Source organism: Rhododendron vialii, chromosome 5a, assembly GCF_030253575.1.
Source record: "Rhododendron vialii isolate Sample 1 chromosome 5a, ASM3025357v1".
NCBI lineage: Eukaryota > Viridiplantae > Streptophyta > Magnoliopsida > Ericales > Ericaceae > Rhododendron > Rhododendron vialii.
In genome coordinates, this window is record NC_080561.1 from 10,945,524 (window position 1) to 11,089,702 (window position 144,179).

Below are 144,179 nucleotides of genomic sequence, written 5' to 3' on the forward strand. Positions count from 1 at the left end.
TATTGTCTACAGTCAAAAACTAAAAATAAAAACAAAATAGAACAATAAATGTGAACCAAAAGTGAGTACTGGAGTTTGTAGTTTGAACTTCATCAAGTTGTTAGCTTTAGTGAAAAAAATGACCAACTCTATACCTAGATGAGCATGTATATAATCTGAAGAGAGTTGGTGTAACGATCTGAATTTCAGGTCGTTTTTTTTTTAAAATAAAAATATAGACTTTCGTACCAAATTTTATTAATTTTTTTATCGGCGTTTAATACGTCGTAACGAGAATAAAATTTTGATAATTTTGAAACGTTTAAAATATTAATAAATAAAATTATTATTTGAAGATATTATATATATATACACACCTCTCACTCTCACACCCATCCCCATCACCAATCCCACCACCTCATCTCTCTCTCTCTCTCTCTCTCTCTCTCTCTCTCTCTCTCTCTCTCTCTCTCTCTCCCGATTCTCTCTCTTTCCCCCATCCTTGGCCACCAAGCAACCACCACCACCTCACACCACTTGTCCCCTACCTCCTGCCACCCACTGCAACCACCACCACCTCACACCACTTGTCCCCCTCCAATATCACACCACTTCACCACCACCTCTGGGATTCAAAAAAGAAGGAAGAAGGAGAGAGAAAGCTTGGTTTTCGGCCATGGAGGTCTAGAGAGAGAAAGGAAGTGGGTTTCGATCATAACGACGTGCTACGGCTCAGTTCGACGTTCCAAAGTTAAATACCATCCTCAAGGGTCCTAAACCCAGCAACAAGTCATAAGGAGGCAGCCCCAACGGTCCCCGTTCCAGTCGTCTTCTCCAAAGTTTCGAAAACGCTCAGTTTGCATTTCGAGCTCGTACAACCAAAACTAAGGCAGTAAAACCCTTAAACTACGTTGTCCTATGTATATTTAAGTGTTTTGGACCTTACCCATGGTCCCTAGAAGGCCCCATGCATCAACTCGAAGACGCGAAAAATTCTGCAGAAAAATCGAACGCAGGTTGCGGCCGGACCCCTAACATTGCGGCCGCTAACTATGACCCAGTTGACCTTGCGGCTGGACCAGTCAAACATTGCGGCCACAAACTTTAACCTTGCGTCCAGAACTCAACCTTGCGGCCAGATCAGTACACTTGGTATTTTCTGTTTTCGAACCTCTGAACGGGTTTCGGAGGGCCCTGGGCATAGTTTTATGAACCGTTTTGACCCCCGAACATTAATTTATTGATATTTAACTAGTGACCATGCAACCCTATCATAGTACGAATGATTTAATTGCATGAACATGTATTATTCACACGGTACGTGTTACTTTAAATGTCAGAATAGGCTTTCCTACTACGTTATTAATTGAATTGATGCATGAACACCATTGTATGATTGAGTTACTGTTTTTACATGCATTGTACCAACTTTGAAATGTTAGAATATGATTTATGTTCATGTTTTTCCTACCGTGTATTAACTTTAAAGTTTCGACCATGCTATATATGTTTGATTGATTGGACTTAAGAGCACTAGGTTGGTGAACGTTAGTATTCATTTAGCTGATGTTAGATAATGGATGAATTGAAAAGTTATAGTCTTGTAGTAAGATGGGTGCAAACAGAGGCCCAGTCTTGTTGGAGGATGGGTGCGAACAGGGGCCCAGTCTTGTAGGAGGATGGATGCGAACAGGGGTCCAATCCTGTGTTAAATAATGGTTACAGGGACCAAATTATTTCAATAATTTCGGCAATCTTAACTGATGGTATGCCATGGGCAGTTCCAAAAGAGGGTATCGTGCCCTTGTTATGGCTATAAATGAAATATATCCTTTTAGAGCCCTGCATGCAGGGCAGGCAAGGGGGGATTGGCTCATGACACGGTCATAGTTAGTGATTGGAGAGGATCGATCTTGAGGAGAAGATCGTAGAGTTCACATAAGGTAATGGATATTAAGAAAAAGGATTATGTGGTATATTCTTCGATTCTTGTATTGCAACTATTGAATTATCTGCTAGCTGTAAAGTAAGGGATTAGTAGGTAAGGGTTTTATCTTCTGAGTTTCGACTCACGGCGTTTATAAACACTAGGTTCCAAGAAGGAGCAGTGCAACCAATTGGAGGAGCCGTACGTCACCGAAGACCTCCCGGACCAGGAAGGGGAGTTTGTCAAACCATGGAGAAACCATTAGAAGTCATTCTAATCTACTTTTAATACCGTACTTTCAATTCCAAGAGATGTAATCATTAACTCCATACCTTTGTAAAACTCATATTATGTTATCCTTATAATTCAAATCTTTAGACTTCCGCTGCTAAACTCTATTTTCGAGATTTAAGATCTTCAAAATATTTTTGGAAATATTAAATCAAGTGAAAATGATTTAATTAACGTGTCCGAAAATCGGGACGTTACAGTTGGGGAGGGGGACTATGCCAAAATTGCCCTTCCACATCTAATAAGATTTTCAGGAATTGGAACTTCATCTATTGGAGATATGCTTATTTTGGCCGACACCCTTAACTCTAATGTAGAGCTCTTGTCCAAGATATTTACTCTCTGTATTCTGTGATCTCTAATTCCACATTCCTTTATTGTCCAACTTTATTAGTAACGCGGTCCATGACAATGGATATACCTGATCAATGAACCACAACCCAAATATGTGAATATTAGTCTATCATTTGTTATGCAACAGCTTTTTCTATTGAAACTTGAGAAAGTCTAAAAGTTATGCAAAAATGAATGCATAATAAAGTGACAATGATATTTTTAAACGTGGTGTTACCATAAATATGGCTTGTAACAGGTATGTGGTGATCAAAGTTCGAACCGATAACAACATTCACAATCTAAACCTAAAATCTAAGTGTAACTCTAATCTAAATCTAATTTAGATGGATGTTCGATCCTTTCACCTTTCTATTTCTCAAGAATGCGCCACTGGCATATGAGAGGTAACAATACGAAGAAGTGGGCCGGGTGTATGTATGGAGTGCATCGGACACATCCAAAACCGACTCTTCAATAACCAGACCATATATGTTTGGATTTTTTCAATCAGACTTATGTAAGCAAAGTAGGATTCACCTAATGGGATTAGATTAAATCAATTTATGACGGGCCTACGCACAAGTCATCACATCATTCTGTACAAAAACGTGCAATAACATTTGATTTGCATAAAATAATCGTGCTCACCTGGACCGTGGAGCGAGAAATGGCATCGACCATGTTATACGTTATCGTCTTGCTCTTATCCGACATCCCAAGTCCCATTCTGAAATTTGGATTGAGCCATTTTCCATTAGAAGTCGTAATCAAAAAAAGTGGGGGTCAAAATACACTCAAGAGCGAAATACAAAGAACAGAAAACTTACCCACAACAAAGAAATTGTACCCATCAGCATGCCATGTTTGGATAAACCGCATATTGTTCTGAAAAATCACTTGAACATACTCACTGTATATCGCATCAATTACCGAAATGTCCCGTTCAAGGCAGCAATAATACGGTGTGCTTGGAAAGAATTTGTAGAAGGCCGAACATAAGAGTTCGCTATAGAACGAGCCAAATAAAATCTGTGGCAAGCCCGGTCTTTGAGCTCGGCTGCCGTCCCTGCTGTTAATCGCCGTTCCACACCGGACCAGGCTCGGCGAAAGACTGATCCGTGTTCGGCCACAGCTGTCGTCGGATCCTTGTGCAACAATTATTCTCCTGACGGTTGTAAGTCAGGATCGGCAAGAATCGTGTTCGGCCACCTTCCACGACGGGTCACTTGTGACTGTCCTCCCCTGTCAATCATGTGCCCGATCGGCAAAGGCGTGTTCGGCCACCCGCAGAGCAAGGCCACTGCCGACCACGGCTAGCCGTTGATGTGCATGTCTTTCCACGTGTAAAAGCGGTTATAACAGAAGATGATTATGAGCGCACATGGGTGTGCCAGCTCAGCCCTAAAAACGGTTACAGATCTATTTGGTGACGTCATGATGACACTGCCTAACCCGCGCAAGGCACGTGCTGGTGCTTGGAGAGCAAGTGAAGGAGCTCTATAAATACCTAGCAGTGGAAACCCTAGAGAGGTACACACGCTACTACATACTCATTCTAGTAATCTTTGGCCTACTCTCTTTGCACTTTACTCATCCTCACGCCGGAGGGCCTTGCCGGGACAACCCCTGGCCTGGTCTTTAGTCGTGCGCTCACTGTGCAGGCTAGAAGAAGACTCAATCACCAAGCCACCAGCGGAGGAAGAGATCGAGGATCACGGGCCACACAATTGGTGAACCCGACGTGAAACCTTCTCAGCCTCTGATCCAAACGGCTCAAACTCTTTTCCAAACCACCTTCCTCTTAAAAAGACGATCAAAAACTCAAACAGCGATGGGCGGAGATCCACAAACGTTTCCGTTTCAGGGGCCAAAGACACCAGTGGAAATGCAATCCTCCCACTGTTTTCAGAAAGGCACATGTCCATCTCACTCCCCCCAGATTTTGGGCTTTCTCCGGCCGCAGACGACATAACAACGGCCTACATCCACCTTCTGCAACGACGAGACGACGAAAGGGACAACGAACCTGCAGCGCTAAGAGCAGAAGTGGCCCAGATGAAGCAACATATGCAGGACGCAACCCCAGCCGCCTCCAGATCTACCGGAGGCGGACGACGGAAGCAAAGAAATTCTCCTCCTCCTCCTCCTCCTCCGCCGCCCCGAGACCACCCCAACGAGGCGGGCCACCGCGTCTCCGTCAAAGACCGCCTTGGGTTTACGCCAAAAAAAGGGGACGCCAGAGAAATCATCCTCTACAAACGACCTACAACATCTGGTACACACCACTCGAGATCCCACCACGAGCGAACCCGCACAAGGGACACCGAATCATTCACGAGCACGTACTCGACTGGTCGCGCGGAGTTCTCTCGCACAATGGCCTCACGCCGAAGCCGAGACTCCGTCGAAACCAGGCGCCACGTCTCTGAACGCCTCGGGGGGATACCACCAGAAAACTTGGATAATGAGAACGATGTTCGGCGGAATGGCAAAGGCTTACGGATCGAAGGGGCGGAGAATGGGAACAGAACCTATTGCAACAAAGAGAAGTCCGTCGACCACCCCCGTAGGGAAACAACGGACCTGCGGGACAAGCTTCGCAGCCGAGTACGCGAGAAAACATCAGAAAGAGAGAAGCACCCAAAGAGGCCACGCACGGACGAGCTAGGCAAACCACCACGTCCTGGATTTGAACGGCAACTAAAGGACCTTGGTATCTCACCCTTCACCTCCCACATCATCCACACCATCGCCGAACCAAATTTCCACCTACCAAAATTCACAAAGTTTGACCCAAGCAGCTGCGAAGCTTACACTCACCTCATTCACTTTCGCCAAACCATCGAGCTGTGCACTACGAAGGATGAAATCAAATGCAAAGCATTCCCATCCAGCCTTGGCTCTCTTGGACTCCAGTGGTTCAACAAATTGCCAGCTGGATCCATACGGAACCTGGCTGACCTCGAACGCGCCTTCAACACCCGCTTTATCACAAGTAACAGAACAGCGAAGGAGCCTGAGTCCTTGACCCAGATGAGGAAGCTCCCAAATGAAACGCTCAGGCACTACGCAGAGCGTTACTGGCAACTTTTCAATGAAATTCCCGGAATCGATGAGTACTGGGCCGCCCGTACCTTCAAAAATGGGTTGGAATCTGGGAGTAAAATACTCGACGAACTAGCTATTCGACCTCCGCACGACATGGGAGAATTGATGCGTGTCGTAGAACGATTTTGTGCCCTTGAAGAGTTCTACGCAGACCGAGCCGCTCAAGGGATCCCCAATTCAACAGCCTGCCAACCGACGACAGCCCCTCAGCTGCAGACACCAATCGCAACTCAACAATCCCAGCCAAAGAAACACGTCAACAACATCAAGGAAGTGAAAAAGCGCCAGCCAAAGGAGCACGACTACGTGGCCGAAACCACCCACTTCAAGGAACCAATTTGGTCTTTTCTGAAAGAGATAATGAGGCAACCATGGTTCGAGTGGCCGACAGGCAAGCTCGGCACAGACAACGGCCAAGCTGATCAGAATTCGAGGAAGAAGTGCTCGTATCACAATGAGCTTAGCCACTACACAACGGCATGTGCTCCGTACAAGACGCTGTTGGAACGTTTGGTAGCCCAAGGTCATCTTGATCAATACATTGACCGATCAAAAACTCCCGACCGGCAGACAAATCCCAACCCCAATGAACAGCGCCCACTGATACACGTTATCCACGGCCCAGTATCAAAGGAATTCGAATCAACTCTTCAGGCCGACCTCAGTCGCGCATCAACTTCCAGGCAGGTACTCGCAGTAGGACCTGGATCCAAACGTCCACGAACAGAAGAGTTGCCCAAATGGACGATTACTTTTACCGAGCGCGATCTTGAACTTGTGCAAACACCACACTCCGACGCTCTCGTCGTAACTGTCCAAATTGGAGTACATGACGTCAAACGCATTCTCGTCGATCAAGGAAGTTTAGCAGAGGTCATGTATTACGACCTTTTCAAAAAATTGGATCTACCTGAGTTAGCCCTACAAACCTACCGACGTACCCCTCATCGGCTTCAACGGTGCACCCGTCTGGCCGCTTGGCCGAATCTTCCTCCCAGTCGTCGTTGGCTCAAAAACTCTGACCGTCGAATTCATCGTCGTCAACGCACCAAGCCCATACAACGCCATCCTTGGCCGAACCTGGCTCCATGGAATGCAAGCCATTGCTTCTACCTACCACCAGGTCGTCCGCTTCATCGGCTCCACAGGAAGACAGGAAGATTTGCGGGGCGACCAAGTGGCCTCCAAAAAGTGCTATGTCTCTGCCGTCCACAACTCTGCCAAAGCAAAACAAGTACAATGGGTTGAAGTCCCCGACATGGCAGTGACCGACGACGTCGGCCAAAAAGCAGAAGACAAAGTAGAGGAAGACCTCGTCCAGATGCCGATCAACGAGGATGGCTCCCGATTCTTCCTCATCAGCTCTTCCATCAGCGAGGCTGACCGCGAAGAAATGTTTCAATACCTTAAGAAAAATATCGAAGTCTTTGCTTGGACTCCCAACGAAATGCCGGGGGTCGACCCGAAATTCATCAGTCACTCCCTCAACATCAAAAGGGACGCTAAACCTGTCATCCAGAAGGCACGGCGATCTGCAGCCGAACACGCCGACGCCGTCGTTGAAGAAGTCAAGCGTCTACTGGAGGCCAACGCCATCCAAGAAGTACAATACCCAACATGGCTGTCCAACACTGTGGTCGTTAAAAAGAAAAACGGCAAATGGCGAGTTTGCGTGGATTATACCAATCTCAATGACGCTTGTCCAAAGGATTGGTTCCCACTGCCGAAGATCGATCAACTTGTGGACGCAATGGCAGGCCATGCTCGGCTCAGCTTTCTGGACGCCTACCGTGGCTACCACCAAATTGCCATGGACCCTGACGACATGGAGAAAACTGCTTTCATCACGCCATATGGAATCTTTTGCTACCGCGTCATGCCCTTTGGACTCAAGAATTCCGGGGCAACATTCAACAGAGCAATATTCAAGATGTTGGAAGAACAAATCGGCCACACTATGGAGGCTTACATTGACGACCTAGTCATCAAAAGCAAGAAGGAATCCAACCACCTGCGAGACTTGGCCGAAGTTTTTGACATCCTCAAGCTACACAAGCTACTGCTAAATCCTGAGAAGTGTGCGTTCGGGGTAAGCGCTGGGAAATTTCTCGGACACCTGGTCACTCGAAGAGGTATCGAGGCCGATCCCAACCAAATCAAAGCTGTTCAAAATTTGTGCCCACCCAGAACGATCAAGGAAGTTCAAAGGCTCACTGGGATGGCAGCGGCTCTCAACCGATTCATCAGCAAATCCTCAGACAAATGCCACGCATTCTTCCACGCCCTAAAGGGCAAAAGCCGACGCAGCTTTGAATGGACCCCGGACTGTGACTCAGCCTTTGCCGAACTAAAAGACTACTTGAAATCGGCCCCGCTGTTGGTAAAACCTAAAGAGTTCGAAACTCTTTATCTCTATCTCGCCGTGTCCGCCCACGCAACCAGTTCTGCACTTGTACGGCGGGAAGGCGCCGATGACAAACCCATCTATTTCACAAGCAAGACACTTCTTCCAGCTCAAACTCGTTACCTACCGCTTGAAAAGTTAGCCCTTGCTCTCGTCTCAGCGGCGAGGAAGCTCCTGCCCTACTTCCAATCACACTCAATCGTCGTCCTAACAGAACACCCCCTCAAAGCTCTCTTTCGAAAGGCGGATCTGTCTAACAGGGTTTCCAAGTGGGCAGTTGAGCTAGCAAACTTTGATATCCGTTTCGAACCACGAACGGCAATCAAAGGACAGGTTCTTGCAGATTTCATTGCTGAGCTTACACCAGCAGACACTGAACTCCTCAACACACCCATACCAACACAAACCGTCGCCGAGCATCAATTATCACCAGCACCTTGGCACCTTTTCCAAGGCGACATTTGGCGTCTGCATGTCGACGGAGCAGTAAACAGCAACGGAGCAGGGGCTGGGGTCGTCCTAGTCTCCCCCTGTGGCACAATAAACGAAAGTGCTATCAGCATCGACTTCCCCGCCACAAACAACGAAGCTGAATATGAAGCCCTCCTTGCCGGCATACGCTCAGCCATCGCAATGGAAGTCACCAACCTTGTTGTCTACTGCGACTCCCAACTCATCGTCAATCAAGTACTCGGTGACTATGAAGCTCGGGACCCTCGAATGTCGAAATACCAAGCCACGACAACTGAGCTCATCTCTAAGTTTCACAATTTCAGCATCGAACAGATCAACCGAGAGCACAACGCACACGCGGATGCACTTGCTGGCCTCGCATCGGCATCCACAGCCTCAGAATTCAGAACCATCAACTTCGGCAGCATTGGCCGTCCGTCCTTTGAACCCACTCCAGAGGTACTCAACATTGAACTCGGTCCAAGCTGGATGGATGAAATCGTTGCGTTTCTAAAGCACGACACCCTGCCCACAGACAAGAAGGAGGCTTACCGTGTGAGGAACAAGGCCGCTTACTACTGGCTTTCTGAAAGCGGCCACTTATACAGGAAATCCATCTCCGGACCGTATCTCTTCGTTGTCCACCCCACCCAAGTGCCCGAAATCCTGACAGAACTTCATTCAGGCAGCTGCGGCTGCCATTCTGGCGGCCGCTCCCTTTGTCAATGTGCCATGAGCCAAGGCTACTTTTGGAAGAACATGAAGAAAGACTGCGAAGAAGTTGTCCGCAAATGCCGACCGTGCCAGCTTTTTTCCCCCATACCAAAGCAACCCGCCCAGAATCTCTCTCCTATTACCAGCCCTTGGCCCTTTGCACAATGGGGGCTCGACATTGTTGGAAAACTACCAACAGCTCTAGGAGGATTAAAGTTCTTGATCATAGCAACAGACTACTTCTCCAAATGGGTAGAGGCCGAACCCTTTGTGACAATCACAGAAGCTGACGTTCGCAGATTTGTCTAGCGAAACATTGTTACAAGATTCGGAGTTCCATACGCCATCGTATCAGACAATGGAAGCCAATTTGTTGGTAAAGACTTGACCAGCCTCTGTGAAGAATTTGGGCTACGCTTTTTCAACTCCACACCAGCATACCCCCAAGGGAACGGACAAGCCGAGGCTACAAACAAGACCGTCTGCGCTGGGATCAAGCGACGACTGAACTCCAAGAGAGGAAAATGGGCTGAAGAATTACCACGTGTCCTCTGGGCTTACCGTTCTACACCCCGGTGCTCAACCGGCCAAACCCCCTTTTCAATGGCATTCGGCATGGAGGCAGTAATCCCACTGGAGTCCAAGTTCCCCACTCTGAGGACTGAGAATTTTGATCCAAAGACTAATGAAGAGGCAGTGGAACAAGAATTGATTTTGGCAGAAGAAAAACGCGACGACGCTCAGCTAAAGCTCGCCAAATACCAACAAGAAGTTGCAAGAGGCTACAACAGAAGTGTTCGAACCAAGACCTTCAAGCCAGACGACTTGGTTTGGCGAAAGGTGGTGCAAGCTAGCAAGAAGCAGAAGTTCAAACCCAACTGGGAGGGTCCCTTTCGCATTGTCAAGATCGCTAGTGAAGGTGCCTATGTACTGGAGGACATGAATGGGAAAGTTCTCAGTAACCCATGGAATGCACAGAACCTCAAGAAGGCATACATGTAGCCAGAATTCCAACAGTGTGCCTCATGTTCGGCCACTGTTTATCCATTTATTCTTTGTTGGCTTCGGCCCATGTTTTACATTTTCTCCTGTACTTCAAAATTTGAGGAATCAAAAGAAATTTTATCTGGCAGTCATTTACAGTTCAAAATAATTTACATTGAATTTATATTCTACCTCGGCTACTTGGCCAAACACAAACGATGACCTCGGTCACACCCACAAACGGCTCTAATGCCTCCGCTTCGGCCACTATTGCTGCCCAAAAGAAGCAAAAACGGACATCAGGTCCACCGAGCCCAGAAACACACAATATGGCTGGAATTTGGGCTCGGGTTTGGCTTAGCAAGACGCTATGGTTGGCTACAGCCCGGTTACACTCACGTTTTCGTGAGCAAACCACCCACAAACATTAAATACTTTACTTACAGACTAAGACCAGACAAATTTACCGAGCAAGCCTCAAACTACGGTTTTGTGCCCTCCACAACTTTGGCGAACAATCTCAGTATCAACTATACTAGCAAACTAGCCGAAACCAACACACGCTCGGCAAGTTCTCTTTATTCTATTTTATCCTATTTTTCTCAACTTTGGTTCAAGCTCGGCAATACCTACAGCTATCAACTTCAACAATTGGACAAACGTTCTTACCACTAGGCCGAACCCAAACCAAAGTGGGGCCTACAGGACAATTACTACTACATTAAACAAGGCTCAGCAAAATTTCACATCAACACATCTAATACTGACCAGGCTCGGCTCTGTTGTCAATGCATCGTTCAAAGCTCGGCAAACACCAAAATGATGCAGTCTCTACTTAGCTACATGTCAACTTAACTCAGCCGACCCAAAACCATAGAAGGAGCTACGAATAACCATGATCTCAAACAAATCTCAAAAACAAGCAAGTATGACAAATTCAAGGAGGCATTGCAAAAAGACATCACATTCAAGCTCGGCGAAACGTTCAAAGACAATATTCATTACATCTGGAACGGCAAAATCCAAACTAGGATCCGTCCAGTCCAAAAGTTTTGAAAGATAAAAACGAAAAGTCAAGCTTGAGAAACGTCCTCAGTCATTGCAGCATCAGCCTCGGCAGTAGTCTCTGCAGCCTTTTCCATTTCCTTAGGCCGCTCCTGGGTGTCCTCAGCCACCTTCTCCCCACCAGAGCCATCTAGACCTTCAGCATTGGCCTTTGTAAAGTCTTCAACTTCGTCGTCACTATCTGGGAACTCCTCAGGAGAAAGAGGCTCACACTCCTCGGCAGTATAAGGAAGTTCGAGCTTGGGAACCACTGCCGCTGGAATAATGGACAAATCAGGCTCGATCTTCATTGCTTCGCCGACAGCCTTCACACCAGCCTTATACCCCGCTCGATACGCGATCGGGACTCTCGCCTTGACTTCGTCATTTACCATCGACCTAGCCTCCCTCACGTACTCGAGACCAGCCCGGTCATACCCAGCTTGATACGCCTTCTCATCGACCTCCTTCATCTTTCTCTTTTCCCGCCTAGAGACTTGACCAAGCTCACGCTCGGCCTTCTTAAGTTTGTCAGCCATCTCCTCCTTCTCCTTCTCCAGCTCGGCAATTTGAGCCTTCGTCATTTTTAGGCTCCCTTTATAACTTCGGGACTTCTCACGCTCGACCTTCAGATCGTCATAAAAACGACCCCGCTCAGCCGTCAAGAGCTCGGCTTTCTGAGAAGCACGAAGAATAGCTTGACCGGCCTGCATAACACCAGGAACACAAAACTCACAAAATATCCTCAAAAATGGGAGAAACAAGGAAAGAAGATGGGCTCGGTTATTTACCTGAACAACATAGGCACTGGCATGGACCAGACTCGGCAAGAGCTCATCTGGAACCTTTGCCATATCGCTCGGCAAAGCAAGACCTTGGAGCATGGTAGGGGCTAAACCGGGCTCCAGCTTAACACTATCATTCACAGAAATAACCCGCCCCTTGGACGTAGCATACGAGGGCGCGAACTCCTGCACTATTGCTCGGCCACCCGAGCCCCCAGATCTGTCGTCTGCCTTCGACCCTCCTGCGGTAGAAGACTCAGTCTGATCCTTCTCTCTTAGAGTCGGCATCGGCGGCCTATTCGAGACTGTTTGAACAGTTTTTTGCTTCTTTGAAGCGGGCTCGGCAGCAGCAGCATCCTTTTGCCGAGCCAAGACCCCGTCTCTCAGGTTCATTCGTATGACGTTTCTCTTGCCCATATCTTCGGCGAATGCAGGAATAAGAGTTTGCAGGGGAGGAATATTCAGACCTGGAAGATAAGACGGTTGGCTTTCCTGAAACCAGAACTCCGCCAACTTCTTCAAAGTTGGAAATTTAACCCTTGGAGCTTTGGCCTTCGCGCTCGGTTTATCAAACTTCTTCTTTCCTCCAACCTCCTTGCTCGGCCCTGCTCCTTTCTCCCTTCTCTTCAACTTCCCCCTATATGAAGGGCCGTAACCTAATAACGTTGGCGTGTCACGGCAAATCTGGGCCTTCAACGTCTCTACATTCCTTTCGTCGGCCAAATCCTGTTGTCGCTTTGTGATCGACCGGTGATCTGTGAAAAGTTAATAGGTAGATAATTGTCAGGGGCTGTTTCCAAAGAAAATATGTGACTGGCGAGATGAAGAAAAGTAAATAACCTCGAAAATCTTTTATCTTCGGCACCGAGAATAGCCGTGCCACTTGATCGCCAAACTCATAATTACCACTAACTTCAACATAGAAATTAGCCCATTTATCGCTGTCGGGAAGCCCGTCTATCAGTGGCTCCTTGCCACCACGCGTCGATAAGTACCTACGGTCGGTCTTGCCGTGCCTGGACATGATGTACGTGTGAAAGACGTCGGCTACGTTGAACTCAAGGTTGTGGAGTTCTTTCAATTTGATTACAGCCATCACTATCCTAAAGCTGTTGATGGCGAAATAGTGGGGTACAAGCCCGAACTTAGCAAGCAACTCCCTCAAAAACGGGTGAAGAGGGAACCTGAGGCCAGCTTCACATATAGCCATAAGGGGAACCGTTATGTGCTCGGGACGATGTTCCACCTTATCTCTAATACGGTTACTAGCTACCTGACTGATAACAACATCATCGGCGATGTTATACGTTCAGCAGAAATCTGCGTATTCGTGGGGTTGTCCGCTAAAGTAGTGAGCGTAAGGACAGACTTGACCTCTTTCATAAAGATCAGCAATCTCCCTATCCTCGGACACGGTATCACTCTGTTTAGGATATGACGACGTAGTGGCCTCGGCCGGGGGATTGAACCTAGACTCGGCCTCAGGCCCTAGCTCGTGTTCGGCGTCAGAATTAGTAGAAGATGAAAAGGTGATCTCTGGTTCGGTGTTAAATCCGCCGTACTCGAAATCACGCTCGGCGTTGGAATCATCAGTATCCGACATGTTTGAAGCAATTGAAGAAGACTGACGTCGGCGTCTGTGCCTGGCCAAGTACTCTCGGATAATCGAGTTCCCAGAGTCGTCCCCCGAGCTTTCAGAGTCGGAAGAGAAAACGATGATTGGGTGAGCCAGACTTAACAAAAACGAGAAGAAAACAATGAGAAACCTCGTCGTCGGCCAGAAGGCAAGGATCTCTATGCTCGGCAAACTTAATGGCCCACCCTATTTTCGCTCTCAAGGTTCAAGCTCGGGAGATACTAAGACTCATAGTGGGGCTCGGCCTTCAAGTGGGGCTCGGCCTATCAGTGTCTTGGTTAGGCTCGGCAAATTCCAATGTCGGCTAAACACAAACATCGTAGTGATCTGTGCTTGGAAGAACAGGTTGAAGATGAAGATGAACAGTTTGTTCATCTCCAAGTCTTGCACTGTTCGCTAAAAACGAAAAAACCCCAGAAAGCCCAGAAAGGAGGACAAAAGATTCGAGAAACTGCAAGAAAATGGAAGAGAAGCAGAAAGCGAGTTCATACCTGGGATTCGTGGTGAGATCTGGTGATGAAATCGTTGAAAATCAAGGATGGAAGATGAACAGTCGATGGAAAGAGTTTTGACAATGGAGGTCTAGAGAGAGAAAAGACGAGACCCTTCTTTCTCCTCGCTTCATCGTTTATATAGAGCTAGGGTTTGACGTTTGAAACTCCCGCCCATCATTACATCACCGAACCTCTAGCCATGCAACACGTGACACGTGGCGAAGAAAGGACAGCCTGCAGAGCTTGCCAGCCGTCCCCCCATCAGCCGTACTCAGTCATTAAGCGACATCTGGCATCCTTCTACTTGTGTTCTCCTCCAACGGCCGAGATCATTTCAAAAAGAAAAATGGGTCATGCTCGGCAAAATCCCTCTTTTGACATTAATGACATGACAAGGCATTCGGTAGGTTCGGCCAGGACTCGATTCCAATCTCTACCTTGCGTTCGGCGTCGGCAGAGATTGAGGGGCTATTGTAGAAGGCCGAACATAAGAGTTCGCTATAGAACGAGCCAAATAAAATCTGTGGCAAGCCCGGTCTTTAAGCTCGGCTGCCGTCCCTGCTGTTAATCGCCGTTCCACACCGGACCAGGCTCGGCGGAAGACTGATCCGTGTTCGGCCACATCTGTCGTCGGATCCTTGTGCAACAATTATTCTCCTGACGGTTGTAAGTCAGGATCGGCAAGAATCGTGTTCGGCCACCTTCCACGACGGGTCACTTGTGACTGTCCTCCCCTGTCAATCATGTGCCCGATCGGCAAAGGCGTGTTCGGCCACCCGCAGAGCAAGGCCACTGCCGACCATGGCTAGCCGTTGATGTGCATGTCTTTCCACGTGTAAAAGCGGTTATAACAGAAGATGATTATGAGCGCACATGGGTGTGCCAGCTCAGCCCTAAAAACGGTTACCAGATCTATTTGGTGACGTCATGATGACACTGTCTAACCCGCGCAAGGCACGTGCTGGTGCTTGGAGAGCAAGTGAAGGAGCTCTATAAATACCTAGCAGTGGAAACCCTAGAGAGGTACACACGCTACTACATACTCATTCTAGTAATCTTCTGCCTACTCTCTTTGCACTTTACTCATCCTCACGCCGGAGGGCCTTGCCGGGACAACCCCCGGCCTGGTCTTTAGTCGTGCGCTCACTGTGCAGGCTAGAAGAAGACTCGATCACCAAGCCACCAGCGGAGGAAGAGATCGAGGATCACGGGCCACACAGAATTCAAGCTTAAATACATTACTAAGTTGGAAATAATCTGATAACTTCAAGGGTGTATCAGGGTATGAAAATGAGACTTGGTTGACTGTAAACTGAATTGTGTTGTTAAATAACCCCACGCTGTTGCTAAGAACCAGTGTACGGTTGATGGGGATACTGCCGTAACGGAAGGAGCCCTGTGAATTTGGCCTAGCTGCTCCAACTTCTAAATCCCGCCTAGAAAAACATAGATTATAAGATTCTAGAAAAGAAATACACACAAGAAAACAATGTAAATCTCATATCATGTACTTCAAATGTTGCCCGTCTTTTTTTCTTTTCTTTTTTATACTCGTAGCATGGCCCGTCGATTTCATCACATAAAAAAAAATGAACCAAAACTATCAATCATCTAGATTCGAGTACGTGCACATTACAAGCTCAAATAACACATACTACACAAAAACAAGTTCAAATATAGGAGCTGTAACGACCCGAATCCTCAAGCGCCATGACCAAAACATAACAAAATAGGGTGTTTTACCTCACCAACTCAATAAACAACAAACGATTAATGAAACTGTTGGGTTCCCTTCTTAGTGGAAGCCCAATATTTTGTTAGCCCAATAATAATTTGTTTGGCCCAAAAGAGTATTAATTTGTGTGGGCTAATTTTTTGGTGGAACATTCTACACATTTGTGGCACATGACTTGCACATGGCTTTATGCTTCTCCTGGAAGCTAAATTGTTCTTTTGTCTCTTTGGGAAATCAGAAAAAGTGAGTAGCCTTTTGGAGAAAAAGAAAACGAGAGAGTGCACTGTGCACATGTGTGGGTTTTGTGTTCTGGTGGTCAAAGTAAATTGGGGCAGCCAATTTACTCTCTGTTTCAAAGCAATCAACAGCAGCAGGTTCTTGTGCTCATTGGTTGCTGATTTGTTCTCAGTCCGTGGCTCTCCATTTCCAGCAATCATTGGAGGGTTTTTGTTCATCTATTTGGTGAGGTCTTTCCTCTTTGTATTTGGAGTTTGTTGGATACACCTTAGAGTGTTCGTGAGATCTTGTATCTCTTGTAAACCTATTTGTAAGAACCTTTGGTGATAGTGGAATCGGACTCCGGTCCCGTGGACGTACCTCACACTTTGGGGGGACCACGTAAAAATTCCTTGTGTTCGTTTGGTTTGTGGTTTGCGCATTTCAGATTTACGTTCACTGCATTTATTCTATTTCCTTCGTGATTTACTTGTGGGAAATTCCACATATTTTTCCCAACAACTGGTATCAGAGCCGACGGTTGGCTAGGGTTTATTATTTTGGTGTAAATCATGGAAGGAAATGTGAGTAGAATGATTAGTTTCAATGGAACTAATTGGGTGACTTGGAAAATTAAAATGGAAGACCTCTTGTATTGTAGAGACTTACATGGGCCTATAGAGGGTGATACGGCTAAACCCATCGATATGAAACGTGAGGATTGGACCATTCTGAATCGAAAAGCTGTTGGGCTTATTCGTCAATGGATTGACGATAGTGTTTTTCATCATGTCTCCACCGAAACTTCGGCTTATGATTTGTGGAAGAAATTGGAAAGTCTCTATGATAGAAAATCGGCCACTAACAAAGCATTCTTGTTCAAAAATTTGGTGAATTTGAAATATAAAGAGGGCAAGGCTATTGCGGAACATTTGAATGAAATGAATAGCATTGTTAATCAACTTGCTTCTATGAAGATTGTGTTTGATGATGAGTTGCAGGCTTTGATGCTTCTTAGTTCTCTACCCGAGACTTGGAAAACTTTGGTCGTGACGGTTAGTAACTCGGCGCCGGATGGAGTTGTTTCCATGAGCTAAGTTACTAGTAGTTTGTTGAATGAAGAGACGAGAAGGAAATCCACCGGTTCTTCTCATTCGGAGGCACTTGTTGTTAACCCAAGAGGGAGATCTCGAGGTAGAAGCAACACTCCCCACAATCGTGATCAAAGCCGTGGGAGTTCGAGGGGGAGTTCGAGGGGGAGATCACCGTCAAAGCAAGATAAAGAGTGCCATTATTGTAAAAAGAAAGGCCACATGAAGCGGGAATGTCTAAAGCTCAAATTCAAGGAGGAAAATCGTGCGAAGCATGGTGATAAGAAGCAAGAAAACACAACGGCGGTCTCTTCCGATGGTGAACTTGTGGTTGTATGTGATGAGAGTTGTGTCAATTTGGTTAGCCAAGATACTAGTTGGGTGATTGATTCCGGTGCTTCATTCCATGTCACTTCAAGAGCCGATTTCTTCACTTCCTACAATGAAGGAGATTTTGGGTGTGTTCGTATGGGAAATGAAGGTTTGTCAAAAATTGTTGGCATGGGTAATATTTGCTTGGAAACAAGTATTGGATGCAAGTTGGTGCTTAAAGATGTGAGGCATGTACCGGATATTCGTCTCAATTTGATCTCCACCGGAAAGCTAGACGATGAAGGCTACAACAACCATTTTGGTAATGGAAAATGGAAGCTCACAAAGGGTTCTCTTGTGGTGGCTAAAGGGAACAAGACTTGCTCACTTTACATGATGAAAGGAAAAATTAGCAAGGGGTTTGTAAATTCACTTGACGATGGCTCTTCTACCGAATTGTGGCACAAGAGGCTTGGGCATATGAGTGAAAAGGGGATGCACGTTCTTGCCAAGAAGGAGCTCTTACCCGGTATGAAAGGTACCCCTCTTAAAACTTGTGTTCATTGCTTGGCCGGTAAACAAAATAGAGTTGCATTTCGTTTCAAGTCTTTTACTAGAAAACCTAATGTATTGGACTTGATTCATTCGGATATTTGTGGTCCTTTGAAAGTTAGATCTCATAGTAGTGCACTTTATTTTGTTACCTTTATTGATGATAATTCGAGAAAATTATGGGCTTATCCGTTAAAAACTAAAGATCAAGTTTTAGATGTGTTTAAAGATTTTCAGGCTAAGGTTGAAAGAGAGACCGGGAAGAAGTTGAAATGTGTTCGTTCCGACAACGGTGGTGAATATCTTGGGCCGTTTGATGAATATTGTCGTAGCCAAGGCATTAAACACCAAAAGACCGTCAAGAAAACTCCTCAACAAAATGGAGTCGCCGAGAGGATGAACCGCACTATGGTGGAAAGGATGCGATGCATGCTTTCACATGCAAAATTGCCAAGGTCTTTTTGGGCGGAGGCAATGAGGACGGCAGTTGATTTGATTAATTTGTCTCCTTCAGTTCCTTTGAATGGCGATGTTCCGAAAAAATTTTGGTCGGGCAAGGATGTCACTTATGATCACTTGAGGGTCTTTGGTTGTCGGGCATTTGTTCACATTCCGAAAAATGAAAGGTCCAAGCTTGATGACAAGGCAAGACAATGCATTTTTCTTGGCTATGGGCATGAAGAATTTGGTTATAGATTGTGGGATCCGGTTGACAAGAAAATCGTTCGGAGTAAAGATATTGTCTTTCTTGAAGATCAAACAATTAAAGACTTTGACAAGGATGATCAACCGGAGGAAATTGCTAGTGATCTCGTTGACTTGGAGCCAATTCCTTCACCTTCGGTACATGACGAAAATGAGGGGGATGTGCAGCCACCTCTTGAAGTTGGTGAAAATGTTGATGTTCCGAATGAAGTTGAGTTGGAAAATGAGGGGAAGCAATCAATTCAAGAGCCACCACCGCAACCTGAGTTGAGGAGATCCGTTAGAGACAAGCAACCATCAAGAAAGTACTCTCCTGATGAATTTATGACGGTAACGGAACAGGGGGAGCCCGAGAGCTACCAAGAAGCCGTGGAGCATGACAAGAAAGATGAGTGGGCTAAGGCTATGCAAGAGGAAATGAAGTCTTTGCTTGACAACCGCACTTACGATTTGGTGAAATTACCTAAGGGTAAGAAAGCTTTGAAAAACAAATGGGTTTACCGATTGAAGCATGATGGGAAAAATTTGAGGTACAAGGCATGCCTCGTGGTAAAAGGGTTTGGGCAAAAAAAGGGTATTGATTTTGATGAAATTTTTTCTCCCGTTGTGAAAATGTCATCCATTCGTGTTGTTCTTGGTATGGCCGCAAGCTTGAATCTTGAGGTCGAACAACTTGATGTGAAAACCGCATTCCTTCTCGGTGATTTAGAGGAGGAGATTTATATGGAGCAACCCGAAGGCTTCAAAGAAAAAGGGAAGGAAAATTTTATTTGTAAGTTGAAGAAAAGCTTGTATGGCTTGAAACAAGCACCGAGGCAATGGTACAAGAAATTTGATTCCTTTATGATGGAGCATGGGTATTCAAGAACCACTTCGGATCATTGCGTGTTTGTGAAAAAGTTTCCGGATGGGAACTTTATTATTCTCTTGCTCTATGTCGATGATATGTTAATTGTGGGACAAGATTCTACGAAGATCAACGAGTTGAAGTTGGAATTGAGTAAATCCTTCACTATGAAAAATTTGGGACTGGCAAAGCAAATTTTGGGCATGAAAATTACTCGTGATCGAAAGAAGGGGCTGATTTGGTTGTCTCAAGAAAGCTACATTGAAAAGATTCTTGAGAGGTTCAACATGAGTAACGCAAAGCCCGTTAGTTGTCCACTTGCGAATCATTTCAAGCTTAGTTCAAAACAATGTCCTACAAGTGAAAAAGACAAGGCGGAGATGGAAAAATTTCCTTATGCTTCGGCGGTTGGTTCTTTGATGTATGCTATGGTTTGTACTAGGCCGGATTTAGCTCATGCGGTTGGAGTTGTTAGTCGGTTTCTTTCAAATCCGGGCAAAGAACATTGGGCAGCTGTGAAATAGATTCTCAGGTATCTCCGGGGTATTTCTAGAGTTTGTTTGTGTTTTGGAAATGGTAAAGCTGTGTTGGATGGATTCACGGATGCCGACATGGCGGGTGACGTTGATTCTCGGAAGTCCACTTCGGAGTACTTGATGACCTTTGCAGGGGGAGCTGTCAATTGGCAATCAAGATTGCAAAAATGTGTCGCTCTATCGACTACAGAAGCGGAGTTCATTACAATTACCGAAGCTTGCAAAGAGTTGTTGTGGTTGAAGAAGTTCTTGCAAGAGTTGGGTTTGAATCAAGAGAGGTATGTTCTCTTTGTGATAGTCAAAGTGCAATGCATTTGAGCAAGAATTCCACTTTCCATTCTCGATCAAAGCACATTGATGTTAGATATCATTGGATACGGGACACGCTTGACATGAAGTTGTTGCAACTTGAGAAAATTCACACGGATGATAATCCTTCGGATATGATGACTAAATCTTTGTCCAAGGACAAACATGAAAAATTTCGAGCTTTGTCGGGTTTGGTCGATCCTTCCACATAAGTCGGGAAGGGGGAGAATGTTGGGTTCCCTTCTTAGTGGAAGCCCAATATTTTGTTAGCCTAATAATAATTTGTTTGGCCCAAAAGAGTATTAATTTGTGTGGGCTAATTTTTGGGTGGAACATTCTACACATTTGTGGCACATGACTTGCACATGGCTTTATGCTTCTCCTGGAAGCTAAATTGTTCTTTTGTCTCTTTGGGAAATCAGAAAAAGTGAGTAGCCTTTTGGAGAAAAAGAAAACGAGAGAGTGCACTGTGTGTGGGTTTTGTGTTCTGGCGGTCAAAGTAAATTGGGGCAGCCAATTTACTCTCTGTTTCAAAGCAATCAACAGCAGCAGCTTCTTGTGCTCATTGGGGGCTGATTTGCTCTCAGTCCGTGGCTCTCCATTTCCAGCAATCATCGGAGGGTTTTTGTTCATCTATTTGGTGAGGTCTTTCCTCTTTGTATTTGGAGTTTGTTGGATATACCTTAGGGTGTTCGTGAGATCTTGTATTTCTTGTAAACCTATTTGTAAGAACCTTTGGTGATAGTGGAATCGGACTCCGGTCCCGTGGACGTACCTCACACTTTGGGGGAACCACGTAAAAATTTCTTGTGTTTGTTTGGTTTGTGGTTTGCGCATTTCAGATTTACGTTCACTGCATTTATCTATTTCCTTCGTGATTTACTTGTGGGAAATTCCGCATATTTTCCCCTAACAGAAACGCTATCACCCTCTTCCTTAATATTTACAAAATTTCCGTATCTGAACCTTATACTAGTTCCTCCCCTCCACATACCGCTGTTACTCTCCTTCCAAACAAAATTAAAAATTTCACCCAATCACACAAGCACCTAATATCAAAATACACGACTTTTACACATCCTCTCCGAAGATCTCCATCATTCCAACCAGTCACGGCCCTTCCTGGTCATTCCTTTGGTTTTTTTCACCATATTTGTTGCTCTTGTTATATAATCATTCTCCCGCCTCTTCCCCCCTTTTAAACTTTTTATGCTATTTGCCTTTTTATAAAAGTGATCACTAGTATTCATACTTGACACATGTCCTCAAGTGTTATTTTGTTTTTGACTTCCCTTTTTTTTTTAAAATACGATAGAAATACATTGATAAAAGGATAATAGTTTACAGATTTACATGGAAATAAAACGGGAAAACAACAACAGATATATATACATTGATAAAAGGATAATAGTCAACTTCCTTGGGAAACATATCACTAAAATCCCCTTAAATGTGGTAAGCCCAGATGAAATTGACTACGAACCAACAAAAGGGTGGGAAGAAAGTTTCACTTTCACCAAGGGAAAAGAAAAACTCCACTGTAGGAGAAAAAGGAAGGATGAAGTAGAGAGAAATGAGAAAAGAAAAAAAAAAGAAAACTCAAGTCATCGTCTATGTACAATTGCTGTGTATGATGTCAAAGTTTCTACTCCCAAATTCTACTTGAAGTATTTCGGTACAGATCATCTGGTGCCTACTAATTTATAGTATTTACTGTGCATCTAACATCTTTTTATTTTCACAGGAGATATATACCATGTGATTAGAAATGGTTCGGTCATATTGTTGCGAACATTAATATTCACAGCGGCCCAGGGAACTGATCATTAATTACATTCACCTGACGTCATAACACCACCTAGAATGAGCATAATCACACAAAACATATCACACTACAACGAATACGAAATCGAATTTTCTATTTTCAAAAGAGAATTAATAAGGACCTGTTTGGGAATCCCAAGAGGAGCGCGTGGTGAAAACGAAATAGTCCAGTCTAAAAGTTGAGATGGGGACTCAGCATTAACCTAAACTGTTGATAGAATAATTGAGATCAAACGAAATATTTTCGATCCTCGGCTTCATTGCTAGTACTTTTTGGTCTGCGAATAAAACAGAGACTCTAACTTGGACTAGTCAAATCGAGAGAGAGAGAGAGAGAGAGAGAGAGAGAAGGTGTCTTCATGAGTTGAAGTTATAGTAATTCTTTTGGAATAGGGTAAAACAAAAAAACAAACAACTTAGTTTACATTACCCTTGCTTCACAGTAGATAAGTTTTGCCCACTCTTAACTTAGCGCAGCATCAAATGACTCTGTTTTTTTATAGGATAAGCATATGGTACAACACCAAAAAAAAAATTGTTGATAACAAGAATTTTGTTTACCAAAAAAAAAAGTGTAACTAGCATAATAAAAATCATGATTAGAGCCAAAAAAAAATGTGTAACTCTTTTTAAGTTTACTGCATACAATAATGCGTAAAATAACATTCACAAAGCATATGCTTCAAAATTATACGTACCATACACTTTTAAAGTACACTGTTACAATGGAACATATACCAAAAATTCGTAATGTACGCCAAAAAATGCATGATATTTCTTTTTTGGGGGGCAAAAATGCATGAAATTTCCATTGTACGTACACTACCATAGCATTCTCATTTTTTATACTATAAAATAACGTATACACCAATTGAACCAAACTCTAATTACACTTTAAACATTATCTTCACATAATCCAATAAATTTACTTTGACGGCAAAGATGAAATTACCCCAAAAAAAATCTTGATTGCTTGAAAAACCTTATAAACTGAACAGCGCCTTTCAAGAAAGGAAATAAAAGAGAGAATTTAGCACGGAGTTCCCGAGTTGGGTTTTGTAGAGAAGTGGCGTTGGATGTTCTACTGCTTAATAATCAATAAAGCTCTTTACCCAAAAAAAGTATAATGGACCGGGTCCCAAGCAAATATTTGTACATTTACATACCAACATCTGAATGGAGATACCAACATCTGAATGGAGAAGTGTTGAAGGGATCCTTTCAGTCAAGGGCTCGTTAACGCCTAGGGTTGGCAACGGGTAAAGTATGGATCGGAAGACCCTATTTCATACCCGATTGTTAATTGGAGGGTCCTTCACTATTTCTGTCCCGATTCCCATTAGGGATATTATATAAAGAACCAAACCTGTCTCTTGACGGGGCGGGTACGGGTTTTCAACAATGGAGATCGATTACAAAATCATACCCGCTCCATACCCAAGCGGATTTTCTTTAAATTCTACAATACCTGCAACTATTGGAAAAAAATTTGGATAAACCCCGCCTCCATATGGGCGAGGCAGGTGGATATCCATTGGATATGAGAAAATTATCATCCCTACATAGCCTATCGTATCCAGAACCTTTCTCCAGTTTTGTCCCCTCCGCAACTGTCACACTGAAACTAGCACACTTCTTTTACTGCAGTCCCGTTATTCGCAAAGTCTGGACTGATAGTGAATTCCATTTACGTAACTATTTCCAACTCTAAATTTAAAGATTGGTTCATGGAATGAATCGTTGATTTGAAGCACAATCATGTTTGGGAGGTCCAAGGTTCTGAATATCGTATCAGGTAGAGGACCGGTTTTGCCTATTGGTACAATACGTACCGGTACTAGTGAGATACCAAGTATCATTTCTGATTTATCGCTATAAGTATTATTTTCCTATATAAAAGAATTTACTAGTATAATATACACATTTATTAAAAAAAAAATAGTCAGGTATTTGTCCGAGACCGTCTGGTATTAGGTCTGTATCGTCCGATGTTTACCAGTACCAACCAGCAACGGAAGCAGAAAATAAATATAAAGGTAATCTAATATTTGTTGGTATCGACCGGTATGTGAGGCAAAATAAAATTAGAGGTATAGCATACCGAATTTGAACAATACCTGTATGTATGAGCTAGTACGGTACGGGATTCAAAACCCAAATTCTTACATATTCTTTCCCACAGTGAGCCATACGGAAAACCATAATAATAATGTAACGACCCGGATTTTTGACCCAATTTTTTTTAATACAAATTTATATTTTTAAATTCCTAATTCAATAATTAATTAGATTGAATAATTAAAATATATTATTATGTGTGCAATTGATATTATTTGCATTATTGTATAAGATATGTATTTAAACTTTAGATATACAAGAAATCAGTGATTCATATTCATCTCTTATCTTTCCTATCTAAACCCTAAGTAGAACTCTTTTCAAACTAACTCTCCACTTCTCTATCTCTCATCCTATACATAAAAACGTCAAGATACATTCTCACCCTGTACATACATGCGTCCACATACATTAGAATTGAAACCCCCCCCCCCCCCCCCCCAAATGTGGCACTTGTCCCTTATCTTTTTATCGTTATCAGTATCACTCTCCTTCCTCATTCCACCACTTTTACACTTATCCTCTCACCTTCTTACTATCTTATTCTCTCTCATTATACATACCCACATAATCCGAAAATTGAACACCAGTAGATTATTTCACTCCCAATTCTATTGTTGAGTCTAGAACAGAGAGAGAGAGAGAGAGAGTTGTGACCGTAGGTGTGTGCATGCCGTGAGTTTCGTGGGCATACCGCTGCTGCGGGCCCTATCAGAGTGCCGCCGGACGCTGCCTCGAGATTTCAAAACCACCACAGCGATCTACGGACACCGTATAACACTTATCCGAACTTAGAATCGCGTTTGAGGTAGTTTTCTGGAAACCCAAAACCTTTATCTGCATTTTAATGGAGTTACTTAGATTTAAAGTTTATTGAAGATGATGATCTGCTGTTAAATTGTTAATTTATTTTTAGTCCTGTTTATATTAAAATTTAATCTGGTTGTGCTAGAATGATTAGTGTTATACCCTGTGAAAATTTATGATCGTTTAACAAATGTTTGATTGTGAAATTATTATTGATGTTGCATTGTTAATTTGTATTTGAGTGGACGTTTACGTGTTTAATAAATTATTGGGGTAGATAAATGTTTATGAAATATAAACAAGAATATTTTACTAATAAAAATTTATTTAGATTGTAAACAAGAAATATTTTAGATTATATATTAGTTAATCTTTAACTTTAATAAATATTAACTAGAATAGCCTCGCATAATTTTATTGTTATAAAAATTTCATATTAATATTTAATATAGTTAGTAAATACTAAATTTAGCAATAAGTATTTTCCAATAAAAATTTGTTTGTAAAATCTATGAATAATACGATAGTTAAAGAAAAATGTATAAATAGTAGAAATGTTTTATAAAATTTCTAAATGAGAGAAACAGACTTAATTTTAAGTGTAGTAATTAATTGTTTGACTGAATATTATTTTGTTACTCGCATGATTAATTCTATGACAGGATTAATTTTATCGCATGGTTATGTGTTGTTAGTACTTTTAGTTGAAATATTGAACCGTGCGATATTTTGTTGTGGCTGTAGATTGGACAAATAGGTTCCCTGGGTGGTTACGAGTAGTGACTCATGTAGACGATGTTAAGTAAATGGAAATTGATAAAGTGTTGGAAGTGTGATTGTGTGGATTGTGATTTGAGCCATGGTGATGGCAAGGGTAACCTATGGGGCCCTGTGTTGAAATGGGTTACCTGAGGGGCCCGGTGTTGTGACGCTAACGTATGATACGTCATGGGAAGTTTCTCTTCGAGGAAGAGAATGGGTCCCATGAGACGGTTATAGTTAGTGAGACGTTAATGTATGATACGTCATGGGAAGTTTCTCTTGGAGAAAGAGAATGGGTCCCATGAGACGGTTATAGTTAGCGTGGGGTAGTGGATGTCCGACCCTAATGTACGATACGTCATGGGATGACTCAATCCTCCTGTTATGGTCTTAAGTGAGAACATACTCGGTACATAACTTAGATGCGCTCACCTAGGACCCTGGTGCAGGACAAGCAAGAGGAAGGGTGGACCCATGAGACGATTGTAGTTAGTGGATGTGGGAGGAAAGGATCTCGCGGAGAGAATCCTTAGATTACATGTAAGATGATGGATAGTAAAGAAAAAGACGATGTGTTATTATTTTGTACCTTCGGTGTATTATGAATTATTATATTGTTGATCTGCATATTGTGGTATTGGGTTTTAGGATTTCTACTTAGTGAATTATCACTCAGGATACGTTTGTATCCTGGCAAATCGTTTGCTTCGGCGTTCAATTTGCCAGAGTGTGCAGGATTCCACAGTGGAGCAGTTGATACAGGTGGGACCCCTGAAACGGAGTCTGGGCCAACATTGCTTGGAATTTCGTGTCAAAACTAGAGTCGCTCTGGAGTTACTTTTGTTAAATAAATATACATAGATTTTTGTATTATTTTGAAATTGTAATTTTTGTATAAGGATAAACAGGGGCCTAATAGTTTGTAAAATTTAGTGTATTTTTGGGTTAATACGTCCAAAATTCCTTGAAAAATCGGGGCGTTACAAATAATGCTACAATCAGACACAAACAATTACACACACTCATAAAGGAGGTGGACCCCACACATTGGATGTGTGCAATGTGTGTGGGGCCCACTTCTTTTGTGAATTTGTATTTTGTGAGTGTGTGTAGTTGTAAAATTATTGAAACCCATAAACCAAAATGTCTTCTCTGATAGAAACTTTCATGTGGCACATCGTCCCGTCCACCCTCGGAATAATACATGGCTTTAAGATGATCATTCTATGCCAACATTGCCAAGTACTTGATTAATTAAAATTTAAAAGACATATTTCTATTTATAATCAACGGGAAGGAGAAGTCTACAATACACACCCCTTAAAAGGATGTATTATATGCATCTCTTTTAAGGTTTATTCATAATATTTGAGCGTGTTTCGTAACTTTTATCCTAGAATTCATTACTTTTCGGCAGTACGATTCGTAACATTTTCATTATGATGTATAACATTTTGGTGTATCTCGTAACCTTTATACAATTTGTAACTTTTTAGCAATACGATTCCTAACATTTTCTCTATAATTCATAACATTTTGAAGGGTGCATATGATACATATCTAAATAAATAGAGTGTATTGTAGTATTTCCCTTATATCAAACATCATCTCATCTTTATGCTACTTCGCAAAGACTTACAACGAGTGACACATTGTCTAACATTTTAGATTTGCTAGTATGAATTTTCTCATTTCCAAAGAGAAAATTTTCTTTACGGAGGTATTTACAACAGTCAATTATGACCGTCCAAAAGTGTTTTGGACGGTCAAAATGTTAATGAAAATTTTCCACGAAAGAGTTAATTGTGACCGATCATAATTGAAAATAAATCTCAACTATTAATTGCGCGAATAAACGAGCTAAGATTGCGTCACTCCATGCATGAAAAAGACTATATCTCATTTCCAAATCATTTGAATGTTTAATGGCAGAGAGTGAGAGACAGAAATCATATACTCTGTCTTGTTCTTCGTTTTTAGGGTGTGCGTGTGCCGTTCCAGTTTTCCAAAAAATGAACTTTTAGAAAATGAATGTAATTTCAAGCTCAAAAATCATGTGTTTATGTAAATAATTTTCCTATCAATATGTGTCTTATTTGATAAATCTCATTGAAATCTTTTAAACTGTGCAAAAAAAATTAAAAATTTATTTTTTATTTTTATATTTAAGCTTGAAATTACTTTCTTTTAAAAAAAAAAGATTTAAAAAAAAAAGGCGGAACGGAGATCTTCCGAAAGATTTGCCCATACCCGTACTGTGTGAGTTATGTGTCCTTTCAATAGATAGTTCATTTTGAACTATGGACGCGTAAATCTCAAAATTGAGAGACACGACACTCTGGGACACCATTAGAAAAATATGTGTGTGTACTTCATCGTATAAATATACATAACAAAAGAACTATACAATACTAAAACCAAAAAGACTACAATTCTCTTTAGGTTTGGACAAACTCCCTCCGTCTCCATTCTTTAGTCTCTTTTGGAAGTGCATGTCATTTTTCAATTAATTATATCTTACAAACTATAATTTTTTAGGTGATTTTAAAAATATCGTTTAAAAGAGCTCATTGAAATCTATCAAATAAGATTCATATTACATAATTACCAATTAAAAATTATAATTAGTTTTTTATCCGGTTAGGATAAAACGAGGGATAGAAGAATGGAGACGGAGGGAGTATTTACCGTAGACCTAAAGACGCAGTAGTCAAGAAGAAGAGTGATATGATAGTGATGGATAATAAAGCTAGGGAAAGGAGAAGACCTAAACTTACTTTGGATGCCATGATATATAAGGATTAAAGCCAAGGGCGGAAGTACGCGATTGGGCACTTGAGCTATAGCCTAGGTGAGGTTATAAAAATAAAAATTATATGTAAAATTTCAGCCAAATAAATTTTACTCCACCTCATTTTCTTTTGTAGTCCAACCCATCATATCTGATTATCTTAATTGAAAGAGCACGTGTTGAAAATATCAACTCAAATTCAATAGAAATGATTTCTACTCTCCAAAACAACATAAGGTGCAATTTCAATAGGGTACAACTTCAATAATGTACTTTTTTTGTTTATTTTTAACATTTACGTACTCTTGTACAAATCTGCTTGCCGTTAGTTATACAACTCTTTTTAGCTTATATATGTAATATATATTAATTTATTAAATTTTGGATTAGCCCAGGACAAATTAGATTCCTGGTTCTACCCTTGATTAAAACTTATTAAATTTAAGTAAATAGGTAGCCCAAATGAAAAAATAAGACCAACCCTAATTGATTGGAGCAAAAGTCACAGTTTGGTTAAAGAAGACCCCAATTGAGTCCATAGAGTGTCCTAGCGTGTTCAATAATGTTTTCGAAGTGTCCAAATGAGGATTTTTTTATTTTTTTTAAATAAGACACATAGGAGTACTTCATTGGATAGAATAATATAAAGACAGTTTACAGGAATCAACAATACAATCAAAATAAAAAAAAGTATAAATCCTAATACTACTACGCAAGTGCAAGAAAAAGAAAAAATAAGATGTCAGGTATAAATGTCATTATTGTATATGTTTTCCATAAAATAACAAATGGAATATAAGTTCATTACTGGGCCTTTATATAAGTGAAGTTGAAATAAAGAGCTCAAGTCAAATTTAGGGATTCCATATGCAAAGATATATTTTTTAAATTAAAGGTGATATTTCGTAAGAGCATTAAAATTTGTCTCGTAAAGCGTGAAATAAAAATCTTAAAAAATAAAAAACTTAACGGAATTTAAACAGTCCTAAAAAATAAAATATTTTTTTTTTGAATAATATAATGCCAAACATCTAAAGATGAGAACAAACAATACTTTTTTTTTTTTTTTGGTATATCCGAAAACAAACTAATTACTGATAAATAGGAGTACTTAAACATCCATAGGATCATTGCCTTATCTTTTCTTCTTCTTTTTATTATTATCTCCATAGCCATATCTCGCGCAGTCAAAAAGAAAAAAAGAAAAGGCTTCCCCTTCAAAAGTGCAGAGGTCAAAGGATAATTTCATTTAAAAATTAATGGAGTCTGGCTCAATATTACATCATAATTCTTCACAAAAGTACATTTATTCAAATAAGGGTGGGAACTAGGATTCCTATCTACTGCTCCGCCTCTTCTTCCATTCTGGCCAGCTCCTCGGTTCCAAAAGCTTTCAAGGTGTAGAGTTCACCTTGTTCGTCTATAAGATCTGACACATTATACCAGTGTCACCACCAATATAATATGTCAGGGTCACCAAAAGGTAACACCGTGAACTACAAAAGCTCAATAGAGTAACTTATACCCACTAACCCTCAACTTACGAATAAATGATCACAAATTCAATGATTTCCACATAGTTCATACATATTCGACAAAACAGTTAACAATGACACATCCGCATTCACTATTCAACTAACGTTGGTGTCCATGATTTTCTGAGTTTCTCCTACGCGACTCCTCGTAGACCGTGTTACCAATTTCCACATCAATAAGTCTACAGCTCACGAAACCAACCCACGAAACAGATCACGACGCTGACGTAAGCTGACGTGGCCTGGCCCCACGTCAGCTGTTAGAAAAAAAAAACTCGCAAATGCTGAAATTTTTGAATCATTCGCGCGAAACTGGGACACTCCAAAACAGAGAGAGACAGAGAAGAGGAGGAGGAGGTCCACGAACTCACCGCACAACCACCGACGACCACCAGTCTAACCTCCACCTCCGGCGACCATCACCACCACCCGGTCCACCTCCGGCGACCAACCCGTCGCGAAAATCCACCGATGACCGTCGACAAATCCACCGTCCAACGTCTCTCTCTCTCTCTCTCTCTCTCTCTCTCTCTCTCTCCCCGTCTGTATATCTAGTTCAAATAGTGTTGAAATGATGAAAGAAATTTGTGCGTATGAGATTAGCAGTTAATGTGATACTCGGCAATTTGTACTCGGGAAACATAGATGAAGCTGAAAGAGAAGCAATTTTAGTTAGGGCTAGCTCTAATACTCGGCATTTTTCAATTCTACATGACCAATGTAGACATCAGTTGGTTTGTAGATAATACCCAAAAAAAATTAGGGCATAGACAGTTGCAAATAACTCAAAATAGAACAAAGCATGAAATTGATTATAGGTAATAGCTATTAATTTGTAATGATTGGAGTAAGATGAGGTATGGATTCTGGGATTGGCTTTTATAGATTCTTGCATGGTTGATCTTGTTAATATAGTCATATTATTTCAGTAGTGCCGTTACGTACAACTTGTCTGGTTTTGCTCATCCCTCACTCTTTGTGCTTTTTAGAAGCGGTTAATTTTATATTTGAAGAGCAATTTGGTTAATGAGTCATGAACAAAATGTTATTCTCGAAAAATAATGCAAATATCCATACATAAGGATTATTAGACTACATGGTGGACTGGAAAAATAATGCTCATGTTATACTTAAATTATTTCCAATCAAATATTAACTTATTTCTTTTGACCTTATGTGGATGTATGGTTTGTTTACATGTAGGTGATGTTTCCGTTGCCATCATCATTGTCTTTGATGTCGCCAGAGTCAGTTCCGTCAACAATGTTACCTCGATTGCCGCATGAAGATGATATAGATACTAACGAGGTGGAGGAGGAGGTATGGAGTGGACATAATGAAGATGAAGAAGACGTACCGAGTGGTTCTTCAAACAAAGAGTGTGATGAGATAGCTACTAATGAGAATGGAAAGGAGGCAACACAAAATTTTGAAGTTACAGTTGAGCAACCGAAGGTGAGAATGATATTCGACACACCAAATGAAGCTTATCTATATTACTCAAGATATGCTAAAGAAAATGGGTTTGGTGTGTCAAAAAAAACTAACAAAAAGGGAAGAGATGGAACCTTGAGGAATGTAACTTTTCAATGTAGTCGTGGTGGAAAGGCAAGGGTGAGAACAACCAATCCGGTCAAACCACGGCCACAAACAAAAATTGAGTGTCCAGCTCGCCTTAATTTTTCTCTATACCCGGATGGAAAGTGGAGGTTAAGTCGAGTTGCCTTAGAGCACAATCATGCTTGTAGCTCAGGAAAGTCCAAGTTTTACAAGAGCAATAGGGTTCTTGATGAACATGTGAAAAGAAAGCTCATATTGAATGATAAGGCCGGGATTTCGTTGTACAAGACTTATGACTCACTTCAGATTCAAGCGGGGGGACATGATAACCTTCCATATTATCAGAAGGATTGCCGAAACTTCTTGGATCATCGGCGACGTTCACTACTTAAGGAAGGAGATGCTGAGGCGATGCATAGTTATTTCATGAAGATGAAAGCCAATAATTCTGACTTCTTTTTTGCCATGGATTTGGATGATGAGGGTCGACTAAGGAATGTATTCTGGGCTGATGCAAGGAGTAGGGCAGCTTGTAAGGAGTTTGGTGATGTTGTGACATTTGACACAACATACTTGCTAAACAAGTATGACATGCCTTTTGCTCCATTTGTAGGCGTTAATCATCATGGTCAATCGATATTATTGGGATGTAGACTCGTCTCTCATGAAGACACCAAGTCATTCTCGTGGTTATTTAAGACTTGGATGACATGCATGTGGGGTTGTGCTCCCAAAGTGATTATTACCGATCAATGTATGGCCATGAAGAATGTTATAGAAGACGTATTCCCTAACACCCGACACCGGTGGTGCATATGGCACATCTTGAAAAATGTGCCAGAAAAGTTGGGAACGTACGATGCGTATAAATCAATTTCACCTTCTTTGCATAATATAGTTTATGATTCACTTACAAAAGAAGAATTTGAGGAAGCTTGGGAGGCGTTCATCAAAAAGTACGAACTTCAAGATAATGAATGGTTACATGGGTTGTACTTAGAGAGGAATCGATGGGTGCCGGCTTTTGTCAAAGATGTATTTTGGGCGGAAATGTCATCCACACAAAGAAATGAGAGTATGAATTCTTATTTTGATGATTATATCAATTCGAAGACGACCTTGAAACAATTTGTAGAGCAATATGAGAATGCATTAGCAAAAAAGGTAGACAATGAAAAAAATAAAGATACAAAAAGTTCGCAATCTTACATCCCATGCATAACTGAAGATGGGTTGGAGAATCAATTTCAAAGTGCTTACACAAATGCAAAGGTGAAAGAGTTTCAAGATCAATTTGTTGGCAAACTTAATTGTTCTTTGCATGAAAGAAAAATAGGTGATGTTTGGTCAGAGTATGAGGTAAAAGAGTGGATTACATTTGGAGAAGAAAAAAGGAGAAAACGTGTGTCATTTACTGTCGATTTTAATGGTGAGACCAATGAAGCCAATTGTAATTGTCAATTGTTTGAGTTTAGAGGAATGGTATGTAGACATCAACTAATGGTGTTCCATGATAGGGGAATTCAAAGAGTACCCGACAAGTATGTTTTCAAAAGATGGAGAAAAGATGTGAAAAAGGTGCACACTAAAATTCGAATCAACTACGATAACTCGTTGAGGACAATTGAAGCACATCGGCATGACAACATGTGCAATCTCTTTAATGAGGTTGCCGATTTGGCAAAAGATTGTCAAGACAAGTATGCTAAGGTGATGGAACGGCTATGGGAGCTAAAAGAAGAGTTGATTGAATCTTCGGTTGTTTGTGGAAGTAATATGATTTTCGGTACTCTTAATGAGTCCTTTTCACTTGGAGATGAAGTTCTACCTTCCAAAGAGAGCATGAAAATCCTTGACCCAATACCTGTTCGTCGAAAAGGGAGACCACCGTCTAAAAGAATGCAAGGTGTTGTTGAAAAGATTTGTAAGAAGAAAAGAGAACCAAAAAAGAAGACATTGCCTAACAAAAATGCCAAGGTATAATTTTTTATTTATTTGTTTACTTGTTGATATGGACATATACATATTAGGATGAATGCTTACTAGTTATATTCTTTTGTAGGGGGATGAAAACAATTGATGCTTCGGATCAGCTGGATTGCAACGGCTTATTCGTGCCTCTTCACCGGAACCCTAGCTCGACGTCTGAACCCTAATCTGCAAAATAGATAGGGGGTGAGTGCACCTTTGCCTCTCGTGGCAAAGGCCCTCCGATGCCTTTGTTAGTATCACGTACTAGAAAACTCAACCCTAATTATCAGTAGGAAAGCAATAATAATGCAACATATTGCGTACCTTTTGCCTCTAGGTTTACCTCATATTTATAGATTTGCGTATGCTTGCTGGCCAAGCATCCGTGTTGCCATAGGGTTCCTAACTCATATAGGAAACCCAGGATATCAAGGAGTCTCGTTTCCTTTATCAGTTTATGGAAAAGAGTCTTTTTGGGATTCTTTTCCATTATGAGCCGATCATCCCATACTTGTTGGGTATCTTTCTCAGATCCTATATTCTTGGGATCTTATTCCTTTACGGAACATGAATATTCTGGAATCTTCCAGAGCATTCCCTCTGCTCCTACTCTCGATTGGAGCTCCATCTTTGTTCGGCCGTCTCATGGCCGAACAGACGGCTTGGACCAGTTACTTCACATGTAACTGGTCCTTGAGCCCGTACAACCTTCCTGGACCATTGACTTCTCATGTCACTGGTCCATATTGCCGAACACTTGTTTAGCATGATGACTGTCCTGTCTATATTCAAACTATGGTCCTACGTACCATTTATTCGGATATCGATTGCATTGCTTTCAACCCGTGATCACTCGTATCATGTGCTAGGTTCTTTACAACATCCGTTCGGCTGTATCATAACCGAACAGTCTGCTTGGACCAACTACTTCACATGTAACGTGGTCCAATGTAATCAGAATGTCTCTAACTGCCGAACAGTCTATTTATAGCCATGACTTCTCATATCACTGTTCACCGAACTGCCCGGCGGTAAGTCTAGTCGTATTTACCACGTGTTCCTAAACATCACGTGTTCGGTAACTAAATGTACCTGCTCGGGAATACCTCCCTACATCTTTTACTAATTTCAGGAGGTTGAGGATATTGCGGATGGCCATGTGTTTGGGACACAAGAGAGTGTCGTAAATGTAAATGTAAGAATTTTTTTTTTATTTCTAAGTTCCTCTTATAATTCCTTTATTAAGTTTCATGTTAAACCCTTCTTTTTTTTGTTGGCCAGAGTTGCCCAAGCTACATGGGGCAATTAATGTGGCCAAACATGATGCCTCATAATATGCAACCAAATATGGCACAAGGTAGAACCATCCTCCCATTTTCTCCGACTTTATGCCCAACCGGAACAAATTTTAACCAATTTGTTAACAACGTCCCGGCTTCACAAAGCAACATACCAAGTTTACTCAATACTCAAGTTTGGAGAGGACAATCAAATATCACGGGTAGTCAACTTTGGGAAGGAGGAGTATCGAGTGATTTTTTGGAAAGTCAAGGACAGGGTTGGGGAGGAGGATAACAAAGTTGTACAAAAATGATGAATGCAAGAGATAACAGTCAACAATAGAAAACTTATTTATGTAACTTGGGTGTGTGTCTGTATTTTGATGAGTATCCTTGGTGTCTCTTTTTGGGGGGTTATGGCTTAGGGTTGGGAGGTTTGTTATTGATCTTGATGTATCTGTATTTTTTTTTTTTTTGGTAAAAGATGTATCTGTAATTTTTTTTTTTGGTAAAAGATGTATCTGTAGTTTGATGAGTATCCTGGTAGCATTTGTGCAGTGTGTCTCTGTATGTTGTCAAATGAAATATATTGTCAGTTTGTTATTGGTCTGATGTGTCTTGATTTTGATGAGTATCTTGAGAATTCTTGTAGCTGTGACTCAATGAGTGTGTTTCGAGTGCCTGTGTTGTCGAATGGAAAATATATGTTGGTTTGGATTGCCTGTATATTGTTGGATGAAAAATATGTATTGGTTCTGAATGTGTTCTTGGGCCTTCAAGAGAAATTGTTTATGATTCAAGTTGTTACAAATGTCGTTATTCTTATGGATCAGTTTTTGGGATGGCATGGAATGTAAGAAAGTTATTCTTATGAATAAGTTTTTAGGATGGAATTGAATGTAAGAAAGTTCTTTTTTGGGATGGAATTGATTAGTGTATGAAAGTTCTTTTTATGCCCCGAGCACCGAATGATCTTGAGTTTCAATATTGGTAACACTTGCTTGCACCGAATGATCTTTAGGAGTGCTGAAATTGAGTTTTTGGAGTGCCGGTGTCTGTGTCATGTCCGTTCACGAAGGTAGATTTTGAAAAAAATTCGGCAAAGTCTCCCCTGTTTTTGGTCCTAACCCGACGTCTCGCGTCTCAGTCAGTACATCAATAACAACAGGCACCACATCAAGTTATGCACAAGCCCACACTAGGCATTTCTCATTCTAAATTATCATTCATAAGCCACATTCACAACAACTAAATAATGGAAAACTAAATAGAATGGAATTCAAAGGCATATTGGACAAGTGAAGGAAATGTACAAACGAACAAAAGAATACCAGAAAATATGTATAAACTGAATTTTTATTGAAGTTGTAATGTAATTACATCATCTGAGTATAAGTTACAAAATTCATCTCTCTAAACAAAATTCATCTCTCTGACGATGCAACATTCCCTCTTCCCGAAGACATGAGACTTTTTTCAATTTGCAAAGAAATAGGAGCATCCAATTTTTCATGTATCTTCTGACATAATTGTATAGTCCACTTTTCTTGCTTCCCATAAAATCAATCAAATCCTTCATAGCTATCTTTGCGTCATGAAGATTATCATCCGCCATGCATTTCCATCCCTTGACGTCACTCAAGACAACAACCAATTAAGCACATTGCAGAGAGCAAAAACGTTTCTCTGGATCTAAAATTGAAGAAGAATAAAAAGATTAGTACATCATCAGTTAAATCATCTGGCAATATTAGAAAACAAAAAATGGAATGAGAAAGACAACATAGTTTAAAGCATCATTGCTACATTCATACTTAACATAGTTCTTAGCCTTGCAATTGGCATTACAATAGGCAATGAAAGATAAGAATGTTGAATTTTGAATAGTTTTTGCTGCACAGAAAATCTTAAGTCAACAGCTCACCTACTAGATGTTACATACTTCAATATGGGATTGATAAAAAAAGAAAAAAGAAAAAGAAGAGCAAGCAATTCATAAAGGATATAGCATTAAAATTACTACACAGCTTGATGAGACAAGTCTATAGTTTGGCATTTCAAAACTGACTGCCATATTCTGCCCTCGTCCTTGAAATATTAACAAGTTTCCAGTGGTGGTTCCACCCATTCCATGCTCGAAACCATATAGTGAAATATATGTGCATCAAACCATCAGCGTAGACTCCAATAGTTTGTAAAACAAGTGGAGAAATTAAGTTCACCGCTGGGAGCTTTTGGTGCACTGTCTTTTGGCATCTTGAACATAACAGAAATTAAATTTCTGTTAGCTTCCATGTTTGTCCAAGCATTCTCCAACCACACAGCTTTTCATAAGGCCAAATCACACCTCCATGACAACACTGAAACAACGAATATTTTGAAACTAATTTACACCTATTGAATTGCAAAAACCACCAATCTCCATTGTACAAGCGAGCATTAGCGGAAATAACATCTACTCATTGCAGTGGGGAATCAATAGCATAGATTCCAAGAACATAAATATGAAGAGAGAACTTCATAAGCACCAATCATAGAAAACAACAATAATTTGTCCAATATCAACACATCATGGGCATATTTTGAGGATAAATTAAGCTCCCCAAACAAGAACACCCTAATTTCTGGGGCGACAAAAGGCATAATGGAAAATGAAGGGAAGTGTCCCTCAAATGCATGTCAAATGAAAATAAAGGATAAGAAGACTTGAGGAATAGAAAGAAAATGTAAAACTGTATCTTAAACCAGCAGTCAATTTGCTTCGTCAAAAATTGGGTCAGTAAATCAAAATAGAAGGCCACCAGGCCAATGATTGAAGTAATTACACCAAAAAAAGAAAAAAAGAAGGAAAGCAGACATTCAAATACAATTGAAATGAACAATGCAATTATAAATATAAACCGAGAAATACAGTACTAGACAGTAACCAAAAAAGGGTATGGTGGTCCTCTATCAAAGAAGCTAAACTGAGCATAGGAAATCAGGGACTACAGCAGAGGATAGGTTAGCCAAAGACATTGAATTGAATCCAATAAAGACTGAATATGGGGATCAGAGACCTGGATAAAAAAACAGGATACGATTGTATCTCCATAACAGGGCACTAAAATAAACAAATATTAGGAAAGAGAGAAAGAAAAACCCTAGATCAAATGGTGGCAAATCGGCAGGTGGGTCTACGGCGGCGTGGTGGAGGGTTGTCGGTGGAGAGAGAGGGGCGTCGGCGGTGGGGGCTGAGCTCGTTGGTCGGAGTGGAGGGAGGTGGAGGGGCTACCGGTTCTGTGTGGGTTTGTCAGACGTGAGAGATGGGAGAAGGGTTTGCGGTGGCGTGGTGGTGGGTTGTCGGTGGAGAGAGAGGGGCGTCGGCGGAGGTGGCTGAGCTCGTCGATCGGAGTGGAGGGAGTGGAGGGGCTGCCAGTCGTCGGTGGATTTTCGCACGGTGAGTTCGTGACTTCCTCCTCCTCTTCTCTCTCTCTCTCTCTCTTTCTCTCTCTTTCTCTCTCTCTCTCTCTCTCTCTCTCTCTCTTTCTCTCTCTCTCTCCCTGTTTCGTGACCTCCTCCTCAGCATTTGTGGGTTTTTTTTTTCTAACAGTTGACGTGGGGCCAGGCCACGCCAGCTTACGTCAGCGTCGTGATTTGTTTCGTGGGTTGGTTTCGTGAGCTGTAGACTTATTGTTTCCACATTTCATAACCATATCAATATTTCCAAAATCGTTTGAACACACCCAACCTCGGTTCCACCGTTTCGATCTCCCGGATATTCTCACAATGGTTCCGCCGCACCGGGTTCACATTGGCACACAAAATTTTGCATTGGCTCCTCTCCGCGGATAACCAAACCATATTAAAGCAACTCCAATGCACCATCCATTCCTCTATTTATTCATTTGAGAGGATTATTTTTGGAGAAAATACCATTCCAACCCATCCTCTATTTTCTCCTCCATTTGAGAGGATTAAGTTTGGTATTCCAAATATGGAGGATGGAGAAAAAAATGGAGGATCTCCTCCATTTCACTATTCACCCTCACCAAATCCCATTTTGTTCGTCAAATTAGTTTTGATACACTAATCCTTTATAAAATTGGTACCAATCAAAAGATATGTACAATATCTTCAAAATAAGACCCATATTGAGTATTTTTTTTAATGAAGTTAGAAAAATGAAAATTTGAGTTTTGGAGGGAAAGTGGGGAAGTTTGAGATTTGGGATGAGTTTTAAAAAAAATAGAAGTATAAATAGAGTATTGGGTTGGAGTTAGATTTCCTCCAAAATCACTTTTGCAATAAAATATATTATTTTGATACTCTCAAATGAAGAAATGAAGGCAAAAATGGAGTATTGGATTGAAGATGCTCTTACCAATGAGGCTATCACGTCCGGCCCCATTGGCAATCTTCACAATGGGCTACCAAGTCCGGCTACACTATGGTTTTCACAATCCACGCAATGGGCTACCAAATCCGGCCACATTGAGAGTTTTCATTCACACAACGGGCTACTAAGTCTGGCCACGTTGCAGTTTTCACAAATCCACACAATGGCTACCAAGTCCGGCCACATTGCGAGTTTTCTTACACACAATGGGCTATCACGTTCGGCCACATTGCGGTTTCAAAACATATCTTGCCATTAACACACCATAGGTGTCATGTTTCTACTTTCTCGATTTCTGTATCTCGTTTTCATGCAACGACTCCGCAGTAGGACTTTTCACATACATAATCATAAATCATTCATTGTAATCTTGAAACTAAACTAGCAAGATCATCCAACTCTATATTAATCATCATGCTCAAACCACAACTTAAAGCATAACGCCCCATGTACGGACGCCTTTGGAGTGAAAATCACTTATGCTTTACAACAAGACAAGTAATGCAAGCAATTCATGTATACATGCTTATAACCATCCTAAATATCAAAATACGAATACTGCTACCAAACGATAAATTCTTATCTTTCAAAAAATCGTTATTTCTTCCTTAGTGGGAAGTTCAAAACAACACATGTTTATTAGAATAAAAGTCGATTATTCCAACGTGCTCATACTTCCATTAGCAAAAACAAGTTTGTGAATTATCATGTATTCCAAATCTTGTAAGTGAAAGATAACCTTATATACTTAAAAAAATTGGTTAGGGACATTCTACGTATACTTAGAGATAGGGGATAAGGATAATCTACCGTTCTTCTTGACGGTTGGCTGGCTACGGAAAAGTAAGTCGGCGGTCGAACGGAGTAACTTCCTACGGTAAGCTTCCGGTAGCTCCGAAACAGAAAGGTTTCTCTCGAAACTTGTTCTTGACTAAACTACTTAAACTTTTTGGATCGAAAGGGTGGTCAAGTGGTAGTTTAGTGGCGACCTAGGATGAGTTTCTTGAAGAACACAAGAACAACTCAAAAACAAGAAGAACAAAGAACAATTGCAAGGATTCTAGAGAGAGAAGTTGAATGGGTGAATGTGTGAGTTGAATGGCAAAAATGGGATGCTATTTATAGCCAAACTAACTTCTATTACCCAATAAATAAAATTTTCCCTAGCAATTATTGTCCAATGGTTAAAAGGGCAAATCATGATTGAAAGCCTTCCATGACTTGTCAAATCCAATCTTTAGGCATAAAGCTATAAAATCAAATAAGATCTTAGGCTTTCTAGGTAAATCTAGGTGATCATAGTCTAGGTTGGCAAATCTTACAAGTCTAGGGGTAGGGTTTGATTAGGCTAAGGCATAGCCTTCCATGTTTAGTCATTCATAGGTCTAGGTTGTAATCAATTTCTAGGATGATTAAAGGCTACTTTGGAATCAAATCTAGGATGACAAGGGCTAGGATTCTATGCTAGAAATTGACTAGAATGAGTTGTCTAGTCAATTGGACTTAAGGCTAAAATAGGGCTAAAGAGGTAATTTGTGCAAGTGTACAAACCTCAAAGCACACACATGCACCTCTCTCTCTCTCTCTCTCTCTCTCTCTCTCTCTCTCTCGGCTTCTCTCTCGGCCTCTCTCTCCTCTTTCTTCTCTCCTCTCTCGGCCTCTCTCTCCCTCTTTCCTCTCTCGGCCTCTCTCCCTCTCTCTCTCTCTTTCTCTCTCTTTTCTCCCATGTGCCTAATATATATAAGTACATATATACATACATCTAGGAAAGTAAAACCTAAATAATTAGGCTCAAGGCTATGACCTAGGTGTGCATGCATGGCATGGCTAGTCTTGCTTCTTTTGGAAGCAAAATGATGGCTATGACTTGTCTTATCAAGTTGTATATATATGTATATACACTTGGCAAGTCTAATCTCTATGAACCAAGGGATAATAATTCCCCTAACATTTGTTACCCAATGGGTAAGGAAAAAATAAGGTTGACTGTAGACACCCCATTCTGGACTGTCCAGATAACGTTATTTGTCGATCTTTCGTTTTCCCCAATGATGATTTTAGTCGAAGACAGTTTAAGGACAAAGGTGTGTTTGAACTTTGAGGATCCCGAGCCTCTTTCAAAACCCATATCAAACCCTTCAAACCAGAGCCAAACAGCCCCAGCAAAACCAAACTGGCACACGCCAATGTCCTGGAGGCGTACGTCAGTCATCTGCCACGTGTCAGTCATCGACCAGTGGCCCAGCTTTTACCGGCGCACGCCAGTTAATAGTGGCGCACGCCAGTCAAACCCAGTCAAATCAACTTTATCCAGCCACTTGGGCGGGACTTTTTTGCCACCCTGACGTCGGCTACAGCGTCCCTGACGATTATATCGGCCAGGCCCGCTCCCCCTCTCTCCTACACCCCCCATCAACTAGTCCCATGCATTTAATGCATGGGAAGGCTCCAACCTTGCCCCAAGACAGCCAAACAGGCCCTAGCACCAGACTGATCTCAGTCTCTCTCCCCTATAAATACCCCCCTTGCATTCATTTGCAAGGGGTTGGCCTCATTAAGAAGAAAAAGCTCTCTTCTTCCTCCTTTCTTGCTCTCCACCTCTTTTTCTCCCATTGAAAGAGAAAGAAAAACAGCCCACTTCCACACACCCTACTGATATCCAGTCACCATCTAAGTTTCCATCTCCAAGCTTTAAGTTCAACACCACCTTCACTCCTCAAACAAAAAGGTATACCACCTTTGTGTCCCTTTCTGTTTTTGGCCCCTGAGGGGAACCAGTGAGGCCCAGGCTAGTAAGTAATACTAGTCCTGGCCTCAAACTGGTAAAATACGACAAACATATGGGGTGATACATGGCGCACGCCAGTAACCGTATGCCGTACGCCAGTCATGGTAGAACGAGCACTACTGGCGTGGGGATCATGGACTACCATTTCTGTCGTTTTATCTTCCTGTCAATCACCCTTGCATGCTAAATAACCAGTTTACCGCTTTCTGTATATTTAGAACTGTTTAGATGTAGTAGTTAATACTCACTTCTTATCTGCTTAAAAGGCCTCTGGGATCCTTCTGGTCATGTTCCAAAGCCCAGATGATGCAAAAGCCAACCACTGGATTAAGGTCAAACGTGCGTACGGCAGTCCATGACTGGCGTACGGCAGTTAAAGCTGGGATCCAATGGCTGGCCCTTGCATCTTAGCTTAATCTTGGCCTCCTTCCTGTCCCCACTCTGTTTAGGGGGTTTCTTGTCTATTTTCATGGCTTCAAGCCATCTCATCTGCCTGTAAATATATATACCCTGCTTATTTAACTGCATGGTCTGTCCTGGGTGTGCGCTGGTCCTTTTCCAGAGCCTAGAGGGTTGCAAACAAGGACTGTGAAACTAGATGAGTGGAGTACGCCAGTCTTACTGTGGCGTGCGCAAGTCAAATCAACATGCAGTGGCTCGGCCAGTGCATGCTGGTAGAACTTGCTTACGCCCCTGCGGGGCAGCGTACTGCAACTTGTCCAGTTTGCCCGGTGCTTGTTCTCAATCTATATTTAGTATTGCAATCAAGCCATTCATAAACATTTTTGTCACATAATCACAACTTGTTAAAGTTTTAACCCCCATTAACTGTTCCCCCGCCCTAACTGGCTAAAAAATGATCAAATGAGAGAAATGCAAATGTTTTATAAAATGCCCAAGTAGAGACCGATCTCCGGATTGGGCGAGAGGGGTGCCATAAAACCCTTTCCCTCTCGTAACATGGCTCCCGAACCTCAGATATCGAAGTTGACGACGGACCGGTCTATGCCTTTTTCAAAATCAAACAAACGTGGCAAAACGTTTTCGAGTTCGGTTCCTTGGGTGCTCTCACCGCTAAAACCCGAGTGGCGACTCTGAATCGAGGCGTTTCGCCGCGCTTTTCCAAACACAAAAAGGGGGCCGCGCCCGATTTCACAAATAGAATTTCCGGGGGCGCGTGCCCACAGTGGCGACTCTGCTGGGGACATTGCGTTGATTGATATTTGGCGATTAATACATAATTGAACAATTTTCAAAAGCTTGTCAAAACAGTACGCTTCGCGCTACTGAAGAACAGAATGGTAACGTAACAGGATCTCAGCGTCCGACCAATTCGAACTGGGGCTTTTACTATTGTTCTCTTGTGTAGTTTTCTACAAGTATCAATTAACAAAAGTGAGCCAAGCTTCAAAAGGCATTTGTTTTCAAAAGCGTTGCATTTCTCTCATTGAATCATTCTTCGGCATTTTCCGTTCGTATCGATGGTTGGTTAGCCCCGTTGAGGTGTTTTGGGTAACCGGCACAGTTTACTGGAGCCCGGGGTCCTCGAACGCCCAACAACCTTGGACGATGATGAGTCATACTACCGTTCGACCATTGCTTTGCTCCACGCGTTGCAATGGGAGGTATATCGCGGCTCTAGTCAGAGGAACCCCCTTTAAGCCAAAATCGGCCTCTATAGCGTTTACAAAGGACTAGAACCTTTCAACATAAGACAGGAACCCGCAGGGTAGGATTACTTGTTTCTAACCCCATATGTGTTACCGCTTTCCCTATCGCATGCTTGTACATACATTCATGGCCGTTTTTGCGTAGGTGCATGCTAGGGCGGCTTTTAGGATGTCTTTTGTCGAGTCAGTCTTGCGCCCGCTCGGCGTTGCCTTGGACCGATGACGAGTCGTGCATCTCGATGTTGCACGTTACTAAAATTTTCAAAGTCCTTAATCAATGTGGCTTCGGGAAATCAATACTTTCTAAGTCCTTGTCTAAAACCCCATCGAGGTTTCAAACCGAAAACTAGGAACGACGGAGAGAATGGCATGATGCTTACACCACTCGGGTTAAAAGTGCTGATCACTTACACCAGGCTCCGACACAGTGCTGCTTACGCCATTTCGGTTACGGTATCATGCCATCTGCACCGAGTTGTTCCAAAATCAAACTTTGAAACCTCGAGAAGGGAGAAGGCCAAAGGCTTAGGCTGTTTTGGCATCCCTTAGTAACATTCGATTTGATCAAGGATACATCGTCGAAAAGAAAATCCGAGGATTCCATGGCAACTGTCTGAGTGGCGTGAAGCAGACTCCCCCTAGTTCTGGAGTCTAGGAGGACACCAACGACGTTTGGCATGATCATTTTTTTTTTCATTTTTGTCGATTCTTTCAAATAAAATGACTGCAGGCTGTCACTGAGCTCTTATACTTTGCCGTCTAGTCATGCCAATGTCAAAGCAGAATTCCGAAATCAAGAGCCAAACCTACTTGGGACCGTCCGTCGAGTCTGTTTGAGGATCTGATTTGGGGTTCGTCTTTCAGTCGACCGCAACGGAAGCTCTGGCCTGCACTGTGTCACGAGAGGATTCACCACCGACTACTCCGCACGAATCCCCTCCGTCTACTCCATCTCCGCCACCATCTCCCAAGCTTGTTAAAACAGAAGTACTAACCATGGCGGATATCCCACCTCCGAATCTTGCAACCGTCCTAGCCGATCTGCAGCGCAACCTGGCCATCATGCAAAAGAGAGCCGACCAGGCCGATGCCTCTATGGCCAATCTTCAAACCCTGATCGAGGAGCGACTTCCCCTTGTAGCAGGAGGGGAAGGCGGTGAAAGGCGTGAACAAGGAGCCGCTGGCCAGGAGGAACCGCTGGTTGAGAATCCCGCTCCAAGCCCAGAAGTGGCAGCCTTAGGCTCCAAAATGGCCAAGTTGGAAAAAGCCGTTGCCAAATCCGAAAGAAAAGGGTCGGGAGTACTAGACATGGACCACCTCTGCCCATTTCCGAATGCCCGGCTGCCCGATCGGTTTAAAATGCTCGACTTTGCAAAGTTCGACGGTACTGGAGACCCGAAAACTCACTTGTTGGCCTATCATGGAGCCATGAAGTTGCATGGCGTCGGGGAGGATGCCATGGCTCAGCTATTTCCGCAAACTCTGGCCGGTCCCGCTTTCCAATGGTTCCTGTCGCTCGACATCTCCAAGAGGCAGACATGGGAGGACATAGGCACGGCCTTCAATGCCCAGTATAGCTACAACGCCCAACTCAAAATGACCACTCGGGAGTTGGAATCCACCAAGATGACTGCGAAGGAGTCCTTTGCAGACTTTATCCAAAGATGGAGAGCCAAGGCCGCTCTCATGCCCGACCGCCCAAGCGAGAAGGATCAGATCCGCATCATCTCCCGTGATCTGCAGCCCGACTTCGCCAAAAACCTCGTGTTGGTCCAGGGCGCCAATTTCGAAACCTTCTATGACTCCGGCCTGGCCATCGAAGAAGCCCTTCAAACCGGCGTTCTGCCCAGGAGTGACAATTCCTCCTCCACCTCAGCCTCAAAATCAAAGCCCCGTGCATACACCGGGAACAGCACTGCTTTGTTCGGTGGCAACAGTTACGCCAATGCGAACTCTGCTAACAACCCCTCTGCCCAAAGCTCTAACCACATTGTCGACATTAACCAAGTTCAAACCCCTCAAAGACCCCGAAACCGCAATCAACCCCGTAACTTCGCCAACTTCGAGGCGCCTCTCTCCTCGGTGTTGGAAAAGCTAATCAAAACCGGGCACCTCAGGCCTCTAGCCCCAACTCCACTTCCTCAAAATCCACCCCCTAGCCATAACCCCAACGCTTTCTGTGCGTATTACCAAATGCCCAGCCATTACACCGACTCCTGCTATCGCCTCCGCCATGCGATACAAGATTTGGTGGACAATGGCACCCTTCCGACTCCACCCACAAAGCCCAATGTCATCTCCAACTCATTACCCAAACATGACCCTAACCCTCAAGTGAACCAGATAAACCTTAGCTCCACCATATTCAACCCCACCGACCATATTACCTCGACCTTCAACCCAAGACCAGTTGTACCCTTTCCTTCCGAACCAAGCATCAACATGATAGCGGCCGGTTGGGCCATGGAGGACAAAGCCTAGGAGTGGGAAGAGCTTTGCAGTGATTGGACTGAACAGTATAACATGGGGTTTCCCGCGCACCCTCGGGTCAATCAAGTATGGCTAGACCAGTGGCAGGTAGAATGGAACGCGGCGCAGGCTGACCCTCTGGATGGTCTCTCTTTGTTCGCGCTCTTTTACCAGCCCGAATTAAACCAAGTCGAAGTGGAAGCCGAGGAATACGTGTGGGATCCACAGCCTGATGGATGGCAATTGGGTCAAGGTCTCGAGGCTGATGTGGACCAAAACGACTTCGGTGAGAAGTACTGGGACCAGTTCCAAGAAGGGGAGATTGTGCCCGACATTCGTCGCCCACTAGGCGCCATGTTACCCTTGGTAAATTCTATTGCTGACACGCTCGACCGTCGCATCCATGAATTCGATCCTACTCTCGACTTCGTCTCTGTGGAACAGCCTTGCCCTATTGTTTCTGCTCCCGGGGATGACTGCTCAATCATGGTTCTAGATGCGCTTCCGGCCGACCTCTGGGATGCGGAAGAAACCGTTAAGACCTCACCGCCAGCTGATATTTGGAACGTCGACAACATTGTCGACCTGAACATGGGGAACGAAGTGTGGACCGTCAATGCTGCTCTCGTCGATGGAGGGTTTTGGGACGTTCCGTTCGTCACTAACCCGGGAGCGCCATTTGAAGAAGAGGCTGCACAGGATCCCGCCTTTTGGGAAGGTCTAGTGATGGAGGACTTGGAATGGGACACCGCTCTGGGGACAGACTCGGCTGCAACGGTGGCATCAATGGACAGAGGGAAGCGCAAGCTGGAAGAAGTACCGGCCGATCTGTGGGATTCTATTGACTCATCATCTTGGTGGGATGTGGCCAACGTCACTAGGAGCGGCCGAGTGTTTCAGCCATCCAACCTCCAGGCTGGAAGCTCGTCCAATCCGCCCGGTCAGAAGGCCACTGTTCCCGCTGCTCAGAGAACTGATCCGCTCTTTCCAAATGGGGTTCCAGAAGAAGACGCCATTTTGAAGCAGCTCGAACGGATTCCGGCCGCTGTCTCTATCTGGGGCCTGATATCGTCATCAAAGGAGCATCGTGAGAAGCTGTCCTCCGCGTTGGCCCGGCTCACTGTACCAATCGACATCACCCCCGAGGCCATGATTGCCCTCGTGCTGCCACTTCTCTCTAAGCACTCCGTCACTTTCACCGAAAGGGATCTGCCCGTCGAGGGAACCGCCCACAACCGCCCGCTGCATATCACCGTCAAGTGCCGGGGACATTGGGTGCCAACCGTGCTAATTGACAACGGCTCGGCCATCAACGTTTGCCCGATGAGGGTTGCCTATCGTTGGGATTCTCCAAGAGTGACCTAACGCCATCCAATCTGGCCGTCAAGGCATACGACAGCACTCGCCGCATGGTGGAAGGAACTCTGATGCTGAAACTGGATGCTGAGGGTTTCGAAATGGATGTAGAATTCCACGTGGTCGACGTCCCCGCCACCTTTAACCTGCTGCTGGGCAGGCCTTGGCTTCATAGGGCCGACATTATGGCTGTACCTTCAACCCTGCACCAGAAAGTCATGCTGGGGCTGCCTACCGGAACCTTAACAATCTGCGCGGACTCTGGGATCCACCCGCTCACGGATGACGGCACACCTGTCTTGGGCATTATGCACGGGGAAGAAGACTCAGACTTCGGGGGATTCTCTTTCGACACATCTGGCTCAGTCCTCGCCATCGCCATGGATGATGACTTCACCATATGCTCAACTGTCCTCGAAATAATGAGGAAGATGTCATTCATGCCGGGCCTAGGACTCGGGGTCAACCAACAAGGGATCGCTGAGTTCCCTGTCTTTCCTTCCAACAAGGGTCGCTTTGGTCTTGGTTACACTCCACCGGCCAAAGACGCCGAAAAGAGGAAAGACACGGGAAAACCTCGAACCCTTTTTGGTAACCCCGACAGCTACTTTGTGCGAGAGGGAGGAGGCTCTGCTTATTCGGGACAGAGGGAGCCGTTTTGGGACCCGGAGACTTCCACTTGGCTGCCGGGATTTGAAATATTTGCTGCGGACACCTAGTCCGATGGCGAGACAGCCGAAGAAAAACTGGCCAAAAGGGAGTTCGAGAAGCAGCTGGGTCAGACCAAGGGAGAGTTTGACTGGCTGAAGGCTTTCGATCAAGGGGGTCTGGAGATGCTGTTCTCCCAAGTAGGTTTGGTTGGCAAGGGCGAAGAAGCTGAAGTGCTGATGCTCGGGCCCGACTCCTCAGATGCTCTCGTGGATCCTACCTCTCTCATCGTGAAGGCACAGGGAAGTCTCAATAACTGCATTTTTACTCCGCGTCTAACATGCATTGACGATGAGTCTGAGTCTGACACAGAGTCTGTCAAGTCTAAGTCTAGCTCAGAGTCGGAGTTTGTGCCTCTTAGCCCTCCACGTCGTAGCTTTTACTTCGAGTTCGAGTCTGTTATACTTGGCAACCCTGTGGGGTTTTATGAAATGCATGATCCTACTTCTGACTATTTTGCTAGCTTCTATATAAACTGTGTCGACCCTGACGATGAAGGAACAGACTTCGACGGGGACATCCCGGCTGAGTTGCGTTCCCTCATCGAAAAGGAAGACGAAAGGCGTGCTCAGCCTTTAAAAGAAGAAGTAATTTTTGTAAAAGAAGAAGTAATTTTTGTAAATTTGAAAAACGAGGATGACCCCCGCATGATGCAAATCGGTGCAAATCTGTCCCCGAAAAATCATGCCGGAACGATCGAGCTCCTCAAGGAATTTCCCGAGGTTTTCGCGTGGTCTCACAAGGATATGCCCGGCATCGACCCCGAAATAGTGCAGCATCGAATCCCGTTGGAGCCTGGGGCTGTCCCCGTCAAACAGAAGCTCCGCAGGATGAGGCCGGATTGGGTTCAGAAGATCAAGGAAGAAGTTACAAAGCAGATTGATACAGGGTTCATAAGGGTTGCAGAGTACCCCAAATGGGTGGCCAACATCGTGCCCGTTCCTAAGAAGGATGGAAAGATCCGAGTCTGCGTCGACTTTCGGGACTTAAACAAGGCAAGCCCCAAAGACAGTTTTCCCTTGCCACACATTGACGTGCTTGTGGACAACACGGCGGGGCATGCCTTGCTCTCTTTTGTCGATGGATTCTCCGGATACAACCAGATCTCTGTTGCACCCGAGGATCAAGAGAAAACGACGTTTGTCACAGAATGGGGCACTTACTGCTATGTAAAAATGCCGTTTGGGCTGAAGAACGCCGGGTGCACTTTCCAACGGGCTCAAACGACCTTGTTTCACGATTTTATCCATAAGACCGTCGAGATCTACGTCGATGACATGATTGTGAAGGCAAAGGAGGAAAAAGACTATCTCCCGACACTCAGGCAATTTCTCGAAAGGCTCCGCAAGTACAATGTGCGCCTGAACCCACAAAAATGCACGTTTGCGGTCACGTCAGGAAAAATGTTGGGGTTTTTGATCACCGCGAGAGGAATTGAAGTAGATCCTTCCAAAATCAAAGCAATTCTTGAGATGGAGCCGCCCAAGTCTGAAAAAGGTGTGCGAAGTTTTCTAGGGAAGGTCCAGTTCATCAGCAGGTTTATGTCCAAGTTGACTCTAACATGCGGGTCGTTATTCCATTTGCTCAAAAAGGGGGTCCCATTCGAATGGACGGAGAAATGCCAGACCGCTTTCGAGTCTATTCAGAGGTATTTGCAGAGCCCATCGGTACTGATGCCGCCAACGCCGGGTCGGCCTTTGATTCTCTATCTGTCCGTTTCTTCAACAGCCATGGGATGTCTGCTAGCACAGGAAGGAAGCAATGGGGTCGAGAAGGCTGTGTACTACCAGAGCAAGAAGATGGTCGGATCTGAGGAGCGCTGTACCCCTCTGGAAAAGATGTGTTGGGCGCTAGTTTGGGCTACAAGAAAGCTTAGACACTACATGCTAGCCTATTCGGTGAGACTGATTTCTCGGATGGATCCTATCAAGTATCTATTCGAGAAGCCTGCACTCACCCATAAGCTAGCACGTTGGTTGCTTCTGCTGGCTGAGTTCGAACTCCAACATGTCACGAGGAAGTCTGTAAAGGGGCGCGCTGTGGCCGAATTTCTAGCCGATCACCCGATCGACGGCCCAGAGGACGTGGATTTCACATTCCCCGACGAAGAGGTTCTAACAGTGGTCGAGGAAGTATGGACGCTCTATTTTGATGGGGCTGCTAACCAGAGGGGATTTGGGATTGGAGTGTTGTTGATCACGCCCGCCGGTGCTCACATTCCGCTCGCCTTCAAGCTGAATTTCGATGTCACCAACAATCAAGCCGAGTACGAGGCCTGCATCGTCGGAATGGAAGCTGCTATCGCTTTAGGAGTTGAGAAATTGGAGGTAATTGGCGATTCAAACTTGGTGGTTTCCAAAGCCAATGGAGATTGGAAGGTTCGTGAAGAAAAACTGAAGCCTTATCACCAAGATTTGGAAGAACTGATTCCTCGCTTCAATAAGGTGACTTTCACCCATGTCCCACGCTTGAAGAATCAGTTCGCCGATGCCTTGGCGACTTTGGCTTCAATGATCGAACTTCCAATAGGTGTTAAGTTGCGGCCAATCGTGATTGAACAGAGGGACCTGCCCGCTTCCGAGTATATCAACGCCATTGATGATGTCGATGATGGCCTACCATGGTACCATGACATTTGGAACTTTGTGGAGCGTGGCGAGTTCCCTACCGAGGCCACGAGGAAGGACCGGATTGCCTTGCAGAGGCTAGCTTCTCAATACATCATCTGTGGGGGGAAGCTATATCGAAGGTCGCACTGCGGAATGCACAAGCTCTGTGTCAACGGCGTCGAGGCAACAAAGATAATGGAGGAGGTTCACGAAGGAGTCTGCGGGCCTCACATGAGCGGCGTCATGCTCGCTAGGAAAATCCTCAGGCAGGGTTATTACTGGTCTACAATGGAGACGCAGTGCATCGACTATGTCCGGCGCTGTTACAAATGCCAAATCCACGCAAACTTGCAGCATGTCCCTCCGTCTAAGCTGTATGGCATGACTTCACCATGGCCGTTCTCTGTTTGGGGCATCGATGTTATCGGGATGATCAAACCGTCTGATTCAAACGGCCATAAGTTCATACTAGTGGCGATAGACTATTTCACCAAATGGGTCGAGGCTGAGTCTTACAAGACACTGACAACGGTTCAGGTTGCTCAGTTCATTCGAAAGAACATCATTTACCGGTACGGAGTTCCTCAGGCGTTCGTATCCGATAACGGAAGTCATTTCAAAGGGAGGGTTCTGGAGCTCTTCGAGGAATTTGGTATCGAGATCCACCGTTCAACGACCTATCGCCCGCAAACAAATGGGGCGGTCGAAGCTGCAAACAAGAATGTCGAGATGATCATCAAGAAGACTGCCGAGTCTGCAAGGGATTGGCACGAGCAGTTGCCTCTCGCCCTCTGGGGGTACCGGACGTCTATCCGCACTTCAACTGGTGCAACTCCTTTCTCTTTAGTCTATGGGATGGAGGCAGTACTTCCCATCGAGCTTGAGGTACCGTCGCTGAGAATCATGGTCGAAAGCGGTCTTGAGGAATCTGACTGGTTAAGCGGAAGGTTTATCAAGTTGATGTTGTTTGATGAGAGAAGACTCCGGGCTTTGTATCATGTTCAGGGTTATCAGCGTCGAGTTGCTCGAGCATTCAACAAAAAGGTGAAGTCCAGGGGCTTGGTCGAAGGAGACATGGTCACAAAGGATATCCGGGCTCCAGTGTTTGATCCCCGCGGGAAATTCAAGCCGAAGCGATCCGAGCCGTACATCATCAAGACCATCCTATCCGGGGGTGCTGCTAAGCTCATCGACCTCGACAGCAATGAATTCAACACCTTGGTCAACCTGGATCAGCTCAAACGTTATTATCCCTGAGAGATGCTCGTTGGGTCGAAAACCACAAGGGTGGGCGATTCCAAGCAAAAGTTAGAGCAGCCTGCTAGACCGAAAACCTAAGGAGGCGGTGCTAGGCAAAAATAAATAGGAAAAAGTCGAAAGCTCGCTAGACCGAAAACCTGAAAAGGCGGTACTAGGCAAAAGTTAGAGCGTAAAAGGAGAGGTAAAATACACGAGCGAACCTTAGCCTGAACTACGTTCTGACCTGATTCCCTGAAAAGGGATACGTAGGCAATCTCACCTTGAGATTCGGTCACATTCCATCAAAGTTTCGATCCAGGTTCGACATTTTTGGGTCAATATCGCAGTTCGAGGAGGTCGAGCACAAGTCAAAGGCAGCACTGAAGCGAATCAGAAAGGGGGAAACCCGTTGTCTTTCGACTTTATTGCAAATTACTACTTCTAATACATAAGCTGAGCATAAAAGCCTTAAAAACAGTTGAAGCATGAAAAACAGAACAAAATGCTTAAGAAGCCTAACGGCTCGCAGTTTATTCTAAGCATAGCAAAGTGGCCCGGAGTCAGTCAATATTTTCCCGTGCATGCACATCTGCTCTCAGCCACTGTCTATAGCGGCTCTTTAGCCCTGTTGCAAAATCCGGCATCTCAGCCTGAAGAGCTCTAAGGCCCCAGCGCCGCTGGTAACCGTTGAGTGTTTGAGCGTTGAAATTCGGGACACGGAAGTCCCCAATGCTGATGCGATGGTTCTCTTGAGAGCACCCAACTGTCGAAGAACACGGCCGGGAATGTAGAAAGTAAAGCTCGACAGTCCCGCGATCACCACCCTGTCGAACCCATCGGAATGAACGGCCATGTCCGGGAGATCCAACCAGGGGCACCTCCAGGCAATCTCGTCAGACTGCATTTGCCGCATGAACTCGTACCAGCCTTCTGTGTCCATGTCAGGGTAGCGCATCTCCCTCTGATGAATCCGCTTCGGAAAGAGATTCCAACCCGCCACCGGAGGGTGCAGTAGATTCAATTTGTCCGACAGCCACAACTGCATGAGAGAAAAGACAAGTAAGAAATCAGATAAAACCTGAGCGAAAAGACAAGTAAGGAGCTAGGGAGCAGCCTAAGCCAAGCGTCGAGGTAAAATGAGAACGTGTGAAAAACCGAAAAAAGGTGAGCTGAGTGAGATTACCTGAAGCAAAAGCGGGCTGCCGCTGAAAACGGCCGACTGGCCCGTATACACCAAGTCCAAACCCGAGAGTGTCTCAGCCAGGACCAAAGGGATCACATTCCTTCGCGCCCCCATCTGTGCAGCAACGCTCACCAGTGAAGGGCTGACCTGCCCATGGGCCGGCACGAGCAAATAGGCGGCCAGCAAGCAGATTACCAAGGCGAAGCGGCGGCGCGCCTGGGCATCATTACTATCCAAATCGCCGTCCGGGCTGTACATTTCGATCAACCGCAGGGTATTCATTTGGCCGCCCTCGAGGATAGTATTCGCCAGGCCCTGGGAAATGTTAAGTGAATTGGCCAACAGTTTAGGCATGCTCGCTTGGTAGGGCGGAACTACAAGCGTAGGGGACGAGAAGGTCCGAAGGTACGCCTAGAAGTCCTCAACAGTGGGGCACATCTCGTCGTCGCCAAAGCGAAAGACATGGACGTCCGGATCCCAGAATCTGAGAGCAGCCTGCAGGAGCGCTGGGCGAAGTGGCACATGCCGCAGAAAACGGAACGAGGCAAGGCCGTGATATTGAAAGTTGAGCCAGTCGACACCTAGAAGTTGTGTTAACCAAGGCCTAAGCAAAGTTGGGAGGGGGTTATCCATGGCAAATGTTGAAATATACTGGGGAAAAGGGGAAGCAATGCAGTCCTGAAGACTACAATACTTATGCCTCTGCTTTATAGGCCTTGGCCTTGCCCTTTCATCACCAATAAGCCACCAAAGCATCATGCAAACTTCCAAACCTCCCCTCTGCAAAGGACACTGCCCCCTGAGAACTCAGAAACCGTGTGCAAACCGTGTTGGAGTAAAAACAAAGTGGCCCCTGAAAAAAGGACAGTTGGTCAGTCAAGTGGATCTGGCATTCAAGAACCTGGCGTACGCCAGTTTATAACTGGCGTGTCCGTGTCCCCCACTTACTGGCGTACGGCCCTCACCTTCTGGCGTACGCCAGTAGGTTTCACCAGAAACCAGTTTGCAGCAGCTACTGCCTCCGCATGTTCATTTTCAGTTCCGAGGCTGGTTTTTGCCATTTGTGGATTCGTACAAATCACAAACATCATTTAAGACTGTGGCAAGGCGTCGGATTCTAAAAGCCATGCCCGATAAAGATCTTGGACCCCCAGTGGCCCGTTTCAAGCTAAAATCAAGGATACGGGAGGTCAAAACTCATTTCCGGGGCTTTTGCCAAGTTTTGTCATACCATACATGTTACATAGGCCTTATGTGATTGTGTGGGGGTGTCGGTTTCAGTCCGGGACCATATCGAGTCATCTTTGGCATCTTATGTCCATTTTTGCGGCATTTTTAGCTTTTTCTTAGTATTTCCCTTACACCGGGGCGATTTTACCGGCTTTGATGGCTCGTGCAAGTCATTATACACCTATGTTACCTTTCAAAAGGGTCAGTTTCTTTCCCCGGGGAGAATCTTGGAGTTCGGCCTACCGGCGCCCAAAACTCCCGTATCCCCCGCGTGTTTGGGATACGTGTCGTATCCTAGGACTCTTCTGTCCATATTTTCTTCGAGCTAAGTCGATTATGTGCGTATACAAGTGTCTGTTGTCGACTCGAAGTATTCATCAATGCATGTTAGATATTAGCGGATGTTTTGTTCTTTTCCTTTACCAAGTCTCATCAAAGTAATGGGAAAGCGATAAAACAGAAAATGCATATGTTATATACTACTGTGTCAAAGCTAACGGTGGAAATGTATCAAGTATCAAACGGCACAACGGCCCGGGCAGAGCTAAATGTATCAGGGCACACTCGCCCACAAAATCAAGAGGCACGCAGGCCCCATCCAAAATGTCGAAGTGTCAAAGTATCTATTCAAAAGTGGCAAGTACTGGCAAAACGAGCTAAGGCTCGGTGATAGCCCTCAGTCATCAAAAAGGTCTTCCTCGTCGTCGTCGTCCTCGCTGTCCTCTACCTCTCGAGGGTCTATCCGGAACCTGGGGTCGCTCGCTGAGTCAGAGCCGCTGCTGAGGGACGTCCCCTCTTCCTCTTCTTCCTCTGCCTCTTCTTCTTCTCTCATTTTCTTCTGAGAGGGTCCCTCGGCAGGCTTCTTCTCTACAGGCCTCTTCTTCAGCTCCCGGCGGAACTGGAGCACCTCGCTGGCCGGAGTGATTTGCACTCCCCGTTCCACCCTTACCGCTGGCCGGAAGGAGCTCGAAGCTGCTTTCTTTGCTGGGGGAGGCCGCACGCTTTTTCTCCTAGGAGCCGCCCTAGCGTGTCCCTGCATAGTCATTCAATTCAGTTAGCATACATTGTGCATATTGTATACATCGAAATGCTGGGTGCAGGAAATGACAAAAGCAATTCTAGTCAAAAGTAAAAAGGAAAAAGTTATACCTGAGGCTGCTCAACGGGAGCTGGAGCTGGTGGTGGGTACTGCAACCGTAAAGGGGCGCCGTCGGCTATCCTGTGGAACTCTTTCTCCATGGACTTTATCAAGCAAGCTGCCTCCCGTACCCATTCTATCGGAGCCTGTGGCATGTTTTGGGGGCAAAATCAGAATACAAGCCAAGTGTACATACTGAAAGCGAAATACGGGAACTACAAAGGGATAAAGGAATGTCTTACCGGCCCTGTGATCTCTGCTGGGTCTGTCCTGGCGGGCTCGAACCGAACTACGGCCTCCTCTCCTTCCGCGTCCCGCACGGCTAGGGTCCAAGAAAGCCGAGGCAGCCCCGTCGCTGTAGCATAGTCGCTCCTCTCTCTCGGGCGAGCTGCCCCGCTCTCCCGGCTCCGCCTCTCCTCGCCAGCCTCAGCGCCTCGCTCTGCACGGCAACATGCTCCAGCACTCCAAGCGGCCTAGCCAAGCGCTGCCTCCGGTAGACAGCATAGTCACGCCCAGGCCTCAGAAAAGCAGCAAGCCCGACCGGAACAGTGAAACGCCTCAGCTCGGCCAGCGTGTACTTGTCCGTATGAGAAGCGTGAGGAGGCAGTGGCCCAGGCACCTGGTATTCAAGAGAACCCAGTGACTGCCGTGTCACCCGGTCACCCAGGTACCACCGCCACCCAAAAGCAGACTCCAACAACACCCGGCTTGCTGTCACAACCCTGCTCTGTGCTAGGTACTCAGGCTCAGGCTCGGTGCTACTCCACGGGTTCCAATCCACCTGCAGGACAATGGCACAGATTTTAAAACATCAGCGACAGCATTAAAGCAATTCCAAAGGGCACGATGATCAGTTTGGCATGTTACATACCTGAGTACCCGACAGCTCGTCCAGGTACGACCGGAAGGCTAGGAGGCTCCCTCTCGACTTCTTCTTGCCGCTATACATGGGACCCCAGATCATGGCACGAGGGAGCATCCTCAGGTTCGGGCACTTATTCTTCGGCGGGTACATCTTCAGCACCTCATAGGCCCACAGCTGCAAATGATCAGACAATCAAAGCATCAGAATACAGTTCATAGGCGAATTAAAGACAAGTGCAAGAAATAGAAAAGCGGGAAGTAAATGACAAGCTTTGCTTCTTACCTCCCACACCCTCCAGTAGCCGGCCGTCGCCTTCTTTCCGCGCGAGAACTCTCCCATGAAACTATAGCAGGCACCCAGAGCTGCTCCTCCCCAGTCAAACCTCGAAGCTGCGCCTAAGTCATGGAGGGCCGGTAAGTAGGACAGGTGCACTGTGGATCGTTTGTTCGGGTACAAGGTAGCCCCGAACAAGTACAACAAGTAGGCCCTCGCCATCTGCTCCGCCCCCAAGTCTGACTCCGGCTCCCTCCCGTGCAAATACCGCTTGAACTGGTCATAATGGATGGTCTCTGCCTCACCCGCTGGCGCCTGCCCTAAGAACCACTCCAGAGCCTCGGGATCCCTGTAAATCTCTGAGTCAAACGGGATAGGCTCTCCACCTACCCTCAACCCCATGAGCGCTGCAAAGTCAGACGGGGTCACCGTCATCTCCCCAATCGGCAAGTGGAAGGTATTCGAGGAATCCCACCACCTCTCGGCCAATGCTGTCAGTAGAGCGTGATCGCTCTTCACGGCCGTCAGCGTAAGGATAAACGGCCGGAACCCTGCCGCGTCAACCAAGGCCCTGACTCGCTCGGGCAAGCTCCTGTACAACTCAAGCGAGCTCGCTGGACCTCCGTGGCCCCGAGTGCTGGCCGCCCCCCTCTGCACAACAAAGACAGACAGCAGAAAGAGTTTCATCAGTAATTGCAATCCAAACAGTTAGTCGAATTCAGAATATCAAAGAGTAACTCTACAGTCGAAACAGGTATCATAAAGGTCGAACAAAGCTACCGGGCACTTGTATTCTCCTATCCAGTTCTGCTATCAGTCGAATCAATTCAAAGGTATTTCTTAGTCAGGTTCCGAGCTACAGGGCCTCTCTTTTCTCAAGTTTATCCAATCAAGCTCAAGTTCAAAAGACAACCCTATCAAGGCAAAGCCACTTATGGTCGATTCGAGTTTGGCACTAACCGTTTTGTCGAAGTCATTGGGCATCCTGCAAGTCGATTCAACTACTTCGAGTGTTCTATCATTCAAGTTAAGTTTCAAAAGTCGAGGTACGCTATTCGAGGTTCTACTTTCTTTATCAAGTTACAGTTCAGGGTTATAGTCAACATGCATTGCGAACTAAGCTACGACAGTTCAAAACTACATTTGGATTCAAATGACAAGACATGCATATCAAAGAAAAAGTTCAAAGGAATACCTGCGCCCAGTTCACGGACAGGTGTCTCTGAGGGTCTCTCAGAACAAGCTCTGCGTCGTAGCTCTCCCTCAAAGGTGCCAGGCTATCAACCCCAGACGGAATGAACACGTGTGGCTCGGGCAAGGCATAGGTGGCCGCGTCAAACTTAGCACGGGGTGCCAGCCGTGCGGACTCTGCAAGCGACACCGCTCGCTCAAAGGACCACACCTCCCCCTGAGCCTCCTCCGCTGCCTCGGTCTCGCTCGCAAAGGCCTCCTCCTCGGCCCTGGCCCTCTCGGCCTCCTCCCTCAAGCGCTCCTCCTCCTGCGCCCTCTCAACCTGCCGGGCCCTGTCCTCCCGCGCAGCCAACACAGCAGCCACTACCCCCGGGTTCTCCCGGAGCAACCGGCCGAGTTCTTCCTCGGACACAAACTCGGCAAAATCCCCTCGAGTGATGGGTACGTGTGCCGAAGACCCCACTGCAGGCCGGAACTCAGCCCCTTCCACGGGTACCTCTCCGGATGCTCCCTCTTCAACCACCGGGCCCTTACCCCTCGCCGGATCTCTCACCGGCGTCTCCGGCCGATCACCATCATCACCACTGCCACTGCCGCCGGCTCCAACCAAGCCCAGAAACGTGATCACTAAGCCCTCTACCCCACTGCTTGGATCCAATCGACGAACCTGTGGACCCACTATCACAACAGAACCTGGCGTACGCCTCATCCCTCCTGGCGTACGCCCTTCCTCGCCACCAACCACCTCTTTTGCATGGCCATCGCCGCCGCTCGAGCCGCCAGAAACCCCTACACCAGTCGCCGACGGGGCTTTGCCTGGCGTTTGATCGCCGATTTGAGGGCCCTCGGGCTCACCCCTTGGTCGAACTTCGTCACCACCACCTCCATCACCGCCATTGCCCCCATTGCCGCCACCTTCGCCGGAATCAGCCATGGGAGAATGTGGGTATGTGTGTTGTAAGAAAAGGATGAAAGATTAGGGAAAAGATTGGGATTTTGAGAGAGTTTTTGAGAGTTTGGAGTTCAAAACGAAACGAATGGCGGTTTTCTGCACTAGTTCGGCATCTCATACGACGTATGGGACGAATGGGCCGGGTCTGGGCTCGGATCTGGGCTCGGATCTCTGAGATTGGTGGCGTACGCCAGTATGTTTATGCCGTACGCCAGTAATTTGTGGGCCTCAGGCCCAATCCATGTCCTGTGCTGAAATGCATCCCCAAGTGGAAGCCCAACTCATTTTGGAAAAACTTTGGACCCGTTCCCAGGCAGAGGTCCACCCGTCCAATTTCAAATCAACGACGGTCCACCCGTCCAATTTCAAATCAACGATGATCCATTCGTCCAAGTTCAAATCAACGACGATCTATCCGTCCAATTTCAAATCAACGACGGTCCACCCGTCCAATTTCAAATCAACGACGGTCCACCCATCCAATTTCAAATCAACGACGGTCCACCCGTCCAATTTCAAATCAACGACGATCTATCCGTCCAATTTCAAATCAACGACGGTCCACCCATCCAATTTCAAATCAACGACGGTCCACCCGTCCAATTTCAAATCAACGACGATCTATCCGTCCAATTTCAGATCAACGACGGTCCACCCGTCCAATTTCAAATCAACGACGGTCCACCCGTCCAATTTCAAATCAACGACGATCCATTCGTCCAAGTTCAAATCAACGACGATCCATCCGTCCAATTTCAAATCAACGACGGTCCACCCGTCCAATTTCAAATCAACGACGGTCCACCCGTCCAATTTCAGATCAACGACAATCCATCCGTCCAATTTCAAACCAGCGACGATCCGTTCGTCCAGGTTCAAACTAAAGACGATCTATCCGTCCCACGATCTGCTTTCCCCAACAGAGTCGATGCTTTTGCAAAAGGATCATTCCCCCAAGAGAGTCCACATTTCTATGATCTGTCTATCAAAGACAACGAAGCAGCGGTCTATCCGCCCCGACGTCGAATCAAACGGGTTCTTTAAAATTCTTGCATTCTGGATAGCCTTGAAGAGGGTGTCTAGGAAACCTTTGACGTTACTTGTCTCCGGTCAATGGTGCTTCAAGTGCCGTCAAAGGGGGGCTTCTGTAGACACCCCATTCTGGACAATCCAGATAACGTTATTTGTCGATCTTTCGTTTTCCCCAATGATGATTTTAGTCGAAGACAGTTTAAGGACAAAGGTGTGTTTGAACTTTGAGGGTCCCGAGCCTCTTTCAAAACCCATATCAAACCCTTCAAACCAAAGCCAAACAGCCCCACCAAAACCAAACTGGCACACGCCAATGTCCTGGAGGCGTACGCCAGTCATCTGCCACGTGTCAGTCATCGACCAGTGGCCCAGCTTTTACCGGCGCACGCCAGTTAATAGTGGCGCACGCCAGTCAAACCCAGTCATTTCAACTTTATCCAGCCACTTGGGCGGGACTTTTTTGCCACCCTGACGTCGGCTACAGCGTCCCTGATGATTATATCGGCCAGGCCCGCTCCCCCTCTCTCCTACACCCCCCATCAACTAGTCCCATGCATTTAATGCATGGGAAGGCTCCAACCTTGCCCCAAGATAGCCAAACAGGCCCTAGCACCAGACTGATCTCAATCTCTCTCCCCTATAAATACCCCCCTTGCATTCATTTGCAAGGGGTTGGCCTCATTAAGAAGAAAAAGCTCTCTTCTTCCTCCTTTCTTGCTCTCCACCTCTTTTTCTCCCATTGAAAGAGAAAGGAAAACAGCCCACTTCCACACACCCTACTGATATCCAGTCACCATCTAAGTTTCCATCTCCAAGCTTTAAGTTCAACACCACCTTCACTCCTCAAACAAAAAGGTATACCACCTTTGTGTCCCTTTCTGTTTTTGGCCCCTAAGGGGAACCAGTGAGGCCCAAGCTAGTAAGTAATACTAGTCCTGGCCTCAAACTGGCAAAATACGACAAACGTATGGGGTGATACATGGCACACGCCAGTAACCGTATGCCGTACGCCAGTCATGGTAGAACGAGCACTACTGGCGTGGGGATCATGGACTACCATTTCTGTCATTTTATCTTCCTGTCAATCACCCTTGCATGCTAAATAACCAGTTTACCGCTTTCTGTATATTTAGAACTGTTTAGATGTAGTAGTTAATACTCACTTCTTATCTGCTTAAAAGGCCTCTGGGATCCTTCTGGTCATATTCCAGAGCCCAGATGATGCAAAAGCCAAGCACTGGATTAAGGTCAAACGTGCGTACGGCAGTCCATGACTGGCGTACGGCAGTTAAAGCTGGGATCTAGTGGCTGGCCCTTGCATCTTAGCTTAATCTTGGCCTCCTTCCTGTCCCCACTTTGTTTAGGGGGTTTCTTGTCTATTTTCATGGCTTCAAGCCATCTCATCTGCCTGTAAATATATATACCCTGCTTATTTAACTGCATGGTCTGTCTTGGGTGTGCGCTGGTCCTTTTCCAGAGCCCAGAGGGTTGCAAACAAGGACTGTGAAACTAGATGAGTGGAGTACGCCAGTCTTACTGTGGCGTGCGCAAGTCAAATCAACATGCAGTGGCTCGGCCAGTGCATGCTGGTAGAACTTGCTTACGCCCCTGCGGGGCAGCGTACTGCAACTTGTTCAGTTTGCCCGGTGCTTGTTCTCAATCTATATTTAGTATTGCAATCAAGCCATTCATAAACATTTTTGTCACATAATCACAACTTGTTAAAGTTTTAACCCCCATTAACTGTTCCCCCGCCCTAACTGGCTAAAAAATGATCAAATGAGAGAAATGCAAATGTTTTATAAAATGCCCGAGTAGAGACCGATCTCCGGATTGGGCGAGAGGGGTGCCATAAAACCTTTCCCCTCTCGTAACATGGCTCCCGAACCTCAGATATCGAAGGTGACGACGGACCGGTCTATGCCTTTTTCAAAATCAAACAAACGTGGCAAAACGTTTTCGAGTTCGGTTCCTTGGGTGCTCTCACCGCTAAAACCCGAGTGGCGACTCTGAATCGAGGCGTTTCGCCGCGCTTTTCCAAACACAAAAAGGGGGCCGCGCCCGATTTCACAAATAGAATTTCCGGGGGCACGTGCCCACATTGACATGAAAGGTTGAAATGACAAGGTTGACTTCTTGGAAGTAAGGTACAAGATTCTCATGGAACAAGATTCCCATGTGACTAGTCTTGTCACATATATATATTAGTAGATTAGTTACTATTATCTAATGGGTAATATCTCCCCTAATAATTATGGACCAAAAGGTAAAGAAAAAGTAAGGTTGACATGACATGACCCAAAAATTTTTTCTTGACTTGTCACATCAAAGCTTTATTGGCCATTAAAACTCTATTACCCAACGATTACAAGTTTCTCTAGCGGTTATTAACCAAAGGATGAAAGAGAAATGAACTAGGTAGTTTGGTTTCTCCAACTAACCGGTTGAAAACTAATTCTACTTGCCATGTAGGATTTTTAGTCAAGAAAATGAAATTTAAAGATTTTTTTTTAACTCGTTAGGAAAATATATAAGTGCTTTTATAAGCATACTTGTCTTTAGAAAAGGACTAAATTGTCCGGGACGAAAAGATATAATTTTATAAATATCAAATCTAATTATGACGGATTATTAAAAACAAAAATGAAATTTTTAAAGAAATCTAAGTAATTAAAATAAAATTTAAATATTTAACAAAATTTTTATTTACCGAAAATCATGGTCGTTATAGTAAATAGGTGACCGCTTCACAAAAAGGTCTCCATTTAAGCCCCGTTAACGACATTCTACAGTCAACAAACATTCCTCCGAAGAAATAGGAGTAATTTATAATTTGAAATTCAAAATGCAAAGTTCATTACTCCAGTTCCGAAAAGGAAAACCAAACCACTCATTCCAATTCATCCCATTTTTCTAGGAGTACTGCTATTGGTACCGATGGTACCGTAGAGAAAATGTATCGACGGTCGTCTCCGGCCACCGGACGGCCGATCCGAGCCGTCCAAAAATTTTAAAAAACAAAACCGAGTGGACGAACGCGAGAATCAATGGCATCCGAGGTGTGTAGGGTACTTGATCCGAGCACCCCTTTCTCGTCTATATATGTATATACGTGTATATACACGAAAAAGGGGTGCTCGGATCAAGTACCCTACACACCTTGGATGCCATTGATTCTCGTGTAAGCCCACTCGGTTTTATTTTTTAAAATTTTTGGACGGCTCGGATCGGCCGTCTGGTGGCCGTCGGTGCATTTTCCCTACGGTACCATCGGTACCAATAGAATTTTCGTTTTTCTAGAGCTTTTCAAGATCTAATTTTTGAAAACCAAAATGTGTTTTTGATTAAAACTAATAACCATAATTATACTCAACAACCCTAAATTTATAACTAATCTCAATTCAAACCCTGTGTTCCCAACTCTACTCCTAACATCCTATACCCAACTACCACTGTTCCGTACACCCACCAAATTCAAACAACTCGACACCAAAATTGGGTTTCTTTCTCCAGATTGGCTCATCCTTTCTCAATTTTGTTCCATCACTCAATTCTACCGACGCCAATGCGTTTCACCCCTTGCGTTCCTAACCCCACTCTCAATCTTCTCAAGCCTAGACATTTTTTTTTGTTTATTTTTTAACATTTACGTACTTTTGTACATATATCTGCTTCCCGTTAGTTATACAACTCTTTTTAGTTTATATATGTAATTAATATATATATATATATATATATATACACACACACACACACACACACACACAGTCCGGATCCAATGAGGGATCCCGCACGGTCTCCCCTTTTCCGATCGAATTGTGACGATCCGAGTCGCTCAAAGTGATTAGAACGTGGTTTTAAGAGTACTCGCGAAAAATCAGCAAAAAAAATGATCGGGAAGGGCTTGATCCGAACAGTTTTTTATTGAACGGTTCAGTAAAAAACTGGTCGAATTAAGCCCTTCCTGATCATTTTTTTTGCTGATTTCTCGCGGGTAACCATAAAATCACGTTCTGCACACTTTGAGCGGCTCGGATCGTCGTAATTCGATCGGAAAAGGGGAGTCCCACACCGTAAGGCCGTAAGGGATCCCTCATTGGATCCGGACTGATATACTGTATATTAGATTTTGGATTAGCCCAACACAGATTAGATCCCTGGTTCCGTCCTTGATTTAAGTGAACAGGTATTCTTAGACAGAGCTAAAAGAAAAAATAAGGCAATTGATTGAGACACAAGTTACGGTTTGGTTAAAGAAGACCCCAATTGAGTACATAAAGTGTCCTAGCGTGTTCAACAATGATTTCGAAGTGTCCAAATGGGGAAAAAAATTGAAAAAAATAGACGGCATACTTCATTGGATAGGATAATATAAAGACAGTTCACAGGAATCAACAATACAGTCCAAAATAAAATAAAAATTCTAATACTATGTAAGTGCAGGAATAAGAAAAAATAAGTTGTCAGGTATAAATGTCATTATTGTATATGTTTTCCGTAAAATACCAAATGGAATATAAGTTCTTTACCGGGCCTTTATATAAGTTAAGTTGAAATAAAGAGCTCATGTCAAATTTAGGGATTCCACATGCATTTGAAGACTGAGGTCCATTCTACTAAGAGATATTTTTTGAATTAAAGATGATATTTTGTAAGAGTATTAAAATCTGCCTCGTGAAGCATGAAATAAGTACCTTAAAAATTAAAAATCTTGGCGGGACATAGCCTGAGTTTAAACAGCCCCAAACAAAGACTTATTCTTTATAAAAAGTAAATCTTTTAAACATCTAAAAAAAATGACTCAGTATTTAAGACCTTATTTTGTCTTCTGTGAAAAAAATTCCAAAATTACACTAAAGATGAGAACAAACAATACTTCTTTTTGTTTTTTTGGTATACCCGAAAGCAAACTAATTACCTATAAATAGGAGTAGTTAAACATCCATAACGCCATAGCCTTGTCTTTTCTTCTTCTTCTTTTTTGTCATCTCCATAGCCTTATCACGGAGAAATTTTTGGTGACGGGTGGCATATCCCACGTGGTATACATTTTCTCCTCTCACTCCAACACTTTTTCTCTCCAAATCTTAGCCGTCCAAAAACGTGATAGACGGCTCAGATGTACCAAGCAGTACCCACCCGATATTGATAAATTTTCCCTTATCACGAGCAGTGAAAGGCTTCCCCTTCAAAAGTGCGGAGTTCAGTAACAGTCAACAGTAACCATTTCACAAAAAGGTCTCCATTAGGCCATCCACAGTGGTATAACCAAAAGACAATTGTTGTTAAAGTTAATAATATTTGTGCAAAAAATGGCTCACAATGGTATAATCAAACTTAGCAATATGCTTAGAAATAATCAAATTTTGGGCTTTGAATAACCAAAACTAACAACCTTTTTCAATAATCAAAATTTATGAACCCCACACTACATAAGTTAACTAGTTCTAAAATTTATATACACACGTATTTCAACTACTATTTTATTCTTCTCTTATTCACTTGCTCTATATCTTCTTCACTTCAACCACAAACTGTTTCTCTTTCTTTTTCTTTAAAAGTGAAGCTCATATTTCTCGATCATCTATAATTTAACTCATCGTTGCTGGATTAAGGTATTTTACTCTTCTTTTACGTTTCTATTTTAGGCTGCATTCTTATGAATTTAACTTAAACTTAACTTAAATTTGAAAATTGTTTTTATTTGAATTTTTTCGCATTTTTTAGTTTTGCGCCAAACTTTTATAAGTTATTGATTCGTCTCAACGAGAGGAATCGGGAAAAGTGTTTGTTTTTATTTTACTTTTACCCAAGTATTTTAATAAATAATCACTTTTTAGCAAAAAAAAATGATTTTTTTGACTAAAAAGTGGTTATTCATTTTTTTGTTCCTCCCCCTATGGTTGAGTAAACAAGGAACCTTGCAAAAAAAAAAAAAAAAGAGGAAGAACCTTGTATTCATTTCCAAATTTAAGAACACATCTGATTTTTTTTTTTTGAAAGATTAAGAGAGTGGTGGATTTGTGATATAAGCTATTGGAACAGGAAGAAAAAAAATCGGTGTTGTTTTGATAGATAATACTAGAAAGAACACTATATATTCGATATATTTTTGCCCAAAAAAAAAACTTAATGGAGGGAAATGAATGGCAGGAAACAAAAGGGAACAGAGAGATTGTGTGAAATTATAGTGGACCCCTTATTTTGGTTATGGACTAAAAGTGACCATTGTGAACCTCAACATCGAATCAAAAAAAAAAAAAAACCTCAACATTGTTAAGCTTAGCAATCTCTTAAGTGAATAATCAAAAGCTGATGTGTCAATTTTTGGTTATTCATTTTTGATTATACCACTATGAATGGCCTTAAAGCCCCGTTAACGACAAACATCTAAAATAATTTTTTATCATTAAAATGATTAAAATGATTTTTTTGAAAAATAATATAATGGCAAACATCTAAAAAAATTGACTCGGAACATTTAAGACCCTTTTTTGTGTGTGTGTGTGGTGTGGGGGGGTTGTGATAAGAATATTTAAGACCTTACTGGGGGGTTGTGATAAGAATATTTAGGGGGTGTTCGGACAAATAAGTCAAAGTGGCTTATTTTTTGTTCTTGTTCAAATTTTTTTCGTATCACTTGACTTATTGTCATTTTTTGGGGGGATTATTGCATCCTCACGACAAAAAAAAATCTAAAAAGTAAAATTTTTTGACCAAAATTCAATTTTTTTGAATAAAGACGAAAAATTGGCTTATTGATTTTTTTTCGTCTTTATTCAAAAAAAATTGAATTTCGGTCAAAAATTTTTACTTTTAGATTCCTCTAGTCGTGAGGATGCAATAATCTTCAAAAAAATGACAATAAGCCAAGTGATATGAAAAAAATTTGAATAAAGACAAAAAATAAGTCATTTTGGCTTATTTGTCCAAACACCCCCTTAAGACCTTACTTTATCTGTGGTGAAAAAAATCCAAAATTACACTAAAGATGGGGAACAAACAAATTTTTTTTTTTTTTGGGTATACCCAAAAACAATCTAAGAGCCCGCTCCGGAATACCTTTTTAAAAAATAAATACTTATTTTATATTTTCAAATTAAAAAATAATTTTTCAATTTTATTTGCACCGTAATAAAAATCTTAATGAAATCTTTCAAACTAAATCCATATTGCATGTTTTTAAATTTTATTAAACCCATTATTTTTTAACTTAAAATTACATTCTTAAAAAATAAATACTTATTTGGCGTTAAAAAACAGGACCTAATTACCGATAAATAGGCGTAGTTAAACATCCATAGGACCATAATAGCCTTATCTTTTCTTCTTTTTTTATCATCTCCATAGCCTTATCTCGAGCAGTCAAAAAAAAAAAAGAGGCTACCCCATCAAAAGTGCGGAGTTCAAAAACGTTCAATAACAGTAAACAGATAACCCGTGAAGGTCCCCATTTTAAAGACCCCGTTAACGACATTCTACGGTCAACAAACATTCCTCCCAAGAAATACTAATTTATAATTTGAAATTCAAAATGCAAAGTTCATTACTCCAGTTCCGAAAAGAAAATCCAAACCAAACCACTCCTTCCAATTCATCCCATTTTTCTTGAGCTTTTCAAGATCTAATTTTGGAAAACCAAAATGTGTTTTGATCAAAACTAATAACCATAATTATACTCAACAACCCTAAATTTTAGAACTAATCTCAATTCAAACCCTGTGTTCCCCACCCTACTCCTAACATCCCATCCCCAACTACCTCTGTACACCCACCAAATTCAAAATAACTCTCCCTCTCAACACCAAAATTGGGCATCTTTCTTCAGATTTGCTCCTCAATTTTTTCAATCAGTCAATTCTACTGACGCCAATGCGTTTCACCCCTGCGTTCCTAACCCCACTCTCAATCTTCTCAAGCCCAGACATGTAATCCCTGACTTCATTCCTGATCATCTCTTGCATCACAGAAAGGAAATCCGGCCCAAACGACACCGTTTCCACCTTCTCCCCCGCAAAATCACCGCTCTGATAAGTCGACTCGCTCACCCGCCCAGCGTTTCCACCGCCAACCTCCTCCGATTGCGAGGCGTTTCCACAAACAAGAGACAGATTCAGATCAATCTCATGCGGCGTCGATTCGATCCGCCGCGAGCAATCCGCGATCGGCGGCCCATACGCGCTCACGCTCATCGGAGAAATCAACGGGAGGCTCGCATCGCTGACAACATCAGAGCCAGACGGGCCATCATCAAGGTTAATATAGCAATTATCATTGACACACAAACCAGAAATCGCGGTCGTGACGTCGCCGCTCTCCGACCGCCTGTGCTGACCGCCGCGCTCCTCGACGCCGTCGGCCTGCTCCGCCGCGTGCTTCCGCTTGAGCGTGGAGTTCCAGTGGTTCTTGATCGCGTTGTCCGTCCGCCCGTTGAGGAACCTGGCGATCGTGGCCCACTTGTTGCCGAACCGGGAGTGGGCCTTGACGATCAGCTCGTCCTCCTCCGCCGTGAACGGCCTGTGCTCCACCCCCGGCGACAGTTGGTTGCACCACCGCAGCCGGCATGACTTCCCCGACCGCCCGGGCACCGACTTGCTTATCAGCGACCAGTTCCTCGCCCCGTGCCGTTGCACGAGCTTCTGCAACGACTCGTCCTCTTCGGGGCTCCACGGGCCCTTGATCCGGTCCACGTCTCTCTCCGTCAACGCCGATCGGTTCTCCATACCAAACCCTAACCCTAGACTAAATATATGTATATATATATATATATATATATATCGCGGTGATATAGATAGACGCGTATGTGATTCTTGAGGAGAGAGAGAGAGAAAATCAGAGAGAGAGAGAGAGAGAGAGAGAGAGGGAGAAAGAGAGGCTGTGTGGCCTCTGGGAGCGAGAGATCGAGGGAAGGGGGGGAGGAAGGAGGGATTTAAATAGTGGGGATTAGGGTTACCGGTGGTTGTAGGTAGACGGTTACGTTGATTACAGCTGTATGGGGACACGTGTTGGAAGGTGAGTGCGGGGGGATGAGAGAGAATAGCGGGAATATCTTGCCTGCCAGCGTGGAAATTTAATTTGCCTAATTTTTGGATGACTCGGGGCGTGGGACAGTTACGGAAGTTAATGAGGCCGGGAGATGCTTCTAGAATTTGGGAAGTGCCGTTTGTTTCCATTACGGATTTTTTCAAATTTTGAATTAAAAATAGTAATGAGTACTATTATAAAGAAAATTGATTTTGACACTTCATTTTTAATTATTGTCTCCCTATTTTTTTTTATTTGAAAGTACAACAATACCTTTCTGTGTGTGAGAGAGTAGATGAACACTAACAAAATAAAGAAGAATTTAATAATTTTATATAGAATAAAAATGATGGTTAAATGTGGAGAGTCAAAATCACTTTCCTACTATAATTTGGAAAGTGTCAAAATCAACCTATTTTGACACTCCCTTGGATAGAGCCGTTAACAATTTGGGGAGTGATTTTTTCTATAATTTTTGAAATTTTGTTTGAACCCTTTTAAAGTATTTGAAGACGGTGGAAACCTTTGTATCTTTCACACAAAGATGTCTCAAGTTAACCAACTTATGGAATTATGTTTGAATCTCTTCTATAATATTTTGAAGATGGTGACAATGTTTTCAAATGGTAGAGATTATGATTATCTAGGGTCGAATTTTAGAAACTGTAGTTATCTTGCGATATTTATGTTGTCTTGGTTTTTGACAATTAAGTTTTATCGACCTTTTTAAAAATGATCCCCTTTTTTTTATTTCTCTAGGTGGAGATGATATAAAAAGTAATTAAAAAATCAGCTCAAAATTAAAAAAAGGACCACTTGCTATTAATTAGTATTAATTATAGTTGTGCTGATGTTGGCCATTGCCTTAGCCCATTTCAAATAGTTTTCCACAAATAAGATCAGTTTCAACTTGTTAACTTGTTAAAAAGTCGTTATAGAATAATGTTGTCCCGACAGCTAACGACACAGTATAAGAAATAAATTTGACTTTGCTAACATGATTTTCGAATATTTATAAATTAGCTTAAGTGTTTATAAACGATTTTTCTATGGCATTGAAGATGCTCTATGTAATAAATTTTAGAATTTTTCATTTTAAAGAACCACCTAATAAACTACTAATAAGGGCAAATATTGTGTGTTTTGTAAGATAAATATTATCCATTTTTATTATTATTGATGCTTTATTGACCTTTTTTGTACGAAAAAATTACTTCAAAAGTTATATATGATATGGTTCATTGAAGATCAAGTAAATCCAAACAATTGTACTCTAGATTCCTATTACATTTCCACTCATCAGCGCAGTCAATAGAAAGTAAATAATACATTTTTTTTCAACAAAAGAAGCAAATTCAGACATATGGCAAGTACATATTTTCACACAAATACAGAGAAACAGAGACACAATACAAGAAAACACTAAGAGACGAAACTAGTGTCTAGCGCCTATGCAAGAGCCAAACGCTTACTTCTTCACACCGTCAACATGGCCGGCTAATGTGAAGCTAGTACCTAGACACCACCGTCTTGGGATGGCGGAGCTCCGAATTAAAGATAATATTAAACTTGTGGAAATCAATCATCCGATTTGGGAAAACCAGATCGAAACAAAACCACTCGGGATAATACATTCAAAAGGTCAAAAAAATAAACTAATATATTAATACACATTCCAATATTTTCTTTCTTTTTGAATAGCTTATGCGCACCTCAATTAATTCCCTCCCTAGTTAATCAAAGGCATATCCATCCATACCTAGATTAAGGAATTCACAAGAAATTACTTCTTATATTTCTTAATAATTGGTCCATTTTAAGAGTTTCAATTTTTTAAGATGACATGTAATAATTACACTTATATTTAAATTTAATTACATCATTTCAACCATTCCCCAATATTCTACCACTTATATTCAAATTTTATGACATCATTTCAACCAACAATAATGTTACGTACACAAAAATTTAAACACAACTCCACATGGATGATAATGTGTTTGGATTATTGCTTAATTAGAATTTTGGTTCCCCTATATTCTACCTAGGAGTACTTTAGGACACTATGTTTTTACTTATAAAGGGACGCTTTTGTGAAATTATCAAATTTCTACTTTCACTTTTAAAAAGGACCAATATTTCGGAACATTCCAAAAAGAAACAATGTACTAACAATTAGAACGGAGAGAGTAAAATATTGCAGCCTAATCTCAAGAATCAAACTCTGATCAATTGTGCGGAGAACAAACTCATCAGAGAGCGGCATCCACTTGGAATAATATCTCGAGTTAGGAAGGGCATAATCGAGAAAGCAAGTGGTGGGGATTGTGGATAAGCTTTGACCAAGCCAGCTGGATAGCAATGAATTGCGTGAGGGAGGGAATGGAATGGAATTGCCTTCCTTTTTGTGGTTTTGTTTGTTTGTTTGGTTTCCTGTTTCTCTTTTTGTCCCTTCTTATGATTGCATACGGGGGGAACGGAAAGTGATGAGGTGGAAGGAAACGACAAGGAACGGTCAGACGGGAAACGACGGGGGGGAGTTAAGGGTGTTAAGTTAACTTACGCTATTCTTTCAAAAAAAAAAAAAAGTTAACTTACGCTATAAGGCGTACGTATCCTAGCCTGTAATGTACGGAGTATAAAAGGACGGATGACCAACCAACGGCCTCGATGGTTACCTGTCATTGTTGGTCACCTCTCACACACCGACATCGTTTTGCACTGTGGACTTATTACCGGCTACCAGAGTACTCCTGATCTTTTAAATCACTCAAAAAATGTTGGAATTTGAACTAGGACCCGTTTCCACTACAAAAAAAATACTAAAAATTTTACTATCTTATTTTTACTAACAAAAAACTTTATAGTATTTTATCATCTTATATTTACTAACAAAAAATTGAATAGCACTATTGGTACCGACGGGGTCGGTACCGAAATCGTAGGAACAGCCGCGCCGGGCCATCTCCGGCTACCAGACGGCCGATCTGAGCCGTCCAAAAATTCTAAACAAAAAAAATGAGGGGGTCAACAGGGGAATCAATGGCATCCGAGGTGTGTAGGGTGCTTGATCCGAACACCCCATTTTCGTGTATATATGCGTATACACGAAAAATTAGTGCTCGGATTAAGCATCCTACACACCTCGGATGCCATTGATTCTCGCGGGGGCCCCCTCATTTTTTTTAAAGAATTTTTGGACGGCTCGGATCGGCCGTCCGATGGCCGGAGACGGCCCGGCGAGGCCGTCCCTACAATTTCGGTACCGACCCCGTCGGTACCAATATCATTTTCGCAAAAAATTTGTTAACAAACACTATTTTTGCTACAGTAACTCTACTCGCAAACTATCAACAACTTATTCACTACAGAAAATAACTTGACATTTCTCAATAACTTATTTACTATCGAAAAAACCTAACAATTTCTCAACCACAAATAAAATCTACAAATTTTTCACTCCCAAAAACTTCCTCTTACTCCGTTTTATGGAGTAGCATCAATACAAACGTGATACTAGTCACGGCTGGACGATATTTAATTCAAGCTTCAAAATGTGTGAAAACAGAATAGAAATCACTATTTCAAGCTTCAAAATGTGTGAAAAAAGTATATAAATCATATTAATATGTATTCTTTTTCAAAGAAACTTTGCTAGAACCACATTCACTTACACACTCAAACATACGTCCACAGTCACATGAGTGGTGGGGCCCGCACACATCCACACTAGTGCGGGCTCCACCACTCATGTGACTGTGGATGTATGTTTGAGTGTGTAAGTGCATGTGGTGCTAGCAAAGTTTCTTTGAAAAAGAATAGTGCGGGCCCCACCACTCATGTGACTGTGGATGTGTATTTGGATGTGATACTAGAATTATTGTTTTCAAAGAAAAAGAAATTCATTAATAAGCAAACAGTTTCCAAATCAAAACTAATATAAAGCTACCGCGAAGAATAAACTGTTGGGAAAAAATATGTTTATTTTTTATATTAATAAAATCCATAAGACAGTATGAATGCAATAAAATTGAAACTCGAAACCTGAAAATCAATGGAAATCAAATAGTAATCAAGGTGAGTATGACACTCGGTATTCTGTACTTAAGATAGATTTGTCTCCGCTATGGTGACTATGGTTTACATGGATGTCTATCTCCTAACACTACTTGATCAAATGCCCCACAGAAGCACCACTGAATCGGTGGATCTGTTAAATCTCCTAGTGTTTTTGTACTCTGTCAAAAGAAAAGACTCTGACTCGATGAACGTATGGACACACAAGTTTTTCCGAATCAATCTTAGAATGAACGGAGGACACCATATAAGCCAACTAGTGTCTATTCCTTAATTATAGTCACCAAGAAAAAGGACACATTGTTCATAAAGGATGCGCCCATTCAAGGGTGAACATGTGACACTAAAAACACACGATTCTAAATCGAGTCAATTCGCATTCACACCCTATATAAAATTATTACTATATCCTAAATATTTTCCAACATAAACGAAGTCAGGGCCCCCAAGCAAGGTAATGGCCTGATTAATATACTTGCACTCAACCTTCGAAATTCTACAATATGATAGCTTGGAGATCTCCTATATGAGGTTGCGCAATAAAAAACGATCAGCAAAGCGGCACTCAGTCTTCCCTCCTCCTGTCTGCTTTACGACATTCAAACTATCCGAAAAATATAGAGTACGTTGTAATGTATAATTAATAATTAATATGAATAGACCATTTTATAGCTAGAAGGATTGCTAATAGTAATATCTGTGTTTGGAGATGTATAATTAATATGAATAGACCATTTTATAGCTAGAAGGATTGCTAATAGTAATATCTGTGTTTGGAGATGTATAATTAATCGGGGCGGTTCCGGAAACACTTTAAAAAAACCCTTAAAAAAACCCTCCAAATCTTAATCTCATAGTTCCCGATCGAATTTTGATGATTCGAGCCGCTCAATGTGTTTAGAACGTAATTTTAAGGGTGCTCGCGAGAAACTGGCAAAAAAACTAACCGGGAAGGTCTTGATTTGAGCAGTTTTTTATTGGACCGTTCAATAAAGTTCAATAAAAAAAACCGTTCGGATGAAGCCTTTCCCGGTCTTTTTTTTGCTGATTTCTCGCGTGCACCCTTAAAATCACGTTCTGATCACATTGAGCGGCTCGGATCATCAAAATTCGATCGGGAACTATGAAGTGTTTTTTTAAGTGTCCCCGGAACCGCCCCGATAATTAATAATTAATATGAATAGACCATTTTATAGCTAGAAGGATTGCTAATAGTAATATCTGTGTTTGGAGCAAGCTAGAGCGGTAGCATAATGTGGCGAAACTGATGAACCACTGTACCATTAGGGCAGCTCGCAGTAAAACCCAGACCACCCCGAGAATTTTCCTTCTTCCAGGAACCACATACATGGAAGGTTTATTTTTCACAGGCAGTGGAAAATCTCACTTTTTCACCATCGCCTTTTTCGGTCCTATCGTATGTTTATTGTTGATATGAACCGTTCATCTTGTAGACCTCATTTAATGGTGTATCCATGCAAAAATATAACATCGATAGGAGTATCAAAAATTGAATTTTGCTTTGTAAAATGGATAGTTTATCATTATTATTATTGACAGAAATCATATTGTCCATTTTATAAATCAAAATTCAAATTTTGACATATCTATCGATTTTCGATGAAGATGATTTTTTACATGGCCATATTATATTGCGGGTCTTATAATATGAACGGTTCAGATTACAATAATAAACGCTCGGTGAGGCCCATAATGAACAATGGTGAAAAAGTAGAATTTTTCACCGGCGGTAGATAAAACTTATTCTCGGAGAATCGGGATACGGTTAAATATGTATGCAACAATGCAAATATTGTTGTACAATTTTGTTTTGTTAGGACTTTTTGCTTCACAATCATTGCCTATTACTAGTATGTGATTGTTATTGTGGTTGCTTTCCGTTCCAAAATACTACTCCATTGTTATTATTATTTTTGTTAGGATATTATTTTAAACTCAATCCTAACTCGATTTAATGTGTTGTAACTAACATCTTTTCAGAATAATGTGAAAATGGGCCTGGGACACACATCAATCCTAACTTGGCATTATGTGTGTCCCAAGCCCACCCCAGGATTATGCCTGAAATTATGCAGACCCCAACATTACGGGTTGAAATACATCGACTGCCAAAAAACATGAACTTACATAAATAAATAAAAAACAACAATAGCTAGCTGAAAATTTTGAGATTCAAGCACCAGAAGATCAGCATGGAAAAATGATTTCAGAAAGCAGGGCACCAAGCTACAGAATCAAGGAAACTGCCAAATTGAAAGAGATCAAAATCAAAGAGACGGCACAACCCGTTTATAAACTGCTTGAAAAGTTTGTCCCCCATTCCGTGCAACTTTCTGCCCTTCCTCGGTTGCTGAACTCAAGAGCTTCACAACTGGATCGGCTTCAAGTTCTTCATCCCTAACAGCTTCAAACATAGGGTGCCCCTCCAGACAAGCTTTCATCCACTCGCCAAGTTCTTCCACATCCGTAATCGTGTATATAATCCCACCAATACAAAGAGTGTAAGCATATTCATCTAGCAAGTGTGGACTTATCACCCTACGCCTATGATTTTTCTCCTTAAAATGAGGATCAGGGAAAAGGAAAAACATCTTCGAGAGCTGTCCTTTCCCAAAATAATTGGGAATGTACTTCATGGAATTAGTCCGAACCACTGACACATTCTGGTATTGACCAGGATTTTCCACTCTCAGAGCTAAAATCCTCTCCTTCACATATTCTGTCACCTTGTCCCTTAGCTCCATCCCAATCATTAGGGTTTCCGGGAAAAGGGTTGAAAGACTAATTAGAAGCCCTCCAAAACCACAGCCTATGTCTGCAAATTGGATCTTGGAAGTGACGCTTTGATTGGATGATGGAAAAAGTTGAGGGTAATGAAGGCAGTAGTCGACATGGCAAGGGGAGACAGGCACCGGGAAGTGGGAATCGCTTAGTGGATTGCTGTGGGCCCTCGCGCGATAGAAGCGTTTCCGAGGTAAACGAGTTGTCTTGCTGATGTGAGGGCTCGCCTCATTCTTCAGCATTTTCCCCCCTAAAAGTGGAAAGTAGCAAATCAGAATTTACAGGATACCCGTGGGTTATGTAGTCAAAAGCAGAGAGGTGATCGCATTTAGTGAACATGTCTGGGATACCACGTGAGTTGGCATCCCTACATTGCTAGAACACCATTAACAACTCACATACTCACACAGCATCCAAAGCATGGTCACCAAAATACGATTAAAGGCAATCTGCGGTCTAAAAGGTAAAGAGGAAACTGGAACTAGAATAGTCCATTTTTTTCCACATATTCATCGTACTTGTCATCCCATTGTACAAATGGAGGCACCTAAAGAAAAAAAAAAAGTTAATTCTCATCAACGGCTTCCAAAAAATCCAGCTTTGTTTAGAATTTGGGGCTTTTTGTTTCGTGTTTTTAATTTGCTCTGTAGGTACACAGCACACTCACCACACTAAGCCATATGTTCAATCAACTAGAGCTGGTTACATGAATCTTTTTCTGCCACTCCACTCTACATGAGGCATTGAGGCTACATACGTATATATATACAAAATAAAACAAGATTGGTAAATTCCAAGGCACATTTCAATGAAGAAATAATTGAAAAGCTGGAAGACTTTGGAACATGTCCATTTCTCTAAACTCAATTATACGGTAGAAAGCAAAGTACGCTGGCAAAGTCGCGTATGTTTACGGCCAAATCAAGGTTCTATTCATGTGTTTACCTGAATCGACGGTCGTAGAACGAAGATGGGTCATAGATGATATTATATGAAGATGCAGAATTGAGGCTTGAAAGTTCGATCGAGAGACGAATCGTCTGATTCAGATACTACTTCCAGTTCCCAATCAAATTCACAAGTTATGGATATGAATACTATGAAGATAAAATATTTCCAAAATGAAGTACTCTCAACTGAGAATCTTTTCCAATTCTTCAAAAATGGGCCCCACATTGTATATTTCGAGGCAAAAAGGACAATCTTTTTCCAATCATGCAATTGCCTTTCACAAACTGAAAGAAGAACACTTAGCAAATTTGATTTTCCTCACTTCATAACCTCTAACGTACTTAACTTCCCCTATACACAGCTCCATCAATTACTTTTAGTCCCGCTTGAACAATGAGATTCAATACGTATGCACCACGGCATATGTGGAAAAATTCACCATCATATAGCAATGAATTATTCAAAGAAATGTGACCAGCACATCAACAAGACCGTCATTATATTTTGTATTATCCAATGTGAGGGTGAAGATTTTTTATCAATTCCCCATTCTTTTAACAAATGAATAACTCTTTTAGCCAAAATTGGATCACTATGTGGAGGAGAAACATGACAGAAGTTCAAGATCTTTTACTGGAAAACCCAATCATTATCAAGGTAGTTCACGGTAAGAGCTAAATATCTGTGACTAGTTAGGGATGACCATAAATCTGAAGTTAGGCATATCCTACTCAGAATGGATTCTAATGCCCGTTCCAATTGCACCTTCTCCCTTTAAAATACCTTTAATACATAGTTTTTTCTTGATAGTTGATACCGATTTCACACTTGGATTTAAAAGGGAATGCAAATCCCTAACTCCTTCATGTTCCACAAACATAAAAGGGTAATTGTGCTTAATCATTGTCACCACCATTTTCTCACGGTACATCTCCTGATCTATCTCCATAAAAGGAAGAAAGTCATGGAGTTCTTTGTTAGGACAAATAATCATATGCCGTAACAAATTTGATGTGCCTGTCCCACCAACAATATACTTTTGCCCACACTTTTTACACTTGGCCCTTTTTTCCCCCCTCATCACTAGTAGGCAAAGTATCAAATTTATCCCACGCAATAGAAGTGGGCCTCTTAGTACGTTTTACAGTAGACGAAGAGCCTTGCTCGGTGTTCTCATCAAAATGGTCTTTCATTTTAAGTGTCCTGATACAAAAACACAAATTTAAACTCTAGAAGAAAGCTCAAATTTCAGCAATACTCCATAATTCAAGAGAAACCAGACAGTTTACGAACTAAATAGAAGTGATAATGTGTGATCCAATCAAACAGCCAAATTCAGGGATATAGAACCGACTAAATTAGATAATTTCCCTTCACCCTTTCGCAAACACAATCCATGCTCCATGTTTTTTGTTGCTTCTATTATCAGGTGTTATCTAGTTAATTGATCTAACCATAGCAATACCACGAAAAAAGCCACGATTTTTAATCAGAACCTTTTCTCGAATGCAAGTGTACCAGAAACTTTTAGCTATATAGACACACATAGCAGTATATGAAAAACGAGAAACTTTAATTGGCAAAAATCAGGTTCAATTAGAATTCAGACGACCAAGCAGGTTGTCGATAACAACAGAGACAAGGGATTCCCAATTTTGATGACTATGATTTGACCGACCCTAACCGAAATATTTTGCAATGTTTCAACAGTAACGGAAGATCTGAGAAAACAAATTTCGATGCATCACATACAAGCTAGAGAGAGAGAAATACCTGGAGAGGAGAAAATTATACGTTTGCCAAAACAGCTGCAATTGAACTTCTAGTGTTAGTGGACTGAAATCGGTTTGGTTTCGGTCGGTTCGTCCAAAAATCTTAAAACTGATTCGGTCTGGGGATAAAATTTCCAGGACCGATCCCAACCGGGATTAAGATCGGTCCAATTCGGTTCGGGGTGGAATCGGTCCCGGTAGGGGAATTCGAGAGGCGCTGAGATCTGATGTTGGTCGGCGGCGAAGAGAGGAGGAGGGAGGCGCCGATTATCCTCGCAAGTGTGTGTGTGTGTGTGTGAGAGAGAGAGAGAGAGAATACAAAGTACGCTTGAAGCAGATTAGGGTTCCAACTCCACCATTGTTGACGGCTTGAAGTAGGAGAGTGATGGAGAAAGAAGGGCTCGCAGTCACAGGAGCGTTTTGAGAGAGAGAGACGTGGGCGTAGGCTGCTGATGGCATACACGATCAGATTAGGGGTTCGTTATTTATACTGGACCGTAGGATTGGGTAACTATCAAGGGTTCAGATTAATACCTTCTTCTTTTTTATCAACGGGGTTCAGATTTTTTTATTTTTATTTTTAAAAACTGGCGGGGTTCAGATTAATACTCCGTACTATAGAAATTAGGCCATGTTTCAGAACACGTTTTAAGTATTTATTCTTTAAAAAGGTAATTTCAAGCACAAAATGTGTTTACGTAAATAATTTTTCTAGCAATATGGATATTGTTTTATAGATATCATTGAGATATTTTGAACGGTACAAAAAAATCAAAAAATCATTTTTTATTTACATTATTTTTGAATTTGAAAATGTAAAATAAGTACTTTTTTTTATAAGGTGTTCTGAAACGGGCTCTTAATAGTTAATACTACTTCTATATATATATATATATATATATATATATATATATATATAACGGGGCCGGTTCTAGGGACAATACATTTGACAACACTTTTAACAACACATTTTTCAGAGCCCCACGTGAATAATCGGAGCCGTTCAATTTGTTTAAAACATGTTTTTAAAGGTTCTCATAAAAAATCAACTCATTTAGATATCGACAAGGGCTTGATCGGCTTATTCAATTTTATCCTGTCAAATTTGATAAAAATCAATTAAATGAGCCGATCAAACCCTTACCGATATCCAAATGAGTTGATTTTTTATGGGACCCCTTAAAAACATGTTTTAAATATATTGAATGGCTCCGATCAATTGTATGAAGGTCCCACGTGGAATTTTGAAAAATGTGTTGTCAAAAGTGTTGTCAAATGTATTGTCCCTGGAACCGGCCCCAGCACTACGCAGTTCCGTTGAAATTGTCCGTGCCTACGGCACTTGCTAGTTTGTGGCTCAAACATTAGTGTGTAGTATGTGATCCTCTTCTTAATGACACAAAAGAGAATTATCCATACTTATGGCACTCTCCCAACTATACATTTAAGCTAGCTACAAAAAACTATCAATTTGCTTATAGAATTTCAGTAAATACCAAGTAAAAAGTTAAAACCAAGCAGCACATCAGTTAGTGCTCTGTATTAACAAAATCAGAAAAAATCTAAGCACACCAGCCAGTGCTATGCATAATAAGGAAATACTTACGAATCTGAATCATCGCAATTCGACATACTCTTTCCTTCGAATGCGACCTTCACTTTTCTTTCATTTCACTTTTGTGCACCTCATTGCCTACAACAAAAGAGAAATATGAAAGGATTGAAATCTATATAGAAGACCGTGGCGCGTGCTATTTAACTTTTGTGCCAGTGCTCTGCATAATAAATATACACGTGGTGTGTTCCCCGCCGTATCCGTATTTCAATTTTTTTATATTAGAATTTTCGTGTTCTCGTGTCCGTGCATCATAGTAGCCAATTAACTTAGGTGGCTTGATCATTTCAGTTAAGTAATTCATATGAACTTCCACCAAGAAAAATATAAAAGGTGCTAATCATTGTTAATGATGTCGCAATACTTCAAATGCAAAAAAACATGCACATGCGCATGCCTTAATTGTTCATCCAATACATACAACCAAAGTTTTCAATACTGTACCAGTCACCGTATCGTTTTCACTACTGGAATGATACATACCGATACCGGGCTGTATTCCGGTACCGTTCCGGATTTACCGCAATTAATATTTTATATATATATTTAATATATATATCTACCATTTTGCATAATTTTAAGTATAAATATAAACAAAATGTAAAGAAAAAAAAAGAGAGAGATAAGGTAATTTTGTACTGGCCGGAACACCGAAAAATGTCCGAAACAGACCAGTATCGTCCGGTATATCCGGTATTGGCCGGTATTTCAACCGGAACGGATCTCTAGTGTTTGTGTTCCGTTTACGCACCGGTACGGTACGTACCGGCCGGTACGGAACGAATTTCACAACTCTGCCTACAACTCATCGAGCAAAGTTTGCTATAATACCACCTTTCATGCCCACTGAAGTATGATAGCTAGAAGTCTTCACATTCTGATAAGGCCATTTGGATGAAAGGATTTTGCACATTTGGAATGAACACAACAAGATCAAAAAAGATTTAGAAGCATTATTGGTGAGCCATTAATTTGGATGCAACTCCGTAATTTGTTGTTAAAGACACCAACAGTTTCCTCACATAATTGCCTTCCTAAAAACATAACGAAGTAGAGCCAAAGGAAGTTAAAAAAACGAAAAAAGAGTATAGAGACTCAGCTTAAAGTCTCCAACAAACTTGATTTAGTCTCATCGCCAACAATAGACTCTTCAAATCCCAAAAGAGTGGAGAAAAGCAAGAAATAGAATCATACCATCAAATAGGAAATGATTTCCACATAAAACAGCAGATTTAAAATGACCGGATGATTTCTACATCTTCGATTTCACCAAAGTACAACCTGACATTCATAGTAAAAAAAGGGAAAAAATAAACACATGGTAGGCAACATGTCGTCTGATTATTCCGTGTTTAGGAGTGGGCTATGTCAAAAAGAAAAAAAGAAAAAAAAACACATGGTGGGCAACATGTATTTTAACAAACACATGGTGAGCAACAAAAAATACCTCTCAAGTTCAAGCTGTCCTCCACAGCTGCTGCAGTGTACAGCTCCAATGGCGTCTGCGACCTCCTTCTCTGCCTCTCAAAGGTCAAGGCTTTCCCAGTCGAAAACCCTTAAGCGGTCTCTATGCTCGCAATTAAACCATCGACAACGATCGATTTTGAGACCTCTGTCGAAGAGGAGTGTTATGGAGGAAGCAAAGTCATTTACGGTGGACGATGGTTACTCCAGAGAGAGAGAGAGAGTACTCAGCTATAAGAATTTAGGCAACAGATGACTGTGAAGAGTACTCAGCCTTTCCCTGACGATGACAATAGATGGCATTTTTGCAATTTAGGAAAAAACAATGGGCATACCCTTTGTTTTATTAGGTAGATTAAAAAATATTGTTAAAAAATTAAGTGTTCCAATTTTCAATCCATTTGGCAATTTAGGAAAAAACAATGGGCACACCCTTTGTTTTATTAGGTATATTAAAAAAATATTATTAAAAAATTAAGTGTTCCAATTTCAATCCATTTGAACCGGTGCGAAGATCTTATTTTAAGGATAATTTTTATCTTAAATGGTCATAATGAAATTTTGGCTCGGAGGGCTTTCAATGGGCACCCTAAAAAAGCCATGATCATAAAAATAAAATCTTCACAACGGTTCAACCAGATTGAAAAATGAAGCACTTAATTTTTTAATCACATTTTTTAATATATTATATATTAAAAATATATTGTTAAAAAATTAAGTGTTTCAATTTTCAATCCGTTTGAATTAGTGCGAAGATTTTTTTTTCTGATTTTATCTTAAATAGTTACAAATGGAATTTTGGCTCAAAGGGCTTTCAATGGGCAGCCTAAGAGAGCCATGAAACTAAATAAAGAGTCTTAGGATGTTCGTTGAATGGCCTTAGAGACAAAAATTTATTATGACCAAGTAGGATAAAATAATCATAAAAATAAAATTTTTGCAACGGTTCAACCAGATTGAAAAATGGAACACTTCATTTTTTAATCACATTTTTCAATATATTATATATTAAAAAATATTGTTAAAAAATTAAATGTTCCAATTTTCAATCTATTTGAACCAGTGCGAAGATCTTTTTTTCTGATAATTTTATCTTAAATGGTCATAATGGAATTTTGGCTCGAAGGGCTTTCGATAGGCACTCTAAGAGAGCCATGAAACTAAATAAAAAGGTTTAGGATGTTCGTTGAACGGCCTTAGTGACAAAATTTTACTATGACCAAGTAGGATAAAATGATCATAAAAATAAAATTTTCGAAACGGTTCAACCAGATTGAAAAATAGAACACTTAATTTTTTAATCATATTTTTTAATCATGTTCGTTGAACGGCGTGTGTGAATGTGTGCGCGTGGTGGGTGCCACATACGACAACCCTTATGTATTATTAGATAGAAAATAAAATCCTCGCAACGGTTCAACCTGATTGAAAAATAAAACACTTAATTTTTTAATCATGTTCATTGAACGGCGTATGTGAATGTGTGCGCGTTGTGGGTGCCACCTAGGACAAAGGGTGCCACGTAGGACAACCCTTTTGTTTTATTAGATAGAATACTTCAATTTGATTCGGTTCGGTCGGGTTATATTAAAATCTCCGGTAACTGACCCCGAGCCGAAAAATTCTAAACCTTGAAACTAAAATCGAAAATGGCAAATTTGGGACCCACTAACCCCTTTTACGATTAGGGTTTTTTTTGTTTCCGGCCTATTTGGTTTTTCAGATTCCCGTAAGACCCCGAGGGCCTGTTTGGATGAGGTATTATGACGGGGGTTATGATATCCCCTTTTAATCCTGGGCCCTAGCCAAAGACCCCGTTTGGTATTTCAAAATGAAGGGGGTATTCTATTTATCCCGTCTTCTATCACACCTGCTAATACTGGCTGAGGGGGTGTTAGTGATGGGTAGGGTTCAACCAATTGCTGTGGAAATGGAATCCCCCTAAATCCCCCTCTATTGCGAACAATTCTACCCCTCGTAATCCCCATTTCCCACCCCGAGGTACCCATTTTCTGTCGCAACTCTTCGCCGCACTGGTTCTTCGAAGAGACAAGAGGTTTGTGGCGATTTTGGGTGCTTTTCGATTTGAGTTCGATTCATTGAGGTATGGGTTTGATTTGTTTGTGCTTTTTCTATTGCTACTCTTCCCGCACTCTCTCTGTTGCTATTTCTATTCCATGGCAGTGTTAGGTTCGATTTTGTATGCTAAGGTATTGTGGGTTTCGACTGGTAATGGTATGCACGGGTTTTCGATTTTGTTTCAGATTTTTTAGGGTGAAGATTATGAAACCAAAACCCGAGATCTTTATTTTTTGGTGTAGATAATAATTTAAAAAAGACAAATTGGGTGCCAGACTCTGAGTACAGAAATATCTTAGCAGATATCAGGTAGAACCGACACCATGAGGATGGTGTTCAGCCTTTCATACATAAATTTATGTTTACTTGTACACAGAAAATAAAAACTACATTACCTCCTTTATATTCACATGTTTCCTATTCTCCTAGAAAAAACTTGTTCAATCGAAATTAGTGGCTCGTACGTATTGTATAAAAAACTTCACATTTTGTTGGTTCAGTTCAATTTGCTGTCTTTCTCTTCTTGTTTTGAAGTTATTTTCCATTCAAAACTTTAAACTTCTCTTCTTAAGTTCTAAGTGATTATTAATTTTTAAACACAATAAAGAAATATACCAAGTTGAGACCAAGATTTGATCCAACAGAATATCATACAAACAAAAATTTATTGATTAAGCTAGTCTTAGAAATCTTCATTTCAGTATGAGGGGAAAACTTTGTGAGGCTTTCTTGCGTTTGTTTATTTCGCACATTGCGGTTGGAGCTATGGTTGATGGGCTTATAGAGGGAATTTTTGGACTTTCTTACGTAATTAATTGTCTAGATTGGCGCAATTCTTATGACACTTGATAATAATCTATTATGCATTGGCTAAGAAAAGACCAATACCATTACCATGGGTGAGGTGGTATTGCACCTGACGGTCATGTGTTTCACCCTTGCGTAGTATGTCATGTCTAATACCTAAAACATTTCTCATTCATTATTATAGATTGCTGGCCTTTTGTATTTGAATGGGAATAAAACACTCTTCTAAAATCAACTTATCAAGCTTTAGTCTCAATAACTTGAAGACAGCCACATGTTATCAAGATTTAGTCTCAATAACTTGAAGTCAAGCTTTAGTCTAGCTCAATATCTGTATATGTATATTGGATATTACCTGGTTGCATTTCATTTGTTCTCTTTCCTTCTTGACAGATCCATTTCATGGTTGTTCTACATATCATATTCGGTTTTCATTGATCGCTAAATGTATGATTTAGCTCCATGTCATGGTCTGATTCTTTACTATTTAGTTAAACGTATGATTTGAAATTATTGTCATCTATTTATGCCTCAAACATAAGCTCACATCAGTAAGAAACAACCCCATTGTTTATGTTGTGACCCTTCTTTGTGAGCCACTATTAGTATCTTGCACTTTACTTGAGTTGATCATTGTTATTTAGGATCCGAAGATTAGGTTTTCACAAAAAATCCTAAACCTTGTAAGTGATTTTTAGGATGCTAAGATTAAACAAAAAACAGAAAAGGAGAAGAGAAGAGCAAGAAGGGTTCATGGCATTACATGCCATTATGAACGCTGTCATTGGTGTTTTTTGTCTCTACTTGTTCATCACGTCCACGTTTCGCCGTCGTCGTCCAGAGTTGTCTACGAATCCAGACTTTTACTAGTTGCACATAAACAATATCAATAGGCTTGTACGGGGTAATGACGTGGACTGCCACGAGCAATTGAGGGTGAATAGGCATACTTTTTCTAGATTGTATTGTCCAAGGTGTTGGGTTAGTGGACTCACGCAACGTATATCTTGAGGAGATGGTAGCAATATTCTTGTGGGTCCTCTCTAACCATACGAAGCAGAGGCGTACCAAATTTGATTTCTATAAGTCTATAGAGACAATAAATAAACATTTCAATGTTGTACTCCAAGCTGTCTTGCGCCTTCACCAAATGCTCTTAGTGACGCCCGAGCCTATACCTGCTAACTACCAAGACACTAGGTGGAATTGGTTTCAGGTATAGTCATGTTGAATTTTTCCTATTTCTTCCATTCTAAAGCTTTCCTCTAGTTCACCATATGCACTTACGTTATAATAATCTTGTCCACATTTGCTAGAATTGTCTTAGGGCATTGGATGGGACGTACGTCCCAATAAATCCCTCGGCCGCTGGCAGGGCACGATATAGGTCTAGGAAGGAGAAATTGCTACAAATGTCTTAGGTGTTTGTACTCGGGACCTTAAATTTGTTTATGTATTGTTTGGTTGGGAATGATCTACTACTGACTCTAGAATCCTTAGAAACCCCATGGAAAGACTCCACGGTCGCAGAGTCCCCCATGGTATGTTCCATATCCTAAGTTGATGTTTCCTTTGACTCCATTACAATTATCCACCCATCAATGTGTTGTCTTTCATTGGTTACAGGACATTATTACCTTGTTGATGTTGGCTACACCAATGGGAACAGTTTTCTAGCACCATACCGTGGTCAACGGCATCACATTAACATTTGAGGCAAGGTCATATATGCCAACAAGCAAAGATGAGTTTTTCAACATGAAACACTCCACTGCTAGGAATGTCATTAAGAGAAGCTTTGGGGTTCTCAAGATGCGGTTTGCAATTTTGAGATCTACCTCCTATTACCCGATAAGGACTCAATGTTGTATCGTGTCGGCATGTTGTCTTCTACATAACCTAATTAAGAGAAAGATGCACAACGATCTAATTGAACATGAGTACACAGCGTGGGAATGAACACATGTGAATGATGTCCCTGTTGATGATCGCATTGGTGCCGTAGAGAGTTCCAATGAGTGGACCGCGGGAAGGGATGCTCTAGTGGCAGCCATGTATAACCATTAATTAGCCAATGGTGGGGGACAAGTGAAGGGCATCCTTCCTTGATTCTATTTGGTTTTGTTGTGTTTGACATTGTAATTGTACTATTTGTAAATTCTTTGTAACTTTTGTTGTTGAACAACTTGTAACGTACTATTATATTTCATGCTCTATTCATAAATCATGTTTAAGGTCCTACTTTTACAATAGTTGCACAAATTTAAATGCATTTGCAGCTATGGCTACTAATGAAGTGGAAGTAATGGACGTGGAAGGGCCTTCAAAGCAAAAACGTAGGAGTTGGAGGAAAGTTGAGGAGGATGCACTAATGAAGTGCATGGTGAATGAAGAAAAGGAGAAGTGGAAGCCCGAGAATGGCTTCTGAATGGGTTACTTCATCCACATGGAGAAAGAGTTACAAAAAGTTCTCCCGGGGTCCAACCTTAAGGCTAACCCCCATATTGACTCGAAGGTGAAGCATTGGAAATCCATATGGGCTAAAATTGTTGACATTACTGGCCTAAGTAATTTTGGGTGGGATGCTGTCAACAATCGCATTGATGTGGAGCAGCCTATATGAGATGAGTATGAAAAGGTAACTCCCAATCTTGAATTCCAATGGTTTAATTGAATATTAAGCCTAGGGAATTCTTACTAAAAGTGCCAATATTTATGTAGGCCCATTCTAAATAGGCCCGAGGCTTGTACGGGAAGTCTTTCTCGTACTTTGAGGATTGGCAAATAATATCTGGCAAGGATAAGACTATAAGGGCGGTTGCAGAAGATTATGACGAAATGGCGCGCCCAGATATTGCCAACGAAAGTGCGGAGCCACACAACTTCAACGACTTCTATGATGCTCTATTCACTGACTACGACGTACATCTCCTCAACACTCCCACAACTCTCACAAGTGGCATAACTTAAGCATTCACACCTCATGCCTTACTCCCCATGTCCACTCCCAGTGGCTCAATTACGACGGCCAATGCTGGAGCCCCAAAAGGGAAGAAGAGGACAAGAATGTGTGAAGCGGAGTTGTCTATCTATGCGAGCATGGACAATTTCTTGAAATCAACCAATGGTCATGTGGAGAAATTGGCCAATTCCTTTGGCCACGAAAAAGAGCTATTCGCCCAACGCACGATGGTGAAAGAGGAGTTGTCAAAGCTTGATATCACTTTGGCAGGAAGAAGTTCAAGCTCAGTACTGTAATCGTGCAATCGGAAGAAAGAGTTGACGCCTTCTATGGGACAAAGCCCGAGGAGAGGCAAGCTTTGGTGGAGGCCATCCTTGCCGGTGAGGTGTATGGTCCCATGTAGTGGCAATAGTAGTGCCCTTTTGAATTGGCTTAAGTACCATTATAAGCAAGATTGGTACTTTACCCATTTTTTTTAAAGTGGCTGCACGTTCTTGTCGTACAGTATAAACCATTTGTTAATTTGTAATGAATAACTAGGAATAATACTTTTGTAGGAGGTGAACTAAGAACAATGTTGATGCACTAATTTGTATGCTTGTCAGTGATGTAATTGTACTTGTTATGTCAGATATGTTATGTCATATATGGTTATGTGGGTCCCTTATTATAAAGATGGTTATGTAATATAGGCATATCTTTGCATGACAGGGTTTGGGTGATTGTGTACTACAAATAGGGCGATGATGAATAAATTAAAAATGAAGGCTAGAAGGTAGTTACCTTGGCGGGATAACCTTAGTTGCAGCCACGAGTAACTTCCAATGGTTTTCCATTAATTGTTTGAGCCCGCATCGAAGCCAATATGGACATCATTATGGTTATGTACATCCAGTCACAAAAGTTGGTGGCTATGATGTTATTTTTCTGAGCCAAATGTTTCAATCACTTAACTGCGCTTGCACAATTTCATGATCATTATTGGTGGCAATGATGACATTGTTCTGAGCCAAATGGCTGGCAGTACTTCTGGAGACTTGTAATTTTTAGCTATGTTTGTTTGTTAAATGGTGGCATATCAATGTGTGTGAGTGAAAAGTGCAGTTTTGTGGTGAAATTATGCAAGTGCAAATCTGTGTGTGTGTGTGTGTGTGAGTTGGAAGTGCAGTTTTCTGCACCATTCTGGGCCTTTGGTTCATTTTCTTTGGTGGTTAGGGCCTGTTTGGATGAGAATTGTGAAGGGGGATTGTGATTTCTCTCCTTTCAGCAGGTGTAGTTTGTGGCAGTTTGTGGGTTGTTTTTGTAGGTACAATAACTGTTTTGGCATGGATTTTGTTGAGCTGTGTCTTGGCCACTTTTTTGAGTACCCTTATGATTCAATTGTCTTGTGTTTTCATGAGTTAGTTGGGCTATTTTTTTCAAGTTGTAACTAGTGTCTATGATAAACTTTTTCTGAGACAAATGGCATAACTGAGACAATCTTGTTTTTAGCAGTGTGTGTGTGTGTGGCCTGTGATTTGTCATGCTTTGGCATAGGTTTTGTTGGCCACTCAGGTCGGTGCAGGTATTTAGGTGGCTGTATCTGGGTTGTTATAGCAGTCCATTACAGTTTTGTAGGTTGTTTCTGTTCTGTTTCTGCAATTTTTTATTCCATACAGTTTCTGCACTGTGTGTGTGCTGCTGTCCGGATGTGCCGTGTGTGTGGGTTTGGCATGATGTCTTGATATGGTTTCATGATGTAGTGTGTGTGCGTGCGCTAATAGTGGTTTCTGGACTATTTTTTGGCATACTCTAGTGCAATTTCTGAGCTATTTTTGAGGCAGTTTTGTGGGCTGTTTCTGGGTTAGGGGTGGCTATATTCTGCAGATTTCTGGGTTGTGTTGGTTTCTGCAATTCCAATGCAATGCAGGTCTGTGTGTTGTGGCTAGATTCTATTGTTTTCTGGGTGGCTATATTCTGCTATTTTCTGGGTTGTATCCATTTGTTAATTGGGATATTTTTGTGAGGTTGTAAACTAGTGGCTATGATGAAATTTTTCTAAGCCAAATGTCATAAATGATGGTGTTTTGGTAAGGGGGGTGTGTGTGTGTCCAAGTTGTATCCTAAGTGTGTCCTGCTGCTGGTATGTTTAGGCATGAGTTTTGAGGCTGTTTCGGGCTTTTTTGTGGTTATGTTGCTAATCATTTTGAGCTGTTTTTTGGTGGTTTGTGGCCATGTTCGGTTGTTGTTTTCTGGGCTTCTTCTTGGCATACTTTATGGCTGTTTTGTGGCATGTTTTGAGACAGTTTTGCGACAAGTTTTTCGGCTTCTTCTTCTTATACTTAGGCCATGATGATATAAAAGAGACATTTGAATGCAAGTCACTTATCTTGGCGAGACAAATTATGAGGGTCAACGATTCAATCACTGCTCGGCAACATAACTTGTAGTCAAGCAGTGCACCTATGTGCCAGTAAAATATATCTGAGCCAAATAAAATTTCTAAGCATACTATTAGTATTGTTTCACATTAAAATATCGATATTGTTGTATCCTAATAGATTTTCGGATGGGGGGTGAAGATAAAGAAAATTATTGGGTGGTTTTCGTTGGCCGTAAACCGGGGATCTATACAAGTTGGGAGACTGCGGAATTGCAAGTTAATGGGTACTCGGGGAACTTGATGAAACGGTACAACACATTCGACGAAGTAGAAGGAGCATTGTTACAATTTCATGAGGAAAGATACCGGCTTAATCAAGAGATGCAGTCGGTACCAACCAAACATCAATTAAGTGACAGTGCTTCCACATCCGTAATTGCTTTGGAAGTTCAACATCGACCAAGTCTAATAACATACTTTATTGGAATATTTTTCTTAGGATTCGTATGTTGTATTTTATTCTCACATGTATTCGATTCGGAATGAACTTGTAAAATTTGTAATTTCAAGACTTTGATTGGGAAGACTGACAAATAAATAATGTGCTTACATTTTCACGGTAAGATTCGGTTAAAAAATAATGCTTGAATAAATAAATCACTTCTTCGAAAATTCAATTGAAAACATGCTACAACAGAGGCTGGTAATGAGTTTAACGTAAAGACAAATCACACATACGAATTTATTATAACACACATACGGAAAATAAAAAAAATGGAAGCCATCAAATGACAAATCCATTTATTGTCACAACTAAATGTTTCTTCGAACACGTGCCTTCAACTTCTAGTTTTCCCAACGACCAAAAATATGGCTCCACTGGATGAAATTGGAAAATTACATGTCACGATATCGGCTCAGCTGTGACTGATCCTACATAAAGTTAGAAAAATCATTTAGATAATTTACTAAATGATTCCCTTTCCAGAAACAAAAACCGTTGCCGATGTATTGCAGGGAGCAGCCGCCAATTCTCTCTTTAGCGGTTGGTTTCATATTTTTTTTGAATCATCCAAGTTCCAAGAATCAAAACGACGTCGCTCCTCGATCCTCGCTACCCAATTGCGAGTACCCAGGGCTTAAGGTTTTCGTGGACGCAAGATGTCATCAGGCAGGCCGCCGCTCGCCGCCGGAGAAAGAGAGACGCGGATGGTTCCGGTGCCGGAGAGGCGGAGCCTTGCCCTCCCCCCGCGGCCACCGGCGGCGGCCATATCGAACGCGCTCGTCGAGTACGTGCCAGCCGTACCTAATCCCGAGGACGAGGACCTTGAGGTAAAGCTCCGGCGGATTCTCGAAAACGTTCCGGTTCGGGTCAGCAACACCTCCGGCAGCTCGGCCGGTTCTGGCTCTGGCGACTTTCATCAGGTAATGTATCGAGATCGATTGGGTTGTTTTCTTTGTATCTGTTTTTTGCTAGAATTTCTGTTTTATGAGATACCTATACAAGCCGGAGGCCGAGTGGTCAAGGCTCGCGGTGTAGGGTTTTGCTCTGGTTTCGAACATTCAAAAGATCCCAGATGCTATTAATTTGTAATCGGGCTAGGCCAAAATAGTTTTGCCCCGATTTTAATCAGAATCCGACGGTGGAATTGGGTCACAGGGATTACTGTTGAAGTGTGCATAAGCTGCCTGGACTTCAGAGTTATCAATAAAGATAGATACCCAGTGGCGACTCTAGGAATTTTGATTAGTGGTGTTATAGAGTAATTTTTCTGTAAAGTCATAGCATATCTACTGCATAGACAAATGAATATGCACTTCTCAAATCTAAAAAAAGAGTATTTCAGTAAAGCAAGTACATTAGCTTTTACAATTGCACTACAGATCACCTTATTAAATCAATAGAAAACCATAACAACAAGGAATTAGCTTATTAAATCATTATGTACTCCTCACATCGTTAGCCCTACAGTTTCAATGGTTGAGTAACTTCAGTTTGCTTGAACAAATGTATTAAAGAAACTGGAAATAGGGTGACCCATGTTCTCAGTCCTATATGTTTCTGATTTGGTAAAGTAAGAGGGAAGGTAAAAAGTAGACCTTCAGTCACATACAGAGGCGGAGCTAGGATTTGGATACGGGAGTGGCACCGTAATTTATACATACATGTATGTAAATCGACATATTTGTGAATTCAATTTTTATGTCAATACACACTCACTATACTCAGTAAAGAAATATGCAACAAAAATACTCAACTTGTGGGGGAAAAAATTAATGTCCAAGTGTGTTACGTTCCTTTTCAATTAGTGAAAAAAATACAAACCATGTGGGGATTTTTAATACAAAGCTAAAACTTGTGAAAAAAAACTAATGTCGAAATAAGTTACGTTCCTTTTCAATTTTAGTAAAAAGATACAAACTATGTGAGAATTTATGCGAAAAGAAGCAAGCAATAAAAACACTAAGTTTGTGGGGGGTAAAAATAATGTCGAGATGTGTTAAATTCCTCTCAAATTAGTAGGGAAAAAAATACAGAGTATGTAGGAGTTTATGACAAAACTTAAAAAGAGATTGGGTGGGGGGGGGGGGCGCGGTGGTTTAAAAAAGAGAGACGGAGAGAGCTGATAAGTCTTGAAAAGAGGAATATGAAAATGAGGTGCTAGGTTGCGAACTCTTGTGCTAGAGTTCCATACATGGCACATGGCTTAACCACACAGCCAATGTGAAACTTGGGTTTGTTTTTCGTAACTTTTAATTTAAAGCTTTCTGGGTAAATTTTTATTTTTATTTTGGCATTTTTGAAACTGGGGGTGGCATGTGCCACCTCCCCCCCTATACTAGCTCCGCCCTAGGTCACATAATCCTTCAAAATGTCCAGCGCTCCTACTTTCAATCCTCTCACCACTCCCTCGCTCTCAATCTTGCTTTCGAGAATTTTTGTAGTTTGAGATGTGATTCAAAGACGCTTTCACGTTGCCCTCGCACTCCAACTCGCGCATGCAAATTATGACTTAGCTTAGACCTTTGTAAAGTAAATAAAACAGTTACTAATAACCTTTGTTACATGGACTCGGGTGCGAGTGCAAGTCCAAGTGTCGGACCTTTCTAAACTTAAATCTTAGGATATGTGGATATGTGTCCCCAACTTGGGTAAGGGTAAGGGGACACGCCCTGAACTCTTGTTTGTGTTAGATATTTCATAATTTTCTCAGATTATGTACCGTAAACTATGTTTATGAATGTATTTAAACAATAAAGGGTTAAGAAAATTATGTTTTTGCTATTTCCCTTTCTATGTGAAATATTCGAAATACCGCTTTCTAGCTAATTTGATATTCCTTTTCTGTAAGTATCTTAACAATTAGAGGATCCGAGTGTCCAAAAGGATATGGGTGTCGGACACATCGATACAGGTACTTGAGCCAAAATGAAGGATCCATGTAACATAGCTAATAACATCTAATTTATTAGTATACGTAGAAGTGAAAAATACATTTATATATAAAAAGAAAGTCAAATGGCTTTCAGTAGCTTTATGGCCTTATGGGAGTAGCTTTTGTAGGCTCCTAATACTAGTAGGACTTGTTACCTAGTGATCACGTTGAAGTTGATACACTTTATGGGTTCAATAGTTTTCTTGTAGTGGTGTCAACTAGTGGTAGGTCTAAAAGATGGAGTAAATTTTGGGAATTTTAGGTTGAGTGGGTTCACTTGACACCATGAGCTTCTAAATGGCATCGCCCCTATAGATACCTATACACTTTTTGCTTACCAACGTAATGCGTATATTCGCAGCAATTCAGAGATAGCTTGTAAATAATGTGTGTTTTCAAAATTGTGGGTTGGAATTTGCTCTTCAGAGAGGTCTGTAAATAGCTGTAAATGCTTCAGCCTAAGCAAAAGGGATTATTCTTTGACAGTCACTGAACCCCGTTAATTTGTACTAGCTTGCACTATCTTTTGTTGTTGGGGGTACATATAGTTTCATATGCAGTTGTTGTACCGGTTGCTTTTCTCTCATACCATTTTCCCCAGTATCATCCTTTGTCGTGTCCTTTTGATACTTTTGAGTTGTGGAGATGTATGCTAATCAAAGTTTATCCCAGCTTTTGCTCCTATGTTTGTTCTCTCTTTAATGCCAAAAGAATGCATAAGTTTAGAAACTTTATTTTAAACTTATTTAGAGTGTGTTCCGCTTTCCTCCCTTAAAAAATAAGTACTTATTTGCAATTTTCAAGCTTAAAAATACTAGGCTTACTAAAATAAAAATATGCAATATGGATCTTATTTGATAGAGGTCTATCAAACTCTGAAAAAAAAATTGAAAATTTATTTTTGTAAGCCTTATTATTTTTAATCTTGAAAATAGGTCCTTATTGTTTAAATACTAATTTGAGAATCTGGAACGGGCTCTTAGCTCTAAGATGTTTGCGTCGTGAAACAAGTTGGCTATTGGATACTTTATAACGCTATAGCGTGCTCAGCTTGCCTAAGGATTTGGTGTTTCCTTTGTAGTTCATCCCAAGTATCTAAACTATCCTGTTGGCGATGATGATTATTAATCTTAGTTCGTTCGGATGATGAAAGAGAAAGTTGGCTATTTAATGTAGACGTCTTATCATACTATCACAGAAGATGTAGATACTTCCAAGCCGTTAGAAATTATTCTTGGGAGAGTAGGGGGTGACATGCTCAAAATGTGTAAAACGTTGAGAGTTTCCACTCCCCATGTGTTGGACCTGTAGATCTTAATTGGTCATATAGCAACGTTGTGGTAGAGGGCTGGAGTTGTTAAATGTAGAATCTAGAATTGGAGGAACCCATGCATTGAGGGTTTTTTCCTCTCCTTTGTGCGCTATCATTGTTATCCAAAAACACAAGAAAAATTCCCCGAGGATGCTATATTTTGGAGGGTTTGGGGAAGGTTGTTTTCTGAATAACGCTGTTTTAGCCAGTGTCAATTATTTTGAAGGAAATTGGCAAATGGATCTTCGAAGATATATATGATGTGTTCTTTGTGTACATCGGGAAATTAAGGGTTGGACGCGGTTAAAGGTACATTTTCTAGTCAACCCATTTTTAGCGAGTTGTCGATTTTTTAACCAGCAACCAAACCACCAACTTTCAGAACAGTGGGTTGGCTGGATTTTTTTTTGGCGGTTTCAACTCAGCAGGTCAGGCGAGTTGGGCAGGTTGAGTATGAATATACAATTTGAGTTCTTTTTTCGAACCTCTTGTTGTTCACAACTTGTTTAATATTGATTCACAAAAAAAAAAAACTCTTCTAAACCCAAATGCAAATCATGATGTAACTTATATCCTTAGTTGTAGCATAAAATCAGTAATAATCATGCTGAACAAAAAAAAAATTCGGTAACAATCTTTTAAAAAACATCAACATGTTCTATGCAGCTGCCAGTGGCTAAGCTTCCTAGGATAGGTAGGGATTTTTTTCATATAATTAGCTGGGATTTATAGGATGTGGTAGGGTGTACCCTTAGCATTGGCATGGCATGATAGTACCCTAAATGTGAACATGGAAGGTTGGGGCGGGTTAGAGAAATTTTAACTGCGCCCAAACTGAGCCGTTAATTTTTTTTGTTTCACCCGTCCAACCCAACCGTCACATCATTTCAACCCATGATTTTTTGCCTCTGGTGGGGGTGAAATGGGTTGGTTTTGCGCATTATTTTTGCGCACGCAGAGAGAGAGAGAGAGAGAGAGAGAGAGAGAGAGAGAGAGAGAGAGAGAGAGAGAGAGAGAGAGAGAGAGAGAGAGCTCTACTACTGACGCGTCTTTGTTATTTCTTCCTTTTCTCTGAGTTTGTACTCCATACCTACATCCCACTTTTGTAGTATGAGAACAAAAACACATGCAATATTTAGTTCACTCGAATAAAGGCTGGAATGGAAATTCCATTCTCTTGGAACACACATTCCAACATTTTTATTTGTTTTCTTTAATTGACTTTTTTGTTCTCTAAAATCTATGAAGCAGGGGTACTTTTATAACTCCAGCATGCTCGTATGTGTAACGTACTGGTTACTGTTACTTTGTATGGTACTTCTAAATCTGTATTGGGTACACTAAACATGTACTGAAACTTTTCTCTTTCACTTTTGCCGTACCTAAGAAGTACCCCACTATATATCAAGCTGTACCCAACATAGAAATGAAACCAAGTTGATAAGACTGTTGTGCGCACACCACCAAGATCCTCAAACCAAACACACACGCACGAGAAATTCAGAGAAAATTTCACTTTGTATAACTCACATATACAAAGTTACAAAAAACTCTCCGGGAGCCTCATTTCGGCTCACCACTGGGAGCCACACCGGCTCCCCCTCTCGACCTCACCCACTCAGCTCACATTGCTACCACACAGATACAAGAGCATACACAAGTGAATATATAGGCCAAGGTATCCAATTTGCAACTGGCAAATTTCTGATAAGGCACACAACCAAAGAGCTCATTCAATGCTCTGTTGCTGCACCTGCAACTGAGCAACCCACTCTTCTATAAGCCTTATCTCTCAAATTGTGAGCCAATACCTCACAAAGACATCCTTTTTTGATGCTTAGCATAACTGTAGAATAACGACTTTGGTCTATAGATTCTTTGGTATAATGGCATTAAACTGAAATTTGCACCTTAAGTTTGGCGTTAAACTATTATTTGATGTTGGATTTCTAATTGCCCAAGTCATTTAGCCATGTCCTTTACAAGTGTAATTATTACATGTAATAGATTGCTCTAAATTGTAGAAATAAATTTGTTATACCATAACCTACATCTTTTAGGTTTCACTGTATTGACGTACTCATATCGTACCCCTGCACGTGCTTCTTAGGTTAAAATGATAAATGTAAATTGCTGATGGAATAACCATCCAAATGACAATCCATTGAGAGGCAATGGATGATCACTCCGTTTTTTCCCAAAATCATCCATGCCAACATAACACTGCCTTAAGGTTATCGTCTAAGCCCAAACTAAACTGATTTCATGTAATATGTGATTCTCTTACCACAGTTTTGCGCTGCAGTTTGCATTTAAGTGAGTTGGTCTAGTTTGATTTATGGTCAGGGTGCACTGCCAATTGTATCTTATGATTTACTGAATTTGCAAAGCAAACGAGGATTGTCTGAATCCGTCGTTACAAATATAAAAGTTTTATGAAAGTCATGCTTGAAGTTTCAATGTATTGGTAATCAAAGTGCTAAATGACACTGGTACCTTATCAAGCAAAACAGCTGCTAAAGTAGGGCACTGTTTTGTTATCAATGCTGTTTTTTGTTTTTTATCGACCTTGCTGTTTTTTGTTGTTATGATAAGCTCTAATTATTCAAGAAGAGAAAAACTCTGAAAATGCTGTCCAAACAAAGAGTTGATTGGATAGGAACTCTGATTTGACTTGGATGCATTGGAGATACCATTAAGCCATGCATGCTGATTTGAGTTCCTTTTATTTTATCTATTTATTCATTTTTTCACAGTATCGGCAAATGAGACGGAAAGAACAAGATCGGCTCTCAAGGATGGATGCCGACCACAAGAGAAGAAAAGAACTGGCAGAATTCAACATGAGAAGGGAGGAAAGAATGAGAGCTGCTGAGGAACGGACAGCAAAGAAGCGCTTGAAACGCCAGAAGAAAAAGCAGAAGAAGAAAGAGAAGAAAAGCAACTTGAATACCAGTGAAGAAGATAATAAGAAAAATGAATCTTCAGATGACGATGGGGACTCTGATCATGGTGAATAGGAGGAAAGGCAGCATTTTTACTCGAAATTGATTGTAATGTTTTGTCCATGTTTCAGCCGGTAAGGGTATTTACCAGGTGAAGTGAGAATGGGGTCAAGCGAAGCAACCGATTCTTATTAGGTTTAGTGAGCTGGTTTTTGTCATGTGTGAAGTGAAATAGGACTTCAGGGATATGGAAAATGAAATAGGAGTAGACTTTATGGTGTACAAATTTGCTTTCCCTCTGTTTTATGGTGGTTCATTTTCTGATGGGTTCCAAAAGTGAGGGTGATAATTGATGGGATTCTCATACTGATATGTTAGTGCAATTCTGAGAGACATTGAATGGTTATGGTTTTTCTAAAAGGGTTTCTCAATTTGTGAGGTTGGGACATCTTTTTTAGCTGAACGAGCTTAGTTTGGTTACTTATGACCAATGCTAAGTGCAAAGATATTTGTACTCAGATGCGTCCGGAATCAAGTGAATTCTTATTATTTTTGTGGGGGCTCACTTGTATCGGAGAGTTTCGAACATATATGTATCTGGATTTGACGTAGATTTTTAGTTATTTTATGAAGTCGTAGAGTGCATATCACGCGTAGACAAAATCTACTAGAGTTAGAATATATATTTCAAACTTCTTTTTTCCAGGGATCCCTTCAAAAAAAATTCACATTATAATTGAGTGGGAGCTATTTTATGTTTAATTACCTTTTTTGGGCGAAATGAGAACTACAAGTTTACATTCACGGGGTGTTTCTATTGAAAATATATATATATTAAAATCTTAATGCATTTTACCATTTCGTTTCCTAACACAAAAAAGTTTCATTTTACCATCTCGTTTTCAGTTTGTACTAACAAAAAAGTTGTTAACAAAAAAAAATATTACAGTAACTCTACTCACAAATCTATATTTTTCATTACCAGAAACACCCGAAATTGAGTGCAATTGTAAAAAAATCATGGGAATAAAATTATCCGAATATAACATGCATGCGAGGAGGCTCAAGATTCTGAAGGTCGGTAAATCGACGCAACTAATAAAGACAGAAAAAAGGAAGTTCCTCTCTCTCTCTCTCCCAAATGGGGGTTACTAATTTGGCTTCTCGCTTTTGAAGTCCCTATATATAATCCAGACTATCCAGTGCAAATTACCATCTTCCACTTTCCCTCCCTACTCTCTCTCTCTCTCTCTCCCCTTCTGTCTGTTCCATAGCACGAAAACCCTAATCGCCATGGCCGAATCTCGTCGGATTTCAGTCCATCAAGTTCTTGGCGGTGGTTCAGGTTCTCTCTCTACATACGTATCTATGTATATACGAAGGCGCCGATATACGTATTTGCTCACGTATGATATAACAATGTGTATATATGCACGCATAGGATTTTTTATTTTTTATTTTTGACTTCGATGCGAACGTATGAATCTGTTTTCGTCGAATCCACATTGATCCGATCTTCTGATACGAACAGCAATAATTCTTTTAGTGTCACTGAATAATGTTCCTTTGTCTAATCTATTTTCGTGGAATTCTGCCATGAATGCTTATGCTTAAGTAGTTTATATTGCTGGATAATGTCTTCTTTTCTTTCTTTTTTTGCTTATCGAGGGTGTCCGAAACATTTTGTTCGACTGTTCACTCGGGTACAAGCAATCCCCCGTCACATGTACCGGGTAATTTCCGGGCCTAACCCCTGGGGTAACCTCAAGGGGGAGTGAGTTATGGAATTTCACCATAGGTCCACCCCTCGAGATTCGAACCTTGGACATTCCTTTTGGAAATTCTATTGCTGAATAATGTTCCTCTTTTGTGTGTGATTATTAGATTGGTTTGGTCAGTTTTTGAGTAAGTGAGAATTTCGATGTGATTTGGAATGTTATTGGATTTTGAAGTTTTACATATATCTGGTGCAGTGGCGGATGTGTTGCTGTGGCGGAGATGGTGCGGAGCTGTTATTTTGTTGGGCTCTTCTACGGCCCTGTGGTTCCTATTTGAGTGGGCAGGTTACAACCTCTTGTCTTTCACTGCAAATGTTCTGTTGCTTCTCGTTGCCATCCTTTTCTTCTGGGCTAAATCTGCTTCATTACTCAATAGGTGGGTATATGTGCTTTTATACTTTGTCACACTGCGTTCGCTTTATGTTGTTTAACTATTGTCCATAATTAGAAACTTTCTATAGATTTTGTGCTCTTATAGATCTTATTTATGCTGTAAACATGATGGTATATGTGTATATATAGTGTACGAATATTCGTTACCCTTGGAATGCTCATTCAGATGTATGGTCCACTAAGCAATAACGGAATGACATGATAAAATTAACTTATTTTGGTGAATAGTCATTACATTGGGAGATTAAGGAATGCTTATTCCAGGGAAACAAAACTCTAACGAGGTGTTTATTTTGTTTTTCTTAACAGTTTAAAACATTATAGGTGGGTTGAACTGTTGTTTTATAACGGTGGGATTGAGAAATTTTAGCAATAAAATTTTGAGACATCATGTGTGCTCTTGACAGCTTTGTCCTACTTGGAATGTTACCACATGAATACTGAAGCTCTAGGAGGTTTTGATTAATTGCAGATCCTACCATATTCTTCGCTAATGTTGCTAGGGTTTAAACTATGGTTCTCAGGGTGTAACCTTCTTGGTAATGTGCATGGTGTTTTTCTTTACGTCTTTCAATGAACTATTTCTTAGCAAAAGAAAATTGCAGACCTTTGCCTCCCCTTCCTGATCTGGAAATTTCTGAGGAATCTGTTTTGAAAGCTGCTGATGTAGCCCGAGTGTGGATCAATCATGCATTGTCAGTTGCTCATGACATTGCAGTTGGTCGAAATGTGAAACTTTTTCTTCAGGTGTGATTCCTAGACATACCTTCCTTCTCAGTTCTCTGTATGCAATCAATTTATTGGCATACTAATGGTGGACTTCAATGTGCCTATGTATTGTGGTTTTGGTCTTCAGGTTGCCTCTGGCTTGTGGGTAATTTCGTACATTGGTAGTTTCTTCAACTTCCTTACTCTGGTCTACATTGGTGAGTTTTTTTGTGGCCTTACCCTGCAGAAGTGCACAAGCATTTTAAGAGACTAACTTGATTCAAGCTTGGTTATTTGCTTTGATTTTTTCTGTAGGGGTTCTTCTAAGTTTGTCGGTCCCCGTGTTGTATGAGAAGTACCAGGCTCAAGTTGATGAGAAGCTGATTTTAGCTCATAAGATCATTCAGACGCAATACAAGAAATTAGATGATAATATCCTGAGAAAGATGCCTCTTAACAAGGAAAAGAAAACTCAATAAGCCAGTGTAACTCTCTCTCTCTCTCTCTCTCTCAACATTGCATGCTTGATAAAAGCGCACTTTAGAAACCCCTATGCTAACTACTGTCTTCAAAGTTGTAATCTCCAAGGGGTCTAAAATGACTGAAGTTTGCAAGGACAAGTTGCTACGTACTTGTGAGTTGAGAATAGATCGCGAATACAATGAAAGAGTTGTTGACTTATTTTGTTACTTTATTTCAGCATTGCTGCAATTCACCCTTGACGTTGGTTTGTTATTCTAGGTTGATTTGAGTTGTTTGTTCCTCTCATAATTGAACTCTTTTTATTTTTTTTTTTTGCAAAAAAAGTTCCTGGCATGTTTTTTTTTCAATGACCATGTGTATTCCTGGCATGTTAAACAGTCAAGATTGATCTGCTTCTTGGTGCTGACCCTCACAAAAGGATGCCACCTTCAATTTTAGTCAACAGCAATCTAGAACATCCTTTTTTGATGATTCTATTCTAAGGCACAGTTGTCAGTGTAATACAGATCAGTGCACGCTATGTAGCATTGACACTGCCAGGCAACATGACATCGACAATCCGACATGTAAGTTCCAAAGAAATAGAGGACACGACTCATTGGGGACACGTTTTACAAAAATAGTTATTATTCAATTGTAGGAATAAAAAAGGTTCTAATTTTCTAATATTTAACACTGTATATACCTTAAATCTTACTTTTCATCACATCATTCACAAAAGTGTTCTAACCAATAAACCATCATATGTCACAAAAAAGAAAGACTTCTCTAATTTATAACAATTAACAAGTATCTACTACTTCATTTAGCACCCTGGCGTGTATTGTGAGTGTCCTGAGAGTGTCCAAAGAATTTTTTTAGTGTCCCCAGAGCGTCCAAGCAAAAAACATTGACAAAAAAATAGGAAACTTCGGATTTGAGTGTCGGATGCATGTCTGGAGATTGTCGGTGTTCGACAATTGTCTGACACCCATAAGTGGCCTCCGACGAAGTGTCCGTGCTACATAGAGTGACCATTTACATCCACATGCTTTAAGGAAGAGTTGCAGCAGTGATGTGCTTAATTTTTGGAACAATTTCTGCTGCTAAATCCAACTTGCTGTTTCATGTAATTATAGTAGTGGACTAGAAGCATTCGTGCTTTACAACAAATAGAACATAAATACATTTAGAAAAGTGAAAGGAGACGCAAAAAACATAAATACATTTTAGGTAAGTTACAAGTGGCACCAATCAAAGAGACAAATAAGAGCAAGTAGAGTTGAGCAATCCAACTTCCGGGTAGAGGTGTGGGGAAAAAATCAAAGAGCAAGGCTCTGAAAGATGAGGGTTGAGGGGTAATGAAAGGGGACATTATCAGCCTACTCATTAGCAAAAAAAGGGCTAGTGGGCATAATTGGCTTTAGAATCAATTCAGGTTATGGCTGGATGGAGCCTATACGGGGAAATGGATCCATCTAGACAACTCCTACTGATTGGGAATAATGCTAGCTGAGTCAAGTTGAGCTTGACTTTGTTGCTTGGGAGATGAAGACTAATGTTCCCGAGGGATACTGGTCTCAGTCCTCAATATAGATACTGATTTCTTATCCCTTTGAAAGAAAAGAAGATATTATACTAAAAGCTTTAAAGGGTCACAGAGATGTTCAACTTCTCAGAAAAGCTGCCAAGGTATATACTGGTGATCTAAGTTCATGCAGTAAGAAGTTCAACTTTTCAGAAAACTGCTTAGGTAGATGACTAAATCTGATGATCTAAATTCGTGTACTCATGGTGGGTTGAATCAAAGAACCACTCAAGAGTTGCTGGTCAAGTAGTGTGCTGTTGTCAAAAGCCATAGTTTGACATGGATTTTAAAATTTTGGACAGGCATTATTGACTGATGGACAACTTATAAAAGAGTTGGAGTGTTGGACTGGGAAAGATGAATCAATATCCTACATTATATACGTCAAACAAAATAGATAAAACTTTGTACCTGACATGCTACAGCAATTTTCTTGTCGTCATTTATTATCTGTTGAAGGTGAAAGACAAGACAGAAATGGTATATAAGGATCTTGAAAGAGCAATTTAAAAGATTCTACATTACTGGTTTAGGTTTTCTTTTGGTGGCTTGGTTTTGTTCGGTGCTTTGTTGGGAGCTCACTGTGACGTTGCGCTATAGGTGCTTGAATTGATGTAAAGAGGATATTGGAGGATGTCTTTCCTCTTGTTATTGGATTTTATTGGAGGATATGACCTGAATCTTTTCTGCAGTTTTCTCTCTTAGGAGGTAAAGTAATAATTTCATTAGGGGTCTAGGATTTAAATGTATGGAATAGTTTTTGTTCTTTTTCTTGGATGTCTTCTTGACTAGAGGAGGGATGTTATGTTGTTTTGACTTTTGACCATGCCAGCCTTGTCGATCGCAACTGAACTGAGCTTCTTTACACACAAGCATGCACACTAGTTCAAATTTTTTCCAAATGATGTTAACTAGAATATGTTGGAAGAGTTTACATGCAGAAGAGGGTATTACTTCATCTTGTAAACTATTTGCATCATTGCATGCACTTCTATTTTTCTTTAATAGAAAATTGACGTAAACTGAGCAAGTACTTTTTAGATGGTAGGTATATTATGATTTCACGTTATATCTAAGAGAGGATCAATTCAGTAATGCATGCACTGTACGTCTCTTTCAGTCATATTTTGTCAGCACAAGTTATATATTTGTTTTGGAGATTTCTGTGTCATGACTTGTATCAAACCATATGTTAACCTTATGTTAGAACTTAGAAGGACTTTGTTATGCGTGTTTGTGTGCAGTTACAAGTCCAAGATACCATTTCTTTAACTTCTTTGTCTCATGTCTTACGGTAAAATTGCGGTTTGGGTAGAGGCAACCACGTAACTTAATAATGACAAATTCTTAATGTATTCTGAATTTCTCATGAAGTGAACTTGAAATTCTGGACATGTACATGTACATGTACAACACGGCTTTTTTGTGTGCATATTCTAGACCCACACTTAGGTCATCAGGACATATGTCCGACCCTCTCTCTGTCAGATTGTACTTGGTTGTTTTGTTCAAACAGGGTGCTTTTTTTAGCCTTGGTTCTTGAGTTGAATGTGTCATGTTTTGTTCAAACAGGGTGCTTTTTTTTAGCCTTCGTTCTTGAGTTGAATGTGTCGTGTTCTACTGCTACTCTCCATCCTCTTGTAGTGTATGTTAGTCCACGTGGAGATCTTTTTTCTCACCCTATGATTTGATAAGGGTTTTGAATAGTTCCTAACTTGTGCAAGTTATTTTCAGGTTTCTGTTTGCTGGATGGTTAATGTCGACACCAACTACATGCTGTGCGGTAAAGTCTTGGACACTTTTTAGGAACACATGGACAGATTTTGGTTTTCTTTAGCTAAAGGAAATTTTCCCTTGGTGAGCTTGGTTTGTGCATGGGAAGTAGTCCCATTTGATCATTTGATGTGTTTTCTCTGTAGTTTACTCTTCTGCAGAGTGAGTTTGTTCGTGGAATATCGATCTTATCACATGGGAATCAGCTATAAATCTACTCCAATGTTGTGGCTGTTTTGTTGTCTTCGCTTCGCTTCGTTTGCCTTTGTTCTTTTCAATGATTGGATTTTCTGATCAATGGTTTCGTGATAATATCACATGTCAAAATTGTCAGACGCGCAGAAGTGAAGATGCAAGTTTCTCTGACGTCATGATGGAATTTTGTTTTACAATTTTTTTAACGTAGTTTTCATCAAAAACAATAATGTCTGTTTGGACCTCGAATTTGTAGAGGAATAGAAGAGTGAGGAAAAAATAGATTCACAAATACTCTTCGTTTACTTTTCTTTCTATAAATTCAAGATCTAACAGTCTTAAGCAAATTTCTTTTGATGAATTAGGCGGAAGGACGGCAGCCCTTGGGAAAAATAAGGATGCTTGCTCATGGTGACTATGCTAGTTTAGGACCAAGTCGAGCAGTAAATTTTTCAATAAATTTGAAAGTTGAACAAGCTTTAAATATGTATATTCAAGCTTAGCTTATTAGAATTAGTTGAGTCAATTTTAAACAACTTTTTACCCAATTGATCTCGAGTAGTTTAAATTTTTTAAACACATAAATATAACAAGCCGAGTAATAACTAGCCGAAGTTTAATTTGCTTAACAAGTTTCAAAAGCTGGTTAAGCTTGATTCTTGTACGTAGCAAACCATTCTCAAATGACTTTTTAACGAGTCGTACATAAATTCAAACTCGAGCAGCTTGGTTCATTTGATGGTCTGAAAATCTTAATACTGCATTCTTTGCCATGTACAGAAGCTGCTTTCTTGGCCAAGTTCAAAGAATTAGAGACTCCTGGTCATGCAATACCAACTCATCACAATGATACTCGCAAAGAGGCTTGATGTAGGGACTAAAGGATGAGAGAGAGAGAGAGAGAGAGAGAGAGAGAGAGAGAGAGAGAGAGAGAGAGAGAGAGCTTAAGCAAACATAAAATACAGCCTCAAGCAGTCAGAACACAGCCTAATGCAACAATTTTATACGGAGATGCAAACCACCCTTTTGTTGACAGCTAGAGTTAGGAAAACATGGTTTTCTCCTCAAATTCCCATTCTAGGCTTTGGTTGCCATCCAACGGAGGCAGATTATGCCATCCTCGGAACTGGAATGCTATCTGATGGCGGCAATGTCACTGACCGTAACAGCTCCAGCGAGCAAACAAGCCCCAAGAAGTGAGAAAGGATTGTGTTGGCTGATGCCTGTAAAACCATAGATGGTTTAGCAAATAAAGCAATTAAATAAACCCCTCATGCTAAAACTAGGACATGGTTTCCCCTAAAGTTATAGTGCTATAAAATTAATTAACCGCTCAGAAGTGAAAGGAGCACCTAGCCAAAGTCCTTTCAGCATTAGTACAAGTAATTGCTGAAATGAAAGACGGGTTCAACTCTGCTGTAATTAATAAATTCTGGCTGAACTATATATGCACTAGATATTTGCCGGACAAAATCTCTCAACATAGAGAGACGTGACTGTGGATTGAAAAGCTAAAGAGACTTCTAGCCTTCTAGGTTTCAAATATTCGGAAACCTAATACAAGTAATAACAAGTACACAATTTCCTACTCCACGTCCTTTTTCCTTTTCCAAAACTACTCCTCTTTTCTTCTCACGAGCAAGGTTATAATGTGAAATCCTCCCCAAGTCCCACGTCGGCTATAGAAAATTCCTCTTATTTGTTCTAGAACGTTGCTTGGAAACGTGGAATGGTATATAAGGTAAGGCCCATAGCTACTGTTTACCTAAGTTATAACTTTTGATCCATGCGGTTAGGTTAAGGGTTCACAGGTTAAGGGTTAACAGGTCAGCTGGCGTGAGTTGTTATAGATCCATTTGGCTCAAAAACACAATATTTTCTCGTATTGTTGATTTGTGCCATAGAATGTTAAAAAGAGCAAGAAGGAATTGTACAACATATGGAAGGTAAAAGCTTGCCCGGAACCATATCTAGCAAGTTTATAACTGCCAACTACTGGACTCAAGGTTTTCAATAGTTCACATGAATAGCTATTTAGAGTGAAGAGCAATTGTTTGAAATAAACTAGATAAGTACCTGGACCAAGAACACATCCAACGCAAGCACAGGATTGTAACCAGGTGAGCCACCCGCAAAATAAGGATTTGCCGAAGAAGTTAAAGCTTTCGCAACTAACGATCCCACAGTGGCTTGCATGCCGAGGATAGCAGCACCCATTCCCAGAAGATTCAATATTATCCCATTTTTCAAGCTTTTGACAACATTAGCTCGAGGAGGAGCCTAAAAACACAAACTAGACAGATTATAGCAATTTAACTGACGTTGTTTGATATAACTGATGCAATGAAATAAGGACACAATCCATTTAAAACTTATGGGCAAGAAAAATATGCATAGAAAGTAAATAAAGCTATTTTTTGGCAACAAAGCTCAAATATATATAAGCTGGACTGGCCACCCAGTACTTGCAAAAACTAAACATAATGAAAGGATGTAGGCGAATAAAATTAAGCACTTCATCAAATGATTAGATAGCTGATATTTAGCCCATAGAAAGGGGGAGAAAAAGGAATGGTAAATATAAGCTAAAATGAAAATTCACTCAACTATTCAGCAAATGAAACTTTCTTTCAGAAAATCCTTTGTTGGATGAAATTTTACATATGAACTAGTAATCATATGGAACTTAAAAATGCTGGTATGTCCACCAGATCGATGTATTGCCACCAATCTAAAAACAAATGCATCTCCACATTTTCCAAATACCAACGGCATATTACCACTACATATATAGTGAAATGACCCTCGCCATTATAGAGTCCTGTTGTTTAAAGATTGTAAGTATTACCACTACATATATAGTGAAATGACCCTCACCATTATAGAGTCCTGTTGTTTAAAGATTGTAAGTACTAAGTTCACTACGCTTTTGAGTCATGATAAAGTTGCAGGTGTTTCTGAAGAACACACTGACAAGATGCCAAATTGTTGCAGATCTCATCTCTATTTCAATTGCCCAAATTGTTGGACGTCCCTAGTAACAAACTAGTGAGTGTAGGTGTGGATATGTATGATACAAGAAATAATGCATTTAACGAGGAATCACAAACTGCAGAGACACAAAAACAAAAGAGTTGACAATTGATTTGCCGAACTCTCTAGGCTAGACATGTAATGGTTCCAATGTCACTTAAATCTTTGTTTTTGGTTTGTCCTAAGCCCCCACATTGCTTCCTGATACCACAACCTAGATGAATTTTAGACTTCTCCTTGCCCTTAATAGAACTGGGAGTGCTGCCTGAGTAGGTAGAGTTCCTAGTCTTTGATTGTACATGGCAAAACCACCTAAATTGATTTCACTCAAATTTATCTCCAATGTGTTCCACTTCCAGCTTACAAATGTCGCATTTCTACGTTTTCTTTTTTGCACACTAACTCTGCCAATTGTCACATACCAAATACTCTATACATAATCCCTGTGTTTGTAACAGGTACATGAAACCTTTACTTCATCTGAAGGAGCACAGATAGGTTTGCTTCCTTCTGAAAAATCTATTTTTGTTAGCTTTTAATATTTGAGTCGGTACAGTCATGTCTGTATCATTCAAAATGACAACATCTACATGCCAATAACTCAAGAGATTCTCCACTGCAACAGCCACTAAACTTCCCCATCGGAAGTTGCTTACAATGCCAAACATGCAAAACAAAGCTTGCAAGAGATTAGAGAGCTTGATAAGATTTTTATAGAAAAATAGGCCGAGATACTATTGTAATCCACAAAAGTATGGAAATCAAATTATCCTCCCAAGAATATGATACTAATAACATGATACATCTACATGTGTTTTGTCACATGACGTAGGAAGCAATTAATAAATGAAATTCCGGAAGTATGGTCCAATAAAAGCAGTAAGCTGCCCTCGTGATGACTAAAGCACCAGGAAATATGGATTCTTGCAACTTGATCATGTAAAGTGATGCTCAATGAACAAAACAAGATAAAAGGAACAAGGCATTTGCGAATCCATTAACCATGCATTTGTCCTGTGCATTGTCCTTAACCGGTATTTAAAGAGATTGTAGAACCAAATGACATACTTACCTTTGAAGGGTCGTTAGAAGTTTTCCGGAGCTTGTCGGCCAGGCGGATGTACCCAAATGACCAAAACACAGAAATGAAGCCAGCCGCAATTCCCCCAGCAGTAGAGTAAAATGTAGCAGGTGAAGTGATCTTCCCCGTAACAACAACAGAAAATGAGAGGATCACAGCAGCCACAACAGTGCAGACTAGCTGTCCCCAAAACCCAAAACTACCCAACCTCTTGATGTACCTTGAAGTACTCTCTAACCTCTTCGAAACCTGTGTCCACGTCGAAGCCAAAAATATTCAACTTAGAGCATAATGCATAAACAAAAAACTGTATTTCTTCAACATCCACATCTAGTTGTGGATAAAAACAAAATTGCATCAGGCATAACTATTCAATCTACAGGGTTCACTTTAGGCTCAAATTTACATGCTAAATCCATCTAATAAAGACTCATAAATCCTAAGACATAATGCTTCTTTCATCGAAACCCATAATTCTTCAACGGATCCATCTATCTATGAACGAAAACAGATATAGCACCACAGAACCGCTCAAATAAACATGTTTACTTTGCACATAAATTTGGCATTCTAAATCCACCTAGTGAAGACTAGTTAGTAAGTCCTAAAACGTCTAAGAGTTAACTCATTTTGGTCCCAGACTCGAGGAAAATTAAGCAACGAAAATTGGAGGTTTTTCTTTCACATTTTGGACATTTCAATGGGTTGACTCATTGTGACCACCTAGAGCAGCTTCAGCCCTTAATTCATAATCGAGTAAAACAATGCCTTGAAACTCTCTCCGTTACTTGGATCAAACCTTAAATCAAATACTAGAATTCTTCTCAAATCAAGGTTGACTCAAATCTCCCACTTAAAACTATCGAAGCGCATCTTCCAAATTTACAAATACCCCACTTATCGAAACTTTCGCCCAAATTCATGCTTAGATTTGAGTTTTCTTTACACCAAATGAAGCTTTACTTCAACTTTTACTCAATTTGAGCAAAAGCTTGATTAAAGTGTAAAGGCTGGAGATGACCTTTGAACCGGTTTGAAATTCGAACAAAAATTACACATACAATGACTGGAAACAGCTGTGATATGAGTACGTACATGGTGTATGCACTCATATTCTTTTCGTGACTGGAAAACCCTAACGAACCATTCAAAATTGTTCTTTTGAGTTCACAACTACTGACTTTTGCCTGACTGGAAAACCCTAAACGAACAATTCACATCGACCCAATAACTACTGCATAATGTTTGATACATTAAAGAGTATAATACAGTTTATCTACGTACATTTATCTAGAGAGAGAGAGAGAGAGAGAGAGAGAGAGAGAGAACCTGAGCGAGTTTGGCCCTTTCGGGATCGTCACTTGTGGGAGCAGAAGAAATGGGTGAAGAAGCGAGAGCTGTTGGTCTCTTTTTGAGCGTAATAAGCGGTAAGGACGGAGGGGTAGATGAAGAAGAGAGAGACTGAGGGGATTTAAGGGAAGAGAGAGAAGGGAGGAGTCTTGAGGAGTGGACGAAGGACGGAGGTGGTCGAGGCGAGCGGTGGAGGTTGGAGTGTAGCGGATGCGCCGCCGCTGGTGACGGCGGTGCGCCGGCGGACCGGATTGCCGGCAACAGGAGGGCTTGCATAGCTGTGAAATGCGCTGTTTGGGCTCGTGAGTTCGTTCGGACTTTGTAACGTTACGCTATGCGTATGGAAGCGAAACAGAGGATGATATCTGACAAGATTGCAGTATATTTTGGAGAAAATTTCAAAATGACACATGAGCTTTGGACTCAATGTCTTATAAGCACTTGAATTTTACTTTATTTCAATTAGACACTTGCAATTATATTCCATCCAATATGTCAAGAAATGTGGTGGCGTGGCATGTTTTTTCCGTTAAGTGCCCCATTTGGCACATGACATCTATCCCTTGCAGAGCATGGAATCAAAGTCCCTCATCTCTCACTCCCTCCCCGCCCCCTTCCCTCTTTCACCCACCCCTCCCCCCACCCATTCCTCCTCCTCCTTAGGAGACCGCCGCCGCAGTGGTTAACTCCATTCCAACTAAAGTTTTTCCCTAATAAAAATGAGTTCCAGATCAGTTTTACAAAGTGGTTACCTTTTCCAAGGGTTTTTTTTTTTTTTTTTGTGAGATAGGCTTTTCCAAGTTCTTTTTAAGGCCAGTACATGAACTCGCGAAGCGAAACCCAAACAATTGTCCAGCCATTGCCCAAGTACATGCATGTTCCAAGGCTAAATTGTTAAAAGATCAAAGGCTCTCTCTCTCTCTCTCTCTCTCTTGCAAATAGACCTGGGTAACAGGTCGGGTCGGGTTGGGTTGTGTTCGTGTCGGGTCAATCTGGTTCGTGTCACAAATTGTCGAACCCAAACTCAACCCATTTAGAATTCGTGTTTCTTGAGTCGTGTTATTTTCGTGTTTCGTGTCAGAAATGCTCAACCCTAACCCATTAACTTCGTATCCAGTTCGTGTCGTGTTATCGTGTTTGTTGCCCAACTCTATATAGAATTACAAACAAACCATATATTATGTATATATGTTCGTGTTAATAGTTGACACAGATTAGTAACCGTGTTGGTCGTATCAATTTAGTGTCTCGCGTGTTCAACCCGAACCCGACCCATTTAGAATTCGCGTTCTCGAATCGTGTCATTTTTTGTGTTTCGTGTCAGAAATGTTCAACCCTAACCCGCTAACTTCATATCCGGTTCGTATTGTGTTATCATATCTCGTGTCTGTTGTCCAGCTCTAATTGCAAATCCGTTATCCGAAATCGCAACCCAAAACCCTCATTTCCCAATCACAATAGTGTAAACCCAAATTCCCCAATGAAAATCAAAACCCACATTTGTCAATCGATGGCAAACCCACTTCTACAATCGCAATCTAGAACCCAAGATTCCATACATCAATCGATTGATGCGGTGGCGAAGTGGCAACATTTCTTTACCTCAATTGCAAATCTTGGTGGAAAGGTCTGGCTGTGTGGATGGTGGTGCATGATTGGTGGTGGACTTGTGATGGTTGGTAATGATGGATGTAGTACGTTGTGTTATGAGAGGTGAAAAGCTCACTAACAAGGGTGGATAAATGGGTGTGGGTGTTGACATGACTTTGCCGGAATTAATAGAGATAACCTACACACACACACAGAGGCAACAGAGTCAACTACTGTGGCAGTGGGGAGGATGGAGAAGATGAGGAGAGAGGCGAGGAGGGAGGGAGGAAGGGAGAGAGAGAGAGAGAGAGAGAGAGAGAGAGAGAGAGAGGAGGGGCTTTGATTCCATGCTTTGCAAGGATATGATGTCATGTGCCAATGGGACACTTAACGGTAGAAACTTGCCACGTCAGCACATATTTTGACATATTAGACCGATTATAACGGCAGGGGTCTTAATTTGGGAGTTTTGGAAGTATAGGTGTCTAATTGAAATAAAGTAAAATTCAAGTGTTTATGGGATATTGAGTCCAAAGTTCAGGTGTCATTTTGAAATTTTTCCTATATTTTGCGAAGAACTTTTCAAATTTATTTTTGTTACTGTAATAAATTAAAAAAGCTTATTGAAATGCTTTTTTTCTTTTTTGTTCATTTTAGTGCTAAATTTTGGATATTTTGAAAAAATTTGGATAAAAGTCATAATTTTTAACTTTTTTGATTCCTCTGGTCGAGACGAATTTAGAATCAATAAAATTTTGACGCAGACCTCTTTAATTCAAAAAAGAAAAAGAAAAAGAACAAAAGCCGGGAGAAAGTTTTTTTTTTTTTTTTTTGAAAACTAGGCCTTATATTTAAGTTGATGGTTTCCGGAATGGCAATTTTTTGGACTAAATAAAAAGGGAGGAAGAGTGAAATTAATAAGGGGAAATGACAGCCAATGACGTGTTTTGATAATTAATACTCGCCATGATGATAACATTTGTTAATGCTGAAAATGTCATTGGCGGGTATTAATTATTAAAACACGTCCTAGACCGTCATTTTCCCAATTAAGAAAGAGCAATAGAAGGAAAAGACCCTCTCCGATCCTGCTTTGGGGCTGGGTGATCCTCTTGATGTACATTTTGGCATTTCTTTGGGCTCACTTTATCCATCACATTTTTTCATTTTTCTAGAGCTCAGTTACACCAAAAATTTCATTAATCCGATATCATTTGTGGTGTTTTCATAACACTTCTATGATGAGAAAAATAGATTTCAATGCAGTTTTGTAATTTTTTACAAGATAAATGTGTTTCAAAATTATATCAACTGGTATCCAATCAATATGATTTTCGATAAATCAATGTTATCGATGTATTCTAAACAAATGAACGAGTGCCTGGTCAACAAAATGGGCCTCCCAAAAAAGGCTCAATTGGACCATCTAGTTTCCAAATGGGACTATAAACGATGTACATCTGCTATTGGAAAATATTTAATTTTCTTTTGTTTAGTTTGACTAAAAAATAAAGAAAAGAGTGAAGAAAAATATTTTTCTCTTGCTTGGTTTAAGAGAGAAAAGAGGAATATATAAAACTACAATGAATAACAGATTTAACTATTTATCATCTTTACTTATATATGCTTTTCTTCCTTCCCTGTCAAAACCAAAAGAATGAGGAAGAATAATCTTTACTGCTTTTTCCTTCTTTTCTCAAGTTTTAAAAAAAAAGTGTGAGACAAGAATGAGAGATGAGTTGAACATGTCTTGAACATATGGATTTGTGTTGCTTTTCCCCGTCTGTCTTTCTCTATCTAGGTTTCAAACACAATTATCAAATATAATGCCTTGTTCACTTACAATTTTTGAAAATATTTTTTTACTCTGCATGATTCTCTATCTATCTCTATCCATTTATTACCATTTTTGAAATTACCTATTCTTTTATTAGTTTAAATTTTCGCAACAATTTTGGTCAAAGTTTAAGATAGTTCCATTGATAGGAAAAGAAAATAGAACATTAGGAAGGGTAAGCATTTCCATGAAGGGAAGATACAATCCACAACACAGGCTACACCATGCGCCACAAAATTGTCACCACTCCGAAAACTCACTGCCATTACATCAAAACATTCCACAGAGCCTCTAAAGGGATGATAAAGTCCCATGAAGGGAAAGAAAAGCCCACACAGGGGTAGGATAAACCAAAGAACAACAATCTCCCAACGAAGGCCCAACAAAACAAGAAAAACAATGGCGTTTAGACGACTAACTTAGTTTTTCTTATAAAAGGTGGAGACTAAAAACGAGTTTTAAACTATTTTAACGAGCGACAAGGTCTCGGGGATCAACCGACCTGTGACTCGGCCAACTAATGGTTATCTTTTATAACTCAAGTGAGAGTCACGACCGCGCACTCTCACCTGGAGGATTTATCATTAAAATCAATGGTAATTCACAAAAGGGAGCCCGAAAATGGATCGAAACTCATTTAAACCTTTAATCAAACACCCTTAGTGCCAGGGTTCCAAGCATCGTACGTGACAAGATAAGTTTGCCAACGCGTGATCAAAGAAGTTGACAACTACACACTTTGAACAAAAATAAGAGATTCAATCCATCTACGAACCGACTTTAAGTTCAAAAGGCAAGAGAAACCACTAAACCAACCAAATCTCGAGGTAGGAATCACCCATTGATCAAGCCTAATTAACTACTCACTCATAGCCATAGAACTAAGCATAATCGTAAAAAGAGACATGAGTTTAATTTCCAGCAAGATCTAGAGCGGAGCGACAACTTTAATAAATAAGAAATTAACAAAAAACAATGAACTAAGATGGTATTGTAGAAATTAACTAAGAAAGCTTGAAAAACAACAACGGAGAAAACTTAAGTAAGAAGAAACAAATCTAAGGCAATAAAATCCAGATCCCATTTATGGAGAGAGAAAAAACTATTTATACACAAGGCTTTCTCTCTCCAAAATATCTCAAGACCTAACTGAAAATTGCATGAAAACGCCTCTGTATTGATACAACCAAAAAGGTTGTATCGATACCAAACAGCTTAGCAACAGTCCTCATGGCCGCCGTAACGTCTCATAAATGTTTGTATCGATACCGAATGGTTAAGAGCCCACTGGATTCTGCTTGCTAAATGGTATCGAGGTTGTACCAATACCTTCTTCAAAATAGCCAGAACTTGAGCTTTATTCTTCGTTTTGGCATCCAACTGCCCCGACCACCTGACGACTCTTCGTTTCTTCGTTTTTGGACCTCGGCGGCTACATTCCACGTAGCCTCGGGTCTTGGACACCTTCACGCTTATTCATGGCTTCAAAAGCATGACTTATTCAACGATTTTCCTGAAACACGAAATAAACTACCTTACGTGCAATATCGCCTAAAAATGACATTTTATTTCAAGTAAAGCAACAAACTAACTGACTTTAAGCACCAAGAATTACATTATTGGGTGCTTATCATAAACCATCTCAAGACCAAGGCTCAATCCCCATTAAGACCCTAGCGACCTCGACTGCAAAACCCACCTTCGGCGACCACGAGCCGCACAAAAAACAACCTCCAATGACCGCAATGGCAAAAACTAGTGACAAACCGTCAGACAACGTGGTGGAATCGTTGGAGAAGAAGCGGCTGGTGCTGGTGGTATGGGGAGGAGGATGAGGAGAATGAGGGTGATGTAGAAAAAGAGAGAAAACTCCCGATTCCAGGATTAGAATCAAGAGATCACTCACGAGGAGGAGAAACCCCTCTTGGGGGGAGGGGGGAGTCGACAGCTTGTGTTGTTGTGTATCTTCGATTAATGCAACCTTAGATGCTATACTTCTACTCTGAATTCCAATATTAAGCAAAATGTTACACCTAGTGTTTGTATTCCAAGTCAATCCGATTCTACTAGTACCAATAGGTGACATAGAGGAAGAAGCACTACCTAGGAATCAAAAGCACAACGTTAATTTCCTTTGAACTACACTAGTGCTCATACTTTCTTAAATGCAGCCAAATGGAGAGTTTTGGTATTTTCTTTTCTTTTTGTAAAAACTACCAAAAGATGGTGTTGACCAAAAATATTTACCATATTAATCGTTTTCAATCAAAATTACCAAAAGCATGGCATTCCCCATAATAAATGACCAACCAGTACATGGCACCATTAATTATTTGGGCCAATTTGCCCTTATTTTGACGTGCAAGTCCAATAAAAACAGGGAGCAAACACATGAACTTATGAGACACAGTCTGAAAATGAATACCCAAAGTAGGCTCATTGAATAATTACTTTTGAGAGATGTGCAAGTCTTTTGGAGTGTAAGTCCAATTAAAACAGGGAACAAGTACATAAACTTAGGAGACCTAGTTTGTCTAATACAAAGACCAAGTCCAAAAATGGGCTCCCAAGATGGGTCCATGAAATGATTATTATGTGATAGATATACAGATTTTTAAGGTACAACTCCAACAAAAATAAGGAGCAAGTACATGAACTTAAGAGACCAAGTCCATCTAAAATAAGGAGCAAGTTAAAAAATGGATATCCAAAGTAGGTCAATGTAATGATTACTCTCTCGTAAATGTAAATGCATTTTTGGGTGCAAGTCCAACAAGAACAAGAAGTAAAGATAGGAACTTATGAGACTAAGTCCTTCTAACGCAAATGACAAATCTAAAAATGGATATGCAGAATTTGGGGTATAAGAACATAAAGTAAATAGTTTTGGTGACTTCCAAACTTGGCACCATATTTTCGTAATTTTTTGCTTTTTTTAGTTTGCTATAATCCTAAGAACTAACACATCACCTCACCCCACCTGGAACTCGCCCTAATTGAGTTTTTCGCTTTTTTGGGCTTCAGTTCAGTTTCAAAAAGCAAATTCTAGTTTGGGTTTGGGTTTGGATTTGGGTTACTATCATATAAGCATGTCTCATTATTAGCTTCGAACCAATCCTAATACAATTATTATGACTTTGACTCATTCTTATGGCCCGATTGCTAACGCGATATAAAAGCGGATAAGTTATCATCCCAGTTATATATCACGGATATAATATCCCCAGATAATATAGGCAGATATAATAAGGAGGGGGAGAAGTGATGGTATTGTATGCGTCCCTTAATTATAAAAATGCCCTCGTTCTCTTTTAATTTTATATCCACCCCAAATAAACCAAACATATACATATCCGCTCTTCTATAAATTACTCAAACAAACCATTTATATCGTATTCCCTCTCTCTATATATCCGTCATTTTATCATATTTTTCCTCATATTATATCCACCTAAAATTAATCCGGTCGGCAAATGACCCGTTAATGATATAGATACTATCATATTATACCCCACCTCTTTATACTTATATATTATTGTGATTTTACCTGCACCAAAGCCGACTTGTAACGCACCGATTTTCGGACACGTTAATTAAATCATTTTTAATGGATTTAATAATTTATATGACTGATTTAAGAAATGAAATTTTACTAAACAGAGTTTAGCAGCGAAAATCTCAAATACTCAATTCAAAATTTCTTAATTGTCTTACAACTCTAAACATAAAACAAAATTTGACTAATGTGATAACACTTTTGAAAATTTAAATAACAGTATTTCAAATTAACAAAGCTTCTAAGGGTAAGAGATCCAAGACTCGACAAACTCCCATTCCTCAGCTGGGAGGTCCTCACCCTGGACTGATCAACTTGCAGAGGATCCTGTTTTTCGGTCTCCTGATATCCTGCACCCTCTGGCAAATTGATCACCAAAGCAACCGATTTACCAAGATACAAACGTATCCGTGAGTGATAATTCACCCAGTAGAATAATCCTAACCCTACCAACCCTTACTCTACAATTAGCAGTTCAATAATAACAATAATATCACAATTGATAATACACGAGAGGTACAGAATAATAGCATATCGTCTTTTTCCTTACTATCCACCATCTTACATGAAATCTAAGGATGCTCTCCACGAGATCTTTTCCTCCCACATCTACCAACTTTGACCGTCTCATGGAATAACTCTCCCTTTATTTGTCCTGCACCAGGGTTCTAAGCGAATACTACTAAATTATATATCCAGTCTGGATTCGCTTACAACCATAATAAAGGAACAGCTCACCATGACAATTCAGCATTAGAGGTCGCACTATCTCATTGTTAGGATCCTTTACCGTCTCTCAACTCTACACGCTGGGTACTTTACAATACCCCTAATCTACACAGGTACTGTACCGTATTCAGGGATCCTTTACCGTTTTCCAAAATATTGTACCCGAAATCCTTTACCGTCCTTCACACACACACTAGGTACTATACCGCATTTAGGATCCTTTACCGTATCCCAAATCCTGTACCCGGAGTCCTTTACCGTCCTCCACACACACACTGGGTACTGTACCGCATTTAGGATCCTTTACCGTATCCCAAATCCTGTACCCGGAGTCCTTTACCGTCCTCCACACACTCTGAGTACTTTACCGTACTCAGGGTCCTTTACCGTTCCCCAACTCAACTAAAGGTACTTTACCATACCAGGGTCCTTTACCGGCACCCAACATCCTCAATCAACTTACCATTTTTATCCTTTACTCAAATATCGTCTACGTGAATTCTATTTGTAAACCAACCCATGTCCCAAGTCCGACCTAGCACGTACATTCATGCATTGAACAACAATCGATAAGTTTCAATTCATTGAAACAACAAGAATATGATGATATAAAATAATAAAATCACATAACGTTTTATGTGTGGGCCGTTGCCCTTAATCTTGTATGACACAAGCATTACTGGGATTGGATAGTCATCATCGCCAGTTTATTTTTATTATTGGCATCTAAAAGTTATATCTTAAGCCATCCAATTTTTGGTTTAAGTGTTTTAAATTTAATCAAACCTTTCAAATAAAATATATGTAGCAACAAAAATTAGTTAAATCATTAAGTTAATGAAATAATTAATGAGGATTTTATGATTATTACCTCTATAGAGCAAATAACTATTCTCCTATTATTATTATTATTATTATTATTATTATTATTATTATTATTATTATTATTAGTTATTATGTTTTGTACACTATTTTGTTCTTGCGATAAAACTTAACTGTTATTAACATATTCACAAACGTGGATTTTATCATCTCTTTCATTCAAGCATACAATGATCATAGCATGCACCTACACATTCCTAGATATTAAAATTTATTACGTAATAAGGAAATGTGATATAACAATAAATGGGGTTCAATCCATCAGGTTACAACATGCAAGGGCCTTAGTGTAATTGTAATACCCGCCCGGATATTTCGGTATTCCAATTACTTTTAATTGAACTATGTATTTTGAGGGTTTAAATCGTAAACAATAGAACTTGCGAGGGTCTTGTGTGTGATTTGTGATTGGAACATAAGTTAGAACGTGGTTCAGCTTGCATGTGATAAATTCTCTTGTGCCCTTATAGCTTATCTTCCTCCATACGTATCTTGTTTCTACGTAGAGAGAGAGAGAGAGAGAGAGAGAGAGAGAGAGAGGTGGCAGAGGGAAGGAGAAAAAGAAAAAAAACTAAGGTGCAGGGCTGTTCTTCACGAAATTATTCAAGGTACCTAGAAAGCTTGTTAATTTATGGTATTTTTATTGAAGGTTCATTAGTATGTCTAGTATACGGTGTTAAATTTTCATAATTTTTTGAGAGATGTAGAAAAAGATAAAAATCATAAACCTAACTGTGGTCAAGATCCTATTTTTTAGCAAACAGCTTACAGAGCTGCGTCTTTTATCAATTTTTTTATAGTTAAGAGATCATTCTGATTATGGGTCCTTATGAGTCCTAAATATTGATGAGTTGGTAATATTTTGGCGTTGGAATTACTAAAAAGTATTTAGTATTCAATTTTTAATGAATTTTTGAACACAAACTGTTCTGCTGAAAATTGTGATTCGCCGCACAGAATTTTTGAGTTTGGGAGTGATTTTGATAAGGTTCCTTTATTGTGAAAAATCAGGGATGAATGTTAGTGTGTGGTAATGGTGTGAACCAAATTTAGGGTTTATTAGATACATATTCTAAATTTGTCGGATTTTACAAGTTGGTGTGTCCCTGCTGAGTTTTGTATTTGCTGCACTGACACATTTTGAGAAAATGATCATATCTTTTAGCTCGGGTATCGGGTTAGCGCACAGGTTGTTGATTTTGAAACTAGGCTCGTATGTCTTTTGGAATATATAAAGGTTGTGACTTAGTTTGTACCAGGTTAAATCAGTTTTTGATTTGAAATTGATAGACGTGCAGAATTTGTGATCTTGGACAGATTTTTGTGTAACTTTGGACAATCATAACTTTGTCGTCCGGACTCCGTTTTTAACAAATTTTATATCAAAATTCATGTACCGGAGGTGTACTTTCTAATGGTGGTGGTTTCATGATCTGGTTTTAATCCTATAAGAAGTTGTAGACAGAATACGATAGGCTGGTCGTAAATTTCAAACCAAATGTAGGGGTTATGTAGTGTTTGATTGTTACGCTTGTTTAGAGATAATCCTAAACCTTTGAGATGGACATGCTAGTATTCGTTAAGCATCTTTAATCTATTGTTGGTGTTATAGATTATTGTTAGGAGTTAGTTGTGATGTTTAAGCGTTCAATAAATTAATATGGTTAACTTGTGGTTAGGTGTCAAACCAGTCAAATGGGAGGGGCCAAAATCGTAAGTTTGGCGTACCTCGGTCGATACAAAGGTGAGTGTGTTCGATATGATTTTTCTCCATATAATACTGTTGTGGTGGTGGGTGTATATCTTGCTAATCGTAGTTAGCTTTTGATATGGTTATTCTTACTGAGATATTGCTGTAGTGGTAAGTGTATATCATGCTATTGTTATTTAGCTTTGATATGTTGTGAATGTGTGCGTGTGAGGCACACCATGTCGTAAGCCATATCGTTCAATGGACGATGGTTGGGAGCATGGTGTGTGGGACATGAGATTTGGTTGTGCTATGCGTGTTTGATGAAAATACATGCTGATGGGTGTTGATTGAACTGCGGAAAGTTAACGTGTGAGGCATACCATGTCGTATGCCATGCCGGCTAATTGTCGATGTATGGGAGCATGGTATGTGGGACACTTTATCTTGGGTTCATGGGATATGGCAGACGTGCCACTGCATGTGATGTGATTACATTCATATTATTGTGTATTGATTATTATTACACAGTTGGGTGGATATGTTGGTTATAACTGTTATATACATTTTAGTATTTTAGTAACATTGGTGATGTGTATTCATGTTGATATTTCTTCAGGTATTGTGGTATTATGTTGAGCATTTCTATATCTCACATACTCTGGTTTTCCTTTTTGGTTTGCCATGTAGCAGGTTGTTTAGAGTTAGTCCACTACCGGTCGTCGTGTTGACGCGTTTTGCTAGCGTCAAGTGGAATTTTGGTTACGTGGTTGTGGAGTGCCTTAGTTGGTGCAGAACTTAATTTGTAAGGAGTTGTAGCTAAGGATAGTTAAAGCTTTTAAATTGTATAGGTCGTAATTAAGTTTGGTCGATGGCTAGTGTTCTATTTGAGGTTAGCCTTGGACGTTGTGAATAGTCGAGTTTGTTGTAGGTGGTTGATGAAAAAGTTGGTTTATTCAAGTTGTAAGTAAATCGTTGGTGGATGTGTTGAAGTATAGAATTTTTAAAGTACTATAATGCAGATGTTGTTTCTTGGTTGTGCGATATCATGGTTGGTTGGTTAATACGTTGACTCATTTTTTTATGTTATGTTAAGGTGTTAAGTCTTCCGCTGGGTGTTTATTTCTGACAGGTTATGAGGTGTGGTTTGATTTTCTGTGTGAAATGTCACGTGGTCGCGCCGACTCGAGCCCACTTTGGGTGCCGTTTGTGGGGCGGGGCGTGACAATAATTAAAACCTAACCTTTTAAAAGAAAAACAGGGGAGGCTACGGTTTTGGTGGGTTTTCATGCATGGGGTCAATTCTTTACATAGCAATCCATCACATACATCACTTGAGGACAAAATTGTAATGAAACACTCTACATGCCAACTGTTTTCATTTCCAATCACTATCAAAACCGAAAACAGGGGATACCTGCGGCGAATTGGGTTTTGATACATGGGTTTGATTTTTTTTTACTTCTAAATGTTAAACAACATACCAGGAACCATTCTAAGAACTAAATATACTTAGGAGAAAGTAGAGAAGTGATTAATCTACCTTTAATCCGGACAAAATGATTCAGTGGAGCCCGGTGGGTTTTCATTTGGTGGCGTAACATCGGTATTCTAGCAGCAATTTTGGACTGGAATAACATGACCAAACCTCTGTCGTTTTGGACAATTATTGTGTCTAACGCGAAGATCTTGAAACGCTCTACAACTTTCATGAAGAAATCTAAGCCCAAAAACCACACTAAGTAGGAGAAAAATGGAAAAGTAGAAGGGTTGTTGAATCTGTCTGGGAATCAAAATTCGAGAATTTTACCAAACTTTGAATGGCGATAACTCTATCATTTCTTGACCGTTTTGGGTGATTCTTGGGTTGGAATTGAAGCTCTCGATGTCCTCTACAACATTCGTGAAGAAACTTAGGCCTAAAAACGACATCAACTAGGAAGAAATAGGTCGTGAACAGAGGTACGTGATATGGACGAGAATGGAGTTTATGGGATTAAAGATTTGATGATGTTGTTGTAGGGAATAATTTAGGAGGGGGTGATAATGGGCTGCCTCAACTCTCTCCACCCGTAACTCTCTCTCTCTCTCTCTCTTGGAAGAACAATAAATGAAGAACTAATCAAATGGATAAAGAAGAACAAAACAAAGATTAAGATGATGTGGATGATGTTGGTGATGAGGATAATTCTCATTCCCCTCCCTCTATTCTACCGTCTCTCTCTCCTTCTCTCTGTCGAAAATAAAATTAGGAATGGGGAAGAGAAATAATGGGTAGTTAATAAAGAGGGGGGTGGATTATTTGTGGGTTATTTTTGCAGGGATAAAAGTGAGGTAGTTGGATTGTGGGAGGATAAGTATGGAGGTTGTAATGCTCCTGAATTTTGGTCAATAAAAATTTCGTTAAATATGTGAATTTTATTTTTACTTTTTATATTCCTTCTATATTTCCGATATTTCGTGATAATTAGATTTTCGTCCCTAAATTTTAACCATTGGCTAAGTAGTTTCCCGAGCACATAGAACTAGATTCTAAACCGATTAGTTAGAAACCAACTACCTAGTTCCTTGGATCCTTTACCCATTGGGTAATAACCGTTAGGGAAGTTAGTGACCCTTGGATAATAGAGTCTTGACCAATAAAGTACCGATGTGACTAGAGAATCTTCCAATAAATTTTATTTGACTAGTCATAATAAAGGAATTTTGTACCTTGTTTCCTATAAGCCAACCTTGTCACTTCAAACTTTCTCATCAAACTTACTTTATTCTTTATCTATTAGTCCATAATGTTAGGGTAACTTTTGTCTATTGGTTAATAACCTTTTCATTATTATATTTTGTTTAAAGTACATATAGGACATGTAGTCTTTTAAGAAATCTTATTTTAAGTATAAAAGTACTTGTACTTCTTTTATCCATTGGTCTTTACCCGCTAGAAAAATTATTACCCGTTGGTTAATATCATTAGTCATTCTTTGATTGACTTGTACTTGAAAGACTAGAAGATTTAACTTGTACCTTGAGATTCTTTTGTATTTTAATATTATAGTTTAAACATGTGCTTATTTGATTTCTTTAATGAGGGAATCTTGTACTTGCAATCTAGAAAGATTCATATAGTACTTATTTGTAGTTGTACTTGGTTATATACATATAAATGTGTGTGTGTGTGTGTATACTAGCATGAGAGAGAGAGAGAGAGAGAGAGAGAGAGAGAGAGAGAGAGAGCCGTGGGAGAGAGAAAGAGAGGGAGGCCAGTTGGGAGAGGAAAGAGAAAGTGAGGTGTGTGCTAGTGTGTAGTACACTCCAAGCTACTTAATAGCCCTAAGCCTATTTGCCTAATGACAACCTATTGATGGGCCATTATGACACAATCCTAGCCTTTGTTAGCCTAAGATTTGACTACAAGCTAGACCTAGGTTATAATTACCTAGATTCACCTAGAAAGGCTAAAGATCTTATTTGATTTCATAGCCTTACACCTAAGATTTGGCCTAAGATTGGAGAGAAGGCTATGACTTGATTGAAAGGTTTGATTGGACAACTTAATGGAGCAAATCCATGGAGGATTTGGAGAGAGAGAGGGCCGGCCATGAGAGGGGAGGGAGAGCCCAAGATTTTGGCTATAAATAGCATCCCATGTTTCTCATTCAACTCACACCTTCACCTAGCAACTTCTCTCTCTAGAAAATCCTAGTGTTCTAGTTTGTTCTTACTTTGTTCTTGAGTGTTCTTGAGTTCTTCAAGAAACTCATCCAAAGCCGCCACTAAAACCACCACCCGACCACCCTTCGATCCATAAAGTAGGGTAGTGTTAGTCAAGAAGAAGTTTCGAGACAAAACCTTCTCTTTCGAAGCCACCGGAAGACCACCGTAGGAAGTTACTCCGTCCGACCACCGATTGCCGTCCGTAAGCCGTTACTACCGCCAAGAAGTAAGGTAGGATCTCCTTATCTTCCATCCCAAGTAGGAAGTAGCTTATCTTTATTTACTTTCCATCTCAAGTATAACGTATGTTGTTTTGATCTCCAAGAAAGAACGGTTTTTTGAAAGTTAAAACTTTACTATTTGCATCGAAGTATTCGTATTTTGATATTTCGAGGAGTTTGAAATGGTATACATGAATTGATTGTATTACTTGTGGTATATTATGGAGTTGGATGATCTTGTTAGATTACAATAAATGATTCATGCTTACTTTTGTCCTACCGCGGAGTCTTTGCATGGAATCGAGACACGAGAACCGAGAAAGTAGAAACATGACACCTAGGGTGTGGTTAATGAAAGGAAATGTATTCCGAGGAAGGAAATATTTTTGAAACTACATTATGACCGGTTTTGGTGCATAATGTGAGTGTGTGTGTGTGTGTGTGCCAATGGGAACCCGGCGCGGCAGAACCATTGTGAGGATACTCGGGAGACCGGCGCGGCGGAACCGAGGTTGGGTGTGTGGCTTGGTTATCCGCGGTACGGAGCCAATGCAATTGTGTGCCAATGGGAACCCAGCGCGGCGGAACCATTGTGAGGATACTCGGGAGACCGGCGCGGTGGAACCGAGGTTGGGTGTGTGGCTTGGTTATCCACGGTACGGAGCCAATGCAATTGTGTGCCAATGGGAACCCGGCGCGGCAGAACCATTGTGAGGATACTCGGGAGACCGGTGCGGCGGAACCGAGGTTGGGTGTGTGGCTTGGTTATCCACGGTACGGAGCCAATGCAATTGTGTGCCAATGGGAACCCGGCGCGGCGGAACCATTGTGAGGATACTTGGGAACCCGGCGAGGCGGAACCGAGGTTGGGTGTGTTAAACAAATGATTTTGGGAAATGTTGATTTGTATATGAAAATGGAGACACGATCTACGATGAGTTGCGTAGGAGAAACTCGGAGAATCTTGGACACCAACGATAGTTATATAGCGATTGCAGATGTGTTATTGATATTGTCTTTTGTAGCTGTGTATACACGTATCATGTGGAAATCGATGTTTTATTTGATTGTAAGTTTTAAGGTTGGTGGGTAAGATTTCCTAATGAGCGTTGTAGTTCACGGTGTTACCTTTTGATGACCCTGACATATTATATGGGTGGCGACGCCGGTATAATGTGTTAGACTTCATAGATGAACAGGGTAAGATGTATACCTTGGAGGCCTTCGGTGCTGAGGAGCTTGCCAAAATGGAGGAGCAAGCAGAGCAGTAGATAGGAGCCTTAGTTCCTCCCTTGTTGAATAAATGTACCCTTTGATGTATTTATGATGTAATAATGAGCCAGACTCTCTTTATTATGTAATAAATACCTTATTAACGTACCCAAAATTCGGGGCGTTACAGAGGTGGTGGAATGTGGAAGGGAAATAGAGAGTTAGTTCGGATAGGATTCTAGTTAGGGTTTAGATAGGAAGGATAAGAGATGAGTATAGATGAATGTATATCTAAAGTATAATATATCTAATACTCCCTCCGTCCCACTTTGTTTCGCCTGTTTCCTTTTTGGGACGTCTCAAAAATTGTTTATATCTCATAATCTATAATATTTTATATATTCAATATGGATCTTATTTGATAGATCTCAATTTATTTTTTTAAACAAAGTTTTCGAAATCATAAAAATCATTATAGATTGTGAGATATAGATAATTTTTTTGGACGTCCCAAAAAGGAAACAGACGCAACAAAGTGGGACGGAGGGAGTATACATTTAAATGGGTAATATTGATTATACACATAATCATGTATTTTAATTATTCAATCTAATTAGTTATTGAATTAGTATTTAACATTAAATTGTATTAAAAAAATAGGGCAAAAATCCGGGTCTTTACACGACTTGCTTTAATTTTTGTTTACCTACCCAATTCAACCTCTTCATCATTTTAACCCACGATTTTTGGGTTGGGTTAGTGCGGGTTGTGTTAATTGTGCAATTTTGCATGTTTTCCACAACCCTAAGAGCAGCTTTAGCAAATCTCACAACATCAAATTTCAGAAACTTTGAAAGATCAATCATGAAATTTCTCCTCCAACAAATTCCTCAAACACCAAATAATTTAAATTCACCCTTCATATATTTCTCTCTTTTCAAATTTAGAGAATGTCCCTCACCTCCTTAAACTCCAAAATATTATTATTTTCTTATACCATGTTGCTCCAAACAATATATAAAAAAGTATTTTATTATTTATTTTACCCAAGTTGCCAATACACACACAATATTATTATTTTTCACTTGTTTAAATACAAAAATAATTCATCTCTTGTCTTTCTTTCTCTCTTTTTTTCTTTTATCATTTTGAACATGAATTTTTAAATTTAAAATTTTGATTATTTGAAGGAAAATTAATTATTTGAATTGAAGGTACAATATAAAAAAAAGTCATTGCATATCACATAATTATTTGGATATATAGATTTTTTGAAAAAATTACAATAGAAGGATTAAGCAATAATAAAAAAAGATATTATCAATTACAAAAGAACGTCTAATTTCCCTACTTATTTTGATAAATTTATCCATACTTATTATAATAAATAATATCTTTTATATTCAATATCTTAGATAAATCTAAAAACACAAAAATATTATAAATTAGTATCATGCAAGGCGGTTAGAATCATGCAAATGAGCTAGCCTACTAGGGTTTGCCGTACCCTTGAGGGTCGAGTATTATCTCATCACGAAACTGCAACTAGATAATTCATATTCGAACTTTGCTTTCGCTGAACCCAGCTTTCGAACCTAGGAGTCTGTAGACATCCCAATCTGGGCTTTCCAAATTAGTTTACTAACGGTATTTGATTCCCCAATGATGAAATGGATCAAGAATACTCTGAGAATAATAGCATGTTTGAGTTTTGAGTGTTTGACACCCTTTTGAACCTAATCTAGCCTAAGTCAATTCAAAACCCAGAAAACCCACTTGCACGCGTTGGTCCAAAACCAGTGCGTGTTGGTCCAAGTACTACGTGTTGGTCAACAGTTAAAGTTTGATTGTTGAATGGTACAGGATTGCTTGAACCCGCGCGCACTGGTCAAATCCCGTCTCATCACCTTTATTCAGTCATGATCAAGAGGACTTTTAGGGCCAGAAGAAGGCTCTGATTGGTCCAAATAGCAGTCTTCGCCAAGGGACAGCCCTTACACCCCTTAAACACCTTTTCCTCTCTCATCCTATAGAGACCTGTAAATTTTCTTTATATAATTTTAATGTTTTATAAAGGGATGATCGATGGCTCAATGTGGAAATTATGGTTGGGGGTTAATAGACAAGAATTTGAAAACTGTGGGTGTTGGGGTAATATTGTGCCTGTGTGCATAAGTGTGTACAATTTTATTTCCCATTTACTTTTTTTTTCCTCATCTCACTCTCGGCTCTCTCATCTCTCTCCCGACTTTCTCTCTCGGTCTCTCCATCCCTCTCACTCTCTCACCCAATCACTCAAAGACCCATTTACTAATCAACTCCCAAACCATCTTCTACTTGCGTATTGGAGCTTGTATCGTGTTGAATAGAGCTCCATTCGGTGTATTTCGCTTGATTTGAATTCCGGAAGCTAGGGCTTGCTCAATCTCTTTGGTTTCTGCTTGGATACTCGAGGTAGGGAATTCTACCTCTCTTTATATATTATTTGAGTGCTTATATGCCCTATTCGAGTTTGTATTGATTATTATTGGGATTGGATCAAAATCTGTCAAGTGTGGTAAAAATCGAAAGAGAATCAGGATCCCTACTGGTAGGACGTTTTTCTCTACTGGTAGAATCTCGTTGTCGTGATAATGTGTACCCACTGCTTTGTGTTTGTACCAGTAGGACTTATTCCCTACCGGTAGGATTACAATTTTTTCTTGGACTCCTACAGGTACCATTTTCCCTATACCAGTAGAACTTTTGCGAGCCAAAATTTTGTCCCCACTATTTCCGGTTATAAGGACCATATTCCGGAGAATTTGTGTATTGGCAATTCCGTTTGACAAAACACGTAATTTTTATCGAGTTGTAATTTTATTATTTTTAATAGGCTAGTGAGTCTGTATAGGATTAAAATAGAAGGAATTTTATTTGTAATTCCGAGTGAGAGTATTGGATAAAAAAAGAGGCTAACTTCAGCGAGATTGATTTTGGCGAAGACGGATCAATCTAGTTACAATCGGTATCTTCTGTTAATTGAAAAGCAACGTAGAAAGAAAAAAGGGGTCCAATTAGAAGTCTATTTATGGACATGTGCTTTTCTTCCCAAGGTTTGACTAAGCCATATACAAAGGAAAAAGGGGCAGCAAGATTGGGGCAAGGCCACACACTGCATATACACGGTCATTGGCAAAAGAAAGGTGCGGCGAAAGTAAGGTAAAAAGGGACATGCAACTGGGTTTTTTGGCGACCCATTCCTAAAGGAGATTTTGATTAGGTTTTGGAAGGCTCGTAGACTCAAGGTCGTTGACGATCAAGATCACTAGGTGCCGTGTACGTGTGACTCGGCAGGTGGTACTTAGAACGTTGTGAGGATTTACTTTATTTGGATAGGTATATCTGTAACTGCACAATGATTATAGTGATTTGATTTATTCCCGTGGTTTTTACCCATTCTGGGGTTTTCCACATATATCTCTGCGTTGTGTGATTGATTGTTTTGCGTAGTTTTTGCTAATAATTTTAATTAGTGATTCGTGTTCATACTGTTAGGATTTTTTACGGATTATTAGGGAACCCTGATTTTTCAATTGGTATCAAAGCGGGCTGCTCCTTCCGTTAGAATTTATTTTATTCTAGAGCAGATCCATCATGAATATGAACATGAATCACATGTCTAGAAATATGCCTACACTTGATGCTGATAATTTTGATTTCTGGAAATCTAGAATAAAGGCTATAATAGATCAACCGAGGAAGAAAATTGAGACTCGTGTATTTTGGGTTACATTCGACCCATGAAAATTGTTGACGACAAGCCGGTTCAAAAAATTGCATCTGAGTTATCAGCCACAGAAAAACCCTTACTTCAGGCTAATAATTGTGCACTTGATATTTTATTTGCCGCTATTGACATTAATGAGCACAGGAAAATAGCTAACTGTGAAATTGCGAAAGAGGCTTGAGATATTATGGTTACTTGCCATGAGGGGACAGAAGTTGTTAAGCAGTCTAAGTTGCAAAGGCTTACCACGGAGTTTGAGACCATCAGAATGCAGGAGGAAGAGACCTTCAATCAATTCTACTCCAAGCTCATCACCATCGTCAATAGCTGCGAGAACTTGGGTGAGCCAATTCCTTCTTTTCGTATTATTAAGAAAATTTTGCACTCCTTACCTCATAGATTTAAAATTCAAGTTACTATGCTAGAGGGTAAGAAAAAGTTAAAAGAAAAATCTGTTCAAGAAATCGTTGGGATTCTCCAAACTTATGAGGCTGACCTATTGCAATTTGAACCTGTTAAACCTAAAGTAAAACCTTCGGAGACTCCGATTGCTTTTAAAAGTACTCAAAAATATAAAAAAGGTTCAGATAGTGATAGTGATGTCGATCTTGAGGAGATGAAAGTATTTTTCAAATAATTTAAAAATAGTACGAAAAAGAAAAATGAAAAAGGAAAAGGAGAATTTTCTGGAAAAATAAAAAGGAGGGAAAAGGACCACCTGCGGGACCACAATGTTTCGAGTGTTATGGTTTTGGTCATTACGCCCAAGAGTGTATAAATAAAATGAAAAAGAAGGCTCTCGTCACTAAAACGTGGGATGATTGCGATTCTGATGAATCGAATGAAGAACAGGGGGCCGATACAAATGATAAAGGAAATTTTTCAGCATTTGGAGTAACCTTAAATTCACATGGTTAATCCGAATCGAGTGATTCTGAAACAGATAATAGCGAGGCAGATAGTTGTGATGACATAGATGAGGTCAGAGAAAAGTACAACAAACTCCATGTTTTTAGTAAAAAACCGATAGACACAAGTGAAAAGCTTTCTGATAAGGTTAAGAAGTTAGAGAATATTTTGAATGAACGCACTCAAGAGAGGGATGAGAGAAATAAAGAAATTGAGCTCCTTCTTGAGAAAAACAAAGCTTTAACTGCTAGCACTAAATCTAAGGATAAATCAGAGGATGACACACAGATAGGGACCAAAGTGTTGGATCATATTTTGTCCATCCAACGACGACCCAGCGATCGTTCAAGGCTTGGTTATCATGCAACGTCTTCAACTCCATCGATACGGAGAAACGAAACTAAACGTCAAGGTAAGAAGACTAATGCGAATGACATGTAGAACATGATTAATTCTCCTACGACAGAGAAGCAAATGGCAACAGAGGTAAGCAGACATCCCAAGCGCAATGAGGTAAAATCTAAGGTTATTAATACTGATAAGTCTCACGTTTTTACTCCTGTTGTTAATAAATTTGTTCCTACTTGTCATTATTGTGGTATGACTGGCCATATTAGACCGCATTGTAGGAAGATGCATAAGTCATACACTTTACATGCACGTGTAGCTCATCCTTATGGTCATAATTATTTTGTGCCCATTTGTCATCACTGTGGAACTAGAGGCCATATTCGTCCATACTGCTTTGCCCTTTATGGCTACCATAGGACTCCTTCCTGCTACGATAACATGAATAGCCATAGGAAATATTTTCAAGGGCCTGAACGTAGGATGTCTTCGCATGCTAATTTTACAAAGGTAAATTCAAAGCCCATGACCAATAAAAAGACTCATTGGAAAGGCCAAAACGAGACAGATTTGGGTTCGTAAAATTGATTTGGTTTCTGAAGTTGATGATGACCTTGACTCTCTAGATGAATATAGTTCATTCGGAGAGGTTGACCTTGCCTTTTGAGGCTAGGTCGTGGTTCCATAACCTGGGTTTAATTGTTCTTGCATATCTCATTGCCTAGAGTTATGGAGTTTCATAGTTTTTGTGTTTCTTTTGGTTCGTAGTTATTTTGTTTGTCTTAAAAAAAATTTCAAAAAAATTATATTTTTTTTGAGTGTCGTGTGGAATGAGCATGATATATAGTGTTTGATGGGTAGTTGAATATCATTGGATTTTATGAACATGTTCATCCATAGTTTTATTGCACTTTTTCATGGTATTCTCACTGCAATTAAGTTGAATGTTAATATATCATGAGTATTCGACATTATGTACACTCATCCATGGCTATTGGTCAGGTTCTCAAATAGGGATCACTCTTCTCATATGTTTCGTTTTATCTTGTGTCTTCCCTGAGCCGTGAACACCTTTTTTTTGGTTTCCGTTAATAGAGCCCTCGTTTATTCCCAAAAAAAGAAAAGGAAAAGGATAATATATATCTTGGCTTTTGCTTATCCGGACGTTCATCGAGTAATCGGATAATTGGGGTGAGGTATTCTCTTTCTGAGCGTTCGTGTCAAAAAAATGGATAGACCTTGTGAAGGCACCCGTGTTGGACCATTTGCTTAGTAACCGGGCATTGGGTATAAGGTATTTTTACTCTCAATATTCGTGTCAAATAGCGGTGGGGTAAAAGTAAAAATACGGTATGAATTTCTATAGATTACTTATTAAACAACTGTCTGTTGTTGAGGGGGAGCTTGTGATTAATTATCTGTGACTTGTATGTCGAACCTAAAGAGGTGTATCTTGGTAAGAGAGAGTCACTAGATAAACCTAAGCACTTGAGCATCTTGGCCTTGTTTTGAGTTGCTAAATTTTTTGGTCATGGGTGCACACACACACTTTCCTCCCATGTCGATGATCATGGTGTATTACATTTATTCTGCCTTGCATGGTGTTCTATCATTAAGTGGTGCCTTAAAATTGAATGTCTTTTTCATCTCATCTCATGATATAATACTTGCGATAAAACTATCTTATGCTCATATCTTCACATTTCTCATTTTCTTTTACCATTTAGTTTAATTTTCTTTTATTGGTTTTTGCATGTCTGTTAGTTCTTCATTTTGCTTGAATTTAGCTGCCATGTTATTTATGCTATTATTTGCACTTCGATTAAATTTCTTATTTGGTTACTTCTATTGGACACAAATTGCGTAATTCTCTTCCATTCACATTTATTGCTTTATTATTTAACCTATTCACCCTTTGTCATTCCATGTCAAAAAGGGGGAGAATGATGAAAGGGGGAGTAGGTTGCTTATTATTCTAATGTGTTTGGATGTCGAGTTTTGTTTGCAGCTTCTTTACAACTCGATCTTAATCGTTAGATTTTCATTGTATTGTGTTTTGTCATGGAAGTGCCAAAGGGAGAGATTGTAAGAACCATATTCCGGAGACTGTGTATTGGCAATTCTGTTTGACAAAATACATAATTTTTATCGAGTTGTAATTTTACTATTTTTAATAAGCTAATGAGTTTGTATAGGATTAAAGTGGAAGGAATCTTTATTTGTAATTCCGAGTGAGCGTATTGGATAAAAAAAGAGGTCGACTACAGCGAGATTGATTTTGGTGAAGACGGATCAATCTAGTTACAATCGGTATCTTCTGTTAATTGAAAAGCAACGTGGAAAGAAAAAAAAGGGTCCAATTAGAAGTCTATTTATGGGCATGTGATTTTCCTCCCAAGGTTTGACTAAGCCATATACAAAGGAAAAAGGGGCAGCAAGATTCGGGCAATGCCACACACTGCATATACACGGTCATTGGCAAAAGAAAGGTGCGGCGGCAGTAAGGTAAAAAGGGACATGCAACTGGGTTCTTTGGCGACCCATTCCTAAAGGAGATTTTGATTAGGTTTTGAAAGGCTTGTGGAATCAAGGTTGTTGACGATCAAGATCACTGGGTGCGGTGTACGTGTGATTCGGCAGGTGGTACTTAGAACGTTGTGAGGATTTACTTCGCTTGAATAGGTATATTTGTAACTGCACAATGATTATAGTGATTTGATTCATTTTCGTAGTTTTTACCCATTCTGGGGTTTTTCACGTATATCTCTGCGTTATGTGATTGATTGTTTTGCGTAGTTTTTGCTAATAATTTTACTTAGTGATTCGTATTCATACTGTTAGGGTTTTTTTACGGATTATTAGGGAACTCTTATTTTTCACCGGTTTGTACCAGTAGGCAGTAGGCCACCAGTCAAATGTAAAAACCTTCTGTGTCGTTGCAATCCCTTTTTTTTTTCTTTCTAAAGCCTAAACATTTCAATGGGTTTACTTGATTAATTACATATATATAATAAGAAATTGAGTAGTCCTGTTTGTCTTCATGTGTAACGTGATGTACATTGAATTTGTTCAAATTGGTAGAACTATGGAATGATTAGTATAAGCTTTTTGCATGACATTTGTACAAACGGTACACTTGAACATGTGAACAATGCGCGAACACTTGAGGCCCATCGACGGGTGGGTGCCTGGCAGGGGATATCGGGATCCCATAATTGGCCTGGTAGAAGCTAATGCTCATATTGAATATTCAAGGCCTAACCTACAAGGTGGGTGCTTGGCAGGGGATATCAAAATCCCATAATTGACCCGGCAGGAGTTTCGGCTCAGACACACAAAGAATACGAAATGTTGAGACACGAATTGAATGAACATGACTTAAGAGTATGTCGAGAAGAAGGATCGGTAATAGTTAGACACTTTGATCATGATAAGTTGTGCTTGCATCCGTTGTCGTTTGGTTTCTATCATTTATTCTTTCGTATTGCTCATTTGCATATAGAGTTTGCGTAGATTTTTCTACTAAGCTAGTGTAGTTCAAGCCTTATATCATTTTCATGTGTTAACCCGGAACCGTAGCTTGCATGATTGGAATGCTTGGAGAGTGGACATACCTTTTTGAAAGCAAACCAAAGGAGTTACTTATTCATCTTTGTAAATTTCTTTTTGAAAGATGTATTTGTAACTTAAGTTATAATTCTTCTGACTATGAAATATTTGTGACTCTAAACTCTCATTATGCTTGATACTTATGTTAATTTGGGCTGTTGAGCCGGTGATGTAATATCTGAAAATCTTATGGACCTGGAAGTATTATTATGGGAATGGAAATATAGTAATCTTTTCGGTATCGTTTGGAATATTGCGAGGATTCAATTATGGAAATCTCTTATATTTATTTTAAAAAAATTGAGGACGTGACACATCCAATGAGAGGGAAGGCTTAAGGGCTAAGACAGCTGCTTTCCTATGGCTGGTATCTCTTTCTTATCCCTTATATATACCCCTCTCCCTCTCTCTCTCACCCAAGCAAAGGGTAACAAAAGTTACAACCTTTGGATCACCTTGTTACAAACTTAAGTTGGTCATTTGGTCACCCAAAGGCTCAAGCAACTCCCAGTTCAAGCACTACACCATTTGTTTTTCATCTACCAACATACCAACTACCTTTCAAACAACCCTTCAAGCTCAATCATTCACAAACCCTAAAACCAAGGGTATAATACCTTTCAACTGCATTCTGTTTTGATCCCTGAGGGAGGCTGGCACAGCCAAGGCTGATAATCAATACCAAGTCCTGGCCTTAAAGGTAGTAAGGTTTCGAAAACCATAGCGGCAAGGACCAATGAGCACCGGTCCATAGTACGAGCGCGCCACTCTATGGTTGCACGCGCAGATCTTGCGTGAAGCCTGAAGTCTTGTTGTTTATACTCTCCTTTGTATATAGATCACTGTATGATGTAGGACAAAAATGGAGAATTTTTGTATTTTATTTTTATTGTTTTAGAATAAGATTTTGATTAGGAATATTTTCGTTTAGGTTAGAATTATTAACTTTCCGTATTCAATTTGATTTTGATTTCTGCCTTTATTAGGATTCTTGGTCTACAAGAATTAGGATTTTATTTTAATTAATTAGGAAATATCTTTTATTTAATGCCGCTTGTTTTGGCATGATTTATTATTTCTTTTACAGTAGGATTTCTAGGGTTAGGGTCTTATAAAAAGGGCTGTAACCTATTCAATTATTCAACTTTTATAACTTTTATCAATAATATTCAGAGATTTTCTCTTTCTTTCTTGTGCGCAAGAATTGCTCGTTGCGACGAGTTGTTTATCTCGTTTGGACTAGTACGCTAACTAGTCTCTCGTGAATTCCGCTGCGTCAAGTGGTATCAGAGCAAGGCTTTGCCTGGTTCGATGGCACCAAACAAAGTTGAAGACACACCCATTGACGTTCGTCGTGGTGAAGTATTTAACAGGACTCGCACTAAGGGATTTGCCCATGGTCAATCTGTTAAACGCAAAGTTGATAGGAACAGCGTTGAGGGATTTGCCCGCAACCAACCTATTAATCAAAACGTCTCCGGAAGATATTCTTATTATCAACTTGATAGTGAGGATGAATCTGAAGACAAGTTATTTGAGGATTATTATGGATATCAGTCGAATAAGCGACATTCAAGGTTTGAAGGGTTTTACCGCACAGATGACGACTTTTCAACTTTTCAGGTACAACCAATAATTCCTAGTTTTAATGGGTATTGCCATCCTGAGAATTTAATTTATTGGTTTCGTAAAGTTGATAAGTTTCTTGAGTATATGGAAATTTCGGAAGAAAAGGAAGTTAGATACGTGACTTGTAAATTACAAGGCTATGCTTCTAGATGGTGGAAGCAATTGCAATATAATCAGGAGCGCCAGTATAAACAACCAGTCGAGACATGGCTCAAGATGAGACGATTGATGAGTGATAGATTTCTTCAATCGCATCATGGTCAGATGTTATATGAAGAGTATCGAAGAAATCTTGAGTCCAAGCAATTGTCCCGAGATAATCTTGGGTTGTCTTATTCTTTTTCAAGTAATAAAAATTATACCGTTGCGGCTACTGAAAACTCGAGGGACACATCACTGAGACTGTTGGGTTCGGGTCACTCAAAGCGTCAACAAACCGATAAAAATCTTTCAATCTCAGATTCATCACGTTCCAGCTATTATGATGGATATGAGATCGCAGAAGAGGAAGGAGATCGAGTTGAACTAGAGGAGGTGATATTTGTTGAGCCCAACATCGAAGAAACAGTGGAGGTCGATGTTGAATGCAGTCATTGTGGGCACATTGAAGCTGACGGTAAAGAGAAATTTGACCTTGGTATTAGCGAAAAAGAGGAAACTATAATTGAAGTTGATAATAAAAAAAAAGGTATCGATTTTGGTGATCAAGTTGTTGATGACCAAAATAATTGTCCATTGGAGGTGGTTGATACTAATATTAGTGTTAATGAGGAGATTTTGGTTAGCGACATTGACGAAAGTAAATTGGTGTCCGAAAAAGTAGATTCAAAAGATTCAGCCAGCGATCATGTTTTGAATCCTTTCATGTAGGACAAAAATGGAGAATTTTTGTATTTTATTTTTATTTTTTTAGAATAAGATTTTGATTAGGAATATTTTCGTTTAGGTTAGAATTATTAACTTTCCGTATTCAGTTTGATTTTGATTTCTGCCTTTATTAGGATTCTTGGTCTACAAGAATTAGGATTTTATTTTAATTAATTAGGAAATATCTTTTATTTAATGCCGCTTGTTTTGGCATGATTTATTATTTCTTTTACAGTAGGATTTCTAGGGTTAGGGTCTTATAAAAAGGGCTGTAACCTATTCAATTATTCAACTTTTATAACTTTTATCAATAATATTCAGAGATTTTCTCTTTCTTTCTTGTGCGCAAGAATTGCTCATTGCGACGAGTTGTTTATCTCGTTTGGACTAGTACGCTAACTAGTCTCTCGTGAATTCCGCTGCGTCAAGTGGTATCAGAGCAAGGCTTTGCCTGGTTCGATGGCACCAAACAAAGTTGAAGACACACCCATTGACGTTCGTCGTGGTGAAGTATTTAACAGGACTCGCACTAAGGGATTTGCCCATGGTCAATCTGTTAAACGCAAAGTTGATAGGAACAGCGTTGAGGGATTTGCCCGCAACCAACCTATTAATCAAAACGTCTCCGGAAGATATTCTTATTATCAACTTGATAGTGAGGATGAATCTGAAGACAAGTTATTTGAGGATTATTATGGATATCAGTCGAATAAGCGACATTCAAGGTTTGAAGGGTTTTACCGCACAGATGACGACTTTTCAACTTTTCAGGTACAACCAATAATTCCTAGTTTTAATGGGTATTGCCATCCTGAGAATTTAATTTATTGGTTTCGTAAAGTTGATAAGTTTCTTGAGTATATGGAAATTTCGGAAGAAAAGGAAGTTAGATACGTGACTTGTAAATTACAAGGCTATGCTTCTAGATGGTGGAAGCAATTGCAATATAATCAGGAGCGCCAGTATAAACAACCAGTCGAGACATGGCTCAAGATGAGACGATTGATGAGTGATAGATTTCTTCAATCGCATCATGGTCAGATGTTATATGAAGAGTATCGAAGAAATCTTGAGTCCAAGCAATTGTCCCGAGATAATCTTGGGTTGTCTTATTCTTTTTCAAGTAATAAAAATTATACCGTTGCGGCTACTGAAAACTCGAGGGACACATCACTGAGACTGTTGGGTTCGGGTCACTCAAAGCGTCAACAAACCGATAAAAATCTTTCAATCTCAGATTCATCACGTTCCAGCTATTATGATGGATATGAGATCGCAGAAGAGGAAGGAGATCGAGTTGAACTAGAGGAGGTGATATTTGTTGAGCCCAACATCGAAGAAACAGTGGAGGTCGATGTTGAATGCAGTCATTGTGGGCACATTGAAGCTGACGGTAAAGAGAAATTTGACCTTGGTATTAGCGAAAAAGAGGAAACTATAATTGAAGTTGATAATAAAAAAAAAGGTATCGATTTTGGTGATCAAGTTGTTGATGACCAAAATAATTGTCCATTGGAGGTGGTTGATACTAATATTAGTGTTAATGAGGAGATTTTGGTTAGCGACATTGACGAAAGTAAATTGGTGTCCGAAAAAGTAGATTCAAAAGATTCAGCCAGCGATCATGTTTTGAATCCTTTCATGTAGGACAAAAATGGAGAATTTTTGTATTTTATTTTTATTTTTTTAGAATAAGATTTTGATTAGGAATATTTTCGTTTAGGTTAGAATTATTAACTTTCCGTATTCAGTTTGATTTTGATTTCTGCCTTTATTAGGATTCTTGGTCTACAAGAATTAGGATTTTATTTTAATTAATTAGGAAATATCTTTTATTTAATGCCGCTTGTTTTGGCATGATTTATTATTTCTTTTACAGTAGGATTTCTAGGGTTAGGGTCTTATAAAAAGGGCTGTAACCTATTCAATTATTCAACTTTTATAACTTTTATCAATAATATTCAGAGATTTTCTCTTTCTTTCTTGTGCGCAAGAATTGCTCGTTGCGACGAGTTGTTTATCTCGTTTGGACTAGTACGCTAACTAGTCTCTCGTGAATTCCGCTGCGTCAAGTGGTATCAGAGCAAGGCTTTGCCTGGTTCGATGGCACCAAACAAAGTTGAAGACACACCCATTGACGTTCGTCGTGGTGAAGTATTTAAAAGGACTCGCACTAAAGGATTTGCCCATGGTCAATCCGTTAAACGCAAAGTTGATAGGAACAGCGTTGAGGGATTTGCCCGCAACCAACCTATTAATCAAAACGTCTCCGGAAGATATTCTTATTATCAACTTGATAGTGAGGATGAATCTGAAGACAAGTTATTTGGGGATTATTATGGATATCAGTCGAATAAGCGACATTCAAGGTTTGAAGGGTTTTACCGCACAGATGACGACTTTTCAACTTTTCAGGTATAACCAATAATTCCTAGTTTTAATGGGTATTGCCATCCTGAGAATTTAATTTATTGGTTTCGTAAAGTTGATAAGTTTCTTGAGTATATGGAAATTTCGGAAGAAAAGGAAGTTAGATACGTGACTTGTAAATTACAAGGCTATGCTTCTAGATGGTGGAAGCAATTGCAATATAATCAGGAGCGCCAGTATAAACAACCAGTCGAGACATGGCTCAAGATGAGACGATTGATGAGTGATAGATTTCTTCAATCGCATCATGGTCAGATGTTATATGAAGAGTATCGAAGAAATCTTGAGTCCAAGCAATTGTCCCGAGATAATCTTGGGTTGTCTTATTCTTTTTCAAGTAATAAAAATTATACCGTTGCGGCTACTGAAAACTCGAGGGACACATCACTGAGACTGTTGGGTTCGGGTCACTCAAAGCGTCAACAAACCGATAAAAATCTTTCAATCTCAGATTCATCACGTTCCAGCTATTATGATGGATATGAGATCGCAGAAGAGGAAGGAGATCGAGTTGAACTAGAGGAGGTGATATTTGTTGAGCCCAACATCGAAGAAACAGTGGAGGTCGATGTTGAATGCAGTCATTGTGGGCACATTGAAGCTGATGGTAAAGAGAAATTTGACCTTGGTATTAGCGAAAAAGAGGAAACTATAATTGAAGTTGATAATAAAAAAAAGGTATCGATTTTGGTGATCAAGTTGTTGATGACCAAAATAATTGTCCATTGGAGGTGGTTGATACTAATATTAGTGTCAATGAGGAGATTTTGGTTAGTGACATTGACGAAAGTAAATTGGTGTCCGAAAAAGTAGATTCAAAAGATTCAGCCAACGATCATGTCGAAGAATACATTCATGGAAAGGATTCAAAACATGATTGCGGGCAAAGCAGAATTAATGATGCTAATTTTGTCGATTTTCTTGGTGTGCAACAATTTGATTGGGTTCCGAACATTCGTCTAATACATCTTGTTAACAAGTTGAAGTACGAAGAGAAAAGATTATTGTATAAATACTTTTCTTTAAATGATTTTTGGAAGACGAACAAGAGGTTGAAGTATTCCAAATATCTATTTCTTTGGAGTAGAAGGTGGCAAGTTTCTAATGAGAACTCGAGGTCGAGTTCTTTTGAAGAAAAGGAGACTGATGTAGGACAAAAATGGAAAATTTTTGTATTTTATTTTTATTGTTTTAGAATAAAATTTTGATTAGGAATATTTTCGTTTAGGTTATAATTATTAACTTTCCGTATTCAGTTTGATTTTGATTTCTGCCTTTATTAGGATTCTTGGTCTACAAGAATTAGGATTTTATTTTAACTAATTAGGAAATATCTTTTATTTAATGCCGCTTGTTTTGGCATGATTTATTATTTCTTTTACAGTAGGATTTCTAGGGTTAGGGTCTTATAAAAAGGGCTGTAACCTATTCAATTATTCAACTTTTATAACTTTTATCAATAATATTCAGAGATTTTCTCTTTCTTTCTTGTGCGCAAGAATTGCTCGTTGCGACGAGTTGTTTATTGTTTAGGTTAGAATTATTAACTTTCCGTATTCAGTTTGATTTTGATTTCTGCCTTTATTAGGATTCTTGGTCTACAAGAATTAGGATTTTATTTTAATTAATTAGGAAATATCTTTTATTTAATGCCTCTTGTTTTGGCATGATTTATTATTTCTTTTACAGTAGGATTTCTAGGGTTAGGGTCTTATAAAAAGGGCTGTAACCTATTCAATTATTCAACTTTTATAACTTTTATCAATAATATTCAGAGATTTTCTCTTTCTTTCTTGTGCGCAAGAATTGCTCGTTGCGACGAATTGTTTATCTCGTTTGGACTAGTACGCTAACTAGTCTCTCGTGAATTCCGCTGCGTCACTGTAAGCATGCTAACAACCACTTTACTGCTTTCTTTGTTAAAACTATTAATTTTATTTAAATATGCATATCTGCTGCTGCTATAGAATACCTCTGGGGCCTTTCTGGATATGTCCTAGAACCCATAAACATGTAGAACCAAGCACTGATTTGTTGACTCAAACTTGCGCACAGCAATGGTCTACCTACGCACGCAGGTCTGGTCCTGACCAGTGGTTGGCCTTTGCATGGGTAACTAGGCTTTGGTTGCTATTTTTGTTCCCACACTATTTATGAGGAGTTTTATTCATTTTGTGGATTTGTAATCTATTCAAACTATCTGTAACTGTATATTAACTACCATATAAACTGCTTGGTTTGTCCTGTGTGTGTACTGTTCCTTCCAAAGCCCAGAGGATTGAAAATGAGAACTGTGGGTTTGAACCTACTGGCATGCGCAGGTCTTGGTGTAGCGTGCATGTTGGATTAGCATGCAGTGACTTAATTAGTGCATGCTAATTTCTTCATGCGTACAACACTCTAAAACAAGGCTTCTCAGTCTGTTTAAACTCCCACAAGAGTCTGTTTTCATCCTATACTAACTATTTCAATAAGCGAGCATGCCATCTATCACATCTTGCAAATCTGTTACAGTTTTAATCTTCTAAACTGTTCTCCGCCTTAACCGGCTAAAAATTGACTAATGAGAAGGAATCGCAAACATTTTACAAATGCCCGAGTAGAGACCGATCTCTGGATTGGGCGATAGGGGTGCTTTAAAACCCTTTCCCTCTCGTAACCTGGCTTCTGAACCTAAGATATCAAGGTGACGACGGACCAGTCTACAAGCCTTTTCCAAATCAAACAACGTGGCAAATGTTTCAAGTTCGGTTCATTGGGTCGTGGACCTTCAAACCCAAGTGGCGACTTTGAATTGAGCGTTTCGCCGCGCTTTCCAAAAAAAGGGGCACACTCGCTTGTCACGATGCGATTTTCGAGGCGTGTGCCCACAGAGTCCGGTATCTGGTCCGATCTGCTCAAATAGAATCGAAGAGCCAAGTCTGGCCTTCCGCCGAGCGTATTGAACCAAATCGAACTAGCATATTCGACCTACTACACATTGCTTTCTGTATTTTGTCTTACACTAATACTGTGGTGACCACATTTTGGATTCCTTGTGATATTTCACCAATGCATTATTGATAGAAAGCGCTCCATTCGTCATGTAATGGAGCGCATTCTACCAACACTCTTATCTATCACAAATATTTTAAGAGATTCAAGCACTTGGTATTGTGTCCTGCAGAACTGTGTGGTGGTTTAAGGTGCCCGAGCACCACATGAGTCATGACATTGCCCAATACTTTTTTTTCGGTCAAACGGACATTGCCCAATATACTAACAATTGGGGAGTAGTGGAGTAAAATTTTCCAAAGTGACCACGAGCAAAAAGTCCAATCCCACCCCATTCAGGTAAGGCCCACGCGCTTCCCCCCTAACCCAGTTTTGCCCCTTATGTACTTCACAAAAAAAAAAGAAGAAGTAAACCTAGAGGTGTCAAATGGGCCGTGCCGGCACGGCACGACACGGGCACGGGCATGGGACAGCACGGCACGTCACAGGCACGGTATTGGCCTGACACGGCACGACACAACACAATTGTAGTGGGCTCGGGGCATGGCACGGGCACGGAAGTGGGTGGCACAGCACGGACACGGCACGACACGACACGGTCGTAGACGGGCACAGGCACGAAAAGTGGACAGGAACGGCACGGTTCTAGCAAGGCACGGGCACGAGCACAGGCATGACCTGGCATGACATGGACACGAAAGGGCACGACACGAGACACGGGAAAAAAAATTAAATAAGCCAAATGGCTTTTTTTTTTTTAAAATTTAAAAAAATTAAACAATTTCTATTCGGTAAAAAATATTTGTTTACCTTTTTTTAAAGGTAAACAACTAAAATATTTAATTTTTTTAAAAAAACAATTTATTAAAAAATCATGTTTTTAAAAAATTATTTTTTCACTTTTAAAAAACTATCAAATTTTATTCGGTAAAAATATTTGTTTTGTTTTTGTTAGTAAAATTAAATAGGCTTTGGACCTTTGGTTTGCAAATTTAACATTACAATACAAGATAACAAGTAAAATTAAAAAAACTTATCAAAATATTTATGGTGCAAGAGTAATTTAATACGAAAGGAAACGTGCAAAAGTCATATATTATTTACCCCAAATCTAACAAAAAATTAAAAAAAAAGTGTCAAACAAAAAAGAAAAAAAATACATAGTAGAAATAAGGGAAAAATATATATATAAATAAGGGTTAGCTGGATAGCCTGAACTAGGACAATAGGACCATTTGTAATATGTTATTTTTTTAATTGTTAAATTTTACTTCATTAAGACCAATAATTTCTTTTTGATTAGGGGTTGTAATATGTTATTTTTTTAATTGTTAAATTTTTTTGGCGTGCCATGGTATATGAAAATGCAGCGTCCATTATTATTTTTCTCCTTTCATTGTGAATTGTCCTCTCCTTTTTCTCTTCTGCAAGTTATAGAGTGATTATGATATTCTGAGATCGAGTGTAAACCTTTTGCCTAACATAATTCTCGTGCACTAGTAGGAGCGTAAAACGGTAAAAACTTTTTTAAGAAAACACCTCAAACTATTCAAATGTGCGACAATAAGAATTGAAAGCGCAACTGCAGATTGATTTAGCCCTTTACCAAATTCGTTTGTATACTAACCAAAAAATTGTCTAAGATTTATTAAGTAGGAAGCTGGAAAAGCGAGGAAAAAGAGGAGACGTTCAAAGAAAAAAAAGAAAAAAGAAGGGGCAACCGAAGTTGAATAGCAACTTCGCTCTCTCTCTCTCTCTCTCTCTCTCTCACTCTCTCTAAAACACACACACTCATCCCTTGTTTTTTATGAGGATGCAGTGAATGCAAAGATCTTTCTATTCTTGCCCAATGTCGCTGAGTTTCCAATATGCCAAAAAACCAAATGTATACAATGGTTGCATATCTGATGCAAGATTAGTTATGCCTTAAGTCAACCCACACATGTTAGGGCAGACTAAAACGACACGACTTAAAACAGCATGGCCCGGCCCGATCCGACATGACACGATTAAGTAAATAGGCCGGCATATCTTGACAC

At 40.6% G+C, this 144,179-nt stretch overlaps 6 protein-coding genes across 11 annotated transcripts; 3 read left to right on the forward strand and 3 right to left on the reverse strand.

Moving 5' to 3' along the window:
• Positions 1–440: 440 nt before the first annotated feature.
• Positions 441–104,730, forward strand: LOC131327127 (reticulon-like protein B11). Of its 4 annotated transcripts, none has more exons than XM_058360138.1 (7): positions 441–459; positions 99,054–99,141; positions 99,770–99,950; positions 100,573–100,714; positions 100,824–100,893; positions 100,991–101,160; positions 104,460–104,730. In XM_058360138.1, exons 2-6 carry the CDS (start codon positions 99,090–99,092, stop codon positions 101,152–101,154), a joined length of 609 nt encoding a protein of 202 aa, XP_058216121.1. In that variant the 5' UTR covers positions 441–459; positions 99,054–99,089; the 3' UTR covers positions 101,155–101,160; positions 104,460–104,730. The 4 variants fall into 4 exon arrangements, 3 of the variants coding, with proteins under 3 accessions (XP_058216121.1, XP_058216122.1, XP_058216123.1); XR_009200198.1 differs by lacking the exon at positions 441–459 and adding an exon at positions 103,326–103,433 and having other exon boundaries at positions 98,870–99,141; XM_058360139.1 differs by lacking the exons at positions 441–459; positions 104,460–104,730 and adding an exon at positions 101,665–102,983 and having other exon boundaries at positions 98,930–99,141.
• On the forward strand, positions 31,304–35,564 carry LOC131327123 (protein FAR1-RELATED SEQUENCE 6-like). The gene is made up of 3 exons (XM_058360131.1): positions 31,304–33,832; positions 34,959–35,021; positions 35,108–35,564. Exons 1-3 carry the CDS (start codon positions 31,502–31,504, stop codon positions 35,399–35,401), a joined length of 2,688 nt encoding a protein of 895 aa, XP_058216114.1. The 5' UTR covers positions 31,304–31,501; the 3' UTR covers positions 35,402–35,564.
• Positions 68,024–69,087, reverse strand: LOC131327124 (transcription factor MYB73-like). The gene has a single exon (XM_058360132.1). The coding sequence runs from the start codon at positions 68,908–68,910 to the stop codon at positions 68,038–68,040; it is 873 nt and encodes a 290-aa protein (XP_058216115.1). The 5' UTR covers positions 68,911–69,087; the 3' UTR covers positions 68,024–68,037.
• On the reverse strand, positions 75,416–79,316 carry LOC131327125 (tRNA (guanine-N(7)-)-methyltransferase-like). 3 transcript variants are annotated; one of them, XM_058360134.1, is made up of 3 exons: positions 78,815–79,316; positions 77,825–78,244; positions 75,416–76,340 (listed from the first exon to the last, which is right to left on the reverse strand). In XM_058360134.1, the coding sequence occupies exons 2-3, from the start codon at positions 78,120–78,122 to the stop codon at positions 75,577–75,579; spliced, it is 1,062 nt and encodes a 353-aa protein (XP_058216117.1). In that variant the 5' UTR covers positions 78,123–78,244; positions 78,815–79,316; the 3' UTR covers positions 75,416–75,576. The 3 variants fall into 3 exon arrangements, with proteins under 3 accessions (XP_058216117.1, XP_058216119.1, XP_058216118.1); XM_058360136.1 differs by lacking the exon at positions 77,825–78,244 and having other exon boundaries at positions 78,836–79,314; XM_058360135.1 differs by lacking the exon at positions 77,825–78,244 and having other exon boundaries at positions 78,815–79,313.
• Positions 91,070–98,350, forward strand: LOC131327128 (uncharacterized). Its single transcript, XM_058360141.1, has 2 exons — positions 91,070–91,527; positions 97,608–98,350. The coding sequence occupies exons 1-2, from the start codon at positions 91,264–91,266 to the stop codon at positions 97,869–97,871; spliced, it is 528 nt and encodes a 175-aa protein (XP_058216124.1). The 5' UTR covers positions 91,070–91,263; the 3' UTR covers positions 97,872–98,350.
• A 903-nt stretch (positions 104,731–105,633) lies between the features above and the next one.
• LOC131327126 (protein TIC 21, chloroplastic-like) lies at positions 105,634–110,562 on the reverse strand. Its single transcript, XM_058360137.1, has 4 exons — positions 110,137–110,562; positions 108,799–109,056; positions 106,770–106,973; positions 105,634–105,916 (listed from the first exon to the last, which is right to left on the reverse strand). The coding sequence occupies exons 1-4, from the start codon at positions 110,431–110,433 to the stop codon at positions 105,803–105,805; spliced, it is 873 nt and encodes a 290-aa protein (XP_058216120.1). The 5' UTR covers positions 110,434–110,562; the 3' UTR covers positions 105,634–105,802.
• Positions 110,563–144,179: the final 33,617 nt, after the last annotated feature.

Bases quoted from the DNA above. Each gene is read 5' to 3' on its own strand.
- LOC131327123 (XM_058360131.1), top strand. From the start codon at position 31,502: ATGTTTCCGTTGCCATCATCATTGTCTTTGATGTCGCCAGAGTCAGTT. The intron at 33,833-34,958 runs GTATAATTTTTT...TACTAATTTCAG, and splicing joins TGCCTAACAAAAATGCCAAG to GAGGTTGAGGATATTGCGGA. The intron at 35,022-35,107 runs GTAAGAATTTTT...TTTGTTGGCCAG, and splicing joins AGAGTGTCGTAAATGTAAAT to AGTTGCCCAAGCTACATGGG.
- LOC131327124 (XM_058360132.1), bottom strand. From the start codon at position 68,910: ATGGAGAACCGATCGGCGTTGACGGAGAGAGACGTGGACCGGATCAAG.
- LOC131327125 (XM_058360134.1), bottom strand. From the start codon at position 78,122: ATGAGGGGGGAAAAAAGGGCCAAGTGTAAAAAGTGTGGGCAAAAGTAT. The intron at 76,341-77,824 runs GTATTTTAAAGG...TTCCACTTTTAG, and splicing joins GAAAAAACTATGTATTAAAG to GGGGGAAAATGCTGAAGAAT.
- LOC131327127 (XM_058360138.1), top strand. From the start codon at position 99,090: ATGGCCGAATCTCGTCGGATTTCAGTCCATCAAGTTCTTGGCGGTGGT. The intron at 99,142-99,769 runs GTTCTCTCTCTA...TATCTGGTGCAG, and splicing joins AGTTCTTGGCGGTGGTTCAG to TGGCGGATGTGTTGCTGTGG. The intron at 99,951-100,572 runs GTGGGTATATGT...AGAAAATTGCAG, and splicing joins TCTGCTTCATTACTCAATAG to ACCTTTGCCTCCCCTTCCTG.
- LOC131327128 (XM_058360141.1), top strand. From the start codon at position 91,264: ATGTCATCAGGCAGGCCGCCGCTCGCCGCCGGAGAAAGAGAGACGCGG. The intron at 91,528-97,607 runs GTAATGTATCGA...ATTTTTTCACAG, and splicing joins GCTCTGGCGACTTTCATCAG to TATCGGCAAATGAGACGGAA.
- LOC131327126 (XM_058360137.1), bottom strand. From the start codon at position 110,433: ATGCAAGCCCTCCTGTTGCCGGCAATCCGGTCCGCCGGCGCACCGCCG. The intron at 109,057-110,136 runs GTTCTCTCTCTC...ACGTGGACACAG, and splicing joins AAAGGGCCAAACTCGCTCAG to GTTTCGAAGAGGTTAGAGAG. The intron at 106,974-108,798 runs GTAAGTATGTCA...TTGTGTTTTTAG, and splicing joins CTTCTAACGACCCTTCAAAG to GCTCCTCCTCGAGCTAATGT.